The sequence below is a fragment of the Eleutherodactylus coqui genome, chromosome 10 (assembly GCF_035609145.1).
Source record: "Eleutherodactylus coqui strain aEleCoq1 chromosome 10, aEleCoq1.hap1, whole genome shotgun sequence".
Taxonomy (NCBI): Eukaryota; Metazoa; Chordata; class Amphibia; order Anura; family Eleutherodactylidae; genus Eleutherodactylus; species Eleutherodactylus coqui.
Window position 1 is genome coordinate 132,385,711 of NC_089846.1, and position 144,179 is coordinate 132,529,889.

General features: G+C 45.8%; 1 protein-coding gene across 1 annotated transcript; it reads right to left on the reverse strand.

The window, feature by feature from the left end:
• Positions 1 to 12,437: 12,437 nt before the first annotated feature.
• On the reverse strand, positions 12,438 to 97,768 carry WDR44 (WD repeat domain 44). Its single transcript, XM_066581865.1, has 20 exons — positions 97,580 to 97,768; positions 66,152 to 66,185; positions 57,353 to 57,427; positions 51,539 to 52,169; positions 46,769 to 46,899; positions 42,674 to 42,775; positions 41,978 to 42,114; positions 33,043 to 33,126; positions 31,422 to 31,528; positions 30,271 to 30,422; positions 30,045 to 30,183; positions 28,304 to 28,365; positions 27,194 to 27,304; positions 25,602 to 25,724; positions 21,989 to 22,180; positions 21,145 to 21,246; positions 20,934 to 21,049; positions 19,831 to 19,958; positions 18,570 to 18,704; positions 12,438 to 17,855 (listed from the first exon to the last, which is right to left on the reverse strand). Exons 1-20 carry the CDS (start codon positions 97,651 to 97,653, stop codon positions 17,761 to 17,763), a joined length of 2,730 nt encoding a protein of 909 aa, XP_066437962.1. The 5' UTR covers positions 97,654 to 97,768; the 3' UTR covers positions 12,438 to 17,760.
• Between the last annotated feature and the right edge of the window lie 46,411 nt (positions 97,769 to 144,179).

Genomic DNA, 144,179 nt, shown 5'->3' on the forward strand with positions numbered 1-144,179 from the left:
ATCATAGACACAATAGATGGATGAAGCCAATTGACTTCACTGGGAGAGTGTTTTAGGCATGCTCTGTGACATGTGCAGAGAGAAGGTAAGCAGTGACCATCAACTATTATAAATGGTGGAGCCCGGTTCATGTATATATAGCTGTCACCTTCCATTGTGGAGATTGATTAGACTATAATGGGGATTTGTTCTCAAATATACACATACTTGATATAACGAAAGGCAGGAGAATTGGAGGATTATTTCTTGGCAGTTTGCAGTAGCGCTATGAAAGTATAAAGTCCAGGAAGAACTTTTTTTTCTATCTTTTTGCACAGATTTTCAGGCTCACAAAAAAGAAAATCATGCTTGTTAGTTCCATTTTAGTTGATGTGAAATCCCGATCTGACGGCAGAACAAGAACTGAAGGATAAACTCACCTCAGAATGCTTCATACGGAAAATGGAATTTTGCTGTGGATATAGAGGAACAAAGGACTTGGGCATAGAAGGAACATCAGGTCGTACTTTACCATAGAAACCAAAAAAAAATATTTTGAACTCACCCAGGGACAGTGCAGGGGATAGTGTCGGGTGTCGGAGCAGAAGGCGCAGCAGAGGTCCGAAACAGCAGAGCTCCGTGTCACAGGAGGAAGGGAAGAAGCCGATTGGTGGAGGCGGGGAAGCAGCAGCATTTACCGCCGGTGCTCACCACCAATCACCGGCACGTATGGGCGGCAGTGGGGAGGAGAGAGAACTGGTAAGTGATTGCATATTTGTTCGCGAGATCATGAGTTTGTTTGCACAATCGCGCGAACAAATGCCGATACGACGCATTTTGGCACGTTCGCTTTATAAGACGCAGTAACTTTTTTCCACCACTTTGGGAGGAAGTAAAGTGCGTCTTATAAAGCGAAAACTATGGTAAGTAAGTGAATCTTTATCACAAGGCCTCTTTCACACGGGCAGCAGCGATATCGCTGCTATGTACACACAATTTTGTAGCGTCAGTGATGCTTTTTTTTTGTAAAAAATGTTGCATTGCGTCGCTGCTACCTGCGATTTTCTCGTGCGATATTATCACGAGGAAGTTAATAGGCATTTATAATCTATAGACAAAACATCACTAATAGCATCAGACAAAACATCGCTAATGTGAAGGAACCCATTGGAAACCATGGGCGCTTGAGAACCAATCAGAGCTAGCGCTTCCTGGAGGCGGGGTTTTTTGAGCCTCTGACCAGGAAGTGGCTGAAAACTACAAGCAAGTGTGCCGGAGTTGCGGAAGAGAAGTGCAAAAGAGCGAACAGCACCTGTTAGGTGATGTATTTTTTTGTTTTTGTTTTTAAAGGCAGATAGGGCTTATTTTCAGGCTCAGACAGTAGGACTTCCTACTGTAAAAGTTGCATCGCACCGCATGAAAACCGTGCTTTCGTGCGATGCAACACAAAGGAAGGCTCCATAGGAAAACATGGGCTACAAAACATTGCAAATCACAGTAATATTCCGCATCCTGCAACTTTTTTCTCACAATGTAACAGCCTGCAAAACATCGCTAATGTGAAGGAACCCATAGGAAAGCATGGGCTTCACATACATGCGATTTGTAGCGCCGTCGCATCGCGGTGGTTTCTAGAGATGAGCGAGCATGCTTGGATAACGCAGATACTCGAGCAAGCATCACTCTTCTCAAATAACTGCATTCACGTCAAAACAGGCTCGAGGCCGGCGGGGGGTGGGGGGGGGGGGAGAGTGAGAGAGGTCTCTCTCTCTTTCTCCCCCCCCCCCCGCCGACCCCAGAGCCTGTTTTGACGAGAATGCAGTTACTCGAGAAAAGCGATTCTCGCTCGAGTAACTCCCTTATCCGAGCGTGCTCGCTCATCTCTAGTGGTTTCACATCCCGTGTTTGGGATTCCACTCAATTCGATTCCTGCTCAATTCAGGGAGGTTCCAATGCAGATGTGAAACCGGCCTAAGGTTGACACATTTCATTGTATGCAGACGTAATGTTGCGGATCTGACCTTGAACGCCTAATATTATTGTGTAATACTACAACTAATTATTATGACTTCTTGTTATACGTTATGGGGAATTTACAATATTCAGCAAAGAAACGATATTATCAGAAATGTAAACGTGCCCAACCACTGTGTGATTCCTAACACTCGCTTCGCCTAGATCTGCATATGTGTGTCTGATAATAGAACTACACGCCTGCTACGTTTACTATATACACATTGTAAAGGGATAATAAAAAAGCTGCAGTGTAACTGTCATGGTCAAATGTACCTCCCCGATGGCGGTACTTTACATAATATGCTAAGAATTAAGGCCCATTTAGACAACGATTATCGCTCAAAAGCTATCTTTTGAGCGATAATCATTGCATGTAAACGTGCCCATCTTTCACTTTTCTGCCGAACGATGAATTTCAGTTCAGCATGAAATCCATCATTCAGGGGGGCAGCTGATAAGATGGACCGCACGCTGTGTTCTTCCAGGGGAGCACTGATAATATTGTCTCAGCAGTCAGTCTCGCTGCAGATCAAAGGGAATGTATTCAGGGACCAGCGGGTGGTCTGTTCCCTGTATACAGCTCCTGATTGCATTGTCTCAGCTGTTCTCAGCTGTCAGCCCCGAGGCAGAACAAACAGAATTTATTCAGAGAACAGCGGGTGGTCCTCTGAATAAAGTCAGCTCCTGGGGGCTCACAATCTACTAATTGGTACTAATAGGTATTAGTACCAATCAGTAGTTTATGCAAAATGATCGCTCAAAAGCCATCTTTTGAGCGATCATCTTTGTGGTGTAAATGCGCCTTTACTTCCATTATGAGTAAAATGTTTGAAGGGTTTCTAAGATATGTTATCCTGGAGTACCTCAAAGAAAATAACTATATAACTCAGTCCCAGCATGGGTTTATGAGGGATCGCTCCTCTCAAACAAACCTGATCAGCTTCTACGAAGAGTTCTAGACTCGACTGGGGAGAGTCACTGGATCTTGTATATCTTGAGAATTCCAAAATGTTTGATACTGTGCCACATAAAGGGTTGGTATATAATATGAGAATGCTTGGTCTGGGTGAGAATGTGAGTAAGTGGGTAAGTAACTGGCTCAGTGATAGAAAGCAGAGGGGGGTTATAAATGGTACATACTCTGATTTGGTCACAGTTACTAGTGAGGTACCAGATTTGGATTCAGGAAATAATTTCTTTCCGAAAGTGAGTAAAATTGGCTTCTACCTCATTGGGGTCTTCTTTTTGCCTTCCTCTGGATCAACATTGCAGGATAATAGGCTAAACTAGATGGACTTGTGTCTTTTTTCAACCCTACACAATATGTTGCAATGTAATTGTATAAACAGCACTTCTTTGATACCTTCATTAAAGGACTTCCTTGTACATGGAACCCCCTAGAACACTCATGTCAAACACAAGACCTACGGCCCACCAGCCATGCAGCAGCCTAATAGGCACTCCACTCACCCAGCCTGCAGCTCCGGTCCGCTGGCGGCAGTGCAGGCTGTGACTGGTGACCTCTTCCCTCCGGCGTCTGTGTGCCCTATCCTGTACACAGAACGAATGCAGAGGGGGGAGGTCAGCAGTCACAGACTCAGAAGTGATTGCCACTGGACCAGACCTGCAGGCTGGGTGAGCGGAATACCTGTAGGAATGTTGGGCGGCCGGTGGCCAGTATGGGGGGGGGGGGGGGTCGCTATTACTACTGGAACTACAATGGGTGAGTCAGTATTACTACTGGGGCAACTATGATTACTGGGGTTACTGTTACTACTGTGGCCACTATGGGGCACACTATTACTTTACAGTCTTACAATTACAACTGGCCCTTTGGAGGCAACCGTAAGCCTGATGTGGCCCTTCGTAAAAATTAGTTTGACACCCCTGCCCTAGAAAGTTTAGCTTAAAATCCCATTGTCATAGACCCTACTAGGGAATGCTGATGGTTGGCTGTTTAGGATCCTAACCTCTTGGCCAACATTTAGAGCCGTTACAATGCGTCTCCCGCTCTGGTAGATCCATCCTGTTCTGATGTAAATGGACACTTTGTAATGCTTAGTTTCCCTGTGGTGGTGCTCCACGGAACTTGAACAATTAGGTTGGCTTCACATGGATGGACAGACAATTGTGCACGCCTTAGCACAACTTTTTTGCGGTATGAACAAGGCTTTTTTGCACACGTGTCGGCATATTTCACCGTACATGTTCTGCCCGCGGGGCATGTTTGTCTGTGAGCGGGGCACAAACGCCCACCGATTGAAATGGCTAATGAGTCCCAGACGTGTTCTTTTTCCTGCGCAATTACACGATGTTTCACGCATCTCCTTGCGCATTCCGTGTGCATTTGTGCACATTAACTTCTATAGAGACCTTTGTTGCGCAAATACGCAGAACGATGGAACATGTTTTTTTTTTGTTTTTTTTTATATGGCCGAAATGCGTGCGCCAAAACCCATGCATGTGAACGAACTCATCGACATCCCTGGGTTCTATTCTCTTCATATTACGCACACAAACACGTCCGTTTGAAGACAGACTTAGTAGTTTTACACGGGTGAGTGCGATAGAGCCATGAGAAAATCGCGGCGATGTAGCGTTTTTGTACTTGAGGTGTTTGAGCGCCAGCAATGCTTTTTCCTGAATATGATCTCACATCACATCGCCGCCGGTTGCGATTTTGTCGCATGAAAGACAATAGGAGTTGCTAATGTTAAAAACGCATCGCATCGTGCGTTGCAATGCAATATTTTGGAGGCCCCATACAGAAAAATTGGCAAAAACATCCTCATCGCAGCGAGATAGCACATGCTGTTTTTATTTTCATGCCACATTGCATGAGTGAAAACATCACACATGTGAAGGAAGACATTGAAATACACGGGCTTCACATTACAGCGATTTCACCTGCTCTCGCATCAGAAAATCACGCAAATCGATAACCTCAGTGAAACCGGCCTCAGGGTATGTTCACTTGATGGATTTTGCCACGGAACTCGTAGTGTGAACGTAACATTAGTTTTAGGTTTTTCCACAGATAACAGCTATTTCCAGAAGGGGGGCACTTTGGGATCAGCTTATTGGTCCCTCCTAACAAGTAGGGTTTGTCCAAAGTGGACAGCCCTGAAATGCCTCCTGTTATCATTGGGACTGAACATAAGGCTGGGACTTAAGGTACATTTAGACATAAAGATGATCGCTCAAAAGATGGCTTTTGAGCAATCATTTTGCATAATCTACTAATTGATACTGATGCCTATTAGTACCAATTAGTAGCTTGTGAGCCACTGGGAGCTGAATTTATTCAGAGGACCACCCCCTGTTCTCTGAATAAAGTATCTTTGTTCTGCCGCGGGGCTGACAGCTGAGAACAGCAGAGACAATGCAATCAGCTGTTATCAGCGCTCCCCAGGTAGAGCACAGCGTGTGGTCTGTCTTATCAGCTGTTCTGCTAAACAACGGATTTCAAGCCGAACTGAGATCCATTGTTCGGCAGAAAACTGAAAGATGGGCACATTTACATGCAACGAAAGATGGCTTTTGAGCGAATGTTGAGTGACAATCTTTGTGTCTAAATGGGCCTTTACAAATTCCTTGCAGCCACCCTACTACCTCACACTGTTTAAATAGGGAGATGCACATTAGATAAATGCTGCCAAGTCTTCCTACTTATGATGAAGTCTGATCAAATAGCTCTTGGATACAGTGTTTGCCCAACAACTATTATATCTGTATGGCCAACTTAAGACAAATGTAATAACTAACTAAACATTAAGTGTATCAAAATACAATTAATAATTGGGAAAATGCTGCATATCCTGCTCTGCGGCAGGGCGATTTATCACAGGGGTTTGGCAGATGGTCCTGGCATTTCTCTATTTCTGTAATCAGAATTGATACCCCCTGCACTGCACTTCAGCACCATGGTGGTTGCTCCCCAGAATACCATCTGTGCCAGAACTACTAGGTCAACTGAAACAAAAGCATTTGGAAAGCTTGGAAGCGGAGCCACACAAAGAAAAGTATGCGGCCACATTCTTATGAAGTGTCTCTTCCATTGTGAAATAACCTAAAAAGTATCTACATCTTTAAAACGCTTTAACCCTTTCCAATCCACTGTCTGACGTCTGAAGACATTATGATTTAAGGCTGTACAGCTCTGATGTTGGAAGACATCCGTCGGGGTTCTCTTACTGTATATTGCCAGCCTCTCTGCTGTCGGAGCCTATCCAACGTGTCACCTCATGCAGTACTGGCTTTAGCCAGCATATAGCGCCGTTGTATAATGGCAGAAAAAGAGTAAGCCCCCTAGGAAAACCAGGATACAAATTGGATTGGAAAGGGTTAAAAGTGCTTAAAAGTGCAGTAAGTTACACCTTAGAGCTGAGGCTGTACACACATCCTTGGGTTACCGGCACTTCTAGGTGATTATCTGCAATGTATCCATCTTTGGGATTGCCCTGTTATAAAACGACCTGTACATCGTGATCTTCACACGCTCTGAACTTATCTTTATGTTTGACATCTGGGATTTCTGTATCTTGTTATGGTTTTTTATTTTATTTACAGGATATACAAATCTTAGTTTGCTGCCCGCACTCCCCAAATGACTATTCTAAGGATCTAGCACCCCCCGTTTTGCCCTACCTGCGCTCGGTTCCTTACAGCTTCTGAATTGCATGGATCTATGTTACCTTCCATCAGACGTCGTATTACAGAAAGCTCCTGCAACAGGGACTTACTTACTATTCAAAATACTACAGTATTTTGACGGAAATTAGGCCAGAAAACTGTTCTACATGGTTTTGCCACATTATTGTTTTTTGTAAAGATGCCATGTTTTTGGCATTTGGATACAGCATTTTATTTCCTGGCAAAAGTTGCTGCATTCAGATTGCTGAAAGTCAATAGTAAAATATGAAAATCCCTCCAAACATTGCCTTTTCTGTAGTGTCATTCTTTCTCACTTTTGGAGCATTTTTTGCGTTCCTGGAATTTTTGCAAATCCTAGTGTGTTCTGGATACAGAGTTTTTTCTGGCATTTTTACATAGGTGTCTGTACAGGAAAATTTACCAAAAAATAAAATACATGTGTAAATACGAAACACCACAAAAAACACCTGTTAAATAATGCAGGCATCATCCAGAAAATACTTGGGATTTTTTCTGGTGTTTTTTTTTTTCCCATCCACAAAACACCAGAAAAGACTGTGACTACCCTCACAGTCTTCTTCAGGACTGGTTTTACTTGTCATGCAGACTCCCTAGCTGCTGCTTAGTTCCAAAATTAATGGGAGCCCGTAGTCACTCATACGCTCCACCTCTCCCTGTTCACCTCAGTGGGCCATCCGCTATCTCCGCCAGTCCCATCTAAGTGAATAGAGAAGTGGTGCACATGCACGGCCACTCAATGCCATTCACTTCAGGACTGAGCCGTCGTTGAGGTGTCTGCAAGACAGGTAAAACCTGACATAGGACAACCCATTTAAATAGTCATTATCAGATTGGTGAGTCTGTCTCACAGCAGTCCCGCCAATCAGTTCTTTGAACAGGCTGTAGCGCTCATTCTATACCATGTTCAGCATTATATAGTGGCGGTGCCTAGTATTGCAACTTGAGACTAAGTTGCAGAAAGGTCATGTGACTTATGAACGTGATGTCACAGCTGCAGGGACACCTTAAATCAGTTGAACGGTCAGGGTGCCTGGAGTCGGACCCCTAAGGATAGGTCATCAATATTTACATACTGGAGAATAAAAAAAAATTGCAAAGGCTTCCTTCCATAATAGGATTCAGTCCTGTTGTTGGTGCCAAATATAGAGACCTCATATTTGCATCTTAATAAGCCTTTCACACATATGTACCCATTTTCCCTCAAAATAAGACATGCCCTGAAAATAAGCCCTACCCTGATTTTTCAGGGAGGCTTGAAAGTAGTCCTACCCCCAAAAAATAAGCCCTAGCTGCATTCCATTAAAAAAAAAAAGGAATACATTACCTAGCAGGTACGGTTCAGGTCCCTCCCACTGGCATATATCTATATTACTCCTCAAATGCACATCATTCGCAACCTTTTTGGTTGTTTGCATTTACTTATTCCCGGTGATTGGTTATTTGGTTTGGCTGGCTCACGGTGATTGGTTGTTTATGTTGGCTCGTGTAGAAGTGGGGAGTAATAGGCTAATATGCCTCCCGCTGCTCTCAGGAGCTCAGATGTGCTTCTTGCAGTCCTTGGCCACCCACAGAAGATCTCTTCCTGGTTACTGGATTCAGAAATCCCACCTCCAGGAAGCGATGACTCTGATTGGTTCTCGAGCACAGCTTAGCCAATTAACGCAGTGTTCGATGAACCATTGTGATGGCTGTGATTTGTTCTTGAGCACTGCATTGATTGGCTGAGTAGCAGTTGAAGAACCAATCACAGCCATCGCATTGTGGAGGCTGGATTTATGATTTGGCCAATTAATGCTGCAGCTCAGCGCATCGGAGCTCCGGAGAGCAGCGGGAGGGACTTTGACCAAGCCTGCTAGGTAAGTATAATCAGTGGTGATAAAGTTCAGGTTCTGAGTGGCGGGGACCAGGGCTGCAGCGCTGGACGGGGAGCCGCTGAAGTGGGCGGGTATACATTTTTTTTGCCATTTTATATAATTTTAGGCTTGTAAATATTTTTAAAGTCCCGGAAAACTGCTATAAATAATCAAAAATGGGGAAGAAGAACGAAAGTGAGAAAGGAAAGATGGTTAGCAAATTAACATAAAGTACGGCACCGAAGACTTCACCAAACTAAGTTCCTTGACTATTAACTAAACAAGTTTGACTGCGTCACGATTATGATGTACTTTCAATATACAGAAATAGAGGCGGGGATGTTCTAGGACTTCAGTGTCGGCTCTGCCTTGTTGTACGGATGTCCTAGTATGAAGGCATCTGTCATAGCGTTAGGAGGACATCATGTGATGACATGATCTATAAATGAAAGGGATGGACAGCAGCCAAATTGTCTCCACCAACCCCATCCGAATTATAATGCAGGTGGAGTCATGTCTGCTCTTCAACCAATGTTCCATTTACATTGTACATTGATTTTATTACAACCCTAGGCTTATCTGTACTGACAATATAGAATATGCGTGCGCACGGGGCCGTTCTTCTTCATGTGTTCAGTGTTGCCAAAAATGTATATTCCTGGAATTTAAAGTTCCTCATAATGACATCAGTGTGATTGAAATTTGTGAAATCAGACTCAGAATCATTAAAACACAGAAATGACACATGAATGGGACGAGTTTAGTGCGCCATCTGGTGGTCACACAAGTAAATAGCAGGCAAACATTTCCACAACTTCAATTGCTGAAATTCCTGCTAATACACAGCTTTCCAGTTCCACTTCACTTAGGCTGGTGCCACATCACAGTCACAGTGTTAATGCAGTGCTAAGCTCTCGCTCACGACCTGAAGGTTAAGAGTTCAATCCACCCATGGTTCAGCGAGCCGGCTCAAGGTTGACTTTCTTCCGAGGTTGGTGAAATGAGGATCCATCTTGGTAAGGGGTAATAAATAAATTACCTGAAAGCTCTATGAAGTAAGTTAGCGCTAAACAAAGAACAAGATTTATTTATTTTTAGTTTGGGTCAGGATTCACCTCCATATTATGAACGCAAAACATGGCGCGTGTATCACTAGCCTAAGGGGGACCTCACACACAGCAGAATTGTGGAATTCCGGCTGTGGAGCGTGAGCCAAAATTCTGCAGCAATGTGCAAAGCAAGTGTGAAAAAATCAGCAGCAGTACAGAGTTAATAGAGATGAGCGAGCATACTCGTTAAGAACAAATACTCGAGCGAGTATCGTCCTTTTTGAGTATCTGGCTGCTCGTCCGCAAAGATTTGCATGCCGGCGGGGGGGAGCGTGGTGTGGGAGTAAATGGGGGTTTGGAGCAGGGCCCCCCGCCGGCACCCGAATCTTTGCGGACGAGCAGGCAGATACTTGAAAAGGACGATCCTCGCTCGAGTATTTGTCCTTAACGAGTACGCTCGCTAGGCAGAGTATGGATTGCTCCTGTGTAACTGCTGTGACTTCCATTAAGGCAGCATTTCCAAAACGTCAGTCCTTCAAGGGAACTATATTCTGAGTATTAGGAGCGCCAAAACCTCAAGTGCCGCGTAAGGCCGGGCGAGCACAGCTCTGGTAGTGGCGCACTTACTGGAAGGGCCTGAAAATAAAGATGTAGACTTTTTATGCCAGTTTCCTAGTCCTGGAACATTATATTCTGATCACGTATGTTCTGTGCAGCGGAGCCGGCTGTGGACGACTATGAGAGCATCACTTACCTTCAGAGAGGACGGTCAGAACACCAGAACGCTGGAGGCTGAAACCGCCAGCAAAAAGCATGCCAGCGCTTCTGGAATCACAGCAAACGCCTGTGTAAATCAGGCCCGCGCCACACGAGCGCCCGTGTATTTGCCCTGCGTTGGTGCTGAACAGGTGTGTATTTGCGCACGCAAGTGCTGTTCTTACAGAATTCTTTTGCGCGCACAAAAAACGTGCAGCAAATGCAAAGAAAAATAGAGCATACTGTGTATTTTATTATTTTTTGCGTGACCATTGCGTGCATGTGAACAAACAAACTGAAATCAATGGGTTCTATTTTCGGTGTATTGCACATAAATACAGCCGTGTGAGACAGGCCTTATTTAAGGGTTACTGATGTCTTGACTCCATTGAATGTCATACATTGTTACTGTGAAGAGGTCTCAGGTTGCCTCAGATCAATATTCCACGCTTCTTCACTGTTTGAGATGCTTCTTCTACCTCCACCTGAGATGCTGCAGACCTACACTGAACGGCCTCTTTACTAGAGATACCCATCCAGTAGCATGATGGACCTTCTTTGGCCTTTAGAACTGCAGCAGTTCACTGTAGCACCCATCCATGGGTATCAGGGGGTGTGCCAACCAAACATTAAACATTGCCCATGCCACTAGCCTGAACGGTTTGCACCTAACGGGAAGGATTCATGCCGCTTGCACCATATTCTGACCCTCGCCTCAGCATGGTGCAACAGTAATCAGGATTCATCTCACCAAGGTTTCTCCGCTGCTCAGTGATATACGATTTGTGCTCTTTTGCCCGCTGGCATCTTGCCTTTCTGCTTCTTTTAAACAGCAATGGTACTTGCATTGGTCATCTGCTATTATAGAGCATTGGAGATGTACATGCAGACATGCTGGAGCTCCAGTGTTGTATTTAGCCGCAATTACCTTGATTGTGCAGTGCCTGTTCATCAAAATGATTCTTGACATCCTCTTCTGACCCCTTTCATTGGCGATTTGATTACATCCACAGGATTCCCTTTTGCTGGATGTTTTTCCTCAATCACACCATTCTCAGTAGACTCTCCGCATTGTTGCACAAGGTTGCCAGTTTTCCAAATACGGGCTCTGGCTAGCCCAACATTGACGACCATGTCTTATGTAAAGCTGCTTGCTATCCACTATATAGTCTATCGCTGTGGTACGGCATACCTCAACCAATTGTCAGTGTGAGTTTCCCTATATACATTTTTTTAAAGGGTGTCAGATAAATTAATTGTTTCTTTTCAGTTATCTCTAATATCAGTTTTGAGTCTTGGTTAGGGCTTATTCAGATATGCGTATATCCGGACAGTTTTTACGCTTGTCCGATATATGCTGTCCCTTTCTGCAGGGGAAGGAGGCGGGCCAGGAGCAGTGTACTGAGCTTCCGCCCCTCGACACTATTTGGGGGGGGGGGGGCAACTTTGCAATGGGAGGGGCAGGACTAAGCCCCATCCCACCCATTGCAAATAGTGGCGAGGGGCGGGAGCTCAGTGCCCTGCTCCCAGCCCGCCCCCTCTCCCTCCAGATAGGGACAGCGTATATTGGCCAAGCGTGAAAACCTGGCCGATATACGCACGTCTGACTAAGCCCTCAGGCCGGCTTCACACGGACATAAGCATATCTACATGTGCATTTGCGCGCTGGATGTTGTGTTTTTACTTGCTTGCGCATATTTCATTCTTTTTTGGGCAAGCATGCCCTATGTGTTTGCAAGTCCAAAAACAAACAACCCACAAAAACGCACACAAGCTGCTCCTATTGATTTCAATGGGCAGTGAGGTTTAGTTTATGCGCCATTTTCATGCGCAATACGTACGAAAACAAAACATGCTTCGTTTTCTTTACGCAGCCGAAATGCTGCGCAAAAACGGCACATCTGACCGACCCCATTGAAATCAATGGGTTCTCTTCGTAATACGCAGAGCGCATGCGTCCGTGTGAATAAGCCCCTAATCCTTTTGCACAGGCCTCTTCCCACAATGGCGCCGACGTTACTCCACGGTGACAAGCGGCCAAAGTGTCCGTCGCTTTATCCCAAAAACCGTACAAAGCACTGATTTTCATTTCACATGGAAGTGACAGAACTCCAATGAGAAGAGTCTTCATTTTATTTGTGTTACACTTAACCATCAATAACAGTTTCTGGCCGAACGGCCCAGAGTGTTACTTCATAGGTACCGCGCGAAGATATTTACATACATCGTCATTACCCAGAATATCGAAACAGAAAAAGCTTCAACTTTACTACAATAGTTAAAAAATGTAAACAAGTTGTTCATTTTTTTTCTTTTTTCTTGTTTTAAAGCACAGTTGGGATGGAAGGGGGGAGGGGCATAAACACCGAAGCAGAAAGGGGGGGAAAAAAAACAAAAAAATAATCAAAAAAACAAATCTAGAAATAAAATAAAGCCCTCACCTCGTCTCCCCGATCATGAATATAAGGAATGAGTGTTTCTTCTACACTTTACACAGATACGTTGTGCCCGGGTGTGCAAAGCAAGTGTCACCAATCAAGCAAAAATGTCACAACGGAAAAAGGGAACTGAGCGAGAGGAGACGACCAAATCCTGCAGGGTCAAAGTTTTTGTACAATGTGTTCACCCATCAGAAACAAGTCAAAAAGTTTATTCCAAGAAGAGGAACCACCGAGATAATATCGGACTAACGAAAGAAGGTTTGAGGACAGAGGGAGGCGGGGGGTGGGGTGGAGCTCTACGGACCGAACGCTGTGATGTACGGCCGGGCGGACTGCATTCTGTAGACACAACATTAAAGGGAACCTCTCCTCCCCAACAGCACTGTGAAGCTCCAACCTACATAATAACCAAGTCGCTTCCAATATTCTACATAATAACCAAGTCGCTTCCAATATACTCCAACGTACGGATTTTGGGTTACATGAGGTCTTCTTCTCTGTTCACACCGAAAGCCAAGTTCTGCATTCTGCGGAGCGCCGTGGAGCTTCTGGGCCGTTTCCCACAAGCGTGTTACAGAACCTTTTTTGCACCAGCATCAGGTCAGCGTCACACAGGTGTGTGCAGATTGGTGCGGGACTCCGTGAAACTTTTGTGCGCGTATTGGCGTATTTTACTAGACTTTTCCACCCACGAGGCAGGTTCATTGGCGCGCGGCAAACAAAGATGCAGCAATTGAAATGGCTAATTTGTCTAATGAGTTCAAGATGTGTTCTTCTTCCAGCAGAGGTTCCGTTCTCTGCGTATTGTGTGTATACTACTCTACAGACCTAAACTTACAGCATCATAGATCTAGGACTTTGTGAGTTCAGATCAGGGGACAAGAGGGGGGGACGCTCGCCCGTAAACAAGTAGAAGAATTAATGTGGAATGTCCACAGCAGATCGGCAGCATTAAATCCATATGAAAAACACTCCATTTGGTGCGGATTTTGACACAGATTTTTGGGTGCATCTATAAAAAATGCCAGTAGATCGGCAGCAGGTAAAGGAGATTTTAGAAATTCCCTCCACATGCCTCGGTCTGTCACTGCTGCAGGATTTCCGTTATGATTCCAGGAGCAGAATTTCCGCGGTGTGCGAAGACGGATGAGGGGGAAAAAATAAAAACTTTTCTCCAGAAACAGTGCCACTCTTACCAATAGGCTGTATCTGGTATTGCAGCTCAGGCCATCCAAGTAAATGATGCGTGGCTGCAACTCAAAGCAAGGCCTAATGTAGAAGACTGGTCCTTCTCTCTAGCCACTGACAATGCTGCGCCGCTAGGCCATATTTCTCTAGGGTGTCTTGTTGTATTACAGCTCCGTGCAGACGCCATAATATATAATACCAGACCTCGGGCCGAGACCATCTTAACAGAATGCTATCCAAACCTATTTTTGGGTACCGCTCCTACATGGGAGTCATAATATGAAACGTAGAGGCAATATGCAGAACTATGAAAGCAGCTCTGGATGTGAATGGAGTCTAAGTCGATGTAACCAAATCAGTACTGAAGATAGAAAGCAAAGGATTGGTCAAAATTGACTCAACATTTTTGGATAGAAGCTAGGAAATTTTTTGAAAGAAGAGTTGTATTTTGTGTGTCCGGCTGAATTGCTGTACGGAGAGCGGCAGGGATTCCCATAATGTGATTAGGTTAGTGGAGTCTACATTATAATGCTGTTTTCTGCCTGCAGTACCTTGGAGTCCATTACAAAGACCTGTACTTGTGGATCAATGATACATGTGAGATCCAACGTCTGCATTGGGACAGGCCTCTTATGTATAACCCCTGACTTTACACAGACAATGCGCCCTGAAGGAAAAGAATAGGTTACATTCAGCAATTCCTAAAGTCAAATACTCCAGTTAACTTTTTTTGCGGCAGTCCATAGGGATTCGTGGAGAATGCGCCTGCCCAAGTATAATCAAGGGACCTGGAAAGATATTATTGCAGCAGGAGACGTTGGATGGGAAGGAGGGGAGGGGGGGACTCTTTGCAAATCCCATTCTACAGCTTGGTCTATTGTCAGTCTGACCTATTTATTTACCTCTGTGCTTTGCGGACGTCACAGGACCCTACAGATGAAGTCTGGCAGCCTTCTCTTACATGGTGCTTTAGATCTTCAGGGAATATGTATTGTTTTGATCACCTGACCTGCGATATGTATATAGAACTTAATATATGGGGGGATGATTATAATAAATCATTAATAATCTCCCGATGCATTTACTGGCCATTTGCATACACAGAAGGCACAGATTTACTATTGAAACTTCACCAGCTTTCTGACCCAAATTGCACCAGAAACTTGTCTTACGCGCTTTGCATCACCATTAGGATGTGGTTTAAAAAATTGGAAAAAAAATAAATAATATTCACCATGTCCAAGAAGAGGCGTGGCCTAAACACACAGCTGTGCACCAAAAATTGTACTAAAATTTTGCATAAAGGAAGCCAAATAATAGTGCGAGTCACTGTGATAAACTGGCGCATTTTAAGACTAGTTTTCTGGTTTTCAGGGGTTGTCCGGTTGTAAACTATTGCTGCCTTATCTGAAAGCTTTGTTAAATCAAGTCCAGATTGCAGGTAATAATTCTACATCTCTGATGATTATAGAATTCCGCACGTGTCCGTCTGTAGGATTTTTATTAAATATTTACCTTTCCACCATAAATTCAAAATCAAGGAATCTCTTAAAATGATATTCAATCTATAGCAGTTGGAGATTTATATACTGTATATTCCGGTGTATAAGGCGATGGGGCGTATAAGGCGACCCCCCCAACTGTCGTCTTATACGCCTGGAATACAGTGTTAAAAAAAAAAATAAATAAATAAAAATCAGTACTCACCTCCACCAGCGTTCTGCAGCGCTGCTGCAGGCTGTCACTCCCTCCTCGTTCCCGGCAGAGCATTGCTTTCTGGATCCAGGGCTTGAAATCCCCGCCTCCAGAAAGCTAATGCTGTGATTGGCTAACTCACGTGCTGTCAGCCAATCACAGCTATTCAATGTTAAATGGCAGTGATTGGCTGATGCCGCGTGAGTTAGCCAATCAAAGCCATTCAATGATGTCATTGAATGGCTGTGATTGGTTGACGGCGCGTGAGTTAGCCAATCACAGCATTAGCTTTCTGGAGGCGGGGATTTCAAGCCCCACTTCCAGAAAGCAATGGTCTGTCAGGGACGAGGAGGGAGCGACAGCCTGCAGCAGCGCCACAGAATGCAGGGGGGGGGGGGTTAGTACTGTTTTTTTTCTTTTTGCACCAATTTTTTTTGTATAGCCAGCGTATAAGACGACCCCCGACTGCAGAGCAGATTTTTTGGGGTTAAAAAGGTAGTCTTATACGCTGGAATATATGGTAATTAGTTTCTGTGTAACCCTGAGACTTTGGATGCTCACCGAGATCAATGGGGATCCTGGTGCAAGTCACAGGTTGAAAAAAAAAAAAAAAAGAAATACACCAAGGTTGGATTTTTAGTGACTTGCCACCCTCACCGTAACCCCGCTGACCTCGATGTGAGTGCGAGGTTGCAGGACTACACAGTAATTTTTGGTTACATACGCCCTGTTATGGACAAAAGTCGCTCTCGCCTAAATATCCCAACAATTAGCCAACGAACGAGTAAATGCTTGTCCTTTGGCCAATTTCCTTAGTTATACGAGCACAAATATTCTCGTTGGTCAGCTGCAAATCTGCACATGTGAGCGAACAGCTGACCAATGATCGCTACATGGGAACGAACAATTGTAGTAACAGTCATATGTCCCTATAATGAACAAGCATTGTCGGGGCAGATCTGCCCGTGTACTTAAAGTGAAGATCCACCATTTGTCATTTCTTAATAGCAGCCGATGTGCTGTTTTTCCAGACACAGAGCTCCAAGACGCCTTGGTTAGATGTAGCGTCAAATAATGTGAATCCTTCTGTCTGGAGTTACCACTAGGGGGAGCTCTCTACATACGGTTTATATACTGAACTCAACAACAGAAGAGCTTGCATTAGACCATGTTCACACGGCCGAACTCGCACTGGAAAATCTGTGTCAAATCTGCTGCAAAGTACACTGTGTGAACACGGTCTTAAAGGGATCCTGTCGCTACTTTATGCTTTATCGCTGAGAGACAGAGATTCCAGCGGGCTGCCACTTATAGGGTAGTATGCAGTAGTTCTTAAAAATTTACATGCCATTGCAGTACTGCAGCTTCTGGGGGGAGTGGAGTCAGTGTTACTCACGAGGGGCCGCTAACTCGACCCACAGCGATTGCTAGCTTTCTTTACTATTACACTGTATACTGAAAAAATGTCAATCCTAGGATATGACACGGGGTTAGTGCGTCTCATGAATAAGCAGGACTTACTGGGAGCTGCCAAGTTCTTAAAAACCAATGCACGTTGTCCCATAAGTGACAGGCCACTAAAATCAGCGTGTCGGTCACTAATTTATGGTGAGGACAGCATCAAGTCCTAGATAGCTTCCCTTTAAACGACTACCCTGGTGATGATGCAGACATGCAGAAATGTATCATTTAACTTTATATCTATTCAGGGAATTTAGAATCTTGGACAAGAAAAAGTTGTTTTGACAACCAGACGGATACATTGCAAAAAAGCGTCCTACGACAGCGGGCGCAGAAAATGACAGACGGTCTTACAGAGGTGGACGTTCACATTAAGGACTTGGATCAACAGTAGCTGAATGAATGTATATAAGTTATAGCTGGTATAGGGGGCCCAATGGTGACTGTCAGAGGGATTGGCAGCACAGACATTGGCTGCTAGTACTATTACTGTAGGGCTAGGATGCGGTCCGAGGGTCACAACAATAGATTATTCTCTGTCCTCACGTGTCGAGGTATCTGCTGCAGTAATATCTGCCGGTCAGTTGTGGTTTATTATACTAGGAGCGGAGGCTATTATAGTACAGGCTTATTCTGTCACAGATTAAATTAAGATATAATTTTCTTTCGGTTGATGAACACCTTGATAGCGCCGGTGAAATCTGCAGACAGCAGCACTTCTGTGTGATCGGACTTCAAAGCACCTACAAAAAGTAGAACACAATGGATTAAGAACAAGGCAAAATAAACTCGCCCTCCGCAGCGCAATCTAGTAACAATTAAAGGGGCTGTACAGAATCACACGTTATCCCCAATGCATAGGACACGGGATAGCTTGCAGAGACCCCCCCCCCCCCACCGATCTGCGGGCTTGCTGCACCCCCAGCAGTGAGACGGAGACTGAATGGAACGTTGGTCAGACAATCGCGCTGACGCTCCATTTACTTTTAATGGGAGTGTCAAATACTCAGGTATTCCGGTCAGCGCCACTAAAATTAATGGAGCGCCGACCGTGCATGCTCAGCCAGGGCTCTATTCATTCTGACCTCACAGTGACAGGCAGAGGTAGACGCAGCACCCCCCGTTCTAGAGATCAGCGGATGTCTCTACTGAGACCGTAGTATGTTAGGCTGAATGAAGACAAATGTTCATCTAGTTCAGCATGTTCAACATCCCTCCCTTGTTGGTTCAGAGGAAAGCAAAAAAAACACAAAAGTCCATCGTGTTAAACCCCATTAATTATCGAAGCCCTCTCGATGCAATAGTTCTTATATCACCGGTCTAGTTCACTAGTAAAGGTTTCCTGCCGTCACACAAACTGTGAGAAACAGCGATCACATGAAAGCTCGGACTTTAGTGAAGTGACTTTCTTAAAGACGTTTGAAGTACGCCCTTACAGGAACCGGTCATCCTCTCACCTGATGGTATGTTATCTACAGACTCCCCCTGCTCCCCCTTCTGGTCAGTGTCTTGTCTGTCGGCGGCTGCATCGGGTGGGACCATCAGGTTAGGATGTGGAGCGAAGATTGCAGATGTGACCACTGCATTATGTGCTAAAACAGAAAAGAGATAAAGGAAGATGTACTGTGATGACAGGAAAACACACCAACGTGCTCATACATGAAGGTCCTGCTTCAATCAGCAAAGCACGAGTCCACAGAAGCGGTTATTAAACGTTCTATAGAAGCCAACCCCAGTAAACAGGGCCGAACAGATAGAAAACACCACTTCCAACTCCTGCATGTCCCCTGGAGGAAATCAAAACTTGTAACCCCTTCCAATCCAATTTTGGATTCAGGGTTTCCTAAAAGGCTCTTTTTGCTGTTATACAACGGTGCCATCTGGTGGCTAAAGCCAGTATGTGTGCGCCAGAGAGGCTCCGACAGCGGAGTGGCTGGCAATAGGCGGTAAGAATACCCCGTCGGACGTCTTCTGACATTGGAGCTGTACAAGCCTCAATCAGAATGTAGGAAGACGTCAGACAGTGAATTGGAAAGGGTTAATAACATGCTTTGATAACATGCTTTGATAACAGTCATGAGAGGACGACTCCCTGCACAGCACACATCAAGTAATATTATCGGGGTGGAGGAAGGGTGGCCATTTGAATACAAATATGCATTAGCCCAGTACTTACCAATACTTACCTTCCCCGTCACAGCTGCCGCTGAAGACGCCCCCAGTGGATTACTTGTACACCCTCAAAGAATGAGTACAAGTTCCTTAAATCTATGTGCATGCACAAGGAGTCCGGCGGATGTATGGAGCGGCAGCTCTGTGTAATACATCCCCAGACTCGGCGTGTCGGCTCTTATGAGCCATAGGTTTGGATAGGGGGCTCAAATAAGTTGATAAACTCCCTTTGCTGTAGCATTTACTGATCAAAAAAAGTTGAACCTGATGAACCTGTGACTTTCTTTTCAACTTATGTAACTGCAATTTATAAAGAGGAAGGCTCAGCAATGACCAAAAACCACCCGTACCGCATGTGGGCAAATCTAATGCAGCATATGTAGTAGGGTCAACCACCGAACGTGCCAATACGATAGGCAGGAATCTCTATGGGCACCAACTTAGGGACCCTGAGAAGAAGCTTGCTGACCTGTTGTGATTTCTGCAATGTGCTGCAGATGTTGGCAGGGATTACAAATGTTAAAATAGATCACTGTTATAACCTACCTTTAATACCCTCCCAAAAATCATTGCGGTCTCTTCTTACAGAGGTGAATTTGCTCAAGTCGTGGTACGTACTCCAGATATACACATATTTATCTTCAGATCCGCTGACGATGTACGTAAAATCATGGCTGAAAATACAAAACAGATTCGATACAGTTCACGTTCAACAAGGTGCTTACATTTAAAGGGGTACAACAATCTTATAAAGTTAAAGGGGTTGTCCCGCGGCAGCAAGTGGGTCTATACACTTCTGTATGGCCATATTAATGCACTTTGTAATGTACATTGTGCATTAATTATGAGCCATACAGAAGTTATAAAAAGTTTTTCACTTACCTGCTCTGTTGCTGGCGTCCTCGTCTCCATGGTTGCCGTCTAATTTTCGCCGTCTAATGGCCAAATTAGACGCGCTTGCGCAGTCCGGCTCTTCTTATCTTCTCAATGGGGCTCCGTGTAGCTCCGCCCCGTCACGTGCCGATTCCAGCCAATCAGGAGGCTGGAATCGGCAATGGACCGCACAGAAGCCCTGCGGTCCACGGAGGGAGAAGATGCCGGCGGCCATCTTCACCGGGTAAGTAAGAAGCCACCGGAGCGCGGGGATTATGGTAAGCGCTGTCCGGTGATCTTTTTTAACCCCTGCATCGGGGTTGTCTCCCGCCGAACGGGGGGGGGGGGGGGGGGGGGGGGGGTTTGAAAATAAAAACAAACCCGTTTCGGCGCGGGACAACCGCTTTAAGGACGTTTATATACCCTAGCAGGGCACATGTATGTATAGCCTTCATGAGACAACCATTAACGTCCTTGAAATATTCTCAGAAATCGGAGTTATCTGTTCACATCATAAAAAGCCTAAAACTGGACAAAACTGCAATCTACTTCTAACATGATAGCAACTCTGAGTATACATACAGCCAGAAACCAATCCCATGTATACAGCTGTATGTGTAGTCCGAGTTGCCGAGATGTGATTGGATACATTAATATGACAATGTGCCTGAGCCCACTTGATTAATGGTCCTGTTATTTATTTTTTTTATGAACTTTTTATGTTTTGCGTCCGTGTACGCCGTATAGCTCCATTCCTCAACTGGTATTTTCCGTACCTGAAGCTGGCTTTGATTTGACTGCTGCTGTTTACACATCCTTTGTATTTCATGGATAAGGATAAGTCTCTTAAATCGTACAGCCTTATTCTTGAATCATTAGAGGTTACCAAGATCTGAAAGAGTTAAAAATTAAATATTAGAAATCACAAATACTGGGAACAAGTTTTGACATCAATAACGACTAAAATGGGAGAACAGAAAATCCCACCTTATTCTCTCCAGGCAATGGCTCTATTCCAGTGATTTTTCTTCCGACCCTATTTCGCCCCCTTGTGGATCGTACGTGTATTTGAGTGTGGTATTTTAGATGCTAGAAGACAAAAACAAATCCATTAAAGATGCAAAAAGAACAAGTTCAACAGTGGACGATTCACACCTGACAGCCGCCCCAACTCCACCTTCAGCATTATCATTACTACTAATTTATTTCCATACCAGTCCTATTATATATATTTATAGGGATACTTTGCTTCTGATACACACCTCCAAAAAAGTATCTGCTCTCCTTTACGTACCCATAGAGTTAATAATACCTGTGGTGTCCAATGGGGGGAGATCTTACTGCAAATTCATTTGCATATGGATTGGGACCTTGATAAAGCTCTACGCAGAAAGCTCCCCCTAGTGGTAGCTACAAGACGCTAAAGGTATTCTGTTACTCAGCTAGTCTGTAGCCCCGATGGGCGTTGTATTCTGCAACACTGCAGGGTTTCAGAGTAAATAGACGTGGAAGTTTGACTCGGAGATAAGCTCCAAGTCATTGTTCGGGCAGCATGAGCCTGAGGATATAGTCTTTAAAGGGATTCTCTTTCCTAAATCTTATTAAAGTAGTCACAAACTTGAGGTTTATGTAGCAAGATATTACCATCTGGCATTCAACAGTCAAATTTTAAGAAAAAAAATAGACAATTGCAAGAATACAACTATTCTATGTCTATTTACACCCATCAATGTGTTTAAGGTTACCCACATATAAGGAGATATCCCATGCAAACAGTGGACTGCAGGGCACTTGCCATGCTCCCGAAAACGGGAAAAACAAAACTCGTTACCTCCGTGTCGTAGAAGATGCACCTCCCGTCATATGTGCCAATCACAGCGTGTTTGCCGTTCTGACAGAAATTGGCAGCTGTAATGAGCTTCGTCTGCCCATCGATTTCATTCCACAAGGCAACTTTTTTGTCCGGAATGTTCCAGAGCCGGAGTTTCCCATCCAAGGATCCGCTCAAGAAGTATCTGTCATCCTACAGAAACAATAAAGGAATATTACGGCTCTTGTGGGCAGTCGGTAAGAGGATCACAACTAAATCATGTCAAACATAAGAAATGTCATAAATGCACCTCTACATAAGAGAGACTGGAGAGCGACCCGTACAGCAGATACAAGGAGCGGACGGGATAGGACTGATGGCAGACGAGAGTCCATCAACATTGTAATATGTCATGTTGGGAAATCTTACCCGTGGTTGGCTGAGAACAGAAGTGTATGGTATACTCAGCTGACTTGGGCCGACCAATCACCAGATTGTACAAGCCCAGTCTGTCATATTATATATATCTCTATCTATCTATCTATCTATCTATCTATCTATCTATCTATCTATCTATCTATCTATCTATCTATCTATCTATCTATCTATCTATCTATCTATCTATCTATCTATCTATCTATCTATCTATCTATCTATCTATCTATCTATCTATCTATCTATCTATCTATCTATCTATCTATCTATCTATCTATCTATCTATCTATCTATCTATCTATCTCTATATATCACTCTCTCTCATTGGGCAGTTTAGTCTGGCATGTTTCTGTTGGGATTGATTGTCCCCAGTATGTAGGATCAGCGCTTCATGTGTGTGGGCATCTTAGAGGGCAAGTCCAGATGTGGTAGAATATTTCCACCGCAAACCCGCACCAAAGTCCACGTGTTACATGAGGATTTTGCTGTGAGTTCACGCAGTTTTCACACCAGATACACTGAAAGTGGTGAAAGCCACAACATTTCCGCAATGGAATGAACATTCTGCAATTTGAAAACCCTAACTTTTCCAAGCGGACACTTACTCACAATTGCTACGATTGGGAATTGGTGGCAACAGAGGGAGATCACCGGCAGTAAATCACGCTGTCTGAAGCTTTCCATAGCGTTGCTATGGAAAGCACCGGCCCCCTGTCCACGAGTGGAGAAGCATCGCGATTCTCCGCTCACGGCCGGTAGTTTGGAATATGCTGAGAATTGCCGTGATTCTCCGCGGTCAGCCTGTCAGATAGGCTCACCGCGGAGATCCATCTGCCTGCTCCTGCGGCAAATCTCCGCAATGCCCGTGGACAGGCAGCCTTAGATGCCACAGTTTGCATAGTGACATCTAAGTGGTTAAACGGCAGAGTATACAGAGTGCCACTGCAGGCAGGCGTCAGCTGATTCATATCGCAGACACCCACCAGGTATGTAGCAGCCCCCAAACCTGCTCCATATCCCCCTATACTCTGCTGAAACCCGTGAAAGATCAGCTGCGGGTGCCAAAGATTTGTAAAATACAGAAAGTCCGATGTTAGTAACTCCTTCCAGTAAGTGAAACACACGCCAGATGGATGGGCAGCGGCGGCTTCTACATCCCCTTCTATTACAGCAGGTTAGGGACCTCGTGTTTTTGGTACAAGGTGAACTTCTCTACATACAGATTTCCCTTCATGTTCCAGATTTACATCCATCCCCCTCCCCCGATGCTATAAAGTATAAACCATAATCAGATCCCCGAACAATTAGCAAACCCTTTACAGTCGCTAATAAACTGCACAAACTCCAGCGGAGGGCCGACGGCGCCATAACTTATGTAACGCACTGAAGAACAATAACAAAACTATATATTAGGGCAATTAAAGGGATGTCTGCGATAATAAAGCGCTCAGCTTCACACCGCAACGAGGAGAACAGCGGTGATAAAGACAACAGGCCTACACGGCGCAGGGTTTAGGCGGCGTGGGAGGTTTTAATTTGCCGGTAGTTTTTCATGGCGGAGACAATCCCTACATACAATATTAGAAGAGGAATACAATGACCCCTGACCAGGGAAGAAGATGCAAGCACCAAAAAATGCTGATATGTTACTGCAATGGTAAATCGCCAGTAACCTATGTACAATGGAGCACTCCCTCGTTAATGACTCATTAGGGAGCTGAAGTATTTCTTTATCTCCTTAAGAAGTGATAAAACAGCAGACATGCAGTCCTAAACTCTCGCTCACGACCCAAGGAGTGCGGGTTCAATCTCCACATGGTTCAGGTAGCCGACTTAAGGTTGACTCAGCCTTCCATCCTTCCGAGGCCGGTAAAATGAGTACCCAGCTTGCTGGGGGGTAATAAATAAATTAGCGCTGCGGAATAAGTTGGCGCTATACAAATAAGTTCACTTTCCGAATAACGTAAAACCTTTGTGGCATTGGGATAGAAGTTGTAGCTAAAAATGAAAGTGCAATGTGCTAATCTTATAGTACGGGTCATTGCAGATGTAGCAATACCAATTTTACAAATACTTTTTAAATAAAGTGTTTTCTACAAGAAAAAAAGCTTTTTTGTTGCTTATGTTTACTTGTGCTTTTTACTTGTCACTTTGGTTCGGCAACTGCTGCAATGGCAACTCATCATAGGGCCACTGATTGGCTTAGAGAGGGAGCCCTCTCCAGTCGTAGAACCTCTTAGGTGCCGCAGTCACTATTGATGTGTTTAAGGCTGGGTTCAAAGGGGACGGATTTGCCGCAGAAATTCCGTGCGGCAAATCTGCCTGCAGCTCCTAATCCTAAATAGGCCAGTCATGTGGACAAGATTTTGCAAAAATTTCCTCCACAAGGGGCGGCCAAGCCGCACTGAGCCGGCGCTGTGATGTGGAATTAACAGACGCAGCATCTCAATGATATATATATTTTTTTGTTGCAGCCTCTCCTTTATATGGGGAGAGAAAGCCGCAACGGAATGCCGACGGCCTAACCACTCCAAACCCCATGGCAAACTGCCGCGGGTTTTGAAGCAGCGCTTATCCTGCATAAATCTCGCGGTTTACGGTGCGGCCAAACCGCGAGATTTCCAGCCCGTGGGAACCCAGCCTAACAATTGGAGGCTTTTACAGCGGATACCCACTGCTAACGATGTGGCCAGAGCTTCTGAGCCTGAGCAATCCCTGCTCTATACATTTAGAGCGCTGTGCGGGAACTACCACACGCCAACACCACAAATGTACAGCGCAGCGCCAAAAGGGGGTTAACGATGCATCAATGGGTCATAAATGGTCCGTAAAGTTTGGCCAGCACATGGACAGTTTGTGTGTTGTCCAATATGTAAGGAGCCCCACATATTGCATATAAAGACGGATGGGAGTGGGACGTGCAGTGAATTTGGCGCGTGGACTATTGTTCCGTGTGAGAAGTCCCACATCTGAATAACCTTATCCGGATCTTCGGCTCCATCTGCTGTCAGAGTCTACTCCCAATATACGGCCGGGTGAATAAGACTTAGAGATTTTGTCATTTCATCCTTAATTTTTATTGCCAACTCCCAGAGGATGAGAATCAGTCCATGTGATAAACTGGAGGACTGTAAGCATAATGCTCAGCGCACATGCGTGTCCATCACATGACCGGGACATACAGAAAACAAAGACTTACCCTTGGATGGAAAGCTATTGCTGTAACAAAATCTATATGCTGGAAGCAACACAAACACTCCCTCCGGGATATGTGCCACAGACGGACGGTCTTATCCATCGAGGAGGACAGCAAGAAGTAATTCTGTGGGGAGAATGGAGGTATTATTGCTGGGAGCCGGTACAACACGTGTTCTCACCTACAGCGGAGGCCGGCGACTCTCTGATGATCTGCTATAAGGGGATCGCTGCCAGCGGAGGCCGAACCTGTAATTGTATCCATGTGATTTGTGCGCTCTCCTATAATTACGGCGCAGAACTACTTTTACGGACAAAGAAGCGCCGTTAAATACAAAGCGGCTTACAGCGTATTGATTAAAGCCTGCTCTGTTCAATGTACTTTATGGTCAGCAGGGAGAGGAGCTCTGCTCGCCGGATGAAATATCTCCTTTGGCCATGAAGGGCGGTAAGCGTCTGGACAAGGCTAAGGCAGTAATCGAGGGCATGTGAGGTAGACCCCGCAGTGCCCAGGACTCTCTTGGTTTATATTTACACCAGCGGTTCGAAACGATTACTTTTTTATTCGCTTGCTGTAGTTATTAAATAAAGAAAGGTCTGAGTACTTAGGCCGTCACCCATAAAGCTGTGCCCACGCCATGCCCAGGCACAAGGATCACCCTGGTACAGTATATTATGCATTTCCTAAGGGCAGGTTTGTAGCAGAACACGCAGGCGCTATGCACCTCCCCATCATGTATAGATGAAGCGCACTGAAGTGAAGTACTTGCAGGAAGTATAAAAAAAAGTGCCTAACTAAAATTAAACTTTTATTGAACTAAATGAAAATATAAAACACCTGCCTAGCAAACCTGGGAGCACTAAGCTGCCTATAATATACAGGGGTGGACAAAAATATGGACACTGTACGAAATGCATGGGATTTTAATCATTCGCACTGAGCTGTCCTTTTGACCCCTGCTTGGCTGAGAGCTTTCCTGCCAAATTTGTGTTTACTTCACCTCTTGCCCTGCTCTGGGTGGTTTTGGGAGACGCCTGATAACAGAAGCTGAGTGGCTCAAACCCCTGATCAATGGAAAAGTGTTGCTCGGGCAGATGCTCATTTCTGACCAGCAGCATCTGTGTCATATCATGTCCGCTTAAAAGCAGTCTACATGTCTTATTACAATAGGATTAATAATCCCATGTAACTTAAGGCATGTATTTCATACGGTGTTTCCATACTGATAGATTGGTGGCGGTCTGACAGCAGAGACCCCCACCGATCCCCAAAATGAGGCACCCATGGCTCCCTATTTCCCAATATAAGATCCCTTCTCCCCATTTCCTTATGTAATGTAACAGCGAATGGGTCGCTGGTCGCACATGCACGGCTACAGCACCATTCACTTCAGCGGGCAGACAGTCCAGCGCTATGCTCTGCTATTTTCGTCAGCGCCATTGAAAGGAATGAAATGATTCTGAAAGGTACTTCCCACTGAGTGCACGCAGACAAGCAGTTCTATAAAAGTTGTTCAATTTTTCGCCTCTGACCCCCTAACAAGTGGAAAATCAAACAACAATGTGTCATTATCCTTATAGTCTTCACCTACTTACTTTAGACCAGGACAAATCGAGGAGATCCGCTGTGTGTCCTTTATATTTACAAAACGGCACCTGACGAAAAGGCGCATTTTTATCATCCGGATCCGTATCATCGCTGTAAGCCTGCAAGATAAAGGCACATTTGAGCGATAATCGTTGTGTCATTTACATCGCAGGATCATCGCTTAAACCTTGAGAGATCACCTTGCGCTCCGGAGGATGCAGAGAACAAGCGGGGGGGGCCGCTTGTTCTCTGCATCCAGCTATTTCCCGCTGGGAGCGCGCCGGCTGTTATAAAGCTGAGCGCTCCCAGCGGAGGATGCAGAAGACAAGCGGAGTGTCCCCGCTTGTCTTCTGCATCCAGCTGTTTTCTGCACGGAGAGCCCGGCTGTTATACAGCCGAGCGCTCAGTGCGGGGTATGGGGAACAGAGCTGGACCGCTGCGTTCCTTATACCCCAGCCTGTCATCAGGGAGCGGGATACAGCTGAAACAATAGTATCAGCTGTATCCTGCTGTGAATCCCTGATAAGGCTCATTGTCAGCACGCTGGAAGACAACGATGAGCGACGGCTTAATGAAAACTACACGAGGTCAGTGCAGTTACACACAACGATTATCGCTCAAAAGATGGTTTTGAGTGATTTTTGAACGATAATCGTTTGTCTAAATAGGCCTTAAGTTAGAGAACTTCTATTTTTCACCACCAACTACAACAGGTATCCACTGCTTCCCTTTTTGACAGAAATGGCTGCTGGTCTTAATTTGGCTAATAAATGTAAGTAGATATAGCTTTAACGGTAAGGGGCTTATGTAGCAGTCACGGAGCATCCAAGAGGTTGCTGCGATGTGACCAAAAGATCCAAGTCAGTGGGACCAGCAAATTGTAGATTATTAATGGCTGCACGATTTGCCCACAAGATGGTCCGTTAACACTCAGCCTACTTGCAGCTATGCTGACTTCCTTGACTGCAGGACCCTTGGTTGCCAGCCAGCCACATCTTGTCTGCTCAGTGAAGCCCTACCCTAAAGACGGCTCAGGGGCTGCGCCATGAATATGCAATTAGTAACTTGCAGAATGGGCAAAATAATATGAATTACAGATCTGCAGAAAATATACGTACCGCTTCTGTGTCAGATTTGGAAGAATTAAGACTTTCCTGAGATGGCGATGGAGAAACTCGCCCTTAAAAAAAGAGAAGTGAAACAAATTAAAAGGCTGCAATTATTTAATTGCACAAATGTATGAGATGAGAGCTCAGGGCGCTATTAAATAGGCGTTAGCGGTTGCCCCTAGCACTTCCTATTTAGAGCCAATTGCCAAGTTACCTTGCAAGTGGTGGTGCAGCCTGGAAAATAGTCCTAACTTGTGAACTAATGCCCTAAATCAATGCAACTAGTCCAGGAAGAGGAAAGAACACAAAGTCTATACCCAAATCATTTCTCATGCTAGCGGTGTGTATAAGCCATCAGATCGGTGGGGTCCCGCCAGTTGTTTGAAGGGGCTGCAGCGCTTCACTACCAGGCAGAGCTGCTACACAATGCAGTAGTCGCAGCGCTCATCACTCTTCAAACACTTGATTTGCAGAGATGCCAAGATTCCCGATCTGATATTGATGATCTATCCTAAAGTCATCGATATTTAAGCCCTGGATAACCATTTAATCCTGTGCCATAACTAGAGCTCAAAAGTCCGGTCTTTTAATTCACTTGAACATCGATTTCAGCTGAAAACCGCGACAGATGCTTTTTAACCCCTTCATGACCAGAGATTTTCATTGTTTTATTTCTGCTTTTTTTCAGCCCCGCCTTCCAAGAGCCATACGTTTTTCCCCATTTTCCATTGATATAGCCGTAGGTGGGCTTTTCTCTTGCGGAACGAATTGTATTTTTTAATGGTACAATTTAATGTACCATAAAATGTAAGAAAGAACCTTTTCAAAATGTTTCAGTAGGGAAAATGGAAAAAAAAAAATGTATAGCAGCATGTGTTGTTGGGGGTGCGGGGGGGGGGGGGGGTTGTTCCAGTACTGCTACGAAGATACTACATTTATAAACATATTTTTTTAACTTTTAAATAGTAAATATAGTTTTTAACTAAATTTCTTTCCCTTGTCCGAGTCCTGCAACTTTTGTTTTTTGGGCTGTGAGCCCTTTTCCTTCAAATTTTTTGAAAGCTGTCATAACAATAAAAGAAAAATCTAGTATTCTGTACTTTTTTTTTCACCACGTGGTATAAATATTGTGATATTTTAATAGTACAGACTTTTATTTAGTCTCCACGAGGGACTTGAACATGCAATCATTTGTTTGTTTATACTATATACTAACTTTTTTTAGTGTCACCTGTGAAGCCCTGCCACGGGCAAGGCTTGGCAGGTATCTGTGCATGGCAGCCCTGGAAGCCATCAGTAGGCTCCAGGCTGCTATTTTAGTCCATTGGCACACTTACTGATGATGATCACACAGCTCCTGTCACACAGTTATAACAGAGGAGATCACAGCTCATTCCCCCCTGACTGTATACTTATGGTCTGTAGTTTATTTAGGTAAACATACAATACAGGTAGTAATGGAAGTGTTGCAGAGAAGGTGAAGTCGGTAGCGGATCATGTAATGCTGTGCGGATGCATCATGGGATTGATGTGAAAAGGGACATCAAGATGGTGCCTGATAAGTATCAAACAGGCAGCTACGATGCACGGAACTGACAGCGCACTATACATAGGAGATCTCTAGTGTGTGACAGGCAATCAGGTGAGGGGGGGGGGGGGCAGAGATGGGAATCTGTTTTTGCAGGTGTGGTGCTTTAAATGAGAAGCAGTAAAACCTCCACGCTTCCAGAACTCCTGCTACATAATTTACCTTCTGTGTTGTACTTGATCCTCATGTTATTGAAATAATCAAAAGCATTTTTGAGAACCCATATTCGCACAATATTATCTTGTCCGGCAGACGCAAGTAACCGTCCACAGTGTGAAAACTTCATTGTCCAAACAGCGCCCTACAAAGAAGCGAGAACTGAAATAATTAGAGATGCACTTCACCAGTGAGATGGTTACATTTGTTCTCAGTGAAACCTAAGAATTACCATATGCTCTCCACTCAGATCTTGCACAACTTTGATTTGCTCAAAGTCATAAGGACCCTTGAAGCCGTGAGCAGCTTTAAACTTCACAGGCCTGGTGTACGGCATGCCTTCATCATCACTGGATGATGGGTCATCTGGATCGGTGTGAAAGACTGAGGGCACAAGCAGAATATTAATCATTCAGACTGCAAACCAACACATCGTCATGCAGATCTGTGCATCCATAAGGCAATGCCACATTAGTAGGAAATGAGAATTTACCATTGTAATTAATCACTAAGGAGCACTCTGTACTCTCCAATGAAGAAGTTGGTCATGTCATTTGCTGAGAGTCACTGGGAGGGAGGGTGGGGGGCGACACCGCGCATCCGCTTCATTCTCTGCGCTGCGCGTGTGCGGCAACGCGCCAGCCGGAACATCCGCAGCACAGAGAAGCCATCGGACAGGTACGTGGGGCACAGCGTCCGATTCCGCTGCGAAATCTCGCAGTCGAAATCTGACCTGTCTGTGTGCATTCGCCTTAGGCAGCATTGACATCAGTTCTCTTCCGATGTTTTTATAAAAAGCTGGAGGGAGTCTTATATTATCTCTAGACATGTGTGAACAAACCCTGACTAGCAGGACAAGATGGGATACATAAACTGTCTGTTAAAGGGGTTGTGCTAAGAACACAGGCCCCGTTCTGAGAGTTCCAACTTTCTGACAGTGAGAGTGATCAATGAGTGGACCAGGTTACCACAGGAGGTGGTGAGTTCTCCTTCAATGGAAGTCTTCAAACACATCTGTCTGGGATTATTTAGTGATCCTGCATTGAGATGGGAGGGGTTGGACCCGATGACTCTAGAGGTCCCTATCATTCTAGGATTCCATGTTTATATGCATAATAATCATCATAAACCAGGGCCCCTGCTTGGGACCCCTCTACATGAGGAAGAATGTCTTCTGATCTGGCAGACTTTGGCATTCCAATAGTGAAAGGACAACGCCTTCACCTGAAGTGGCCACTGCAGGAGAAATGCCTGGGTAGCCACAGCTTCCCTTGGCAAAATCAGCTATTTGTTGCAGGTGCTCGGAGCAGGACCTGTGACAATCAGCTATTTGCCTCGGGTGCCATCGTCTCTTATGGGAAATAAACGTGAGATTGCACTCACCTTCGTCTCGGACACTTTTCACTTTATTCACGGCTCGCTCACCATACTCTTCAGCCAGATGTTTTGCTCTTTTCACCTTTTTTCCAAGGAATTTTTTTAGCTGTGTGCTTTAAAAATAGAAAGCATTAAAGAGTTTTCCTAATTGGCGGTTCAACCCTGAAATCAATTCACACGGGTTATTTTTCCTTTCAACATCCAAAGAAGAAAACAAAAACACACAATTATAGAGCAAACCACCATTGAGGAAAATCAAAACGAGAGAGGACCGTGCAAGAAATGTGACGGCAGGTATAAATAATCATCATATGCCACCTTTGATCAGATTAAAGTAGTAGCTCGGCCAACTTTTTAAAGGAAAGCTAGATTAGCTTCAGGTTGACTTCAGGATATGGAAGTTTCTGCACAGTCAAGCCAATAGCTGAAATAGGATTGCACCGGCTCAAACAACAACAAACTAATTAGCAAGAAAGCAAGTAACAAAAGTTAAACCTAACAAAGTTTTGCCTGGGAACATACATATAACTGCACGGTTGCAGCCTGTCTCTGCTATGCTCACTGCTGGATATTGGATCAAGGTCCAGCTATATAGTAGATAACTGTCCGATTTGGTAAGGGGGCACTGGGTCAGAGTTAAAGGAGTTGTACCATATTTGAAAGGTGTCCCCCATCTACAGGTAAGTGGCTAACTTTCTGACCGGTGAGATTCCAACTTCTGACAAATACGCGGTTCCTTTAAGGTCCCTACATGAATGAGACTGTGGTTGAGCATGTGCACAGCCACTGTATTTACTTCAAAGAAACAGATGAAGATAGCCGAGGCGAAGCAGTACCATTGAATGGATGGAGCAGTGGTGTGTCTGCTTAACAGCTGCTCCATTTAGAGGGTCCCAGCAGTCAGACTCCCAGCGATCAGACAGTTATTCCCATCCAATGGATAGGGAATACCTTTCAATCATGAAACCAGCCCTTTAAAGATACGCACTAACACCCTTAGGCTGGGTTCCCCTGGGTCGTATTCTCAGCGGAAATCTTGTGGTTTTGCTGCAGCAAAAAAAATGTGAGATTTCCGCCAGGAAAGCGCAGCTTCAAAACCTGCGGCACTGTGCCGTAGGTTTGGAAGCAGCTTCGCCGCATGCTTTTCTTTTGCGGCCGGCTCTCCCATAGTGGATTGCATGGCTGCAGCAAAAAAAAAAAGAAAAAGAATGGACATGCTGCATCCCGGGAATCCATGCCGCAGCGCCGGCTTCTGCAAGCTTCTGTAACAGATTCGCCGCCCCGTGTGGACGAGATTTTTGACAAATCTCGTCCACATAGCCGGCTAATGCCAGGATTTGCGTCCGCAGGCGGATTTGCCGCAGCGAAATTCCGGACGGAATTTCCGCTGCAAATCCGCCCCGTGTGAATCCAGCCTTAGTGTGAAGTAAGAAGGTATCCGCTCTCTGCTGCCCCAGACTTCACAGATGAATCGAGACATTAGTTGCTTACAGAAGGCGCACAGCAGCAGCACAGAGTAATAGGATAGAATTCAAGTACTATTGGTCATAATTCTAGGATAAATGTACATGGATAAACATAAAACACAACAAAGTTATGTAGCATTACGGCTTAAAAAGAGAATTACGTTTTCTGCTTCAGTTTCCCTCCATCGGTGTCCGATTGCTGAGCTTGAAGCTTTTCTTCATCGTCAGATTGTGCAGCATCATTACTAAGAGAGAGAAAAACCAGCATGCTTTACTGAGTATGTGGGCATCATCATCACAGTACTTCAGATTCAATACTCCTATTACCATAAGAACATGTTAGATAACCTTAGCTGGATTGGACCGCTACATTGTATATATCCAACGAAATGGCACTGGGAAACAAAATCGCATGTTTGTTATCAGTAAGTCCCCAAAAATACAATGGCCGGTATAGGCAGATTCTGAATTTGCCTTCTCAAAAAAAAAAAAAAATGTTTTTATTATATATATATATATATATATATATATATATATATATATATATATATATATATATATATATACACATATATATATATATATATACACATATATATATATATATATACACATATATATATATATATATATATATATATATATATATATACATACACACATATACATACACACATATATACATATTATATATACACATATATACACGGTAGCTATTTATTTCCAAGCAAAACAAACAAAGCGTGTTATATTGAAAGAATATCACGCGGGCAAAAGGATTTCAATGTTGTATTAAGGGCGCCAATAATCCCTTGCTATTCAGAAGGTCAGGATGCTACAGCCGAGGATCATACCAGCACGGCAAAACCATCTTGAACACCAAACCATCGCTGCTAGCGTCACTTTGTGCAAATCATTTTGCAGTGTGGCGGTCCTACGAACGGTCCAGTAGTATGGTTGGCAGTAGAGATGAGCGAGCGTACTCCCTAAGGCAAACTGCTCGAGCGAGTAGTGCCTTATTCGAGTACCTGCCCGCTTGTCTTAAAAGATTCGGGTGCCGACGGGGGAGAGCGGGGAGTTGCGGGAGTGAGCAGGGGGTAGCGTTCCTCCCCGCTCTCCCGCGCCGCTTCCTGCCCCCTGCTGGCACCCGAATCTTTTGAGAGGAGTGGGTAGGTACTCGAATAAAGCACTACTCGCTTGAGCAGTTTGCCTTAGCGAGTACCTCGCTCATCTCTAGTTGGCAGCTATATGTAAACTTTTTGCTTTGGTTTTCTAAAAGGATGTCATGGCCCATGAGAAGGGATTTCATTGAAGTCCACCGCTCCTGACCATGCTTATGGAAGGTAACTTGTCCTGACTATTGCAACCGCCTAAAGAGGAATGAAGCCTACAAGAAGCTGGTGGAAGCCGTTCAGTACTATTTCCCGGGACATCCAGTTGACCTGAAAATGGTGAAGTCTAAAATACAGAATCTCCGCACCGCTTATAAGAAAGAGGTTAACAAGGTGGAGCAAATGTCCTGGGGCGAGTACAGACGAAATATACTGGCCGCAGTTATGGTACTTCGACCTCCTATCTTTCACCAGGTGTCACGAGCCTCGCAAAGCTTAATGAACCCATTAGAAAAAGCAGCACCCGATCCCACCTGCATCGCAACAGAGACGTAGCCAACCAGCATCGGACAACGCAAGTAGATGACTAGCTGACCCCTAAACTTATGTTCATGTTCCAAATGGATTTAAGTGTTAAAGTACGGAATTTCTTATTTTTTGCAACAGATCTTGACGACGCAAGAGCAGGTAGCCACGGCAACGCAGTTGTCAACAACTACGCTAGACTTTTTAACCCAAGAGAATACCAGAACACCAATCCGCTCCGGCAAGAGAGCAAAGAAAGCGGAGAAGAAGGAGCTAGTGGCCACAAACCAGTACGAGGGGTGGTTGTTAACTCACTCTGAAAGACTATTAAAATCCATCTGAACAGCCTACTGACAGATTAGATAACATGCTGCCCATAGAAGCCTATGGTGAGACAAGGAAGAGGAGCAGCAGAGTAAGACAAAGGCATAACTAGAGATGCTGCAGCAGCCAATAGTGTTTTGCGGTCTCACATATACTGGATTCGCATCTGTCTTGCATGCTGCTGCAGCATCGCTACACGTGAGTAGAGAAGATCCTACTGCTCTATGTACAGTGTATGGGACACATCTTAGCAGCTAGTCTACACCGAGAAGCTCAGGGACAACTGGAAATCAGAGTTGGAGACTGCCCACGGTGGGCCTGTTTTTTGTTTTGTGCCTACCAAAAAGGGATATTTAGGCATAATATATCATTATTACATGGACACTATATCGCTATACATTACCACTATTTAACCCCTTGAGTGGCGGGTTTCCTACCACCCTGTCGTGCCCACCAGGGCAGGTTTTTTAAAATGGTCTAATCATTGAATTTCAACTAATTTTGCAGTTGCGTCTCAAGAGCCATAACTTTTTCATTTTTCCATTGACATGGCCATATAAGGGCTTGTTTTTTGTGGGACAAGTTGTGATTTTTTAAACAGGAGGGAGGAAAAAAAGAAATGGGGAAAAAAGAAAAAAAGGGGCCGTGTCATTAAGGGGTTAAATAATGTTATTAACTTCCTTCTCTGGGTCATTACGATGCATGGATACCACATGTGTGATTGTATTTTTGATTTTTTACCAAGTAAAGGGAGACAAGTGTTTTTATAATTTTTTTCTTAGAATTTTTTAACTTTTTTTTTTTAATATTTATTTTTGTCCCTTTAGGGGACTTCCACAGGGACCCATCAGGACCCCTGATCAGATTCCGGGGGTCCGATGGTGACAGCCCTTTACATGCTGCAGTGACAGCCCTTTACATGCTGCAGTCACATAGACTGCAGCATGTAAAGGGTTAACACAGCAGAGATCGGAGGTTTTCTCTGATCTCTGCTGTTAGAGCTAGTACCTAGCTGTCCTTTCACAGCCAAGCACCAAGCTCTCCCTGCCACAGAGACCATCGGCTTGCTTCTGACAAGCCGATGGTCTCTATGGCAACCTGTAAACAAAGCAGGAGATTATCGGCACATCGGCAATATCTTCTGCTGGTTTTTCAAAGCCCTTGCTTTGTTCTCTGTGGGTCTGTGCAGGCAGAGCACACTGCCACAGCTTGTGGCATTGTGCTCTGCAGCTCCCATAGTGATACATAGCCCGGAAATCTTCCGGGCTATGTCACTATGAGCAGTGGAGCTCGTCACGGAAAATTTCCGGGCGTGCCACTCAAGGGGTTAAGGTAGAATATGGCACAGGAAAAAAAAAAAACCACACACTCCCCACTCAATGCTCAAAGGTGTGAGCTGTATTTAGTTTTTCTCCTACACATAAATAACTTTTTTTTATTTTAATAGTAGAACTTTATAAGGGAGTTGCACTTTATGCATTTCTGATATAAAAGAAGGAGCCGTTCGCTTGTGATTTACCGAAGGTGCACTTATAATTAACAGTGACTTTCTCTAAATAGGTTCATTAGAGCAGCACTCACTACATCACATCCTCATACATTGTTTTCTGTGACACTGCAAGGAAGCTAATGATCTGCTAATTAAATCCCAAACTTGAGTGGTGGAAGTTCCTAATGACATTAGAGGTTAACCTCATGTTACACGCAAACATTATACTGAAATATAGCTTATTTGCAAATCAATCCATATTTTTATAGCCCGCACCTTGCTGAGCGAAGCTGGGATAAACTTACAGAGGTAAGATAACTTAGATTTATGTGATAATGATGGGTTATGGGGAAATTTAATATGACTGGGTAATTACCAATTTGTGCAAAAGATAGCTTTTTCCCTATTGTGCCGATCTGCAAATACAGCAAAAGCAATAAAAGATTTTGCAAATACAGTGATTACATCTCGAAAACGTCACAAAAACACTCCTCGCGGCAACGAAGCAGACGTTACGGCAACACAAGATGAAAAGGAATCTGTAAACGGAACGTACAAACATGTATTCAGCAGACCGAGCTTCTGGCGCACGTCTATACATTGGTTGGTCAGAGTGTCAGGGCTTAAAGGAGATGTCCCGAGGCAGCAAGTGGGTCTATACACTTCTGCATGGCCATAATAATGCACTTTGTAATGTACATTGTGCATTAATTATGAGCCATACAGAAGTTATAAAAAGTTTTATACTTACCTGCTCCGTTGCTAGCGTCCTCGTCTCCATGGTGCCGACTAATTTTCGCCCTCCGATGGCCAAATTAGCCGCGCTTGCGCAGTCCGGGTCTTCTCCTCTTCTCTATGGGGCTCCGTGTAGCTCCGCCCCGTCACGTGCCGATTCCAGCCAATCAGGAGGCTGGAATCGGCAATGGACCGCACAGAAGCCCTGCGGTCCATGAAGACAGAGGATCCCGGCGGCCATCTTCAGCAGGTGAGTATGAAGACGCCGGACCGCCGGGATTCAGGTAAGCGCTGTGCTGTTTGTTTTTTTAACCCCTGCATCGGGGTTGTCTCGCGCCGAACGGGGGGGGGGGTTTAAAAAAAAAAAAACCCGTTTCGGCGCGGGACATCTCCTTTAAGTGGACTATGAAAACATCTAAAGCAGCGCTTCTCATGTGGTTTTATATAGGGCCCATTTAGAGATGAGCCCTAAAGATTCGGGGGCCGGCGGGGAAGAGCGGGGAGAAATGGTTGGGGGTGGGGAGTTCTCTCTCCCTCTTTTCCCCCCGCAACTCACCTGTCACCCGTGCCGGCCCCCGAATCTTTAGAGACAAGCGGGGAGATACTCGGCTAAGGCACTACTCGCTCGTCTCTAGTCCCATTCCTTATATAGCCCCAACATATTCCACACACAGACTGGTACCATTTACATCAGTCCCTGTTCTCAATGGGGAGGGGTTACAATCTCAACCACTTGGACCAATTCCATAGGAAGTCAATTAACCTATTAGCATGTTTTGGGGACGTGACAGGAAATCCATTCAAACACGGGTTGTACATGCAAACTCAATGCAGATGCGGACGTTGCTCAGGTTTCAGCTAACCAATGAGCTACTCTGTCCTGGATCTTAAAGGGCTTCTCCACTTTGGACAAATCCCTACTCAGGAAACTGCAGCGTTTCAGAATAAGCGTACTTTGAGCACCTTTTGGACAGCATCTTCAGAGTTATGTGGGAGGCGTCACACTGGCCCCATCCCAACCACATCATGTAGAGGGCCCGATATCTCCCCATTTGTGTGTAAGAAAAGAGCCGTCACCGTAGGTAATCTGGGTGGGGAGAGGATGGCGCGGCGTCTGCCCATGATTCACGACTCAATTTGGTCACCATCTTCAAAGTATGCTTATTCTTAAAACCCTGAAGCATTTCAGACTAAGTCAGTCATACAAGGGCGCACTGTACATACCTGTCCCGGGTTTATGCAGCCTGTGGTTCGGGCATCATGAAACTGGTTACGGATTCCTTTAACCCATTTAGTACCAAGCACTGTACATTTACAGTGCTTGGTCCTGGGCTTTAAACCCAGCCGATTGTAAAAATACTGCGTGGGTTTAGAGCTCCTGCTAACAAGCAGGACCTTGTCCGATTGTCAGCTGTTAGTCACAGCTGATAATCAGGAGAAGGCAGCAGGAGGGGTTTTTAACCCTGCCTAATCTTTTCTTTAGTACAGAGCACTCAATGAGCACAATGTACTAAAAAGTGACAGTGGAAGTATAACCTTCCACTACACAAGCCAGCAGTCACGTGACCGCTGGGATTTCCTGCTACAGCAGAGCTACAGGGTCATAGCGGACCCTGATCAGCTCTGCTATTGTCACTACAGGGGTTGTTTTTCCCTGTAGCTGGGGCTCCTATGGATGCCACAGCTACAGCAGGAAAGTGTCAAATAAAAAAAAACCAAAAACATGTGAATGTTCCCCAAAGGTCTTGTATTAAGTCATGGGGGACAGAGATAGTAAAAAAAAATAAATTACATACATCAGTATATTAAAAATAATTACAGAATAAAATCTGTTTATGTATATTAAAAATATATACATAAAAAAGAGAAAATAACCCAAAGCTGATGCCAATCAAAACAGTCGCTGTATGTGCCCTGTAATCCAAAACTATACATATTATATATCAAAACGTCCAAAACAGAATGAGGAACTCGTTCCCATACTTCATTTTAGCTTAAATATACTAATTTAAAAAAGATTAATAAATAAAAAAACAAAAATTTTTTTTTTACTTTTTACTCCCAACAAAACAAAACAAAAAAAAAAAATATGGAAAAAAAAGTCATTAAAAGATATATTTAAAAAAATAGCCCTATGTTACACGGAAAAAAAAAGCAGCAAAAATAATTTTGGTAGCTGAAGGAAAAGAAAAGGCAGTTAAACCACCACATGGGTAAAATCCCTAAAAAGTGTCTGGTCCTTAAGGGGTTAAAAGGGTCCCTTGAGAATAAGCTGATCAACGTGTCCCCTTGCTGGGACCCCCAGCAATCGGCTGTTATTTGTGGTAAGGCCCTGGCAGTAAGTGTTCAATTTCCCCCACAGCGCTACTACAGGGAAAATGAAGCATTACACAGTAGCCAACTCAATCAGTGTGTGGTCTGTATAATGCGGGACCGCTCCTTTACAGTAAAAAAAATCTGTGTAATCACTTTCTTCTTTGGCCACTAGAGGAGGATCCTGGACAAACTCCTCTATTAAAGGGGTTGTACCAAGATTGAGCGTTACTAGCTGTCCATAATGGTGAGAACCCCCACCGACCCCCAGAAAGTGTATGCTGTGCCCCTCTCTCCTCCTTTCTGCCAGCTCAGTGCCACCCCTACAGTGCGCAGGCACCTGAATGGAGCAGCGGTTGCACCTGCGCAGTACTGCTTCATTCATCCTCAATAGGACTGCTGTAGATATCAGAGCGCTTGTACTCAGCCGTTACCATCAGCCCCATTGAAATGGAGCAAATGTGTAACTGCCACTCCATTCAATCTCCAAGGCACTGCAGATGGGTGCAGCAAGTTGGTATTGGGAAGAAGAGGGAGACATGGGACCTCTGTTCTTGGGATCAGTGGGGGCGTCAGAGTCAAGACCCCCTACTGATCAGACTGATCACCTATCCTATAGACAAGTGATAAAAATCAACCTTGGTACAACCCCTTTTACTCCAAATTCCCTAACAGGGTTCTGAATATGGACTCTCTACACTAGACAACCCCTTTAAGATTGGGGACTATACTTGTCCATCGGATGTTCAATGAAGTCTTCTAAAATCTCCCTTTAAAGGTCAGTGAGGTTTTATACAATGCGGTTCGGATTTCCCAAGCTGACTGGTGATTTCATCAAACCTATCTATTAAGGAGAAATCAGGAAGCACATGCTATATGGCACTGAAAGAAGAGCATTATGCTGTATACGGAGCAGCAGTAACACAGCTTGTGGCTTTGTTCAATACCCATATTCAGTATAATTGCTCCGAGTGTATAATCAGATGAGAGGTAATTGAAGTGGAGAGCATGCTTATCCCCACTAGGTAATGTGTTTCTAGAGATAAGTCTTTAGTCATACTAGATCATAAGCCACACAATAGGTAATGTTGCACTTTGAAGTGCAGGCTACAGTATATAGATCTGTATCTCACAAATGGAGAAAAAAAAACCAAAAACAGAGAAGAGCACATCCCGCCACAATAGAATAGATAGCTTGATGCAATTATCATCCTATACACCAATAAAGCTATGCACTAGTCAGCCTATTATTACCTAGATCCCCCTCGGGTCTGACTCACCTGCACATGTACTCCATGAGACCCCTGAAGGAGTCTTGTTGTATCTGGCAGCAAGACGTTACCAGCAGAGCCTTATGGGTAGGTTTACACGGGGCGGAAGTGCTGCAGCCTGTACTGAACGCAGCGCCGATGGTCACTTCCCCATCACCTGAGCAGCGGCGCCGCGCTCTGCACAGGCTGTAGGGTGAAGGAAGCGCTGACAGTCTAAGACTTTGGAGGTGAGCGCTGTATCTTCTGAAATCAGCTGCGGATACACATCTGATTTCGAGACAATCTTCATCAATGGTGCGGATTTTGACCCAGTTTTCGATGAGAAAACGTTGCAGAATTTGCAGCGGAATCTCTACTGTGAACATTATGCAGCATTTCTGCCCCGTGTAAACATACCCTTAAGGCGGTTTTCCAGGAAATACTAAATTGATGACCTATCCTCAGGTTAGGTCGTCATCAATAGTTGATCAGCCGGAGCCCACTGCTCGGGACCCCAGCCGATCATCTGATCGGGTGCCCACTGTCAGTGCCACAATACACAGCGGTCAAAGCAGAAGCTGCTGCTCCGACCCCAATGTATTGACAAACGCTGGTAACTGCAGACATGACTCCTATTGATTTTATTAAGTGCAGCACCTGCAATTACCAGTGCCAATCAACCACAACACATGGGTCACCAGTAACTGCTTCCATTTTGTACCCCTGAGTTCCGACGCTGACAGCGGATGCCCATCAGCCGAGGTCCCAAGTGGCAGATCCCAGCTGATCAACTATTAATGATCTATCCTGACAATAGGTATCTGCCTGGAAAGTCCCTTCAGGTCCTGTAAGTTGTAAGGTAGGGTCTCCATGGATTGGACTTGTTTTGCCAGCACCAGTCTCGTAGACCTCAAAATATGGTAAATGGACAGTGTTCGTCCTCATAAGACAACCGGGGGCCACATGTACCCCATAATGCCATTCTGTGCACTCCCTTAGTGATCAAGGGGTGGGAAGTGGAACAGTGTGGCTTGCCCTGTGACAAGAGGAACTGTGGAGTCCTATTTAAATAACTTAAAGGTGTAATTCAGGTGTCATGCCAAGTGTAGACTGTTCTGGGTATTTTCTGCTCTGGATCCCTTGGTCATGCCTTGGGCTCTGGACACAGTGCATCCCATTTACCCAAATTCTGTAACTACCCCCATCAGGCATATACTGCTGATATTGCATAAGTGTCTCCCATGGGAATACATCCATGTTTGATTGTGGTCCTTGGAAGTAGTACAATGTGGTGCTCAGACCAGAAGAAGTTGTACAACCCGGCTCTGAACACTCTGAAGACCCTTACCTGACATACTCCTTAGTCCTTCTCATGATATGCAGGGTCAGTGGATTAATACCGGTTGGCAGTTTCTCTTCTGCCAAGCTCAGAGGGATTTCCTCTCCAGTGTCTAGATTTTTTATCATTACGCTGGCCAAAATTTCCTGCAATGCAAAAAAAAAAAAAAAAAAAAGCCATAAATCCCCCATATTAGGGACAATTATAATGCAAAGTAGTAATCAAAACTTAAGAGTGCTTGGATGAGTCAGGTGGACTGCGGTTCTCTAGTGACACTTTCCTCATTACTTGTATGGCGTTACAAGTTCTATCCTAATATTCTCGGCACAAAAATTTGGGCAAGTCAGTGTCACATTGTGAGCGCCCCCAGGACAAAAAATGACGCTTAATACACCGCCATTTGCAAAAAGCACAGCATATGAATGACAGAACTAACTTTAAAATAAATGGATCCCAGCAATATAAAAGCAGATGGCACTCGCCAATGGATGACCATATTCTGACCCTGGTTCTGTGTGATAGCCGATGGTGTTCAGCCATATTGATTCTATAAAGCCTCGTTATTACATGTGTAAACGGTAAACTCACACATAAGGAACATCTGCCCGAAACAGTAAGAGACAAGAGAAGCCAAACAAACACTACAGGGCCCGATACAAAGTATCTACTGCAATGTGACGACATCAGATGGAAGGATCGCATTACCTCATCCGTCAGCTCTCTTCCTGAGTTAGACCGGGGCCTCTGGGGACCGGAGCTTTCGGCCGCTGTGCTGGACACTTGGCCGTCCGCCGCTTTTCCATTTTCCTAAAAAAAAAGTTCACAGAAGTACAGTGAGATGACAAGAGTTCATAAGCAATTAGTCTTCTGGTTTGCAGCCTACATAGGAGAGCTATGTAGAGAATAGAAGCCGCTACAATGCTGCTACCTCTATTGAATCTGGCGATCGTGTGATTGTCGTGTGCCCAAGGCATGGCGAAGCTGCTGGGTTTTAGTAGAGCCAAGAACTAATGTCACTACAGAGCCGATTTTCCAGAAAATACATATAAAGAGTCAACACATTAAAAAGAAGCTTTCATGGACTTTAGGGCCTCATGTCCACGGGGAAAATCAGCCCCGCCACAGATTCTTCATGCAGAATCCCGCAGCCGGTCCCTCCTTTCCCGCGGACAAGAGGCCTAAAATGAAGAATTACTTACCTGTCTGGGCGCTGCGGATCTGCCCTCCGTCGCGGCCAGATCTTCTTTCTTCGGCCTGGCGGATGTGCTCGGCACGCCGGCAGCGTGCCGCGCGCATGCGCCATGCACTCGTTTTTTTTTTTTAACTCCTGCTCTCCCGCGCCGGAGAGCAGGAATTCAGCTGCGGGTGTGCCGCGGATCCGGACGGCTTCCATAGGCTTCAATACAAGCCTGCGGGAGACCCGCACTAAAATGGAGCATGCTGCGGGTGTTTTCCCGCACACGCAATCCGCGCCTCAAGTTAAAATGACATCCGCAGGTATTTAATTACCTGCGGGTGTCCAATGCATCCCTATGGGGCACGGATCACACATGTGGGTGACCCGCTGCAGATCTGTCCTCGTGGACATCAGGCCTAAAACATTTTTGCTGTCTTAAAATGGTATCCTGCAGCCACATATGTTCCTCTTATGGTAGGAATTCCAAGGGGAATTCTCCATCAGCATAACACTCAGCCACATATTCAATGCCCGCCTGTATCACATCTTGTATCCAAGCTAGCGGCGGTACAACAGGGTACTAGAGCCTCCATGCCCGCACGTATCACATCTTGTATCCAAGCTAGAGGCGGTACAACAGGGGACTAGAGCCTCCATGCCCGCCCGTATCACAGCTTGTATCCAAGCTAGAGGCGGTACAACAGGGGACTAGAGCCTCCATTTCCACCCGTATCACATCTTGCATCCAAGCTAGAGGCGGTACAACAGGGTACTAGAGCCTCCATGCCCACCTGTATCACAGCTTGTATCCAAGCTAGAGGCGGTACAACAGGGGACTAGAGCCTCCATTTCCACCTGTATCACATCTTGCATCCAAGCTAGAGGCGGTACAACAGGGTACTAGAGCCTCCATGCCCGCCCGTATCACAGCTTGTATCCAAGCTAGAGGCGGTACAACAGGGGACTAGAGCCTCCATGCCCGCCCGTATCACAGCTTGTATCCAAGCTAGAGGCGGTACAACAGGGGACTAGAGCCTCCATTTCCACCTGTATCACATCTTGCATCCAAGCTAGAGGCGGTACAACAGGGTACTAGAGCCTCTATGCAAGGGATTAGTTTTCCACAATAGGGGCTCTCATACTCGTGTTTTTTTTAACCCTTTCCAATCCAATTGGTATCCTGGTTTTCCTAGGGGGCTTACTCTTTTTCTGCCATTATAAAACAGCGCTATCTGCTGGTTAAAGCCAGTACTGCATGAGGTGACACGTTGGATAGGCTCCAACAGCAGAGAGGCTGGCAGTATACAGTAAGAGAACCCGACGGACGTCTTCCAACATCAGAGCTGTACAGCTTGAAATCATAATGTCTTTAGACGTCAGACAGTGGATGGGAAAGGGTTAACGCTGCATTTTTTTAAACACAATTGTCAATGGGACTTTCTACTGTTAAAAACGCAACGCAACTTGCGTTTTTGGTGCGTTGCGTTTTTAACATTAGAAAGTCCCATTGACAATAGCGTTAAAAAAAACCTAAGTCTGTGGGAGCCTTAAATGATGCTTTTGCTCCGATATTGTAATCACTTCCTTATAATAATGCTACAATCACACAGAGGAGTTGTCTGAATCGAATGAAGCTGACAATGAGTGGATTCTGAAGCGGTCACATGCGGTAGGCGGCGTTCCTGTAGTGTTTTTCACCCCACTGTAGGTTCTCTCACAGGGGCAGGGACGCCTTTTGACAAGGTTTGTTTCTGTTATATATACTATTCTATATACCAAATATAACGGAAACAAGAATTGACTATCGTTCCCTTAGATTCCATTCAGGGATTTCATTCCAATTCCGTTTTCTGCATCCGTAACAAAACAAATAGATGGAATCACACAGCGCAGTGAAAGCCATGGCAGGAACTTGTCAGCACCTTCGGTGCCACTAGACCCCCAGCCTGCCATCATACAAAAGAGTATAACTTTCTAAAAACGCCTCTGTGACAAGCACCCGTCTTGGCATTATCTAGACAAGGGAGTTCTAGTTTACCGGAGAGAAGTCCCGGACGCCCGCACAGTGAAGCAAGATACGCGCCCTCCGCTTCATACGCACATGCGCCCAGATGCCGGTCAAAGAGAGCCCTGAACTTATCTCTGGTAAGTTATAACTCCCCTTTTCTGGATATTGCCAAGGTGGCCGCCTGTCACAGGGGCATCTTTAGATCGTTACGCCCAGATGTGTGACGGCATGCTGCTGGTTTAGCGGCCTCACAGGTGCCGACAGGCTTCCGTTAAAATGTACCGATAATCAGATTTGTTCCATACTATTCAGCTAATCCGTAGATTAAGAACTGTTGTGTGTGCAATTCTCTTATGGAAAATACTTTTGGATATTCTTTTAGTTCAAAAAATATAAAAATGGAGAACATTTTTGAAAAGCCAAAATTTTAAGCCAAGTAGCCCAGCTCTACTTATAAAGACAAAAAACAGAACCTACAACACAAGGTGATAACAAGCATCCTTAGGCCATAAAAATAAACTGGAAGCCCAAGAAATAAAGTTAAGACTCTTAGGACGAATGCACACGAACGGGTTGGTTTCTGGCTGTGTGAATCCCACCTTATGCCCTGGCGGTAACCCCTGTGTACCTGTCCGCTGTCCCTGGGCAGGCAGCCTCTGTACTGCGCATGTGTGACGCGCCGTCGCTAGACGAGGACACTTATCCCGCGGCCCGTGTGCAGTGCTCTCCGCGGACGGGCGGCTTCCATTGACATCAATGGAAGCTGTCCGTGCGAGGTTCGCACCAAAATAGATCACGCTGCGATTTTACCTCCGCGAGCAGAAAAACGCAGTTGATTTCCGCTCGTGGGCAGGAAAAAAAAAAAATTCACATAGCATGTCTATGGGCCGTATCTGGAGCTCCCAATCAGGTAGCAAAGATACATTCGTGTGCATGCGACCTTAAACCACCACATGTGCAAAGTCACTAGCTTGGTCACTTAGAACCAAAAGACTCTTGTTGAGAAGGCAGTAAACTTCATCTCAGCATGAGGCTCTGTCACTTTAAAAGTTAAAGCGGATCGGGGACTGAGGTAACTTGGCTTTTACAGACAACCTGTAAGGAACAACACATGGGAAATAAAGAGTCTCCTACGCTGTATTCTTTGGCCATTGAAGAAGTTCATACATCATTTATGGTAGTCATAGTCAAGTACCCATATTGCTGATCTGTATACCATGTATATCTCCGATCTAAGGTGGCATTAGATTTACTCCACTACCCAGCTGTCACTAACCCCCTACCACAGCATCAGCATATGAAAACCAATTGAAACGTGTATGTTGCACATTGGTAGACTGATCCGACTCCTGGGCCAGACACGGAATTTATTAGACAATGGCACGTCTGTACAACCCCCATACTGATGAAGGCTATCCATAAACAAGGTACAGACAATTCTCTAGAAGGGTACTCTACCATACGGTGCGGAAGAATAGTCACAGTCGTCAATGCCATACAACTAATTAGGTGCGGTGGCCGTAGCACATTCCGCTGCAGCTTCTGGAGTTGGTCATATGTGGTAGAGAATCAGGCAACACTCTATACCAATGTACCAAGCCCATTGCCTACTAACCTGAGCGGTCACCACTTTGTCTCCACTGGTTGCACTGGCTAGATCCAAGGAAGGCTGGGAATCTCTGCTTAAACCCTCTGCAATGGCATTCGGAGACAGAAGTCCTCCAGCAAGAAAGGCATCCTTTGTAACTGGAAATAAACATCAAGAGATTAAGATCGAAAGACCTGAAGAATCACCATATTAAAAGGGTCATCATATTAGATTGGTGGGGGTCTGACACTTAGCTCTCCGCTGATCAGCTGTCTGAAAGGGCCAAGGCACTCGGGCGAACGCTGCAGTCGGTTCATTACATTGCTCCATGCCGCACAACGTGGTACTTTGGGTATTGCCTGTCCTTTGTCATATTGAAGTGAGTGGGACTAAACCGCACCACCAAGCACTGCTCTACCAAATGTATAGCATACCGAGGCCACAGGGCATCGCAACGCTGGGAACAGTGAGGCTGCCAACAGTCGAATCACCACTGATCTTATATTGATTGCCTATATTAACGATGAATTTTAAAAACCTGGAAATCCCTTTCGAACTATGGTACTTAAATTACAAAAAATATATTTTTATGTATTTACATAGTGCAACCCTGCACAGAAATCGTCATTGCTTACATTAGGCCCTGTGCCCTTTTGGGCTCATAATCTAAATTCACCAATTAGGGTAGGTAAAGCCTTCTGGTGCAAGCTCCGAATCATGACGGACTCCTATTGTGACGTTTTCTTGGCAGACTGTTTTTGTAGGGTGGTTTGCCATTGCATTCCCCAGTCACCCACCAAGCTGGGTGCTCATTTTACCGACCTCAGAAGGATGGAAGGCTGAGTCAGCCTTGAGCAGGCTACCTAAACCAAGCGGAGATTAAAGCTGCAACCTTCAGGTCGTGAGCAAGAGTTTAGGACTGCATTTCTGCTGCCCTAAGACTCTGCGCCACACGGGGGTACATTCACACGTAGTACATTTGGGGAATATTTTCAGACTATTCAATTGAAAGGGGTAAAGTCTGCTGCAGATCCGCATCACAATCCCAAACCCAATGGTGCAGGTTGTGATGCGGATGCACAACCAAAATCCACAGTGAGAAATTGCTGCAGATTTTGCTGCTGATACCCGGAACCCGTGACATGCAAATGCACCCTGCAGTGCTTTTAAATGGGACGACTGTTGCTCCTGTGTTTTCACTAAAGAATGATAGTCATTTGGATAATTGGGGCGGATTGTGCCAGAGATCTCCACTGGCCACCTGCTTCCATTCACTTGAACAGGCAGTTGTTGATAGGTGAACGGCTGCCTGTTTACACCAAGCATGAAGTCGCTCAATAGTCGCTTTGTCTCAGTGAGCTGTAAAGCAGCGACTAACATGTGGTTTCTTGCTCCGTATCCTGTCAGGTCCCGCTTTTACATAGGATGACCAATCGGTCAAAATCGCTTGTTTTACATAGGCTGACGTATCAGCCGAAAAATTGCTCCAAGTACCCTTAGTATGTTGGAGGAAGCTGAAGAAACTGGAAGAACAACCCCCCCCCCCCCCCCCCTCGCCCCTGAAACAGAGGGAGAACTTAAAGAATCCATGCAGAAAACAATTGTATTCCTCAAGAAATTCGAACCCTGAACATGTTTTCTCTACATTGTATCATTCCTAAAGGATTCCTCCTGGAGATGTTTGAGCGCACCGACAACTGGGTGTAACCGTTCTTCTTCAGGGTGTGTTGTGTCCCTACGGAGTCTGAGAGGTCAGCGAGGCTCGAAGAAAAGATGTTCCAGGATTGTTATATTATGAGGAACACAAGTATTTACTCAAACAGAAACCTCAGGAGAGCTGAAAGATCTTCTTTAAATATTTAAGGGAAATGAAAGGACGTCGGGAGGCTGAAGCCGAGAAAGTGGGTCAGACGACAAATAAATTGTGGAAAAATAGTCAAATATTTACAAAGGTAAAAGTATAAATTATTAAAAGGCAACATCACGACGAGGAATGATGAAAGGTAGAGATGAGCGAGCGTTGTCCTTAGCGAGTACCTGCCCGCTCGGAAGAAAAGGTTCGGCTGCTGGTGCGGGTGACAGGCGAGTTGCGGCAGTGAGCAGGGGGGAGGGAGAGAGAGATCTCCCCTCCGTTCCTCCCTGCTCTCCCCCGCCGCCGACAGCCGAATCTTTGCTCCCGAGTGGGCAGGTACTCGCTAAAGACAATGCTTGATCGAGTAATTGCCCTTAGTAAGTATGCTCGCTCATCTCTAATGAAAGGCTGACTGCGAGAATAAAATCCCATCACTTCTCACATCTGCAGCTAGGTGCGTGCTTTCTATCTGGACTTACCTGTACCATATTACCACAATGAAGGAAACTGGACAGTTCCTTTAAGATGGCGATGCACCGTGCTTTTAAGATTTTTTTTTTTAAGACTAGTGACTAAGAGCCCTTTTACCCGGGCCGATAAATCATTCAGAGTCCCGAATCCAGCAGGAACTTGAACTACCATCATCCAGTGTAAAGGCACACCCCGACTGAACCAGGATTTGTCTGCTCATCATTCAGTTTCTGCACGCAGCTCGCCTATGAACGACTGCCTGCTTAGTGTAAATGGAGGCAGGCGGGCCAGAATGATCTCCGCTCCGCCTACTAGCAATGTTTGCTCCTGTGTAAAAGCATAAGAACAATTATCCCTGCGCCCGACGAGTTGTCCTGTGTTAAAGGGCCCCGACTAGGATATAATTTGCTTCTCCGCAAGGCTGAAGTGAACAATTATAATAAACATTTTGTAGGGTTCAGTAAAAGTTAACTGCGCAAAATAAAGTCGCCGTAAAACACGTTTACAGCAGCAAGATATAAAATGTTTTAAAAGGGTCATTAAACGTAACATGGAAATGAATTTATTTAAATTATCTAGTAACTAAAATTATAATTACCCAAGATAAAGAATTCGGAAGCTTAATTGTCATTTTCAATAACTGAGGTTCTCTATCTATTTAGACTTGGACGCCGATAATATCCATACTTGAATCATACCTGTACCCCATAAAGAGAGCTGGACTGTATCCCCGAACCCCTATGAAGGAGATTACTTGGCAGTCTACCTTGTACATAGAGCTATTTAGGAGTCCCCTCTTGCAAAGGAAACCCGTCACCAGCTTGGTGCTGGTGAAACCCCGTGTCATGTATGTAAAATAGTGGCAATGGTTACTTTATTACAGCCTGTAGCACCCAGAGACCTCGAAAAAAAACTGACTTTTAATCCAATGCACGTTAATGAACTCCAAACGGTCCGGTAGGCAGGCCCAGACAGACAGACAGTCTTGAGTACCCTCCAACCCCTAGCCCATTCTCCCAGTGATGGTCAGGTGACGCGGATGATGGCTTCTACGTCACCCGCAGTCCCGACCAAATCTCACCAATATGCTGGTCAACCACAGACTGGTGCATGCGCAGAAGTGTCAGTCAAGTCTGCCCACAATACGGCAAGAGGATCCGTGCCGGTCCAGATTTAGGAATGGTCTGTAGATGTAGCAAGTGATGTCATTCATGTCACCCGTCAATCAAAAGAAGAATGGTCAGGGATTGGAAAGCACTGCAGGCAGCAGAAATGGTCTGGGTCGTCTATCAGGTATATGGGCATTACAGGCTTTAATAAAACAACCACTGCCACATTCTCTAACTTATTGCCCCTACTGACACTGGTTTCACCAGCTCCAAGGTGTTGACCGGTTTTCCATCCAGCCTTTTCGTGCCTTTAGTTTCTGGGCTCATCCAGACGCGCTTTAATGAATCTAAAGTCTCCTATACACATTGGGGGAAAAATAGTCTGAACCTGCTAGTCGTGGCTGGTCCGAACATCTACTACATGTGTATGGGGGCTTCCGACTCTCCCTGACATTGTTAAAAAAAGATTGGGCATGTTGAATTTCAATGTCCGATCCTTTTATTATTCATGGAGATAGAGAAGTGTGTCTGGCAACGGCTCAATGCGCTCAGCCAATGGAGAGCGCATGAATGCTTGAATTTTCCTGTCACTCAGTAACCAACTTTTTCTCTGCTAACTTTGGCAGTCTATCCTAGTGCTAAAGTAGTCTGAGCCACACCCCTTTTCTACCTGAAGCAATGATGAGACAGGGGGTGTGTCTTCAGATTAGACATTGTAGCTAAACTATAGTTACAGTTCGCGGGTCTGTCCCAATTGAGCAAAGCTAAAAAGTAGCTGAGGAACAAGATCTGACCAACCATAAACAGCAGGCTATCCACCCCCTAGGGACTAACTTACATATCAAGTTTAAGCTTCTGATTGGAGGATCGCTTTAAAAAGCATAATAGTGGAGCAGCCCTGTACTAGTAGCTCAGATTCTGGTGGACTCAAGCAGTTCTTGCATTACATGGAAAGACCATTTCCTCTGCCATGCTTGAAGAGGGCGACTAGTAAATGTTGCCGAAACGCGCTGCATTGTGAATAAAGTGAATGTGATACGGACTACCGAGTCCCAGTTTAATCCTTGGAGTCCAGGAGCACGGGGATTTTTGCTTTTTTCTGCTTGCTATATTGGACTACAGCCCAGGTGAGGGCTGCATCCCTCAGACAGCTCTCCGATGATCCGGATCAGGAACCCAGGGTGGTTAGACAAGCATACGTGGATACTAGGTGCTAGTGAGCTCTCAGGATCGAGAGTTCCACGGGGCACCAGGTGAGTTAACCCTATATTCACCCTTTATTTTAACCATTTAATGATATGAGGCGCTGATACCAATTTTATACTAAACAGAATGAAACAATTTATGATGGAAATACACACTTACATTCCAGTCCTGAAGATCTTGGGCTCTCGTAATCATAGTCCCCTTTCTTCTTGCGTGGCGGTGGGGCCGGCCGTGCAGGTGGTGGCGGTCTTGGTGGTGGGGCATTTATAGGAGGTGGGGGACGTGTTGGGCCAGACTTCTTAGTACTTGCTACAATATCGGGCTCAACAGTAATCTGTCGGGGAGGTTTAGCAGGCGGTAACTGCTCTACATTTTCAGAGGTGGACGTTTCATTGGACAGAGGTTCTTTAGACTTGTTCTCCGTTTCCTCCTCAAGTATCGGTTTGTCCGTAAATTTGTCCTTTTCAGTTATCTGAAGATCGTCTGCCAATTCTATAATATCTGCAATTTTAGAGGTTTCCACCAACTGTTCAATGATGGGGATGGAGACATCAGGCATTTGACTGGATTTTGTCCCTGTGAAGTCCTCAACTACCTGATGATGTAGGTCTCCTGCATCATCATGAAAGGTCGTCTCTGTGACCACCAGTTCAGGGATGACATTCGACTGTTCCTGATCAGCTTTTCCGGACGTGCTTGCAAGGTTTATCGTTACCACATTTTCAGAAGGACTGGGGCTCTCCTCTATGGCACTGGATTTCTGACTTTCTTCAATTATGCTATCAATAATCTGAAAAAGTAAAGCAATAATGTATACATGAACACAACACATAGTATACGGTCAGTGGTACATGTCCCATGTATCACACTTCTCCATGCTGTGCTCGCTGGGAGATTTTCATTGGATCACCTCAATACATAAGCAACAGAATCCAAGGAACCAGGAGTATTAAAAAAACACATCCCGTGATCCTTTTCTAATGAATCAATGTTTTATTTCAATCCTCCAGTGCCTTGGGTTACAACTAATACAGTGAAACTGCAACATTTATCACAGCCTGGGATAATAATGGAAATTTCTAAAAAATGTTTTAAAAATCAAAATGTAAAAAAATCCTATCAACAACTTTGGTTTAAATGTGGGCATCACCGTGAGACAGATCCATGGCTTGCATAGACTCATTGACGTCTTTTGCACAGTTCATAATGAAATGATGCTGCAAGGTTCATCACACTCAAAGTGACCATACACGGTGGAAGAATTTTGGCTGAAACTGCAGCTTTCAGTGGAATGGGTCAACCATTTAATGTGTATGAGGGTGCGCCAACTTTCCCACCCTAAGGGAGTATGTTGGTGGAATGAAGGATTGGACATACTGGATTTCTTCATGCCCGATCCTTCAGCTCTTAAGGAAGATAAAGTGCCTCCAGAGGTATCTGGCAGCGGCTTAGTCCCCTCCCCTAATGAGAACACATGCGCTCTTGGCCAAGCCAACCATGCATGCATATGGGGAAGTCCTAGGGAATAGTTGTCAGCCGTCTAATATGTATATGACCAATCTTGGACTCACGTACAAGCGTATTCTTTATTTCCTATTACATGCTTTATAGACATAAATGCTCATTTAAAGCTTATGGACATGGTAGAGTTGTGTGCATGCTAGTTGTTGCCTTGTTCCTCCCCCCATTTCTGTTTCTTTAGCCCTCTCTGCCGCTCAGTACCTCCTTTCTGTAAACAGCGAAGAGCCAAAGACCTCAATAGAACAGCTTCCGAGTTACTGAGCATGCCCAGAAGCCGTCCTATAGAGATGACCTGCAGAGTAATGGCTGGGTGGTGGTTGGTCTCCTTGATAAAGAGCTGCACACTGAAGTTAGAAAGGGACGCTAGCTATGCAGTACTGCGATTTGGACACAAGAAGCAAATTGGTGAGCTGCTCTATGCCACTCAGAGCATTTATTAAGGAAATGGGAACACCTCTTTGAATACATGGCCTGTCTCGCTCTTAAGAACAGGTGCGGAATAAGTTGGCGCTATGCAAATAAAGATTACTATTAGACATGAGCGAGTATACTCGCCAAGGCACATTACTCGAGCGAGTAGTGCCTTAGCCGAGTATCTCCCCGCTCGTCTCTGAAGATTCAGGGGCCGCGGGGGGGGGGGGGGGGGGGGGGGGGGGGGGGGAGGGGGAGACTCTCTCTCCCTCTCCCCCCCCCCCCACCTCAACTCACCTGTCACCCGTGCCAGCCCCCGAATCTTTAGAGACGAGCGGGGAGACACTCGGCTAAGGCACTACTCGCTCGAGTAATGTGCCTTAGCGAGTATACTCGCTCATCTATTATTATTATTATTATTATTTTATTATTATTATTATTATTATTATTATTATTATGAGGGATGGTTTGGTTTTTTGGTTTTTTTTAGGAGACCAGCTGTTTTTTTTTTTATTATTGGTACCATTTTGGGGTACCAATAAAGGCTTTTTGATGACTTTTTACTTCATTATTTCCGAGGTGAGGTGATACTGCCAGAATTATTATTTTTTGCTTTTTGTGTTTTCTTTTCCTTTATTGCATTCACCGTGCGGGATAAATTATGCATGAGTTTTGTAGTATGAGTCAATAATGCAGCAATACCAAAAGTAGTCCCATAAGGGTTCTTTTTAATATATTTGTTATACAATACAGCATTTTTAATGTGGAAGGCGGCACTTTTGTTTTTATTCTTTTTCAGTATTGCTAAAATATTTAAAATGATAAACAATGTAAAAAAAAACAAAAAAACAATTAAATCGCACTGTGGGACTTGACCACTAAGGGTGTTCGTTCACTGGTATAAATACTTTTGTACTGCGGTGTATTATGCTTGAAATTAATCCTATTAGACCCAGTCTCTAGCCAAATCTTACAGGTATACAGGAATGGGAGATGTAGGGACCTTCATTAGCCCCCCCCCCCCACCCCTCCAATGCTACAACAACCCATTGGCACCTCACAACTGTGTTGCCTGCGGCCAACGCCTTAGATGCTGCAGCCGCTCAGTCACTATCTCCAATCCGGGTCACTGTAGTAGGATATAAGCTGTATGCCATCTTTGACCCCTACTGCTGAAGAGTGGAGCCTGCATCATCATGATGACATAGCAGTATGGCATATAGTAGTAAACGGCAGGAAGGACATTAGTGAGGAGCCAGGCAGTCTTTGTGTACTGCTGTACAAGTCCATCATGTGCCATATGTAGGGAGATGTTCTCCCCTAGAAACACCCCTGCAGTGGAGTCTAACTGGCCACGATTTGCACTAAACCTCAAAAATTGGAGGCATAGGCATAACAGTATGGCTCAGCGCATGATACAGGTTGTATTGACTGGGGAAATGAGAAGTTGAGACCAGTATCAAAAGGCAATAATGGTTAAAGTAAGATATTTGAAATATTCCATACTGCACTCGGAGCAAGAATAGGCCCAATACCCAAGCCGTAGCCTACAGTACTGTGCATGTGGCCGTGTGCCATGAAAGAGGAGCAGCCGCCGGCACTGAGAGGGAAATAAGACACCGCTACTGCGATAGAGTTCAACAGGGCTCAGTGATAGCTTGAGAACAATTAAAACATTAATATTGTATGCTCTAATTACAGTTGCACTGCACTTTACCTTCTCTACCACTTTGTTCTGCTAAGGGGGCTCTATAGTTTCAGAATACAGGATTTCTATATATCTTTTTTTAATGAGCCAAAATACAAGATGACTTCTAGACACCTACACCCCTGCAGAGGGCATGAAGTAGTGTGCCTAGACCCGTGATGGCGAACCTATGACACGCGTGTCAGCACTGACACGCGGCCACTCACCCAGTTAGTGAATACTGGCAGGGGCTGTGGCTCCCCTGCTGGTATTCAATAACCAGGACTACTAGCAGCGCTGATCCCGGCGCACACTGTGATGTCAGTGTGCAGCCGGGATCCTCCTCCCCCCGTCCCCCTACGTCTCCTACCTGTTGATTCCGCAAGAGCGTCTGGGGGAGGAGGCGTCCGGCAGCACACTGAGATCTGTGCGCCGTAGATCATCTCTGCTAGCGGCGCGCCGGGCACAGGAGGAGTGGAGCTTCCAGGAGGTAAGTACGTGGGTCTCAGGGGGCACTGTCACTGCTGGGGGGCCACTGTCACTGCTGGAGGCCGCTGTGGGGGCACTGTCACCTCTGGGGGTCTCATCATTACTGAGATAAGTGAGGGGGAGGCTGGGAAAGGCGAGTGCCTGTGCCATGGGTGTTTTGGGTTTATTAAATACAGTTATACATTACAATGATACATTTTTGTTATTTAGACTTTAAATATCACGAATTTATGTTTTTTTTTTCCTCAAAGTGACACACCACCCGAGTTATGCTCGGTTTTTTTGGCGAATTTTGACACGCCGAGCTCAAAAGGTTGCCCATCACTGGCCTAGACCTATGAAGGGGGATGAGGTCATGTACGATGTACATTCATTCATGGACTATAGAGTGTACAGAATACTGTATATACAGAGATGTCAGAACATATTCCATGTATGCAGCCCATGGAGGCAACCTTTAGAGATGTGCAGCATGCAATGTAAAACAGTCTACAATTATTGACTGACCCATTATTTCAGATTCTCAGATGAGCTTTAGACCTCTACTAGGAACTGATTCTTTAACCCCTTAGTGACCAAGCTTTTTTTTTTTTTCTATTTTAGTTTTTTCTTCCCCCTTTTAAAAAAAAAAATTGTAACAGCTTTATTTACCAATCGATCTAACTGTAGGAGGTCTTGTTTCTTGCGGGACGAGTTGTATTTTTCAACGGTACTATTTAATGTACCATATAATGTACGATTACTATGATACAAAACTTATATAGGTTTTTTTTGTTGCTGTACTACTTGCATTTTTTTAAAGATACTTAATTTTTTTAAAATTCTTTTCGGTCTCTATATTTATGCGCACAATAACTTTATTTTTCCGTCGAGATAGCTGTGTGAGCGCTCATGTTGTGCGGGACGTCCTGTAGTTTCCAGTGGTTCCATTTTTGAACACATACGACTTTTTGATCGCTTATTATCACATTTTTTCTTGGAGACAGGGTGACCAAAAAAAAAAAGCACATTTTGTGGGGTTTTGTTTTTTGTACTTCGTTCATCATGTGGGGTAAATAATGCGTTATTTTGATAGATCAGGCTTTTACGGACGCAACGATACCAAATATGTATTTTGGTTTTATTATTTAGATTCTTTTATTGAAAATATGGCAAAAGGGTGCTTTTTTAAAAACATTTTTATTACTTTTATTACAACTAGTGATGCTTTGATCGCTCCTGCAGCATGATGTAATGCCATAGCATTACATCATACTACACTCTGACGGGCAGTCTATCAGGCCACCCCGCGTGGCTTGTCGGGGCTGTTGCCTGCGGGTGTCAGCTGTAAGAAACAGCTGACAGTGGTGATGTATGGAGGGAGGTCGCAGAGCGATCTCCCTCCATACACGTCCTGCAGCTGCAGGGCGTAAAAACACTATGGGGCGGTCACTAAGGGGTTAAAATAGATGTAAAATTATAAACAGCTAATTACGCAATTAATAGAAAAGGAAGCAGAGGCTTGAAGGGGTTGTTCCACCAGAAACATGGTCCCCTGCATGTGACATCTGCACTATCGGTGGACTGAGAATAAAGTGGTGGTCACACATGTGCACAACCACTCCATTTATCTCTATGAGACTACTTACAGAAGTCAAGTACAAGCGCTCCGCTATCTACAGCAATCACACCAAAATGAATGGAGTGGTAGTGTGCACAAATGACCTCTGCGCCATTAATTTGGGGCCGCTCAGGACTCCTGTTATCAATGGGGGTCCCAACAGTCAGACACTTACCCCTCCATCCTATGGGATGGGGGATAAGCTTATTTCTTGAGACAACTCCTTTATGGCCTGCCTAAGGTGAGGAGACATAAGATAACAAACCTCTTTCGAGTCATCTTGCTTCGGTTCTGCGGTTCTGGTTTCTGGCTCATTGTTTTCGGAATGTGCGACTTCTTCCTGTAAAAATCACAAGCAATTTATAAGAGCGACAGAAAAAAATAGAGGTCACACCGTATAGCGAATAGCTAATTTTACAAGACATCTACGTTTTTGGTAAAAATAATTGGCATTAGAGGAGCAGTAATCCCTCTGCGATGCATCCGGTATGTGGAGATCCAGGAGCGGTTAAGCCATTTCTGTTGAACCCCAACAATGCCAAGAATGCCAATGCCAATTCCTGCTTAACAACATTAGTAATGGCTTCCACCAGCAATGCCGGCGACACTTCACCGGTGCTACAATGGACAGCAGAGATAACAATGCCCATGGATGTATTCAGTAAGCTGTAAAACATGATTGCCATTTCATTGTGGAGAGATTAAAAGAGGTTTCCTGAAACTTTTCATGTTGTGTACTAAGAATATGCCCTGAATGTGTGATTGTTGGGGATCCTAGAAGAGGGACCAACGGAAGGTCAGTGCTCCTGTACTGCAGTAATTGCCACAGCAATGCCAATATGTGTGCCCGTTTCTGATACTGCAGTGAAGGTGCTGCCAACACTTCTACTCCTTTTCGTTCTGCCGACTGGTTGAGTTACCAAGGCTAGGACCCCACCAATCACAAATCAGTGGCCTATCCTAAAAAAATAAAACCCTTTAAGTTTCATTTACCTCAAAACAGGAAGCGACTTTCAGGTCCCAGGACAAAATTTGATGCTAGACTAGGAATAATCTTACTCAGAGATGGCAACAGAGCTTAACTACCAAATGCCCTCTGTGCGTTGGTAGTCTGAAGCCTGGTTTAGACAACGATTATCGCTCAAAAGAGGTTTTATGAGCAACTTTTGAGCGATAATAGTTCTGCGCCTGTACAGCGCAAGGTGAACGCTCAAACGGTGAGCGATCACTTTGCACTCCGAGCAGGGGATGGAGAAGACAAGCGGGGACGCTTGTCTTCAACATCCAGCTGTTCTCTGCTTGGAGCGCCCGGCTCTTATACAGCCGAGCCCCCAGAGCAGGGTATGCAGAACACAGCTGGGCCGCTGTGTTTTTCATACCCTTCCTGTGTTCAAGAAGCTAAGTGCCGCGGGTTTTAAAACTGCGTTTTCCCAGCGGAAATCTCACGGTTTTTCGCTGCAGCAAAACCGCACGATTTCCGGTGGGACTGCGCCCTGTGTGAACCCAACCATAAAGTGCTGTTATTACAGTTTATTACAAGGGTGTAAAGATAGGTGGATGCAACTGTAGCACAGACTTCGTATTCCCAAAGGCAGCAAACCTCGATCTGGGTCATCTCACGCAGCTGAAAAATGAAGTTGAGCTCAAAAGTGTAGAAGTGGGATGGCTGCGGAAGAAGGGTCAAGAAGTTATGCTACTATCTAGTCTATAAAACTTTTCAAAATGTGTGCCTTCTAATTGGCCGAGCTGTAAATGTTTAAGGCTTCCAAACATAAAATGTTTTGGACGGTTAATTGGTCATCTAAAGACCGTTCTGGCTCTAAGCAGATGTGTCTATAGATTTGGTATATCTGCCAACCTGGGTAACAACACTTTGTGACTGCCAGAAAGTACAGACAGTTAATGAGTGCAAACTGCCTGCAAGTTCCCTTATCAGTTGCACTAATTGGGTCCCTCAAGAACGACTCTACGGGCCAAAATATATTTAGACGAGGTTGTTCTGTGCTGTAACCAACTATCTGATTCCCTCTACATACAAGTAGCGTTCTCTTCCATTGAGCACTAAATCATCTGCTATAGTTTTCAGTCCATTAACATGAACCTGTATTAACAGGGACTACGAATTCCACCTAATTCCGTAAAGACATTTCCGCTGCAATAACCAAGCTGAATACCTCACTAGAATATAGGGTACTAGTGAAAAGCGGACAATACTTAATATAAAGACAAAAATATAAATTAAATATGGTACATAAGCCAATTGTAAACAAGAAGTAAAGTGCTAGCATTGTTAGGATATGCCACCCCTTCTGATTGGTGGCAGTCTGGCCTCTGGAACCTTGTATTGCACCCCCCCCCCCCCTTACAGCTGCGCCAGGCCACAGCTATGCAAAGGATAGCAGAAACCCCATCAAAGCTGCAGGCACGTCATCGGTGGGGGTCCCATAGGTCGGACCCTCACAGAGAGCACATCCTAAAGATGTGGAGTCTGGGTAGTGCTGAGCGATTTTACCGAAAAAGGAAATCTCGATTCTCTTAAACTTATGGACAATTTTTAAGTTTAATCTCAATTTTCTTCTTTTTTTTTTTGTTAAATGTAGAGCTGCACCTTTCAATGGCCCTACATTGGGATACATATTATAGAATGCCTTGTTCAACTTTTATTACATTTTTTGAGAGGAAATAAAAAAAAAAAATTTCTGCCAATGTAATGCTGTTCACTGTAAAGTATAAATCGGCATGTTCCCTTTATCCTGTGGGTCACTGATTATAGCGATACCGCATTTATATACTTTTCTTCATGTGTTACTTTTCCACAAATACACTTAAAAAGAAAAAAATTGTATTTTCATCGCCCCATTCTAGGACTCCTAAAGATCAGTGTCTTTGGCCCAGCGGGGCCACATATAGCCTATAGCATATGGGCCAGGCAGCTGTCGCACTAGTTGTTTTCTTGTAAGGAATTAACAGGCACCCTGCACATGTACCCGGCCCTAGATGAACCTTTCACAGCACAGCATATAATGTGACGGTCTTGGTGTAACACAGAGCTAGTGAGAGCTTCACCATTACTATATTGCATCAAGGCTTCCTGCCATCTCCGTCTCATTACATGCTGTTAAAGGCTCGTTTAGGGATGGGTATCTGCAGGGCACCGGTAGCATCGGCTCATTTTTTTACCCTGACAGAAGCAATCAGTTAATGTAAAAAAAATTAACTAATAGGACATCTGCTACACATTTACTCACCCCTACGTGAGGGACAGCGCTCTGAAGCACAAAGCTTCCTGCCTTGGAGGGTGGCTAGGGTGCCCGACTGTCAGAGCTGTGCCACCACTTGCATTGCTGAACAAAGCGGTATGGAGGTGCCCGCCTGACCTAAAAATCCAAGATGGCCCCTACCCTCTGTGCCAAACGCTGGCTGCATCCTCCAGGGTAAGTGGAGAACTGGTCCTTCTGCATCTGGACCTCGAGGACCACAAAGGGATCTGGCCAGATTCAGCCTGTAGGTCTTGGAGTTTGACACGTGTTCTTGAGGAACAAACGATGAGGCAAGTCAAATGTATCTTGTCCAACTCAACATTCGCTAACCTGCCCCTCCTGACATTACACTGACTGTTGAGCAGGCAACCACAGACATAAGATGGTCAACAGATCCTACGAAAATCTGTGAAAGCTACAAAAAAATGGCCAAGTCTATGACAAGCTTTACTTTCAGGTCTAGTAAAGCTAACATACAACATGTAGAGTCCAATATTAAAGGCAGTCATAAAAGGTGAAGCAACACAGATTCAACTGATGTGCCAACTCCATCATCCGACTACCAATCTGTAGAGCCATGTTCGGCCATCATTGTATGATGGATGGGGTTTTGACCCTGGGTTCCACGCTGATCAGCCATATGAAGGGGCACAGATCTCCAATGACCGGTGTGGCTCTTGTTTATCCTGGCACCGCTACATTTACAGCACTGCAGAAAGCGTTTGCCGATTGGTGGGGTTCTGATAGGTCATTAATGCCATCTGAAGCTTTTTAATGACGTACCCAACAGATTTAATGTTAAAGGACTATTGTGGAAGAATAACCTGAATGTGATCTGTATCTTATGTGTATGGCATCGCTGCCCAGGAGAGCTGCAGGAAGGTGAACTAAAAATTGTTTGCTGATCAAACATTTTTAGCCAAGGTTGTCTGTAGGAATATTTACTCACCGTTATCCGGCACAGCAAACAGCGCACACAATTAATTGCACTCATAGCGAGCAAAAAAGAGTTTGTATTACACCGTTTTTACTTTCTGGAGGTCAGACCCTTAAAGGGGCTACTGGTTACCGGACAACCCCTCTTCAATAGGGCCTTCTGAATCAAAACTGGAGAACCCCTTTAAAAAAAAAATGCCTCCCAGCAAAGAGACTGCTTTACAGGGGAGTCAACTGACTAATTAACATGAGATGGGCAGCGACATCACCAGTCCTGCCCATAAAATGTTGGTCTGGCAAACCATAAAGAGCGTTGCTTTACATTCCAGGGGTCTTACTGCCGATAGCGCATGTTGAGGAGGGTTCCCTCTGCAGCCATCTGCCTCACCGCCCGACAGGAGGAAAGAAATACTTGATCTCCTTGGGCAGATAGTTCTTTGAGTTTGTGATATCGAAATTGTGAAAAACATTTAACGGATAGGAAAGATTTTGTATATTTTGTACATTTAATGTTTTAATTCTCAATCTACACATGCCAACGAGAGGAGAATATCCTTTACCAGTATGTAGCCTTATGTGCCGATATTTAGAGACCAACAAGAAACTGGCAATATTTCATCATTTTCCGATTAAGAACAACAAAAGGCAAACGCTGGCCAAATAAGAAAAGAAACATTTTGAGAATTATGTTACTTTAGCAAAATTAAAAATAAAACTTCAGCATTAGGCCTTTACCCCACTTATTGAGGAATACATTTACGATATCAACAGTTCATTACTGAATAGAATATTGTAATGGGCACAAAGTAAAGTCCTCGTCTGTGTGCTCTGGAGGGTGGAATGTGATTTGCCTCCCGTGATTTGGCATTAAATTGATCTTTGTCACTAACAATCCCTTGGGGACAAACTTTGGAGTCGTTCTCCTCCCGGCACGGTCACCTTCCTGTGAGAACAGAACTCCTGGTACAAAGATAAGACGTCTGTGCTTCAGAAAGGAGGAATGGACATTAAAACAGCAGGTAGAACATTAGACTGACGTCCAAATATCATCTTCTGTGAAATTACAAATCGACAGTTTGCTTGTTACCCTAGAGCAGTGTTCCCCAACTCCAGTCCTCAGGGATCGCCAACAGGTCATGTTTTCAGGATGTCCTCTGTGTTGCACAGGTGGCGTAATTATTGTCGGGTCCTCAGACATTGCCACAGGTGTTCTTACTATAGGATATCCGGAAAACATGACCTATTGGTGGTCCCTGAGGACTGGAGTTGGGGACCCCTGCCCTGGAGGAACGCCTCAGACCTCTTATTATTACATCTAAACCAATATACAATGGGAAAGTTTAGAATGTAACTTGTACTTGTGTGAGGCATCTTTGTGGGCAATGACTTACTGTGGTGGCCAGATGTTCTAGTGGCCCCGTCACACCTACATCAGAGGCTCCGCTCGGATCCTCCAGCGCAGACCGGACAGAAAGTCCTGGACAAAATAGTGCTACATGCCGTGTTATTTCACATGGTGAGATGCTGGAAGAACCCCATGACAGTCAACGGAGTCCTTTCGCAACTGTTCAGCCCCGAAACGTTTCAGATCTGACGGTTCCAGCATTTTTTTGTTGTTTGGCCCCAAGGAAAGAGCCGAACAATGGAAACATCTCAGAGGCGTGAATGGACACCCACTATAATCATTTCTTAACAGATCTATTTTTTGTCTGAAACATAGCTCTATTTTACAACTACTCGTATGCAGTTGTATTACACGGATCTGCTCAAAAGATGCACAAACTGTGATAAACACAGAATAGTTTCTGTCCACCCCCCATGAGAAAGATTAAAAAAAAAAAAGGGGAAGCTACGTTCAACTTGGCTTCAGTTATTTTGCGCAGATGAAAAAAGTCCCGAAGTTCAGTCCTATTTTTCTGTCAAAGAGACAAAACTGGGCAGAACTGTAACAAACTGAAAAGATGAAAAGAGAAATAGAAGGGGGGGGGGGGGGGGGAGGGGGTAGAGACCCATCAAAATTAATGGGGATTTTACAGGTTGCGTTTTCCTCGTGTTTTCTGCCCTTAGGAAGGAACAGAAAACCAGAAAACTGAACATTGATCTGAACACAGCCCAGGTAATTCTGCCCCGGTGGCCCTCAATACAGGCTGATTTTTCTTCTCTTTTTGAATACAGATTCTAAATTTGTGTGTACACATCTCCGCTAGTTCTATTTTCTGGTCCCAAACCTGGCCAGGCCGGTACCTATCTGGGGTCCGGTGGCTTTCGGTCTTGCACTATTATGTCCTATAAATTGCTGGGTGGCATCATGCTGTGCCTGCCATTTCGCCCAAGACTTTGTGCCAGAGCGGCACCAGAGTCTCCAATCCGAGCCCCAGTCAGATTTGAACAGATCCCAAAGTACTTCCTAAACAAGATCAACTTGCATGCAAGCCGCATAGTTCAGCCTTTGGACTGCTCCCCCTACTGGCAGCTTTGTCTTCTAGAAAGCCATAACAAACCTCTGCATACAAAGAAATGATGTCGGCACCAATGGAATTGAGCGAAGAAGTGACATTTATTCCAAAGTGTAGCATCCACTTCTGTAATGACACAATGTAACGATAGGGACTTCTTATGAAAACCCCATGTCTCCTATTCCATAGGCTACATACACTGGTGTGTATATGACAGGACGCTGCCGTTTCTACTATACCCAAATATATGGGTGTCAGTTCAACAAATGCAAAAATACGGCATAAATTATATTCCTCCTGCAGGCATAGATGATAATCTGTAATTATCGGTTACTCCATCGCTTTCCTAAATCATCAATCAGAAAGTCATGAGACTGGCTTGGCGGCTTACACCGAACATAGCTGGCATCAGCATTATATACAGTCACACTACCGTCATATGTGTAATTGGTGGTTGATGTGTACTAGTCCCATGCAGGACGCTATGGTTATTTTACCTGATCTGGATAATGTCATGTAATAACCAGTGGCTGACATACCACGTCTTCCCAATTCTCTGCCAGGAGGCTGGAGGTACCCATGCTGGCAGAGGACAGGAATTATACCCCAACCCAAGGATCTATGCCACTACTCAATGTGAAGAGACACAGGACCATACCATGCTTCAGAGAACGTCATAAGTACAACAGGTGAGAGCCGAGTCACATAGAAAGTGATGAAATACACGGCTAGACAAAGTGTGAATAGAAAAACAGGCATGATCATAAATAGATTTGCCTATAAATATATATTTTCTATTGGGGGGTACGATTATGGAAGAGACCAAAAATGGGTTTTTTTTTTCGTTTTTCCACTTTTGCACAATAACCCCCCCCCCTTTTAAATATATATATATTTTGCATCACTGCATTGAAAGTCCTATACCTTTATTTTTCCATGGACACGGCTCTCTGAGGGGCCGTTTCTTGCTGTAGTCTTTCTTGGTAACCATTTTTAGTGTTTGCCATGGGAAGTAGCTGGCAATGTCCCGTGTTCTCTTAGTGTGTAAACCTACACGCTTCTTCAGTCCGAGCATACACGATCATATGGAGAGTGGCACATATATTGTAGCCGTCAGGTCGCTCTCATATGATTCAATGAGAATGCTGCCAGGCATATCACCCAGCAGAATTCAACATGCCTGAAGCTAGTTTCCAGGGCTGTGACAAGTCAGCTGGGATGTCACCATGCACACAAGACTGTGAGAGGGCACTATCATGTATCCATCAGTGTATGGGCAGCTGTACGCTGGGGTCACACACACAGATTCTTCAGCAATCAGATCAATTTCAATATCTGCAAGATCAGTCTGAGCTTCACTTCTACCTACTAAAAAGGCATTGAGTGACATCAATCTGGCAGCACTGCAATCAGCGGGAACACCAGAGCGGGGGTCCTGGAGCGGCAAGGAATGTAATCGCCAAGTACTGCTTCTTTCATTACTTTATACAATTTCCCACCATTACCCGTTTTTTCCCTTGACCCCAGATAACACCAAAGGCGTCTCCCAGAGTCCAGTGCCGAATGCCCTTTAAACAGAATAATACAGATATATTCACCAATATCTAAACAGATATACCGTGTTTCCCCGAAAATAGGACAGTGTCTTATATTAATTTTTGTTCAAAAAGGTTTAACTTTTTTACATGTATAGCTGCCTGGACACTATTTAAATTGACTTTTTTAATTAAAGGGGTTGTCCCGCGCCGAAACGGGTTTTTTATTTTATTTTAACCCCCCCCCCCGTTCGGCGCGAGACAACCCCGATGCAGGGGTTAAAAAAAACAAACCGGGTAGTACTTACCCGAATCCCGGCGTCTTCATACTCACCTGCTGAAGATGGCCGCCGGGATCCTCTCTCTGTGGACCGCAGGGCTTCTGTGCGGTCCATTGCCGATTCCAGCCTCCTGATTGGCTGGAATCGGCACGTGACGGGGCGGAGCTACACGGAGCCGGCATTCTGCACGAGCGGCCCCATTGAAGACAGCAGAAGACCCGGACTGCGCAAGCGCGGCTAATTTGGCCATTAGACGGCGAAAATTAGACGGCAACCATGGAGACGAGGACGCCAGCAACGGAGCAGGTAAGTATAAAACTTTTGATAACTTCTGTATGGCTCATAATTAATGCACAATGTATATTACAAAGTGCATTAAATATGGCCATACAGAAGTGTATAGACCCACTTGCTGCCGCGGGACAACCCCTTTAACTGTTAGCAGGGCTTATATTTCAAGCATCCTCAAAAAGCCTGAAAAATCATTTAGCATCCTCAAAAATTCTGGAAAATCATGCTAGGTCTTATTTTCAGGGAAACAGGGTAGATGAATTCTGATCATGACAAATATTGATGATAAAACAGATGTAACTTACCTGCAGACTGAACGTTCCTGGTTTAGTTGGGGATCTGCAGAAGAAAAGATATAAAGTAAGACCACAGACCTTAATATAACGGTGAGTTCCTCAAATACGAAAGTAATTATTATTATATTCAGTTTTCTGGTCTTTAAGATGATAACAGTATGAAAGCCTGTATGCGAGTCCAGGACAAGATCGCAGCTCGGAAGAAAGTGGTTACAAGAAGAGTCCTCAGAGAAGGAAGGGAGGACAAGAATGATGTGCAGCAATGCCCAGCAGATACAATACAATTGTAGACTCTACAGGAACCAGGGGGGAAGTACAAAAATATACTGTACCTTCTCTAAAATGTATGTGCATGGTTACGTTGAGTACGAATATAAAGATTCCTCTTTGAAAAGCCTAAAGGCCCATTTACATGCAACTATTAATCACTCAAAATTCGAATTTGAACGATAATCGTTACATGTAAATGCGAGAAGTAGTACACTATTCACTTGCCGCTTATCGCTGGTTTTTAGCCGGCATAAAAACAAACAGTCATCAGCAGTTCAAAATTCGTTCAGTTTGAAAGGGAATTGTTCAGTCTTTTGAGTGGCATGACATGAGAGGAGTAAACAGTGTACTCATTGTGTTTGCTTTGCCTTGCATACATAATGAGTACATTGTTTACTCATGCCAGGATAAAAGAATGGAATCCTGCTGGCCAGATAATCCCTGGCATAAACACATGCCCACCTGAGCAAACAGCTGAGTTTACTTTCGCTAATGAGGAAAACAGAGATGATTTCAAGGCATAATCTGTACTGGGATTTTCTGGAAAAGAATTGTCAACTCGTTCAGTCGTCGGCTGTTTTAGCAATAATTGTTGCCTATAAAAGGGCCTTACTCCAAAACCCTGCAGTCAGTCAGATAAGATCTGAGGCTACAGACGATTTACAACTATTCATCATTAAGGTCTTTACTCCATTGCCCAAATTATCACTGGAAACAGCAAATTCTGTATACACACAACAGCCGACATGGCACCGAGCGAGAAAATGCTCACCTGACCATCGCTTTGTTTTAGCAGGACCAAAAACCAAGTGACCGTCTTCCTGTGAAAAAAGGTGCCGTTCAATCCTTGAGAGACTCCCGCTTCCTGTGAATGGAGGCAGCTGGCCAGAACGATCCCCGACCCACTTCGCCAAGACCCACTTGAACAACCATTGATCCTGTTCAAGTACGGAGGCAAAACTCGGGCGGTAGTCCTTGGGTCGGCTGTTGGGCACTTAGGCACCCAACAGTCATTCCGTGTAAAGGGAACTTTACTCAATTTTACTAGCTGACTGCAGACTTCCACATCGAAGGTAAGCCACAGGATACATCTACACCATCCTGCTGTAATACTGCCACTGCTTAAGGAGGGCCTGTCACTGGATAAAGTCAGCAGGGTGGTTGCACAGCTTTGTAGCCACGGCCCCACTGACTATTTGTGTATTTTATCCCTACACTCACCTCCCTTCGCCTGTATGGGCTCTGCACTCCGTGTACCAACTGGGCAGTGCCCACCACTCATTTGATCAGGTTCAAAAGGCCCCCACTGAGAGTTAGTGATGGGGACCACCCACTTCATGCCTTAAGAGCCGGACCCAAGAAAAGACATGCGGGTGAAGAGAGGGTAGAATGGGGAAAACCGCGATTAGTCAGCAGTGCAGTGGTTAAAGATCCATGTGGCCACCCTGTTAACTTTATCCAGCAACAGGTCCTCTTTAGAGAAATGCAAACAGCACCGCTCCGCCTTTGAACCGTATTATAGTTTTGTAAGATAATGTATATTTAGCATGCCGTTTACAATTCTTATTAAAACCTAGTTTTAACCATTCACAGTTTTGTTAGGTACTGAGCTCACATCCTGCAGCAACTCCTGCTGGTTCAGTGTCACAATATACCGAGCAGGACTGGTTTTCTAGGAGATGGAGGTTTACTGATTTATAGTGAAAAGGTTTTGTTCCAAGATTGGTGATAAGCGTTTGATCTGTGGGAGTCCGAAAGCTGGTACCCCCACCATTACCATAACAAGGGTCCTGTATCCTCTCATATGAATGGAACTGAAGCTCCATTGATCTCTATGGGACTGCAACGGAGAAGCAGAGTACACCACATGGCAGCCCCAAGGATATAAGAGGAGCATCAGCAGCCAATGCTTGATGGCTGTTCCACTCTTCCCAAGGACACAGGTCCTCCCTTCTCATGATCAGGGGGGATCGCAGCGATTGGACCCACATCTCTATCCTGTGAATAGGGAGTAAGATATAGATCTTGGAACAAAGACTTCTGTCTCTAATCCTTTTCAGATTGAAGTCGCTGTGGGTACGTTTCAGAAACCCCTGTGATTAGGAGAAAAGTAGTATAATACCCGGCCATACAAAACAGTGGCCACCTACATAAGACATGGATGGGCTGGGTCCAGCAGAGCAAGAATAGAATAGTACTTGGCTAATGATTTCTGCCTAAGGCGAAAGGTACAAAGCAGTATGGGAGTTATGCCCATCTGTGCGCTGCCAGTCTACATGGACAATGCCCGTCAATAACCGTGTGCCTTTGGCCTAGTACCGCAGATCCCGAGAGGGGAACTAATAGGGCATATAGTAAAGCTGGGCTCATACGGGGTCCCACTGCATTTTTACAGATGTACGCAGGCCATCACCCTGCGTACTGCCGCATATGGCGGTATAATTGTACTGTGCATGGCTGCGTACTCACGCTGTTATGCGCAGTATTCTGATTTTTTCTTTAGGTTCATATTTCCTGTACCGTTCTAGTACCCACAGTGATGAAGCATATACCCGCCACCCATATGCAATGTATTGGCTTATATACATGGCTATCGATCTTGTGTATATACATGGCAAAATAGAACATGCTGCGTTCTTTTTTTTTGCGCAATTGCGACACGCTAATATGAGTGTAAGGCAATATACATACACTGCCTGCGAGTTACCATGTATCACACAGGCGTACAGAGCCCGCGGTAAACATACGGTCATTTAAACTAGCCCTAAGGGGCTGTCCTTCCTGCTCAGCCCAGTAGTGTAATAGCTTACTTCGCTCCCATTGATAGGAGTGAAGCCCCCTCAAGAGACTTCCTGCTCCAACCCAAATGATGATATCTGGCCAGGTTGCCCTAACAGTTGGCTGGGCAATCATCTGATCCCCAACGATCAACTACTAATGACCTGAGGATCAGTCATCAGCATTATGTGCCTGAAAACCCACTTTGCGTGCACAGGTCATCGATTTGCTGCAAGCCTGCAACAGGTTTAACTCTTCGATTTCAATTCAATTGAAAGAGTGAAATTCGCTGCAGATCTGCACCAAAATCTGTGTCAATTATGTAGCGACAATTCTGTGGTTTTTGTCACCTCTCTACCCCCCATCGCCATCATTACTGCGCAATTTCAAATGCTCTCCAGCTATTTGGATGGGACTTCCAACACTGTTCCTTCTGACGCTCCGATTAGAACGTCAGTACAAAAAAGATGACAGACAGCCTGTCACAGCAGTAGAGCGCGGGTGGGGGCATACCGCAATGTAAATGTAGATGCTATAATCACTTCTAGGACTTGTAACAGCCGCCGTACATAGATGTCCTCAGAAACGGTAAGAATAGACATCCTGAAACATTGTATCTGCTCTTAAAGCGCAGTAAAAAGTTAAAAGCGCGCCCCATTTATTTCCTTCAGCCTCTGTCTGCAGGAGACATCTTTTTGGAAGAAGTACAGCGAGTGATACGACCTTATATTACACAAACTGCTGGGACAAGAATCACCTTCATTCTGATATCCGGCCATTAGTGGTGAATTCACAGCCAAATTTGGAAGACAGTCTGCTGGAGCCGTGCCCCGGGCTCACCGAGAGCGAAAAAACAGCACTAATATATGACTGCCATTATAATGAGGACTTACAGACCCTTAACCGTTTCACTGCTGGGAATTTCCTGTGCAAGGTCATTTTGGAGGAAACAAAAAATATAGCCTTTTCTAACAGGTCCCGCTAATTTACATAGCTCAGAAAGGTCTATGCTGTTTCCACTTCGCTTTTCTTCGTGTTTATATTGCAGGTTTGCAGCGTTTTTTTTATGTGCTGTCAAAATTGCTATCTTAAAAATCGTGTGTTTTACTGCAGTCTTGAGGAATTAACCCAAAATTGATTTTTTTTTTTATCACCGATCTATATGATGGTTGCATGTCCGCCTCCTCTCGATGCTGCGGGCTCGCTGCTCGCACTGAAGCGGAGACTGAATGAAGAGGCATTCGCACATGCGCGGTGCTGCTCCAGTCAGTCAATGGGGCCCACAGCAGCAGCCAAGTACAGTCTCATCATATCCATATGCAGTGATGCTGCGCTGGTGTAACCGCTGCTCCATTCGATCTTCTCCTTACTGCGGGGGTTGCAGAGAGGAGGAGAAAGTAATATAGGGGTCTATGGATGGTGATAAAAGTCCATTTTTGAAAAAAAAAAACAAAAACCCTTTAAGGGCTCATTCACATCAGCGGTTCCACTCAAATCCTCCATTGCTGAATTCCAATAAATAACAGGACAAAAATTGTAAAGCAAGTCCTGTAAAAAGACCAGAAACCAAAAGATATCCCATTATAGCCGATGGGGTCCGGTCAGCGCCGCGTGGTTCAGTTCAGCCGATGGGGTTCCGTTCAGCACCACGTGGTTCAGTTCAGCCGATGGGGTCCGTTCAGCACCACGTGGTTCAGTTCAGCCGATGGGGTCCGTTCAGCACCACGTGGTTCAGTTCAGCCGATGGGGTCCGTTCAGCACCACGTGGTTCAGTTTAGCCGATGGGGTCCGTTCAGCACCACGTGGTTCAGTTCAGCCGATGGGGTCCGTTCAGCACCACGTGGTTCAGTTTAGCCGATGGGGTCCGTTCAGCACCACGTGGTTCAGTTTAGCCGATGGGGTCCGTTCAGCACCACGTGGTTCAGTTCAGCCGATGGGGTCCGTTCAGCACCACGTGGTTCAGTTCAGCCACTGGGTGCCGTTTTCCTGATCCCATAACGGAGTAGAAAAATAGAACCCAAGAGCGCTTATGTAAATGAGCACCAAGAAAAGTTTGGTACCGCGTTAGCCAATAGAACTTGTTATCACTCTCATAAGATCGGATACATTTAATGGCCAACAAGAAGAAAATGTTACAACAATCTTACACAATTACTTGAGTTTCTTCTGATACGGCTACATCAGACAGATGAAGGGATGTAGTGTGCCGAAACATTCACCGATCATCCGTAACACTGAAGCCTTGTGCCTATTGTTATGCAGGTGCCCATCATGCCGCCAAAACAGATCTGACCAAAGCAGCAAGTGAAGTAGGAAGCATTCCACATCAGTGTCTTTCATTATGTGCTCATACCTTGTGCCAACGCCAACCTAACAGCCCGGCGGGCAGGCCAAGACCGTCCCTGCTGCCCGTTATCTGCTCCATGATTGAGTCCCTCTGTGGATGGCATCTCCTACAGTCCCATACAAATAGGCAGCACTGGCGACTGAAGAAGCCGTTCTCCCAGAAACCGGATGGGGAGCGGCTGACTAATGCACAGAAGAGCCGTCCGCTTCTGTTCACAATAGGGATAAACTATGTGCAGGATCTGGATAGGACTGTGGATGACGAGAGGTAAGTCAACCGTAGAGGGGCATGTTTATGGAGCACGCTGCCCACCAGAACGTAAGGGTTACAAACACAGATGTGGAATTCTTTCTACTTCCTTTCTATCTCGCTACCTTTGGTATACGCCGCTGATAACTGGTGATGGGTTCCCTTTAAATTCATTCCATTTCCTACACAGAATGACTGCTTTTGTAAAACGGTAAGTTTTACTTAACAATTACAACCAACCCCATCCGACAAAGCAGCAAAAAATCATGCCGAGTCAACGGTTTAGCCTACACCGCTCCCTGCCTGACCTTGATGAGGAAGACAGTCTGTTTCAGTAATTGACAGGTAGGATTTTTCTCTGCAGCAACAATCAAGTCCATCGTACCATTTAGTAGTTTGCAAGTTCTATACAGAATAGAGCAGACAAATCATTTACTTTTTGTAAAAAAAAAAAAAAAAAAAAAAAAAAGAAAAGTTAAAGGGGCTGTCGAGTTGTAAAGTATACATGGCCTATCCTTGGGACTGCTCCTCCATAGTAGATCTGTGGGGGTCTGCCGCCAGGGAGCCTTGCTGATCAGCTGTTTGCTGGGCGGTTGTGCTTGGGTACTGAGCCAATTTCTGCAGGAAGCAAACAGCTCCATTCTGTCTGCAGTGGCCAGGCTTGGTATTACAAACAAAATTCCCATTCACTTCAATACCAAGCATGACCACTGCAGCGGGACTGGAGTTACCAATTTCCTGCAGAAATCAACTCTCTGTGCACGAGTACACAAGCCTGGCAAACAGCTGATCGACGGGAAGCCAGGCAGCAACCCCCCCCCCCCCCCAAAAAAAAATCTACTACTAATGATCTATGCTACAGATAGGTAATAGTTTATAATTGGGCAACCCCTTTAACAAAAGGAGACCAACTAGAAGAAAATAATAAAAAAAAAAAGTAGTCCAAGACTTTTACTATTGAAAACCTCTCCTCAAGTTAGGTAATTAATAGAGATGAGCAAGCGTACTCGGCCACGCCCCTTTTTCGCCCGAGTACCGCGATTTTCGAGTACTTCCGTACTCGGGCGAAAAGGTTCAGGGGGTGCCGTGGGTGAGTGGGGGGAAGAGGGAGAGAGAGAGGGCTCCCCCGTTTCCCACTGCTACCCCCCGCGCCGCCACGCCTCCCCCTGCCCCCCGGCGCCTCCCGAATCTTTTCACCCGAGTACTGAAGTACTCGAAAATTGCCGTGCTCGATCGAGTAATTACTCGAAACGAGTACGTTCGCTCATCTCTAGTCATTAATAGTTGATTGGGGTAGGTCCACCGGTCAGAATCCCCGCTGATCAGCAGATTGCCAGGCTCACTGTCAGCTATTCAATAGTAAAAGTCCCAGACATCCCCTTTAATTATAAAATGTGGACGCTTTCCCTCTCTGCTGGAATATGAATGACATTACAGACCGAACTCTGAGGCTGCGCCGCTGAGAGCTGCTGATAACATCCCTTGTGATTCCAGTTGTTGTGTTGGCATGGTGCACATAAGAGGGATAAAGGTGGAGCCCAAAACACCGGTATATACAGCATGGCTATTACGTATCTGGAGAACATTCTAGTTCATGTTGTCAATGTCTATTACAAGGGTATTGCCATAGACGAGATGCAGGTTTACAGCTTACATCACATCAGTCAGCATCGTGTCGAGAGGCATTGGGTTTTCTTCCACGGTTGTTAGGGCATTTCTGTTTTTGACAAACTACATATTGGAACCGCATGCATATAAAGAGTCCATCATTTGTGACATACAATGAACAGCTACAATGTTACAACTACCTGCCTGATATTGTGTGGATTCCTCTTCTGCTACTAAAAGAGGTCTGATCTATTGAGGAATGGGCTCCACAAGACCTCTGAAGGTGTCAGCAGCAGATCCGGAGTCCTCCCCAGCAATTCTTATACTCACCCAGTTTCCCGATAGTCCGTGCGGACCGTGCAGCCGGACCGCTGTCTGCATGCGCATAGCAAACAAATCTATTCACTGGCATTAGTGAATACTGTTGCCATGAGAGGGATGCTTGGTCTGTATGATGTTTAACTAGGTGGTACGTGTCAAAGTTCCATGCACAGAAATATCAGGGCACCAGGCGTCACACTGCTCCCAGCGGCTCGCCTCCTTCCATTAGTGCATCCCCTGGTGGCATCTCCTCCCCAGGTAAGTAACACGCACACACCCAGCCTTACACAAAGTAAAGGAAATTGTGATTCCTCGGACTAGACCAACTTCTTCCATTGCTCCATAGGTCAGTTCTGATATGGTAGCAGTTTTCCGCGGTGGACAGGGGTCAGCATGGGCACTCTGAAGGGCCACGCAGATCCATCCCACTTATCTTTTGTATCCTTTTTGTATAACAGCCGGGCGCTCCAAGCAGAGAACAGCTGGATGCGGAAGACAAGCAGGGACATCCCACTTGTCTACTGCATCCCTGCCAGCGGTTGTTCGGTTATGGCTGATGGCGTACGCACAACACAATTCATGGAGATGGATAAGGTACTATTCTGCAGCTGCAAAATAGGAATTTGCCTTCCCTGGGGGCTGAACAGTTAATAAAGCTGGGCATGATTTTTGCTTCAATATAAGAAAAAAAAAAAAAAAGGCTTAAAGGGGTTGTCCCGCGCCGAAATGGGTTTTTGTTTTTTCAAACCCCCCCCCCCCCCCCGTTCGGCGCGAGACAACCCCGATGCAGGGACTTAAAAAAAAAACAGCACAGCGCTTACCTGAATCCCCACGCTCCGGTGACTTCTATACTTACCGGTTGAAGATGGCCGCCGGGATCTTCTTCCTCCGTGGACCGCAGCTCTTCTGTGCGGTCCATTGCCGATTCCAGCCTCCTGATTGGCTGGAATCGGCACGTGACGGGGCGGAGCTACACAGAGCCCCATTGAGAAGAGAAGAAGACCCGGACTGCGCAAGCGCGTCTAATTTGGCCATTACACGGCGAAAATTAGACGGCTCCATGGAAACGAGAACGCCAGCAACGGAGCAGGTAAGTGAAAAACTTTTTATAACTTCTGTATGGCTCATAATTAATGCACAATGTACATTACAAAGTGCATTATTATGGCCATACAGAAGTGCATAACCCCACTTGCTGCCGCGGGACAACCCCTTTAATTTTTAGACTATGGTTTATTAAATCTTAGGACTCTCTCCCACAAGCGGTTTTATCCTCCGCGCTGCATGCGTATCCTCATGCGAGAGTACACAACACATCGAGTACTTGCTGGTGCTGACAATCCTCATAGAGTATCTTGGCATATATACGCGCCACGATGTGCATGCTGAGAACATTCTTGCATGCTGTGTGTGCGAGAGACACATTTGAAAGTAATGTAAAGTTTGTTACTGCATATTGAGTGTGCCAATAGCAAAACATGTAAGAAAGCCCTTAGACCTCTCTCACACAGGCATTTGCAAAAGCGCGTTTTTCAATGCTGCGTTTACTGTGGTTTCAGCAGCGCTGTCATGCATTTTTGACAACCTCTTGGCTGCAGCAAAAGATGCTTTTAAAAAAAAAAAAAAAAAAAAAGGAATAAAAATAAAGGCCAACAAGGCGGAGGGGTTGGTAACAATGTTGCAGCTCGAGCGTTTTTTTCAACAAGTACATTCATGGCTAAAAATAAGCAGTTAATCTATTATCCTATTATGTTCCTTCAGATTCATTCGGCAATGAAAATAAAAGTGTTCATTAGTTATGAGTGCACATCTGGTAAATTATTCATAAATGCCGCCCTCTTCTATCAAACAGAAAGGCTGCTGCATTAACCCCCTCTGCTCCGCGGCTCTCGGCAGAACCTGATCAAACATGCAGCAAAATCTGAAAAATGTCTTGGCACTGAGTCAGCGCCGAGGAGCCCTTCCCATGTTACACGAATACATTATAGCGCCATTTACTGCTCTGAGCAGATCCCAGCCCCGAAGACGCACCAACATCACCAGGGAACGGGTTTTGTAAGTACTTGCGTTGTCCACAAGATCATTCTGGGGCGTCCCACCTACAGCAAACATACAGGATGGCTGGCCAGGTGACAATACCAATTTGCCAATTTTAATCTACCATGTAAAGAAAAAAAAAATAAAAATATTTTATATAATGCTTTTTTTTACTCAATTCTTGCAAATTCTTTCGGGGTGACAGCTGTTGCAGGTTTTCCTTTAGATGCTAGAGGCTGGGTATGGGTCTGGCAGAGACAGCTAAGTGCTCCTACTGAAGTGAATGGAGCGGTAGGGATTGGTAAGCCCCCCAGCGATCAGAATTTTATCATTTAACCTGTGGATAGGTGATAAAACTTTTTTGAGGCAATATCCCCTTTAAAGGGCACCAGACAACATGCATACCAGATCCCGAGATGTTAACCTGCAACTGGCCAAGATATATACGGCATACAACCACTGAGATATACTGCACACATGAAGTAGGAGTAGTCGCAAATGTAAAAGGGTTATCCAATTGTAAACTACTTATGGCCTATCCTCAACAGGTCATTAACAGTAGATTAATGGGTGTTCATTCACCAGCTGTTTGTCAGGCCGCTGAACTTGGGCGCAGAGCTTGTTTCTGCAGGAAGCAGACCGTTCTTACCGCAGTGGCCAGCTTGATATTGCAGGCATTGAAGTGAATGGGAACTTGTTCTGCAATACCAAGCCTGGCCACTGTAGTAAGAACAGTGTGCTTCGTGCAGAAAGCAGCACAAGTGCAGCGGCCCAGTGGACAGCAGATTGGTGGGGGTCCTGAGTGATGGACACCTGTTAATCAATTACTAATGACCTGTCCTGAGGATAGGACATAAATAACTTACAGTTGGACAACTCTTAATTAAGGTCGGGTTTATACGACTATCTCATGGGGTGAAGGCTGCAAGAAACACGTGTGCGGCACACAGCCAGTACACATTGACATTGCGTGCCACCCATTGCCATGTACCACCTTGGTGTGTATGCGCATGTAATACACACCAAGATAAACACGCTGCGATTTCTCTTGCGCGCGTATTTTGCGCAAGTCATGTGAGCGGAAATATGGCCACCTGTAGCGTGAGGCACACAGACATGGTCGCGTGAGCCCGGCCTAATGAATATAATAATAATAATCTTTATTTGTATCTCGCCAACTTATTCCGCAGCGCTTACACGCATGGGATAAATGCAAAACAATACAATTACAACGTGACATCGTGCAGTTTTCGTTAAACCATCGCTCATCGTTGTCTTTCAATGAGCCGTGGACTGGATTCACACAAATGTATATCGGCTCGGTTTTCATACCGAGCCGATATACGTTGTCCTCATCTGCAGTGAGGGGGGAGGTGGGGGGTGGATGGAAAAGCCAGGAGCAGGAACTGAGCTCCTGCCCCCTCTCTGCCCCTCTGCACTATTTGCAATGAAAGGAGGCGGGACAGGGGCAGAGCCAAGTTCTGTGAATTAGCCCCGCCTCTCCCCATTGCAAATAGTGCAGAGGGGCGGAGAGGAGGCGGGAGCTCAATTCCTGCTCCTGGCTCTTCCATCCTCCCCCCCTGCAGATGAGGACGAGGTATATCGGCTCGGCGTGAAAACCGAGCCGATATACGATCGTGGGATTGCAGCCTTATCAGGGATTCACAGCGGGATACAGCTGATACTATTGTTTCAGCTGTATCCCGCTCCCTGATGACAGGTTGGGTATGAAGAACAGAGCGGTCCAGCTCTGTTCTCCATACCCAGCTCAGAGAGCTCGGCTGTATAACAGCCAGGCGCTCTGTGCAGAAAACAGCTGGATGCAGAAGACACGCAGGGACACCCCACTTGTCTTAGGCATCCTCCGCTCGGAGCGCTCAGCTGTATAACAGCCGGGCGCTGCGAGCGGGGAACAGCTAGATGCAGAAGGCAAGCGGGGACACCCCGCTTGTCTTCTGCATCCTCCACTGGCAGCGCAAGGTGATCGTTCATCTTGCACTATAAATGACACAATGATTATCGCTCAAAAGTGGCTTGATGGACATCTTTTGAGCGATAATCGTTGTGTCTACATGGGCCTTTACACCCATTAGAGAATTTTTGTAAACTACAGTATGAACAATGAGAACCGCGCCGCGGTTTCTGATCGCAGAGGGTTAAGCAAACACCTCGTGACTCACATGTTGTCAGCCATTCGGATGCAAAAAATAGCATTGGAAAGGTATAAAGAAAATGACAATGCCAGGAGGAGAGTTGGAAGCCGGGTGACAATCTGCAGCCTTCTGCTGTCTAATGAAGCGTAGAGTCTGCCCACACACACCGGGGTCTGCTGGCTCCGCTTTCACAAGGTGCTATCCATTTCAGAACCTGTTCAGGAATATGTGGATAGTCTTTGCCCGCTGTATCAGCATGTAAATCGTCTTCTGCCCTTGGATGGTATCTAGAAGATGAGATGCTGATACATTGTAATCCCGCAGATAAACATGAGCATCTGTTAGCAACCGCTTCATAGTGTACAGTGAAAGCAAAGGCTGCGGGTTCTTTTATCGGGTGCCAGATTTTTCCAAAAAGAACAGAAACTAAAATGTAAAAGGAGGAGTTCAGATAATAGTCGTTTACCACAGTTTTTATAATATTTCACAAATTATTTAAAAAAAAGGCTACCCCTATTTTAGACCCACCCTGTATGGAGTCCGTTTTGGCAGGTTCTTCACCAAATGTTCGGCAGGCTGAACCTCTTATTAAAAAAAAAAAATATATATATATATATATATAAATATATAATCGCCCTCCAGCACTAAATCCTACAGTATTGCTCCATTCCTAAGACCAAATACTATTAGCAAGAAGGCCTGAACTACAGAAGCTGTCCCAGAACACGTATTGTGGGGACAGCAGTTATGTAGGCGGATGATTGAGATGTACAACTATGTTATTTGACATTAAAGGGGTTGTCCCGCGTCTCCTGATTGGCTGGAATCGGCACGTGACGGGGCGGAGCTACACGGAGCCGCTCTCCGGCACGAGCGGCCCCATTGAGAAAAGAAGAAGACCCGGACTGCGCAAGCGCGTCTAATCTAGCGATTAGATGCTGAAAATTAGACGGCTCCATGGAAACGAGGACGCCAGCAACGGAACAGGTAAGTGAATAATTTCTGATAACTTCTGTATGGCTCATAATTAATGCACAATGTACATTACAAAGTGCATTAATATGGCCATACAGAAGTGTATAGACCCACTTGCTTTCGCGGGACAACCCCTTTAAGGGTGCCTGTCCACGGGCAGATTTCAATTGCGTTCCCCGCAGCGATAATCCGGCCGCGGGGAACGCAGTGAAAGCTCAGATAGGCTGACAGCGGAGATCCGCCTGCCGGCTCCTGCTCCCGGGCACGTGGCATCCTGTGGCGGATCTCCACCGCAGGATACCGCAACGCTCGTGGACAGGCAGCCTAAGGCCTATTGTCCACTTGCACGCACAAACTCCACTGCTGCATCCCGCAGTGGTATCCCTGCGTGCCCGAGGACATGGAGAGGAAAAGACATTTTCTTACCTCTCTGGTTCCAGCGCGGGTCTCCTCTGAGCCGGCCGGATCTTCTTCCTTCAACACAGCGGATGTGCCCGGGCGCGCCGGCTGATGTGCCCGGCACATGCAGTGCTTTTTCCCCCAAATCTTCTGCTTTTCCGTGGACCCGCGGCACATCCACAGTGACAGCTGTGGGCGTTCCACAGTTCAGACTACCTCCATTGACTTCAATGGAAGCCGTCTACGTGGGATCCGCAGGAAAGTAGAGCATGCTGCGATTTCTTGTGTGTGCGGTCCGCACGCTGGGAGGGGGGAAAGAAAAACAAAAACACATTTGTACACCTTTTACTGCCCTGTGGGCGCTAATGCATGCCTATGGGCGGGCTTGCTTTGCGGATCTCCCACGCGGGTACTGCAAATCCAATCCACCCGTGGACATTGGGCCTAAATGCTGTGTGTCCTTATAACACATCAGACATGAAAACTGTTGGCACCAAACCTAACGGGCCACATCAGTAAAAGCACATTTTCAATTCCTGCCCTCCTCATCAGATTGCCTGTTACACTCTGGAGGTCTCCTATGTATGCTGCAGTCACATCCATGCAGTGCAGCCTCCTGTCCGATACTTGTTGGGAACCATCTTGATACTGAAATTTCTCCCTGCTTTCACTATTCTGTATCAATCAGATGATGCCTCAGCATAACCTCACCTGTACCATCTCTGCCTGCTGAGGGAACACTGTCTTCTGTAAATACCTAAATAAGCTACAGACCATTAGTATACAGTCAGAAGGATAAGCTCTGACCTCCTCTATAATAACTGTGTGACATGAGCTGTGTGATCATCCTCGGTAACTGTGATATGAGTGCGTGTTCCCCTGTAAAGAGATTGTGTGGTAGGGTCCATAATATCACGTAGAAGTTAGGCTGACTGTAAAACCGACTAGTTTAAGAACACATAAACCTAAGTAATTCTGAGGGATTCAAAATTGAGATCACATGACCACCTGAGGAGGACTCCGGGAGTTTCGGATAAAATGGAATAACTAACTAAAGTAACATTAGCTGATTTATATACACTGGGAGACAGGCTGCATAATGAATACAAATTAACCATAGTGGCCCTTTAACCTACATATTTTCAAAGTTTTGTCCTCAACTAAGCAAAATGATGAATGGAACATTAAAGTGTCTCTATACAGAAGAGTGCAGAGTTTTAGGAATGTTTGCCCATCGTGTACACAAACAAAGCCTCTCACAATCAGCTGCCAGCGGTGTCCTTAATTCACCTGCGCAGGTACACAGGTAGTCGGAGATAATTACATTGAAAACCTGATCAGCAGGGGGAAAAAAACAATCCAAGCCAGCATCTACAGGGTTAACTGCTCAGTGATAGCATACAGAACAGAGCAATAACTAGTGACTATAGAATTAAATGAGCATTTCATAGGCTACAATGGCTTAATAATTATTGATTAGTAATACCCCCTAGCTACTGGATTACTTTCACCCCTCCATCTTAATTGGTCCTATTAGGATATTAATCAATGTGACTTTCCTTAATTCTGACCACACTGCACATTTCAGCAGGCCGTCATTGTTTTTCCTTGTTTGTTGGTTGTTTGACAGTTTTAGGCTGGATTCAGACGAACGTATATCGGCCGGGTTTTCACGCCCAGCGGATATATGTCGTCTCAGAGGGGGGGGGGGGGGGGGGCTGGAAGAGCCAGGAGCAGTGCTCTGAGTTCCCGTCCCCTCTCCGCCCCTCTGCACTATTTGCAATCGGGAGAGGCGGGAAGGGGCGGGGCTAATTCTCAGCTTAGCCCCACCCCTGTCCTGCCTTTTTTCATTGCAAATAGTGCAGAGGGGGGCGGGAGCTCAGTTCCTGCTCCTGGCTCTTCCATCCTCCCCCCGAGGATGAGGACGACGTATATCGGCTCGGCGTGAAAACAGAGCCGATATACGGTCGTCTGAATCCACCCTTACATTGTGTTTATCTCCCCACCATGATCCCATTTTTCTTTTGTCTCCCCCCTCCCCTTAATGAATAAATAAAGACTATGTACAAAAAAAAATACACAGGTATTAAAGGGTTTTCCAGGGAAATCCTATTGATGACCTATCCTCAGGACAGCTCATCAATAATTGTCAGCAGGGGTCCGCCGATCAGGGGAACCCAGCTAATGGCGATCAGTGCTGCAGCACAGGAGTCTGGAGTGAAAGCTGCTGCTCCAAACCATGTTGTGGCTGGCACTGGTAACTGCAAGTACAGCTGCCATTGATTAATGTGCTGTGCCTGCAGTTACAAGCACCGGCCACTACACAGGGGTCAGAGCCGACTGTTTCCGCTCCATATCTGTGTGCTGTTGAGCTGACAGCCGGTACATGATCAGCTAATCGGCTGGGGTTGAGGGGCAGACCCCAGTCAATCAAGTTTTGGTGGCCTATCCCCAGTAGTAATACGCACTAAAATAGGACATACTGCGATTTTTTTATTTTTACTGGGGTGGAAAACACAGGTCCAATAGGCCTACTGTAAATCAATGGGGTTTTAGCACTGCTTATTACACAGTGCAAATACGCTTGTGAGTATCACATCCTCAGGGCTTATTTAGACGACCGTAGATCGGCTGGGTTTTCAGTGAACCCTTTGGAATTACCTGAATTTCTGCATTGACTATTTATTAATGATTACCTTAATAAAATGTGCTGGTTTTTATCCAAGTCACAATTATAGAGAAACACAAACCGTTCACATTTTATTAGTAATCGGTGCAAAAATTCAGGTGAATCCAAAGGGGTTCACTTACTTTTTATTGCACCTGTATGCTCAAATGTAGAAAACCGCTTTCAGCCATTCACATCATGCATTGCAGGAAACGACCAGCAGACCCAACCCATTGCAGCACGAGTCCTTCATAGACTTACAGCAGTAGCAGCGGTGGGACTGCTCCAGGGACTATCTGCTACCACCAACTGCCTTAGAAAGTGTGTGAGATGCGAGAAGAGAAAGACAAGGACAGGTTGTACACTGCAAGATCCTAGTTGTACACTGCAAGATCCTAGTTGTACACTGCAAGATCCTACGCAGGGGTCAGACTAGCCCGTATGTAGCAGCAAAGTGACAAAGCAACTGCTTGCTAGAGCAAGTGACATGCTGGACTAGGCTTGTGTTGGCAGTCCTATGTATTACACACTACACCCTGGCAGGGACTGGCGCTGGGACTACACCTACACAAGCAGGATGCAAGGCACGGCTCAAACTGCATTTTAACTCCTTTGCATCTAATGGCAGCCTATGGGGAAACAGCAATAACTGCTAGAGCGGAGGATTATGTTACCGTACCTGGTTCACTGCGGCGTGCGCACAAAATCAAAGTATTTCTACATTAGTCGCAGATTTGACAGGAAGCACGAAAAAACAAAACAACATATGGAGAAAAGAACAATCTGTAAGATGCCGGAGGACAGATTGGCGTCACATATGAACACAATTAAAAATGTCTGCTGAGGTCCCTTTAAGAGGGTTTAGATTGACAGAGACCCCGTATATTACGTACTGCTGAGGGCAAATACACATCAACGTATACAATCGTATAGACGGTCACCGGCACGGCCATAAACGAATCATGGCCGGAGCATAAGGCATCGTTTATACGGGCGATGCAGGGTTTCCCCGTGTGTAAGCGCATCTTTGATGGGTTTTTTACATCCACGGTCATTGCATTTTGACCCACGCATAAAATAAAATACGCACGGCCCACTTGATGTCACTTTTTTCCCCTGTCTCATGGCAAAGGGTGCAAAAAAAAAAAAAACCCGCAGTGAATACCCGTGTAACATTGATATTGACTGCGTTTTTTTTTTTTTTTCATGTTTTCTTAGATTTTCATGGGTGATTTTGGTCCATCAATACAGTGTAAAGTCGGCCATGCTGATATTTTTTTAAATGCTCGCGTAAAAAAGAAAAATGCCCCTGTGAATACAACAACTGTATGCAGAGGGTCAGGGGCCCTTTGGTATTCAGTCAGTCAAGCATACAGACTGAGGAGACTTGAACTTCATGTTTTTCTGTCCAATTTTCAGACTGAAAAATTGGTCCGAAAATCGGACAGACAAAAGGACCCATGAGTGAAGGGACCCATGAGTGAAGGGACCCATGAGTGAAGGGACCCATGAGTGAAGGGACCCATGAGTGAAGGGACCCATGAGTGAAGGGACCCATGAGTGAAGGGACCCATGAGTGAAGGGACCCATAAACGAAGGGACCCATAAACGAAGGGACCCATAAACGAAGGGACCCATAAACGAAGGGACCCATAAACGAAGGGACCCATAAATGAACGGACCCATAAATGAATCTCTTCCAAGATGGTGGCATCTGCACGCTCGCTACCCATCAGTAAATGGCGCACTTCCTTCTGTTCTTGGATTGGCCAGCGCTACTCATGTAACCAACTAGAGAGCAGGTATAGAACTTTGGTAGTCCAAGACTCTACCGATGCACGGTCTGCCTCAGACTAGTCAGGGAAGTGTAGAAGCCATATTGCAAGGTCCTGGGAATTGGCAGATCAAGGGGACGCCAGTTATACGGGACAAGAGCAGATAACACTCCGCTACGCCCCCCTCTGGTCCAGACTGGAGGATCGCTTACAGGCCTATAGCGATGGACCTTGTGTAACGTGGCAAGCAAAAAAGAACTTTCAGATCGTGGGTTTTGTAAAGTCTATGCAGATATATAATTGGTAATCAGACATCGCCATGGACCGACAGCCCAGACGGAACCCATAATTACACTGCGGCACGGCTCATTACAGCAGGCCTGACATCTGCACAATAACCACAGCATTGTCTGCAGAACCAACTAAACTCAATTATGGGCAAGAAAGCAGGAAGTTGAGCAAAATGTAAAATGTCTTTCATATGTTGTGGGCCATTTCCTTGCACACAAGAATACAATGAGGTTAAGGAAACCCTACAAGTAATGAAAGGGTAACCGGCACTTCAGAAAACTCCTTGACATACAGTGTGACATGTCAGATGTGTTGATCGGTGGGGGGTCCGGGTGCCGAGACCCTCTTAGATCCCTGAAACAAAGAAACAGAAGAGCTAAAACAAGTGCTGGAGCCCTTCAGCTGAGATTGGGAGCTGAAGTAGAGCTTACTGACTTCTATGAGCCAGACTTAAGCAAGCAATCACAGCCGAAAGGGTAATGCACTTGGCTAAGCGCTTCTGCTCCCCATATAGGCCATTAAAGGGGTTGCCTGAGACTTTAGAAAGGGACAAAATTAGAAAAAGTCAGCAAATGGCCTAGAATGAAAACCAAGCTGTCTGATCCAGCGCACATCACAGATGCTCCGGTAGGCCGAAGCTCTTTGTTTACAGGCAGCTAGTGAAGACGCGCCGTACTTGCAGGCATCACTGCTCAGTACTGATTTTTTTTTTTTAACCTCACCGACAACCCCTGTGACATTTGCTAACTTCGCCACTACTGGAGATGGGTGTATATGACCTCACATGTATGTTTTTTTTAAAATAATTAAAAAAAAAAAATCATTGATAGCTTACGTTCACACCCCTCTTACGTGATTTTGTAAAGTGCTAAGGCCTCATTCAGACAGATGACTCATATCCTTGTTTTAAGGCGGTTGTACAGTTACACAATAAATTTTAACATTTAGAAGCACATCACTTAAAAACAATAAGACCAATGGGTACGGGCCCAGCTTCAGAGCGGAAATCAGATGACTGCGGCCCGCAGAGTCATTGTTAGGAACTCTTAGCATCATGCCGCCTAGGAAGTGAGCGCTGATCTCAATAGAACTAGCAATGATGCGGTGGTCTCCGATTGGCAGGCAGTGGTCACCTGACTTCCACTGTCAACAGAGACAGGGTGAACCGCAGTGCTGCAGTGCTGGATTGCAGGGGGTGAGGAGGGCAAGTACCCATTTGTTTTAGTATTTTAAGTGATGGGGCTCTAAATTGTAAAGTTATTTTCTCTGGACACCCCCTTGAACTGGTCTTAGTCTCAGACCAATACCCCACATTCTACTGAGCCAACCGTATAGCTTCATAGACTCAGCAGAAGTGTGGATGCAGGGGTTACATCAGGAGTACAAATAGTTAAACACCGGTACAATACATCAGTCTGAAAGAGGCTTACCATAAAGCCAAGTTAGGAAGCAGGCCGTGAAATCTGGAGCCTTCATGCTTCACATGGAGCCTGGGAGCGCACCCTGAAAATGCCTCCGCAGCAGAAATTATTTTTAGATGGGTTTGTACCTTGATCTGCAAACTTAGAAACACAGTAAGTCGGGTTTGGTTCACCTTTAGGCCTCCTGCACACGGGCGGATTTGCATTGCGAAATCCGGAGTGGGATTCCGCCTTGGGGTTCTGCAGCCAATCCAGCCTATAGCATGTTATGAGAATACGCAATTTCCTGCCCATGAACGGAAATAGATTGCGATTTTCCGCTCGCGAAGGAGAAATTACATTGACATCAATGGAAGACGTCCGACCTGTGGCCATTCTAAAATCATCATTGCACAATGGTTGTAGAAGCAGCGCCATAGCCATGGGACTGCGTCCTCTGTACTGCGCATGTGCGCCGGCGCTCCAGTCGGCACAGTCACAGCAGTGGAGAAGACCAGCGGAGAGGGACGCTGGGGTCACCGGGTTGAACTCTGCTGCAGGAATCCCACATGCGGGGTCCGACACATTGTGTGTAAGCAGGCTTAGAGTAGAAGAAAGTGATCAGAAATTGGGCAATGCATACTGCTGAGTGTTACAAGAGTCGCACAGATACAATATTCTCACAGCCTCCTACCCTTGATTAAATTACTGAGATTAGGAAAAGCCAATCTGATTGCTACATACACTAACTAGTCCAAATGACGCAGGGATTCCCCCCTCGATCATCATATAGTCCAAATGACGCAGGGATTCCCCCCTCGATCATCATAGGACCTCATAGCTAAAGCAATGTTTGTGCCCTACTGCAGAGAGAGGGGAGAGGCTCCTGCTGCAGCCAGCTGTATGATAGTGGTGATGAGGAAGGGACGGCCTGGCTGAGGTCTAGTGAAACAGAAGCTTTCTTTATAACTTTTTCAGCTTTAATTGCACTATGAAGCAAAATCGGATCAAAGAGAAGGAGATTAACAGAGGAATTTACTGTGTGCATTTTCTAGGTTTAGTGTTTCTTTAAAGAGTTTCCACATTACTCAAGTTTGGAGTACATAGCAAGATTATGCTATATACTGCAAGGTTCTACAAAGTATCTACAAAGGAGCAGGCACTGATGCTATAGCCTCTCCTCTGCTAGTGTCGGTGAGGATGAGCCTGATTACACAGAACGCAATGTAAACCGGTCCATACTTACAAGTGTAAGCATAGATGTTTTCTATCTCCTCATACGCTCTACTGCTCTCAGTGAGAAGAGGTAAACAGGTCTTAACTTCATTACTACCACCTTGGGGAGGGGGAAGGTCTAGTACCCCTAAGGAACATTTTCTCCTGTAAGCGTTGGCCTCTTCTTACAGTTATATTGTAAAGCACAATTCTTTGAAAATGACACTGTATAACACAGTGTGTTGATTTTAATAAGCATTACAGTACCAGGACCGAGCAGCCATGCATTGCAAGTCTAAAAACATCAATAAATACAATGAATGCCACTTTATTAGGGATATTCATATTAGATGGAGGTCAATCTAGCAACGTGTTGAATTATTTTGGGATCTTCAGAAATGCAACAATTTATCGTGACATCCGTCCACAGGTATCAGAGAACTCCGGTTGTGACAAAAATAAAAAACACTCCCTTCCCCAATAACCCCCTCCGCACTATATTAGTTAGAGCACCAGTGTATCTGCGCATCATCTGTTCATTAGAACAATTCTTATCATCCTCCTCTGACCCCTTCTAGCGATGATACGTCCACAGGATTCCCTTTCGCTGGATGTTTTTCCTTGATCCCCTCATTCTCGGTATCCCCAAACCCTACAAGTGAGATCCTGATCTCCGGCTAGTCCAGCACTGATGACCGGGCCTCATTCCACTGAGAACTCGAGTTTTCCACTATATTGTTGATTCACAGAAAACGTGTCCCTTGATTTTATGCTAGTTTCCATGCAGGGTAGCTGCAATCGTGAAAGGAGTCTCTAAAAGTGACCATTCAGTGTAAATCGTACCAAAAACATGAGAAATTACAGCTAAATGGTTGTTAATAACGATGTGGAACAGGAACTGAGATAACAGGTGTCCTGGCAATAGATGCGACCGCACTGCCAAGTAACATCACAGCAAAACTCTCAAGTCTGTTAGCAAGGAGAGATCTTAATAAAAGACAATTGTTCACATCGACAGGCAAAGAACATGTAGAGGAAGCGATGGAGATGTGTGGGAGAGGCAGTGCATGGGGACTGATCACATATGTTACAATGTAACGGAAAACTGCAACATTCATAGTCAAAGATGTCAAAGAAAGAAGGTGCGATGATACAGAAGAGAACGCAGCATACTGGGATGGAGGAAGGGGCTGCAAGTAGTAATTAGGGAGCAGGGAAACAACAATGGAGCGTGCTCACAGGTCCGTCATCCTAAATGATGCCAAGTGCACAGCCCTTTATCGGACCCCCGGTGAATGGGGCAGTGCTGCAGCTCCCTGCACAACCAGAGCTGCGGAGGGGGCAACACTGCAAATAGGATGCAACACTTCATTCTCAAGACTGTCGGGGGGCCTGGCAGTCAGACCAAATAGAAATCATGGCATCTTCTATCGATAGGTCATCACTTAGACGGAAAAATCCCATTAGGCGGTGTTCACTGGCAGCAGATTTTTGTGGGAGTTTTGACCTGGATCTGCAGCTGATTTTACCATTTTAAGTCTGCTGAAGATCCGCATCAACATCTTTAACCCTTTCCAATCCACTGTCTGATGTCTAAAGACATTCTGATTGAAGGCTGTACAGCTCCGATGTCGCAAGACATCCTGCAGGGTATTCTTACTGTAGATTACTGGCCGCTCTGTTTTTTAGGGGGCCTCTCCAGCATGTCACATACCGCAGTACTGGCTCTAACCAGCAGATGGCGCCATTGTATAAGGGCAGAAAGAGAAAGCTCCCTAGGAAACCTTGAATCCAATATTGAACTGCAAAGGGTTAATCTGTGTACCGTTAGTGCAGATTTTGGACAGATCCACCATACTTTACCCCTTCAATTAAAAGGACGAAACCATCAAGAAAGTGTTAAAATCTGCACAGGTGAGAAATTTGATGGCAGATTTTGGGGTGGATTTTCGGCAATGGGAAATCCTCACCAAGTCCGCTATGTGTGACCATACCCATAGGGCTCATTCACACGGGGCGTATTTTGGGCTTTCTGGCATGCGTGTAGACGCTATGTATTTACGTGTGCAAAAAAAACCCAAAACAAGCAGGGCCCATTGATTTTCTGCACAAGTGCAAAGTGAATCCGCATGATATACATTTCGTATTTAATGGACTATTTCTGTGCGTAATACAAGCCAAAACCAGGAACGCTGCGTTTCTTTTCACACAAGTCGCCTGAAACCTCCGCTCGTCTGAATACCTCAAAGCAAGTCAATGGGGATTCAGCATTGCGTATTACACATATAATAATCAGTTCAAATACGCCCATGTGAATGAGCCCTTAAGGAGAGTTTGCCCCCTTAATTAAAAGCCTCTTATACATGGAGTTTACTTGTCCGAACCCAAAGATAACAGCAAGTCCGGGCGACTCAAGTTTATGTGGGTGGCTCACCTCACCCCTCCCCCACGCCAACATGATGTTGATGGAAAGAGGGATCAGAGCATTGAAATGTAACACCCGATTCCTTTGTTCCCCAGGAGATGTTGAGTCGAAGCCGGTCTACTAAACATACAAATGTTTAGCCGGCCGAACGTTCATGTGTACGGAGAGCCAGGGGAAGCAGCTGGCAGATGAACGATTGCTCATCCGACCGTTGTTGAGGGCGTACGGAGGTATCTATGCCCACTTTTTTTCAGCTGAAAGAATCAACAAAAAGTTACACATTCAAGGAAAGCTGTTCATAGATGCATGCTGGCCCGACCACAGGCAGCGTACAACAGCACCAGGCTAGCTTGCTACTAAGAACTAGATTTTATAGGCCTTTTACACAGGTAGATGATCGTGATGATGAACACTTGTTTACCTACTCAGCCGCCCGTGCAGAAGGGCCGCCGCTCAGCCGCCCGTGCAGAAGGGCCGCCGCTCAGCCGCCCGTGCAGAAGGGCCGCCGCTCAGCCGCCCGTGCAGAAGGGCCGCCGCTCAGCCGCCCGTGCAGAAGGGCCGCCGCTCAGCCGCCCGTGCAGAAGGGCCGCCGCTCAGCCGCCCGTGCAGAAGGGCCGCCGCTCAGCCGCCCGTGCAGAAGGGCCGCCGCTCAGCCGCCCGTGCAGAAGGGCCGCCGCTAAGCCGCCCGTGCAGAAGGGCCGCCGCTCAGCCGCCCGTGCAGAAGGGCCGCTGCTCAGCCGACAAACTAGCAAAAATAATCGGTTTTCAGCAGCACATCGCTGTGTAAACAGTAATGTGCCACTAACAACAATGCTGGTGTTAAAGGACTCTTATGGCCCTTCTAGACACAACAAAAATCTCACGGTTCTCATTTGCCCAAGGGAACGAGGTGGTGACGTCATCACTAGATCATTCGCGTGTGGGCAGTGTGTATAGACTGTACAGTTCTCTTTTGCTTATCGTTGAACGTTTCACATTTGTCCTTGGTCTCAGCTTCATTGGTCCTTCTCTGCTCTCAATTCATCTACCGCTCTGCTGTCAGCTGGAGACTAGAGCAATCTGACAGACTGGTTGCTAGGGATGTGCTGCATAACAACCAGAGTGACAGGACAATGGTTTATAGCTGTATACACCGAGCTGGGCGACTGTCAGACATGATTCAGCAAATCAGCTCAAAACTGGCACTGCAGATAAGGGAAGGGCACCGTGCCAGCTGCTGTGACCTCTCCCACATCAGGTTTCAGTATTTAGATGGCTGATTTTCTCATGTGAGTTGCGACACATGAAGATAGACCCAATTAAAATAATGGCTTCTATTTAGATAGGGGATCTTTCTCTAGATAGATGTTCTATTTATCTGCAATTCTGCTGAAAACTCACCCATAATTTCCTATCAAGTCAAAAAAAATAAATCCCATCGCACGTATCTGCAGGCTTCATGCGAATTTTAAATTTTCCTATTGAACCAAGATGTGATTTTCACGCTCGGCGATGCGTTTTGCCCTTGCAGGCAAAATTCCGTTTTTTTTTTTTCTTAAACCCATATCTCACACTCACCTGTGTAAATGTGGCCTAAGGCTACCTACACACAGGTGAGCGCGATCTCGGGCCGAGAAGCTTGTCCGATATCATGCCTCCCCCCCCCCACGAATTTTCACAGCAAAAACGCCACCCATGACTTCACTAAAGTAGCGAGCCTCCGGCGCGGCTTTCAGGGGATCGGCAAGTGTTTTCTATTGCTTTCAATGGAAAGCTTTGGTTTGCGCTCGCGTCCACATTACACGCCGTGCGATGCGTTTCACTGTCCCATTACAAACAATGGGCGATGCTTCCGAGGAACACAAATAAATAGGACTGGCAGCATTTCCCCCCCCCCCCCCCACACACCGCGATGCGGGGGCCGCAACCGCTGCACAGTGTATACACGCAGGGGGCCGCAACCGAGGTGCTCAGTATAGACCCCACGGCAGATCTACAGTATATAGTGCATGCCAGGGCTACAGTATACATATACTATACAGGAGGTAACGCTTTATAGTATATGGAGTAGAAGGGCTGCGTCCCAGGAATACATGATATATCTGTGGGTAATATATAGGGGGTCAGTGAATATATACTGCAGAGGGGTTCTATATACATACACTTCTTATATCTCATACAGACTGCAGTGTACAGGGCCTCAGTATGTAAACAGATGACATGTCGTATACAGGAGACTACTTAGTGGCTTAGTCTAGGAGCGGTATACATGAGATGGGTCAGATACAGTATATACATATGTCATGCACAGTATATGTGGGCTACAGGAGATGTATTAGGGGTACAGTATATACAGGACATGTACAGTATACAGGAGAGGTGCCGGGTGCAGTATATACACGACAGGTCACGTACATTATATGTGGTAGGTCCACAGTATATGCATTACATGTCAAAAAATGTGTGCGGCAGACAAGAGATGTAATATGTATATACTGTATTTCTTACACGTATACAGTATGTGTGTCAGGAGCACAGTATATATTATACCTATATAACAGGTCATGTACAGTATGCATGTAGTATACTGGAGACAGAGGGGTACCGTATATTAATGTCAACTCACATACAGCATGTATGGAGTATACAGTATGTACATATGTGTCATGTCAGGGACGTAGTCTATATACATATACAGGCGGGCTGTCAGGTACACCGTATATACAGGCGGGCTGTCAGGTACAGTATATACAGGTGGGCTGTCAGGTACAGAGTATACAGCACAGTGTATACAGGCAGGCTGTCAGGTACACAGTATATACAGGCGGGCTGTCAGGTACAGAATATACAGCAAAGTGTATACAGGCAGGCTGTCAGGTACAGAATATACAGCAAAGTGTATACAGGCAGGCTGTCAGGTACACAGCATACAGCACAGTATATACAGGCAAGCTGTCAGGCACAGTATATACAGCACAGTATACACAGGCGGGCTATCAGGAACACAGTATACAGCACAGTATATTCAGGTAGGCTGTCAGGTACAGTATATAGTAGACAGCAGTAGGTACTATATATAAGGGCTGTCAGGTACAGAGTATACAGCACAGTATATACAGGCAGGCTGTCAGGTACACAGTATACAGCACAGTATATTCAGGTAGGCTGTTGGGTACAGTATATAGTAGACAGCAGTAGGTACAGTATATACAGGCGGTCTGTCAGGTACAGTATACACACAGCAGGGTATATACAGGCGGGCTGTCGGGTACAGTATACACACAGCACGGTATATACAGGCGGGCTGTCGGGTACAGTATACACACAGCACACTATATACAGGCGGGCTGTCGGGTACAGTATACACACAGCACACTATATACAGGCGGGCTGTCGGGTACAGTATACACACAGCACACTATATACAGGCGGGCTGTCGGGTACAGTATACACACAGCACACTATATACAGGCGGGCTGTCGGGTACAGTATACACACAGCACACTATATACAGGCGGGCTGTCGGGTACAGTATATACACAGCACACTATATACAGGCGGGCTGTCGGGTACAGTATATACACAGCACACTATATACAGGCGGGCTGTCGGGTACAGTATATACACAGCACACTATATACAGGCGGGCTGTCGGGTACAGTATATACACAGCACACTATATACAGGCGGGCTGTCGGGTACAGTATATACACAGCACACTATATACAGGCGGGCTGTCGGGTACAGTATATACACAGCACACTATATACAGGCGGGCTGTCGGGTACAGTATATACACAGCACACTATATACAGGCGGGCTGTCGGGTACAGTATATACACAGCACACTATATACAGGCGGGCTGTCGGGTACAGTATATACACAGCACACTATATACAGGCGGGCTGTCAGGTACAGTATATACACAGCACACTATATACAGGCGGGCTGTCAGGTACAGTATATACACAGCACACTATATACAGGCGGGCTGTCAGGTACAGTATATACACAGCACACTATATACAGGCGGGCTGTCAGGTACAGTATATACACAGCACACTATATACAGGCGGGCTGTCAGGCACACAGTATATACAGGCGGGCTGTCAGGCACACAGTATATACAGGCGGGCTGTCAGGCACACAGTATATACAGGCGGGCTGTCAGGCACACAGTATATACAGGCGGGCTGTCAGGCACACAGTATATACAGGCGGGCTGTCAGGCACACAGTATACAGCACAGTATATACAAGCGAGCTGTCAGGTACACAGTATATACAGCACACTATATACAGGCGGGCTGTCAGGCACACTATATACAGGCGGGCTGTCAGGCACACTATATACAGGCGGGCTGTCAGGCACACTATATACAGGCGGGCTGTCAGGCACACTATATACAGGCGGGCTGTCAGGCACACTATATACAGGCGGGCTGTCAGGCACACTATATACAGGCGGGCTGTCAGGCACACTATATACAGGCGGGCTGTCAGGCACACTATATACAGGCGGGCTGTCAGGCACACTATATACAGGCGGGCTGTCAGGCACAGTATATACACAGCACACTATATACAGGCGGGCTGTCAGGCACACAGTATATACAGGCGGGCTGTCAGGCACACAGTATATACAGGCCGGCTGTCAGGCACACAGTATATACAGGCCGGCTGTCAGGCACACAGTATATACAGGCCGGCTGTCAGGCACACAGTATATACAGGCCGGCTGTCAGGCACACAGTATATACAGGCCGGCTGTCAGGCACACAGTATATACAGGCCGGCTGTCAGGCACACAGTATATACAGGCCGGCTGTCAGGCACACAGTATATACAGGCCGGCTGTCAGGCACACAGTATATACAGGCCGGCTGTCAGGCACACAGTATATACAGGCCGGCTGTCAGGCACACAGTATATACAGGCCGGCTGTCAGGCACACAGTATATACAGGCCGGCTGTCAGGCACACAGTATATACAGGCCGGCTGTCAGGCACACAGTATATACAGGCGGGCTGTCAGGCACACAGTATATACAGGCGGGCTGTCAGGCACACAGTATATACAGGCGGGCTGTCAGGCACACAGTATATACAGGCGGGCTGTCAGGCACACAGTATATACAGGCGGGCTGTCAGGCACACAGTATATACAGGCGGGCTGTCAGGCACACAGTATATACAGGCGGGCTGTCAGGCACACAGTATACAGCACAGTATATACAAGCGAGCTGTCAGGTACACAGTATATACAGCACACTATATACAGGCGGGCTGTCAGGCACACTATATACAGGCGGGCTGTCAGGCACACTATATACAGGCGGGCTGTCAGGCACACTATATACAGGCGGGCTGTCAGGCACACTATATACAGGCGGGCTGTCAGGCACACTATATACAGGCGGGCTGTCAGGCACACTATATACAGGCGGGCTGTCAGGCACACTATATACAGGCGGGCTGTCAGGTACAGTATATACAGGCGGGCTGTCAGGCACAGTATATACAGGCGGGCTGTCAGGCACACTATATACAGCACACTATATACAGGCGGGCTGTCAGGTACAGTATATACAGCACAGTATATACAGGCGGGCTGTCAGGCACAGTATATACAGGCGGGCTGTCAGGCACAGTATATACAGCACAGTATATACAGGCGGGCTGTCAGGTACAGTATATACACAGCACACTATATACAGGCGGGCTGTCAGGTACAGTATATACACAGCACACTATATACAGGCGGGCTGTCAGGCACACAGTATATACAGGCGGGCTGTCAGGCACACAGTATATACAGGCGGGCTGTCAGGCACACAGTATATACAGGCGGGCTGTCAGGCACACAGTATATACAGGCGGGCTGTCAGGCACACAGTATATACAGGCGGGCTGTCAGGCACACAGTATACAGCACAGTATATACAAGCGAGCTGTCAGGTACACAGTATATACAGCACACTATATACAGGCGGGCTGTCAGGCACACTATATACAGGCGGGCTGTCAGGCACACTATATACAGGCGGGCTGTCAGGCACACTATATACAGGCGGGCTGTCAGGCACACTATATACAGGCGGGCTGTCAGGCACACTATATACAGGCGGGCTGTCAGGCACACTATATACAGGCGGGCTGTCAGGCACACTATATACAGGCGGGCTGTCAGGCACACTATATACAGGCGGGCTGTCAGGCACAGTATATACACGGCACACAGTATATACAGGCGGGCTGTCAGGCACACAGTATATACAGGCCGGCTGTCAGGCACACAGTATATACAGGCCGGCTGTCAGGCACACAGTATATACAGGCCGGCTGTCAGGCACACAGTATATACAGGCCGGCTGTCAGGCACACAGTATATACAGGCCGGCTGTCAGGCACACAGTATATACAGGCCGGCTGTCAGGCACACAGTATATACAGGCCGGCTGTCAGGCACACAGTATATACAGGCCGGCTGTCAGGCACACAGTATATACAGGCCGGCTGTCAGGCACACAGTATATACAGGCCGGCTGTCAGGCACACAGTATATACAGGCCGGCTGTCAGGCACACAGTATATACAGGCCGGCTGTCAGGCACACAGTATATACAGGCCGGCTGTCAGGCACACAGTATATACAGGCGGGCTGTCAGGCACACAGTATATACAGGCGGGCTGTCAGGCACACAGTATATACAGGCGGGCTGTCAGGCACACAGTATATACAGGCGGGCTGTCAGGCACACAGTATATACAGGCGGGCTGTCAGGCACACAGTATATACAGGCGGGCTGTCAGGCACACAGTATATACAGGCGGGCTGTCAGGCACACAGTATACAGCACAGTATATACAAGCGAGCTGTCAGGTACACAGTATATACAGCACACTATATACAGGCGGGCTGTCAGGCACACTATATACAGGCGGGCTGTCAGGCACACTATATACAGGCGGGCTGTCAGGCACACTATATACAGGCGGGCTGTCAGGCACACTATATACAGGCGGGCTGTCAGGCACACTATATACAGGCGGGCTGTCAGGCACACTATATACAGGCGGGCTGTCAGGCACACTATATACAGGCGGGCTGTCAGGTACAGTATATACAGGCGGGCTGTCAGGCACAGTATATACAGGCGGGCTGTCAGGCACACTATATACAGCACACTATATACAGGCGGGCTGTCAGGTACAGTATATACAGCACAGTATATACAGGCGGGCTGTCAGGCACAGTATATACAGGCGGGCTGTCAGGCACAGTATATACAGCACAGTATATACAGGCGGGCTGTCAGGCACAGTATATACAGGCGGGCTGTCAGGTACAGTATATACAGGCGGGCTGTCAGGCACACTATATACAGGCGGGCTGTCAGGCACACTATATACAGCACACTATATACAGGCGGGCTGTCAGGCACACTATATACAGGCGGGCTGTCAGGCACACTATATACAGGCGGGCTGTCAGGCACAGTATATACAGGCGGGCTGTCAGGCACAGTATATACAGGCGGGCTGTCAGGCACAGTATATACAGGCGGGCTGTCAGGCACACAGTATATACAGGCGGGCTGTCAGGCACACAGTATATACAGGCGGGCTGTCAGGCACACAGTATATACAGGCGGGCTGTCAGGCACACAGTATATACAGGCGGGCTGTCAGGCACACAGTATATACAGGCGGGCTGTCAGGCACACAGTATATACAGGCGGGCTGTCAGGCACACAGTATATACAGGCGGGCTGTCAGGCACACAGTATATACAGGCGGGCTGTCAGGCACACAGTATATACAGGCGGGCTGTCAGGCACACAGTATATACAGGCGGGCTGTCAGGCACACAGTATATACAGCACAGTATATACAGGCGGGCTGTCAGGCACAGTATATACAGGCGGGCTGTCAGGCACAGTATATACAGGCGGGCTGTCAGGCACAGTATATACAGGCGGGCTGTCAGGCACAGTATATACAGGCGGGCTGTCAGGCACAGTATATACAGGCGGGCTGTCAGGCACAGTATATACAGGCGGGCTGTCAGGCACAGTATATACAGGCGGGCTGTCAGGCACACTATATACAGGCGGGCTGTCAGGCACACTATATACAGGCGGGCTGTCAGGCACACTATATACAGGCGGGCTGTCAGGCACAGTATATACAGGCGGGCTGTCAGGCACAGTATATACAGGCGGGCTGTCAGGCACACAGTATACAGCACAGTATATACAGGCGGGCTGTCAGGCACAGTATATACAGGCGGGCTGTCAGGTACAGTATATACAGGCGGGCTGTCAGGTACAGTATATACAGCACAGTATATACAGGCGGGCTGTCAGGCACACAGTATACAGCACAGTATATACAGGCGGGCTGTCAGGCACACTATATACAGGCGGGCTGTCAGGCACACAGTATATACAGCACAGTATATACAGGCAGGCTGTCAGGCACACAGTATACAGCAGACGTGTACAGCAGTTGCGCCCGGCACACACAGGCGGCTCAGGGACTCACACAGCCGGGGAGCAGGAGAGGTTCACATCCTCGGTGGCATCGAAGAACTCCTCCGTGTCGCTGTCGGACGCCATGCTGGCGCTGGGCCGGTCAGTGGGCGCCGCTCCCCGGGGGTTGTGGCCGGCCCCACATACAGGCTGTAGGCAGAGCGGGGCCCGGCTCAGAACACAAACACGGCGGGTATCGCGAGATTACAGCGGGGCAGGGTCTGAGCCGTACTGCCGATCACATGGGCGGAGGTCACATGACCGCGCTGGAAGGGGAGGGGCTGTACCACTGCGATGTATGTCTATGATGGAGCAGGGCTTGGATGTAGTAAAGTGTAGAGAAGGAAAGAGCGCTGTGTAAGGAGAGAGGGGAGCAGTCTGTGGGAGAAAGAGGGCACTCATAGCAGCCTGCGCAAGAGGGAGCATGGGGAGCAGCCTGCGCGGGAGAGGGCGGGGTATGGGGAGCAGTCTGCGTGGGAGGGGCATGGGGAGCAGTCTGCGCAGGAGAGGGAGGGGCATGGGGAGCAGTCTGTGCGGGAGATGGAGGAGCATGGGGAGCAGCTTGCGCGGGAGAGGGAGGGGCATGGGGAGCAGCCTGCACGGAAGAGGGAGGGGCATGGGGAGCAGTCTGTGCGGGAGATGGAGGAGCATGGGGAGCAGCTTGCAAGGGAGGGGCATGGGGAGCAGCCTGCACGGGAGATGGAGGGGCATGGAGAGCAGCCTGTGCGGGAGGGGCATAGGCAGCAGTCTCGCGGGAGATGGGCATGGAAAGCAGCCTGTGCAGGAGATGAAGGGGCATGGGGAACAGCCTGCGCAGGAGATGGAGAGGCACGGAGAGCAGCCTGGGAGGGAGAGGCATGGGGATCAGCCTGCGTGGAAAAGGGAGGGGCATGGGAAGCAGCCTGCGCTGGAGATGGAGGGGCATGGGGAGCAGCCTGCGCCGGAGATTGAGGGGCATGGGGAGCAGCCTTTGTGGAAGATGGAGGGGCATGGGGAGCAGCAGCCTGTGCAGGAGACGGAGGGGCATGGGGATCAGCAGCCTGTTCGGGAAATGGTGGGTATGGGGAGCAGCCTGTGCGTGAGATAGAGGGGCATGGGGAGGAGTTAGACGGGCATGGGGAGCAGCCTGTATGGGAGATGGAGGGGCATGGGGAGCAGCCTGTGCGGGAGAGGGCGGGGTATTGGGAGCAGTCTGCAAGGGAGGGGCATGGGGAGCAGCCTGCGTGGGAGAGGGAGGGGCATGGGGAGCAGTCTGCACGGGAGATGGTGGGGCATGGGGAGCAGCCTGTGCAGGAGATTGAGGGGCATGGGGAGCAGCCTTTGTGGAAGATGGAGGGGCATGGGGAGCAGCCTGTGCGGGAGAGGGAGGGGCATGGGGAGCAGCAGCCTGTGCAGGAGACGGAGGGGCATGGGGATCAGCAGCCTGTTCGGGAAATGGTGGGTATGGGGAGCAGCCTGTGCGTGAGATAGAGGGGCATGGGGAGGAGTTAGACGGGCATGGGGAGCAGCCTGTACGGGAGATGGAGGGGCATGGGGAGCAGCCTGCGCGGGAGAGGGCGGGGTATTGGGAGCAGTCTGCAAGGGAGGGGCATGGGGAGCAGCCTGCGTGGGAGAGGGAGGGGCATGGGGAGCAGTCTGCACGAGAGATGGAGGGGCATGGGGAGCAGCCTGCGCAGGAGATTGAGGGGCATGGGGAGCAGCCTTTGTGGAAGATGGAGGGGCATGGGGAGCAGCCTGTGCAGGAGAGGGAGGGGCATGGGGAGCAGCCTGTGTGGGAGATAGAGGGGCATGGGGAGGAGTTAGAGGGGCATGGGGAGCAGCCTGTACGGGACATGAAGGGGCATTCGGAGCAGCCTGTGCGGGACATAGAAGGGCTTGTCAGGATAGGTCATCAATACTTGATCGGCCGGGGGCCACTGCTCGAGATCCCTACCAATCAGCTGTGTGGGCGCATGCTGTCAGTGCCACAATAACAGAGGTCGGAGTGGAAGCCTCTGTGCTGACCTCCTATGTAGTGGCCGGCGCTGGTAACTGCAGGCACGCCTCTTATTGAAATCAATGGGAGCCGTGCCTGCAGTTCCAAGTTCTGGCCACTGCATGGGAGGTTGGCGCAGAGACTTCCGCTCCACCTCTGTTATTATGGAGCTGACAGCTTGCGCCCGCACAGCTAACCAGTCGCGGTCCCAGGTGGTGGACTCCGGGCGACCAACTATTGATGATTTGTCCTTATGATAGGTCATCAATAGTATTTTTGACCGGAAAATCCCTTTCAGACATAAGATGTAACACAGGGCTGTAGTTGTACGTAATACAGTAGTCTCAGAAGGCTCCAAGTGTTTACGCAGCAGTGTGGGTATAAGAGGGGAGTTGCACCACCGGCCTCACACACTATCACATTTTCTGGGTTATTTGCGTCTCTATAGACTATGTCGTTGAATGACACAACTGAATAAATCAGTTTACACCATGTAGCCCATGTTTCGGCTTTTTGCGAACCATCCACCGCAATGCTATCACCTTCTGGCCAAGACTAAAGCTTATCTCCGGAATACTCTGATATGGGGCTGCCAGCTTCCCTCACCCAGTGTCCCGAATAGACAGATTTCAGGACATGTAGGAACTGATACTCCCAAGATCTCAGAGAGGAGACCCGTGAGCTCCCCCAGAAGTCTCTAATAACTGGGTATTCCCAGATCATGTGCCAGAACTCAGAGTAAGCAGAGGAACATCTAATGTGGTTTGACGGCGGTACCCTGCCCATTGTCTGTCACCTTGCTGGAGTGAGATAGCGTTGATATAAAATGTATAGTTGTATCATTTATCATGTTATTTGCTGCTGGAGAGACAAACAAGGGACACACTAATTAACTCGTGAAAGGTGTCATCTGTTAACGAGGTCCTCCGTTTTAACAAGGCTGAAGGTGGGGTCTGAGAGATTTCCGATGATCTCAAGTGGGAGTATAATGTGGATATGAGGCCTTGAGACTGCAGGATGCCAATTAAGGGGTCTGTTACATGGAGTTCGCCACCAAATGTCCCACCAGCCCACTTCTTGAGCAAACAAGGCCAGTCAAGTCGGGTGTGATACAGTAGAAGATGGCTGTGTGTCACTGAATTTATCTTGGGTTATATCCAGAAGTAAATTACCACCACCAGTACATATAACCGTGGCATTGAGAAACTGGGTGGCAAACTGGACAGCTTGGCGGAGAACCAACATATTTGCTGGCGGTGGCATGTTAGTGCCGATAATAACGTATGGAACTGACTCTACCCAAGCCTGTACAAGGGGTTCTCGGGGCTTTTGAGAATGCGACCACATTCTGACCCAAGTTGTCTATGGACTAAAATAGAAACCCTCTGCAATATAAAGAATACGTAAAGTGAATAGACCAATGGACTTATGAGTTTTGTTTCCGAGGTCAGGTGAGTCTCTTGGAGACGTACTATGTGGGTGTTGTGGCGCCTGAGATGTGAGAAGATCACATTGCGTTATTTTTGGCTCCACATTTCCCAAACATTCCAGGATATTAAAGTGACACTAGCCACATGTAATGTGATACATATTGTTACGATCGTGTGGCCAACTAAGCACAGGGCTCACACGATTGTGACCAAGAGAAGGATACACACGGGTTTCAAACAACTGGCCCTGATGCTACAGGGAGGAAGACATGGCCCTACCTGAGTGGGGACATCACCCTGATAAAGGGCAGCCCAGCGCTCTTTGGAACTGGGCCCTAGCTGCACCTAGGAACCACACTACCAGAACAGGACATATAAACATGCCACATGACAGAGACAGAAAACATAGCATACAGCAGCCAAAATGCAACCACTAGTAGCAGGTAGTAAAGTTGAATATAAATGCCAGGTATTAGTTGATATTTTGATCAAAACGTGGAAGCTAGCGGGCCACTTCACGGCCCCTGGCTATACTGCTAGTCCCTACACTAACCAGAAGCTGCAACAGCACAGACAACAGAACACAAGTTGCACAGGACAGACAACCAGGCACTGACTCTACAGGCACTGGCTTACAGCAGACTTCAACATATAGTGCAAACCACACGGACTCCACCCAGAGCTCACATGCACACAGATGAAACTCACAGCAAGTCCAAGCATCCTCATACAGGGGGGGATAGACAGGCAGCCACTGTGCTGACATAGGGAAATGTGTCAGGGATCCACCAACTGACACAGAGAGAGAGTGAGACATAAGACGTTTGGAGGCCGCACCTGTCAGGGAAAGGGAAAAGGGGAGCTGCATGTGCTGCAGACTAGGACTACAGGTGTCCAAACCGTCTTTGCGAAGCAGAGAGACACAACAGACCTACAAGCAAACACAGATCTGAGTTGGAACAAAACAGATACATCCAAACAATACAAGACCAGCCAACTACTGACAGGAGCTGGATTTATATGTGCTTCAGGCTAAGGGGGATTGGCTGCTGGAGAATACCACACCCAGCCAGCTCAATTACTCACCACCTGAGGAGCTGTGCTGCTAGGAACCTTAGTACTACAGATCCCAACAGCACACCCTGACACACACACACACACATATATATATATATATATATATATATATATAGTTAGGATGTGAACCCTGCCTAAAGAGACAAGACCCTTGGAATAGACAACTGACTCCTCAATATGAATCTTGGTATGTGTACACCCCTGTCATGTGCCCAAATTTGTATGAACCAATTACGGCGTGTGAAATAGGCCTGGAACACCCTATTTTTACTAACATCATAATAGAAGGAACCTGATATTAACATTTATAACATAAACTGAAAAAGTATAGGGGTAGAGCGTGCACCCAATAGATGTTCTATAAAGGGGCACAGTCTATCAAGTTGGCACTCCTAGAGCTCAAGAACACCAATAATGCACAGAAATTGTCTCCCTGAAAGCGTAGTAAACAATGTATATAATATCCTTGTTATATAATGTACACCAGCTCATATATGCATCACCAGAAGGAGAAGGAAGGGGAGGTTGAGAGGAAAGAAAAGAAGGGGGAGAGGAAGGAAAAAGTGTTGAGAGGGGGAAGAGCAGCAACTAGCTGTCCGACATATGAGTGGACAACATTTGACAGGGTTGTATAAACTGGTACTCCTTCTAAGGAAAGAGGATGATGTCAGGATGCTTTGGATCTCAGAGGAGCTGCACTTATGTTCGCCTGGACACCATGGCCTCAAGCCACACCCCCTCCCAATTAGAATTTTTAAACCGTTTTTTAAAACATTATATCAACAATCATAGAAAATAGTCATATACTTACTGACTCAGGAGGGCAGATAGCTGCATCCCCTCAACATGCAGGTAGTAAACTACCAAATGAGGGAACTAATTACACCTGTGAGGGACACCGATGAGACAGCCACTCACATAGCCTCTTAATATAGAGGGGGATGGCTGCTTGGTGTATACACCCACACAGAGTAGATACAGAGTGGCAGACCTTCTGGTACATGTAGTGCACCATGCAGACCTGCAACCTGTTAATAATGACGCCATAATAGTTTGGCGGGTTGCCCTGCACCTCAAAAAGTGAACCACATTGAAACTGCCACCCTGGGCTCCCCCAGCATTCTAAAGCCGCACTGCATGTGAATAATAGATAATAAATGCAAGACATTAGTTGGACTTTGGCCAAGATACATCAACTCACTAACCGCGTCAAGGTTCTTTGCTTGTAGTGAGTCCCTAGACTACTATAAATACGTCACAGAAGGGGAAATATAAAAACAATTCCAGAAAATGGCCATATACTTACTGACTTAGGGTGCATTCCCACGAACGTATATCGGCTCGGTTTTCACGCCGAGCCGATGTACGTTGTCCTCGTGTGCAGGGGGGGGGAGGATGGAAGAGCCAGGAGCAGGAACTGAGCTCCCACCCTCTCTCTGCCTCCTCTCCGCCCCTCTGCACTATTTGCAAAGGGGAGAGGTGGGGTGGGGGCGGGGCTAATTCTAGAAACTTAGCCCCGCCTCCCCCATTGCAAATAGTGCAGAGGGGCGGAGAGGCGGCAGAGAGGGGGCGGAAGCTCAGTTCCTGCTCCTGGCTCTTCCATCCTCCCCCCCCCCCTGCACATTAGGACAACGTATATCGGCTTGGTGTGAAAACCGAGCCGATATACGTTCGTGGGAATCCAGCCTAAGGAGGGCATATAGCTGCATCCTTTCAACATGCAGGTAGAAGACTACCAAATGAGGGAGCTAATTACACCTGTGAGCCGATTTATGTAAATAAAAGTTATAATTTTTTTGAAAATAGGGAGTAAAGATGAAAATAAAGGGGGGGGGGGGAGGGCTAATGTTAAAAAAATAAAGACACAGAAAATTGGAATCACCATGTCTGTATCATCCCGTTCTGTAAAATGTTACATTACTTATCTAGCATCGTAAATGCCATTATAATAAAAATCCAAAACATAAATGCCAAAATAATAATTTTCTAGTCATCTTGATTTTCCAAAACAGGATTAAAAGTAATCAAAAATCATGTAAACCTCAAAATGGTAGCAATAAAAGCTGCAAGTCATCCTGCAAAACACAAGCCCTCATACAGCTCTGTCAATGGGAAATTGCAAATTCTCTGGTCCTGGAATGTAATGACAGTCTATTAAAAAAAAGTGGTAAGTAGTAAGACAATAAAAAAAAAACTATATAAATTTGAGAATGTTGTCAGAATCATACTTAGAACAAAGTCAACATAATATGCATACCATATAGTGGACACCTTAAAAATAAATCCCCCAAAACAATGCTGAAATAGCTTTTTTTTTTTCATTGCCTTGAACAAAAAAAAAAAATAGTAAAAGTTATCGAATACATTAATGTATCCAAAATTCATTACTATAAAAACTTGAAGTCGTCTTGCAAAATACAAGGTGTCTTTAGGAATTTACTAGTTCCTAAAATTAGTTGTCACTAAGGGGTTAAAAAAATGATGTTTTTGGGAGGGTTTTTTCAATTTCAATGTGACTGTTAGGGGCTTAAAAAGTGTATTTGGCTACACTGTATAATACAGAGGCTTCTTACAAAAAAAACCCAAGAACACGTATGCTACCCACACACTATGGGCATTATATGTAGTTGTACAAGAACACGTATGCTACCCACACACTGTGGGCATTATATGTAGTTGTACAAGAACACGTGTGCTACCCACACACTATGGGCATTATATGTGGTTGTACAAGAACACGTATGCTACCCACACACTATGGGCATTATATGTGGTTGTACAAGAACACGTATGCTACCCACACACTATGGGCATTATATGTAGTTGTACAAGAACACGTATGCTACCCACACACTATGGGCATTATATGTGGTTGTACAAGAACACGTATGCTACCCACACACTATGGGCATTATATGTGGTTGTACAAGAACACGTATGCTACCCACACACTATGGGCATTATATGTGGTTGTACAAGAACACGTATGCTACCCATACACTATGGGCATTATATGTGGTTGTACAAGAACACGTATGCTACCCACACAATATGGGCATTATATGTAGTTGTACAAGAACACGTATGCTACCCACACACTATGGGCATTATATGTAGTTGTACAAGAACACGTATGCTACCCACACACTATGGGCATTATATGTGGTTGTACAAGAACACGTATGCTACCCATACACTATGGGCATTATATGTGGTTGTACAAGAACACGTATGCTACCCATACACTATGGGCATTATATGTAGTTGTACAAGAAGACGTATGCTACCCACACACTATGGGCATTATATGTAGTTGTACAAGAACACGTATGCTACCCACACACTATGGGCATTATATGTGGTTGTACAAGAACACGTATGCTACCCATACACTATGGGCATTATATGTGGTTGTACAAGAACACGTATGCTACCCATACACTATGGGCATTATATGTAGTTGTACAAGAACACGTATGCTACCCACACACTATGGGCATTATATGTAGTTGTACAAGAACACGTATGCTACCCACACACTGTGGGCATTATATGTAGTTGTACAAGAACACGTATGCTACCCACACACTGTGGGCATTATATGTAGTTGTACAAGAACACGTATGCTACCCACACACTATGGGCATTATATGTAGTTGTACAAGAAGACGTATGCTACCCACACACTATGGGCATTATATGTAGTTGTACAAGAACACGTATGCTACCCATACACTATGGGCATTATATGTAGTTGTACAAGAACACGTATGCTACGCATACACTATGGGCATTATATGTAGTTGTACAAAAACATGTATGCTACCCATACACTGTGCGCATTATATGTAGTTGTACAAGAACACGTGTGCTACCCACACACTATGGGCATTATATGTAGTTGTACAAGAACACGTGTGCTACCCACACACTATGGGCATTATATGTAGTTGTACAAGAACACGTATGCTACCCACACACTGTGGGCATTATATGTAGTTGTACAAGAACACGTATGCTACCCACACACTGTGGGCATTATATGTAGTTGTACAAGAACACGTATGCTACCCACACACTATGGGCATTATATGTAGTTGTACAAGAACACGTATGCTACCCATACACTATGGGCATTATATGTAGTTGTACAAGAACACGTATGCTACGCATACACTATGGGCATTATATGTAGTTGTACAAAAACATGTATGCTACCCATACACTGTGCGCATTATATGTAGTTGTACAAGAACACGTGTGCTACCCACACACTATGGGCATTATATGTAGTTGTACAAGAACACGTGTGCTACCCACACACTATGGGCATTATATGTAGTTGTACAAGAACACGTATGCTACCCACACACTGTGGGCATTATATGTAGTTGTACAAGAACACGTATGCTACCCACACACTGTGGGCATTATATGTAGTTGTACAAGAACACGTATGCTACCCACACACTATGGGCATTATATGTAGTTGTACAAGAAGACGTATGCTACCCACACACTATGGGCATTATATGTAGTTGTACAAGAACACGTATGCTACCCATACACTATGGGCATTATATGTGGTTGTACAAGAACACGTATGCTACGCATACACTATGGGCATTATATGTAGTTGTACAAGAACACGTATGCTACCCACACACTATGGGCATTATATGTAGTTGTACAAGAACACGTATGCTACCCACACACTATGGGCATTATATGTAGTTGAACAAGAACACGTATGCTACCCACACACTGTGGGCATTATATGTAGTTGTACAAGAACACGTATGCTACCCACACACTGTGGGCATTATATGTAGTTGTACAAGAAGACGTATGCTACCCACACACTGTGGGCATTATATGTAGTTGTACAAGAACAGGTGTGCTACCCACACACTATGGGCATTATATGTAGTTGTACAAGAACACGTATGCTACCCACACACTATGGGCATTATATGTAGTTGTACAAAAACATGTATGCTACCCACACACTATGGGCATTATATGTAGTTGTACAAGAACACGTATGCTACCCATACACTATGGGCATTAAATGTGGTTGTATAGCAGCTGCATAAATCTGGGCCCCACTTTGAGCATATGCAGTATGTACCCTGTAGAGTGAATAGAACCGTTGTCCATTCTATAAATGCTTTCTTTTGGACCAATACACCTCGCCCGCCCCGGGGATGAGGGGTAGTCAAGGTTTAAAAAATTAGGAATTCTTTATTGCTTTATAATACAAAAATAGCCTGGTTGTTGGTTGTTTCAGGAGGCGCTGCGACTAGATGAGGAAATTAGATTTCTTCCTGCTAAAATAAGGATGCTTGCAATGTATCAGTGATAGTTACTGTAATGAAAGGCGATGCCTACAGCAATGGGGGAGTGTTGTGTCTCCTCCCTATTCTGGGCATCTGATCCCGAGCAGTATGTCACTGACACATTGTATCACTGTAAAATGACCATACTGGTTAAAGATTAGATCGGATGTGTCACACACTGGGTTTGTATCGCAGAGGCACGGAAGAAAAGGACAAAGAGGAATGTGTCACATAATAGGATTTAACTGCAATTACATAATGGGCTGATGAGAAAGATTGACAAAGTACATGAAGGGGAAAGCAATACTGTAATATGATTAGGAAATGTTGTCTAGGCTGTGCGTGGCAGCTCTGTCATCGTCTGCGTCATATACACTTTACTAGTCAGTCGGCTTCCCTGAATCTATGCTAGTGAATGTCAAATGAGTTAATCGCTGCAAGTATCAAAGCAGCGGAAGAGTAGTATTGGGGGGAAATAGGCTGAACTGGATGGACATATGTCTTTTTTCGGTCAAACATACTGTGTTATTATGTATCATTCATCAAAAAGATCTGTTAACGGAGCTCTCTTATGATCAAACATATTTCACTTTAAGGGTGCATTCAGACGACCGTATATCGGCTGGGTATTCACCCCCGGCCGATATACGGCGTCTTTCTCTGCAGGGGGAGGAGGCTGGAAGAGCAGGGAGCAGTGCTCTGAGCTCCCGCCCCCTCTGCCTCCTCTCCACCCCCCCTGCACTATTTTCAATGAGAGGCGGGATGGGGGTGGAGCTAATTCCCGGATCTTAGCCCTGCCCCCGTCCCGCCTCCTTCATTGCAAATAGTGCAGAGGAGCGGAGAGGGGACGGGAGCTCAGAGCACTGCTCCCGATTCTTCCAGCCTCCTCCCCCTACACATTCAGACGACCGTATATCGGCCGGCGTGAGACAGGAGCGCAGGAATACACAGTTGTTGTATTGCTAGGCTGCCTATCAGAATGCAGTATAAGGTAATGCTATAGCATTACCTCATACTGCAGGAGCGATCAAAGCATCACATGTTGTAGTCCCCCAGGGGGACTTAAAAGAAAAGTAAAAACAAGATCCATAAAGCTTAATTAATTGTAATAAAAGTTTAATCCCACCCACTCTTTTGCCATATCTATAATAAAATCATAAAAGAAAAATACATATTTGGTATCACCGCATCTGTAAAAGTCTGATCTATCAAAGTAGTGCCTTATTTATCCAGCATGGTAAATGTCATCTGAAAAAAAAAAAATTAAGAACGCCAAAATGCACTTTTTAAGTTACCCTGTCTCCCAGAAAAAATGCAATAAAAAGCGAACAAAAAGTCGTATGTATTCTGGATTTGTACTTACAGAAACTACAGGACATCTCGCAAAAAATGAGCCCTTACTCAACTACGTCGTTGGAAAAATTAAAAAGTTATGTCTTTGAAAAAAGAGTAGTACAGTAAAAAAAACTATACAAGTTTGGTATCGTAGCAATCGCACTAACCCATAGAATAAAGTTATGTAACTTTTGTTGCAGTTTGTGCGCCGTAGAGAGAAGAAGCACTGAAAGATGGCGGAATGTGTTTTTTTTTTTCATTTTACTCCACTTAGAATTTTTTAAAAGTTTTTCAGTACATTATATTGTACAATAACTGCCACCATTGAAAATACAACTCGTCACGCAAAAAACAAGCCCTCATACAGTGACGTTGATGGATAAATGCAGGGGTTATGATTTTTTAAAGGGGGAGGAAAAAACTAAAATGGAAAAAAAAAGGGGCCGTGTCATTAAGGGGTTAAGATCACTTCAATCGGACAACAGGCAATCGTGAAAGTTGTGAAAAAGAACCTAAGGGTAACAGCAAAAGACCTATAGAAAACTCTATAAATTCCTGGTTTGTTCATATGTCCTCTACGAAAGGGTGTTGATAAGTCTTTTGCCTTGTGTTCTTTTTTGTTTCTATGGTAACGAATGTTACATCACATGAAAGCCTTATGTGTCTAATATATGTGTTTGTAGCTTATGGCAACAGTGATCTCGGCACGCGGGAAAACAAAATGGCGGAGTCTAAGGCGATATTCAGAGCAAATGAGAGCAGAGGAGTGATAAAATTCTTGTTTCTGCAAGGAAAGTCCACGAAGGATATTCATGGTGATATGTCGCAGACATCGGGGGATCAATGCCCTTCATATTCTATAGTTAAGAACTGGGTTGCCAAATTTAAAATGGGCCACTTCAGCCCAACGATGAGGAACGTCCTGGACGACCAAGAGAGGTTGTTGTTCCGAAGATCGTCGATGCTGCGCACAACCTCATACTGGAGAATCAGCCAATTTCAGTTGCAGGAATAGCAGACATCATGGGGATTTCTGGTGAACGTGTTTGTGCCATTATCCATGAACATTTGAACATGAAGAAGCGATCTGCAAAGTGGGTCCCCAAATGTTTGACAACAGATGAGAAAAGCATGCGAGTGAAAACTTCCTGGTCCATTTGTCAGCGTTTCCGGACTGATAAGAACTTCCTGGACCGACCGGTCACTATGGATGAGACTGGATTTATTTGTATGACCCTGAAACCAAGGAGCAGTCAGAAGAGTGGAGGCATAGTGGTTCTCCTCGCCCAAAGAAGTTCAGCCACTAAGGTGATGGCGTCTGGGTTCTGGGATAAGGAGGGCGTGCTGCTAGTGGAGTACCTTCACAATGGTTCCACCATCAATGCAAGGTATTACATGGAACTTTTGGACCAATTGAAGGCAACTCTGAAGGCCAAAATGCACGGCAAGCTGTCCAAAGGAATCTGGTTCCTGCAAGACAACGCCTCAGCTCACACTGCACAAGTGACCGCAGCAAAACTGGTGGAGCTAGGCTTCCAGCTGGTTGACCACCCACCTTATTCACCAGATCTAGCTCCCTCCGACTATCATCTGTTTCCAAACCTGAAGAAACACCTCAGGGGACCAAATTTCCCACCATTTCTGATGCCATGGCTGCTATGGATGACTGATTTGAGGCACAACCGAAATCCTTCTCTTTGCAAGGCTAACAGAACTTGGAATACCGATGTAAGAAGTGTGTTGGCATCAGTGGAGAGTATGTGGAAGAAATGTAAAGTTTCATCTTCATATGTCGATTCTTTCTGGGTAAAGCCAAAGACTTAGCAGCAGCCCCTCGTATTAGAAAGGTATGCAAATAATCTCTCCTTCCAGGAAGAAGGAAAACTGTCTCCAATGCCATCTATTGTTTATGGAAGGACACCAGAAAGAAAGCTACTGCTGTCCAAAAATAAAAAAAAACCATTGCAGCTCATTTCAGGTGCGTTTTAGACAACTTGCATGTCCCACAGTGCTTCAGGGAAAATGTTCTATGGACGAATGAGACAAATGTGGAACTTTTTAGCAGAAATGCACAATGTTACGAGTATGTGTGGAGAAAAAAAGAACACTGTACACCAACAAGAACACCTCAACCCAACTGTGAAGTGTGGTGGAGGGAGCATCATGGTTTGGAGCTACTTTGCTTTCTCAGAGCTTGGATGTCCTGTGGGAACAATAAATTCTAAAGTGGATCAGAACATTTTAAAGTAGAATGTAAGGGCAGCTGTTACCATACAGTGCGGCATGGGGTCCCGCGGTCGGCGCGCGTCGCTCCAGCGTCGGCTCCAGCAGCCTGGAGCCCTGTGTCGAGGTCATCCCAGCAGCTTGGGTTGGCCAGTGGGCGGCAGCGTGGGCGTGCCCGCCCGTAGGGTGCCGCCCGCACTCCTCTGCTTCTTATACAGCAGTGGGTGGAGTTGCCTCCTCCCACTCTCCGCCCCTGGGCGGAACCTTGTGGTTAAAAGACTGGCAGTGAACTGAGCTCATTGCCAGTTATTGGTTCTGCATGCACCTAGCCAGGCTGTCTGTGGATCCCCTCAGTCAGTCCCTAGTTGTCGGTCAGCTCCCTCTGGTTCCCTATCACTTTGTCTGTTTTTGTTGGTTCTGTTTGCCTCTAATCTAGTCTGGCCCAGTCAGCACTAGTTGCTATCCAGCACTCTGCCAGTTTGCCTGTGAGTTCCATCTCCAGCCTTGTCAGTTTTGTTTGGTCTGTTACACCTGCCTCCTCTGTCGGCACTCTGTTCCCCCCATTAGGTAGTTTCCTGCTTGTCAGCCGCCAGGTCCCTAGCCAGTGCAGGGACCGCTGTCCAGTTGTCCGCCTGGGGTTAGCCAGGGCCGAGGCAAGTAGGCAGGGACAGTGGGGTGCGGGAAGATCAGGGCATCCCACTTGGCGCTCGGGGGGCAGAGTGCCGTAACATAATAACTGGCCCTTAAACTATTGTTTTTTTTTTTTCATGGCGGCGATCAGCGCCCTTGCAAACCAGCTGCAAGACCTGGTGCCGGTGATCCGGGATTTGTCAGCTCGCATGGTGGCCCAGGAGCAGTGGGCGGTGTCGCAGGAGCAGAACGCCTCTACCTGTCCCGAACCCAAGTGCCCTCTTCCCGAGGTGTTCTCTGGGGAGAGGAACAAGTTTTTCGTTTTCCAACAGGCGTGTCGCCTGTTTTTTCGGATGCGTCCCCGTTCTTCCGGCTCGGAGGTCCAGAGGGTCGGGCTTATAATGTCCCTGCTGCGGGGCTCTGCTCAGACTTGGGCCTTTTCCATTCCCGAGGGTTCCCACTCCCTGCAGTCGGTGGACTCCTTTTTTCAGGAACTCGGGGGTATCTTCGATGAACCGGACCGAGTGGGGTTGGCGGTTGCGCGGTTGCTGGCGCTGCATCAGGGGTCGCTTTGTGTGGAGGATTATTGCTCCAATTTCAGACGCTATGCGGGCGATACTGCATGGAACGATAGTGCCCTGAAAGACGTTTTTATGCAAGGTCTCTCAGACGCGGTCAAAGAACTGTTGATCTCCCATCCCGTTCCCGGGTCCTTAAAGGAGGCTATGGAGTTAGCAGTGAAAGCAGATAGGAGGCTCAGGGCTGGGAAGCAAGATAGACCGACCCATAGAGTCAGGGAGGTCATTTGTCCTGTTCCCTCCCCGTCCGTACCAGTTTCTGTCCCCGAACCTATGGAACCGGACCCGCTGGACCCCAAGGAGCGACGTCGGATTCGGTTATTACATAATCTCTGTCTCTACTGCGGGAAAGCTGGACATCGGGTGATAACTTGCCCCTGGAGGCCTCAGCGTCCACAGTCTGAATCGGCAGAAAGATTTCCAGTCCTAGGCGACTGCAGGGAGGGTCGCCTAGGACCTCAGGTACGTCCTAGATTTCTGATACCCTGCCAGGTTAGATTCCGGAACTTCTCCCGCCTAGGGCAGGCGTTTATTGATTCCGGAGCAGCTGCTAACCTGATAAGCATGCGTCTCGTTGAGCCCCTGAGGGCTGAATTTGTGGCGCTGAAGACGCCAATTCGTTTTGCTAGCATTGATGCTACTCCTCTTGCTTCGGGCTTGGTACGATGGAGGACCCCAGTGTTACAACTCACGGTGGGGGGTCGCCATTCGGAAGGTCTATCATTCCTGGTGATGGAGAAAATGTCGGTAGACATGGTACTAGGGATGCCGTGGCTGGCGTTGCACAACCCCCAATTCGATTGGGCCACTGGGGAGCTAACCCAGTGGGGGCCGTCCTGCCATAGCCATCGTGCTCCCCCTCCCCCTGCTCAGTTGAACAGAAGGGGTACCGGTCCTCTGGAAATCGCAAAAGGAGGGGTCGCACGGGGTGCCATAAGTCTTTGTCGAAGCCTGTTGTCTCTTCGGTGATGCAACAAGACAGTTATGTAAAGCACACAAGTAATTCAACTCTGGTGATAAAAGTCACTCACATGGTAAACTGGTGGCCAAAGTGTCTGGTAGTCTTAAAATTACAGGTGGCAGGAAGGTGTGTCCCTCAAGGCATCTGAGGTAGCAATCCAGTAACTGACAAATTTCAGATGACCCCATGGGTATTTATATGGAGCCTGGCCTCGGAATCTTGCCAGCATGCTTCTCACAAGCTTTACAAAGTAGCCCAGTTGCAGTAAAGCACGGGCTTCATCCAAGTACAATAGCAGGTGGAACCCGGGCAAAGTGCAGAGAGAGAAAGAGACGAGTGGAGTAGATAGGACTTGTGGATTTTGCCATTAATCTGCAGCAAAATTTACAACAGTTGGGTTTTGATGTGGATTCTGACTTCCCTATCAAATCCAATGGCGAAATCCACAATCAGTGTGCAGCATAATTTTATTTCTGTGTGGAAAGTTTTTGCATCATAGCGTGTGGATGAAATTTGGAAAGGGGCCCTGAGTGACAATGATGGTTAAAATACTTAATTAACGGTCAGTCGATAGAGATGAAATTTGCGTAGGGACCCAATTTGTTAGGCAATCCGAAAGGATGAGAACACGAGAAACTAAAACCACCCAGTATTATTTGGTAATGTATAGTGGTATTATTTGAAAGCTGAATTGCAGTTTTCTGGTAACTATATGGTAGTATTACACTGAACGATTCCTATATTCCGAACACCTACTCAATAAGCAGTTGATCCACCTTTTTGGTAATCATGGCTTTCAGACATCAGGGAACATCTTTCAAATTCAAGTTGATCTATGCTCGCTGCGGGAGCTCCGCCAGTTGGTGTAAATTCTGTAAATAAGCGTCAGCAGATCGTTCCAATATATCCCAAACACATTCAATGGGGTTACATTCCAGTGAGTATGAGAGGCAAGGCAGTATGGAGAATTCATTATCGTGCTTATCCAACCATGCCCTAGTGATCTGAGTTTGATATGGAGCATTATATTGTTAAAAGATAGCACTGTGATTGGGGAAGCCTTCCTGAAGATATGGGAGAAGATGGTCAGCTAACAGGTCCCTGTAGTGCTTACCATTTAAGGGCTGTGGTATAATACACAATGGTCCTAGACATTTCCCACACTATGACACTGCCACCACTGGCCTGTTGAACCCTAATGGTGCACTCTTGGGATAAGGCTTCATGCTGTTTATGCCAGATGCAGACCAAGCCATCTATATGGTTCAGCAAGAATCAGGACTTGTTACTCCAGAAAATCTTCTGCCATGTGTCCAAGGTTCATTGACATCTTTCCTGGGCCCATGAGAGGTGTAATTAGTGATAATGTGGGGTCATCAGGGGCACCTTTGTCGGTCTTTGGCTACTAAACCCCAGTCGATGCAAGGTATGCCATATGATCATTGTGGAAATTTGTCTAACTTCCCTGGGTCAGTTAGTCCATCGTAACATGTTGTTGCTGAGATAGCAGATGTGCCAACCAACGCTCATTTCTGGGATCAAACACATACGCCCTGCCACTGTGTGATCTTCAGTCAAATTGCTGTCCATGGTTGAATGAGTCTTGGTACACTCTTGATACCATGGTTTGGGAACAGCCAACAACTGCTACTACTTCAGAAATACTGGCACCACACTTCTGGACACCAAAATCTGCCTGCAGTCAAAGTCCCTCAAGTCACCACGTTTACCCATAATTGCCAAATGTTGCCTTCTGCTGAGCAGAGGAGAGGTTAGGACAATATATGAGGGATGATTGTGATGTGCCGATCACGTGGTGCCACATTACTGATCACAAGATGTCATGCACTAGCTGTTCCTATTGCAATGATCTTCAGTCTATGTGTGCTCCTATCATAAGGAAATATTATTTGGATGCGGCTTATTATTTGGGCTGTATTTGCAGTATCAGCTGAGTACCATGTAAAAATATAGAAAAATGAAAAAGACCCCCTGGTTCATATAGTCAAAGAAAGCAATGAGATTAGTTTGGCATGATCTTCCCTCAGTAAAGCCGTACTATTTAGGGTCAAACACATTGTTGTTTTTTAAGTGGTCAAATATTCTAATTTTCAGGAGAGTTTCTATTAGTTTAACTACTATATATGTCAGACTAACAGGCCTGTACTTCCTATATGGTGTATATGGTGGTATAGTGGTATTATACAGGCTGAAACTGTAATAAAAGCTGTCAAACTGGAAAAAGGAGGGAGGGTACTTTGCTTGGTGAATAGCACATAGAAGGAAATATATAGAAGGGCAGGACTAGGGCTTATTCAGACGGGTGTATATCGGTCGAGTTTTCACGCCTGGCCGATATACGCTGCCCCTCTCTGCAAGGGGAGGAGGCGGGACAGGAGCTAGTGCACTGAGCTCCCGCCCCCTCTCTGCCACTTGACACTGTATGCAATGGGAGGGGTGAGACGGAGCTAAGTTCTGTCCCCGTCCCGCCCCTCCCATTTCAAACAGTGTCGAGGGGCGGAGAGAGGGCGGGAGCTCAGTGGACTAACTCCCGTCCCCCTTCTCCCCTTGCAGAGAGGGGCAGCGTATATTGTCCAGGCGTGAAAACCCAACTGATTACGCCTGTCTGAATAAGCCCTTAGGTAGAGGTTCTAGCTTGGTCCTTTACCACAATATATGCGATATATTATGTCATCGAGGGCGCTTTCACACAACAGTTTTTATGTTCAGTTTTTGGTGAACCAAAACCAGAAGTGGAGAGAAAGTAATGGAAAGGTCTGCAGTTCTTCCGTATTTTGGACCCACTGCTGGTTTTGGCTCGCAAAAAACTGAACATAAAACCTGTCGTGTGAATGCGCCCCAAGGCCGCTCCTACACCTGCAGTATGGCGCAGTTCAGAGTTTCTGTCTCTCTGCTCCGATAAAACACAAATAAACTGATCCGTTTTTTCCCCTAAAAACAACAGAAAGCAAACGGAAAGGTTTCCATTTCATCAGGTTTCAGGGGTGGGGGTGGGGGGGTTACGTAAAAATAACACTTCAGACTGCGCTATTCTTCCATAAAAAAAAACGAAACGTAACATAACTGAAGCCTTTCTGTTTGTTTCCCATTTTTTTGAAACGCCATTGAAATCAACGGGGAAAAAAATGCATCATTTTTTCCCCATTTTATTTCAGTTTCTCAGAGCAGAGAGACGGAAAACCGTGAAGTGAGCCCCAATGCGGGTGCGACAGCGGCATTACCCCTACTTACTGGTTATATGTTAAGGCTCTTTGACACAGGCAGTCTTTTAAACGACCTTAGCGGTGACGTCAGCGCTCGTGCAGAGCATTTCAACTAAAAGACTTGCACCGCCTATGGAAACTGCTGAGCGGGAGCATTTACACAGAAGCCAACCAGCCAAAGAGTTTTTTTAAGCTGACTGAAAAGTCGTCTTAGGAACCTGTGAAGGATAAGTGAGCGTTTTTTTCCCCCGCATTCACACTGAACGATTATCACTCAGATCCGTTCGTGTGAATGAATTTTGAGCGATAATCGTTATGTGTAAACGGGCCTTTAGGCCTCATGTCCACGGCCAAAATAACATTTAAAATCCACAGCGGGTCACCCACATGTGTGATCAGCGCCCCATCGGGATGCATTGGACACCCGCAGGTAATTAAATACCCGAGGCGCGGATTGTGTGTGCGGGAAAACACCCGCAGCATGCTCCATTTTAGTGTGGGTCTCCCGCAGGCTTCTATTGAAGCCTATGGAAGCCGTCTGGATCCGCGGCACACCCGCAGCTGAATTTCTACTCTCCGGCGCGGGAGAGCAGGAGTTCAAGAAAAGAAATAAAGTGCACGGCGCATGCGCGCTGCTGGCGTGCCGAGCACATCCACCGGGCCGAAGAAAGAAGATCCAGCCGCTACGGAGGGAAGATCCACAGCGTCCGGACAGGTAAGTATTTCTTCTTTTTAGGCCTCTTGTCTGTGGGAAAGGAGGGACCGGCTGCGGGATTCTGCATGAAGAATCTGCGGCGGGCCTGTTTTTCCCCGTGGACATGAGGCCTTAGGCTTCCATCACATCTGCGCTGAGGTTTAGTTCAGGGTTTCCGTTTTTCTCTTCCGCTTTTGGAGTAGAGAAAATAAAATAAAACGGATCTCTTTCAAAAAAACAGAAAGGCTTCAGTTTGCTTCTTCCATTAGGCTTCTGTATTTCGTTTTACGGAAAAACTGCGTTTGCTGCTTTATTTTTCCATCCAAGAAAACAGAAACCTGATGAAACGGAAGCGAACCGAAGCCTTTCCATTTGCTTTCTGTTTTTTAGAAACCTCATTAAAATTAATGGAGGAAAAAAAAATGGATATTTTTGCCCCCCGCTTTATTTTAGCTCATCTCTTCTAAAAATGGAGAAGGGAGGCAGAAATCCTGAACTGAGCCCTTACGCAGGTGTGAAAGCAGACTTAGGTTACCTACGCACGAGCAAGCTTGGGTTAAGTTTCTAGGCTCGATATCGCGCTTGCAAACGTGTGATTTGCCTGCAGATGCGAGACATTTTTCAGATAAACCGCATCGTATCTGTAAAAATTTTGATCCTCTTGCGCGGGTTTCACATGTGAAGTGGGAGTGTTTCCAATTGATTTCCATGCGGGGCATTAAAGCTCCCATTGAAATCAATAGGCGAGGAACGTGAAAAGTTAGAACATGCCAGGATTTTTCCCGCACCATCACTCGTGTATATGACTCCATTCAGTAGACGCACAAATCTCGTGTGAGTTTCTCGTCCATGTGAAAGCGGTAGAGATGAGCGAACGTACTCGGACGAAAAGATTCAGGGGGTGGGGGGCGGCGTGGTGGAACGGGGGGTAGCAGTGGGGAACAGGGGGGAGCTCTCTCTCTCTCCCCCCCACTCCCCTCTGCAACCCTCTGCTCACCCCCGGCGCCCCCTGAATCTTTTCGTCTGAGTAGTCAGTTACTCGGAAAAAGTGGTGCTCGAGTGCAAAAACACCCGAACCGAGTACGCTCGCTCATCCATAGAAAGAGGCCTTCAAAAATAAGCTATAAACATAGCATGGACCTACAAAGCTCTTGTCTTTTCATGAAATACTTGTGAAAATCACGGCACAATTCCAGACTGAAATGCGGCTTCTGAACAGCTTGAGCGTGACGTGGGAGAAGAGTGTGCCTCTGTGCAAAACCTAGCAGATGCCTAAAGAACAAGAACAGAGAAGTGTTAGAAGAGCCGAGGGAAGTGCTGCCCATTATGCATTCAGTGCTAAGAGACGACTACCCCCAACTCATGGCTACAGTTGGCAGGTAAATGGTGACTTCGGGCTCCGGGGCCAACAGTTAGAAGAAGAGCGGCTCACCTGCTATTACAACTTACTTATATCACAAATGACAGTCAGGTTTAAGGACTGTATATCTACTCCGTAAGAAGCGTCTGAGAACTAAGACCTCCTACATGTCACTATTCAGTATTTTGTATCAGAGGTTGTAAGTTAAAACTTGAAGTGAACCCAACAAAGAGAAAACTATAATGGAAAGATTTTTTAATCTTCTGCTTTGGACCGACTTCTGGTTTTGGCTTACAAATACTTGTGCAAAATACTTATAAAAAAGGTCACTATTCTTATTTGGGACCACAGAGAGGGTCTTAATACTAAGTGGGGTCATATAGGTGGTCTTTAGAGACCTTGCAGACCCTCCCTGTCCAGCTGCTGCAACCCCTAATAAATTTTTCAGTGCACCCCCCATAGCAATACTGTGTCGGCTGTGGTCCTACTTGGCAATAAGACCACTAGAGATGAGCGAGCATGCTCAGTCAAGGCAGATACTCGAGCAAGCATCGCTCTTCTCGAGTAACTGCATACTCGTCCGAGCAAAGGCGGGGGGGGGGGGGGGGCGGAGGGGAGGGAAAGTGAGAGATCTCTCTCTCTCCCCCCTGCTCCCACCCTCTCCCCCCGATCGCTCCTGCTGACCCCCCGCATTAGCTCAAACGAGTATGCAGTTACTTGAGAAGAGCGATGCTCACTTGAGTATCTGCCTTGACTGAGCATGCTCGCTCATCTCTAGTGGTCTTATTGCCAAGTAGGACCACAGCCGGCACAGTATTGCTATGGGGGGTGCACTGAAAAATTTATCAGGGGTTGCAGCAGCGGGACAGGGAGGGTCTGCAAGAAGCGGGTCAAGGCTGAAAGTACTCTCAGTGGCGGTCTGGATCCAGAAATAAAAAAAGGACACCTTTATATGGTGACTGTATTAGTTAGGGCTCCTGCACACTGGTGATGAAATCACGTGAATTCCAGTCCTGCGAGCCTGCGAGAAATCGCATAATTTTGAAGCCAATGGCTCGATTCACATGTGCGATGTTTTAACGCTTGCAATGCAGCATAAAAACAAAATCGCAGCATGTCCATTATTTTTGCGATCTTGCCTATTGTCCTACAATGCGGGCGGCAGCAGAAGAGTCGGCCCCATTAAAAGCAATGGGAGAATATCGCGATCTCCTGTCTCTGCTGGGATAGCAGCGTCAGGGGATTCCTTCATCCCCACAGGTAGTTCCCTCATCACTGAGTACCCTGCCACTGCTGTCCGTATTCAGTGATGAGGGGATGAAGGATTCCCCTGCCACAGCTGTCACAGCAGCGGGAGGAGATTGCGATGTTCTCACTATGTTTTCAATGGGGCCGGCGCTGCTGCCGCCGGCCCCATTGAGAACAAAGCTAAACCCCTGGATGTGACAGCATCCAGGGGTTTCACATCCAAGGAATCCCCTGCTGCGTCTCTCACAACAGCAGCAAGAGATAGCGATCCTCTTCCATTGCTTTCAATGTGGACGGCACTGCTGCTGCCTCATTGAAAGCAATGGGATGAAGGGAACCACTGCAGTGATGCACGGCTGTTCTCCTATGAAAATACCTCACATCCAGGTACGTTTACGCCTATGTGACACCGGCTTAAGGCTAATTTCATACGAACGACTACAATATCGTCCCGATATTGTGCACGTGCATTTTTCCCGCGGGTGTTTGGCGTTTTTGTATCAAAAAGCCTTACGTCACTTCAGGGAAATAGGGATTCTCCGCCGCAGCTCAAAGCCACCGTGGAGGATTGCGGAGGGTTTCCCATTATTTTCAATGGGATACCTTGCATCATACTTGCATGCACCGCGCACACCATGCAATGTTTTGCCCAATGGGTGAAAAAATGAAAACGATGGGCGATGCGATGCAAAGAAACACCCAAAGTTAGGACGTGCTGCGACGAGGGTAAAAAAATCATTCACGTCTGACCCTATTCAGAAGAATGGGATTCATATTCATGCGAGTTTTTTACATCTCACAAAATGCAAATCTCACTTGATTTTCTCGGCCATGTGAAAGGGACCTAAAGGTGGAATTACACATTTGGGCTGGCTACACACATTTAAACCATGCCCACCCACATTAAACAATGGCCGCACAATTTTGCCAGTAATTTGTGTGGTCACAGTTTTGGCATTGCGTGCTTCATTTTGGTGGTCTGAGGGTGTACCGATTATTATGTAACAATTTGTGCAGGAAGTGTTTTGTAGCCCATGTTCCCCTATGAGCCTTCCTCTCTGTTGCATCGCATCACACAAAAAATCATTTCTGTGCGGTGTAATGCAACTTTGACAGTAGGAAATCCTACTGTCAAAGCCCTAATCTAAGTCCTGGCTGCAGGAACGAAAAAAAAAAAAAGTATGCATCACCTTAGAAGCGCTGTTAGCCCAGCCGCATCTTCTCCCTGGGTCCCCAGCACTATTCTTCTTCATCTCTTCTAGCCGGGGATTGAAAAATCCCCACTTCCTGGAAGCGCTGCCTCTGATTGGCTGACGCTTAGCCAATCACAGCCAGCACTTGATGAACCAATCACAGCTCTGATTGGCTAAGCATCAATCCCCGGACAGAAGAGATGAAAAAGAACAGCTCCGGGGACTGGAAGGAAGCTGCAGCAGAACTGGACAATGCTTCTAAGGTGATGCATACTTTTCTTTGTAGTGCTACAAAATTGCGGTATCAGCGCGAGAAACCGCAGCGATATCGCATGGAGCAGCGATGCAATATCGCGGCGATGCTGTGTTACCCGTGTAATCGAGGCCATACAGTTGCAATTTGCTATGTTTTGTAGCCCATGTGTCACTATGAGCCTCTTTGTTTATCGCTTCGCACGAACTTGTGATTTTCATGCTATACGATGCAATTTCAACATTAGAAAGTCCTATTAACCTTCTCGCTGCAAAACCGCGCAATTTTATTGCGTGAGAAAATCATGGGTGGCAGCGACGCAATGCAACATTTGTCCCAAGAAAAAAACATCACTGACACTACAAAATCGTGTGTACATAGCAGCAATATCGCTCTCGCCTGTGTGGATGTGGCCTAAGGCCTCATTCACAGGGGCTACAAAATCATTGCTACAAAACGCATGTATGTGAAGCCCATGGTTTCCAATGGGTTCTCTCAGGCTAAAAAACATAGCTGTTACGTCCGTGCGGCACACTAAAGCGCCACTCCTCAGAACGAACGCAAGTGTGTCCATTTAAAACCCGCAAACAAACTTATATAGTATTTGTACTCACAAACTTCACCTCTCCAGGCAAGATTAAAGGACCCGTCCCTTACTAAAAGCAGGGTAATCGTTCCGATAAGGTCGGCCCCACTGTCTTCATCTGGGACCTAGCTATGCCTGATCAGGAACCTGGAGAAGTGCACAAAACAGACAGGACAAAACAATGTTCACACACACTACACAGAACAGGACTGCACATAAAGCACATGTCTGGCCACCTGCACAGACATACAAAACAAGTCGCTGTTCACACCAGCACACAATGTTATGCAAACCACACAGAACAGGACTGCACATAGAGCACATGTCTGGCCACTTACACAGACATACCATACACACGTCACTGTTCACACCAACATATCAGGTTGTGCATACAACATTTAACAGGAAGCAGAGCTCACATGCATACAGATGGTAAACCATAGCTAGTCCAAGTGTCCTCACACCAGGGGAATAGATAGTCAGCCACCGTGTTGCCATAGGGAACAGTGTCAGGCATCACACATCTGACACACACATGGGACATCAGACGTCTGGAGGCCGCACCTGCCCAGGGGTAGGGAGAAACCTTGTGGGCCACCTGCACCTGTGTGATTACCATACCACACACTACACAATGCATGTACCCCAGAATGCAAGGAAGGTAGGGACAGCAGGTGCCAGGACCTCACCAGCTCTGAGTGGACTCAACACAGGGTACAACGGTAAAGCACTAAAATAACCAGCAATCTCTCACAAGAGTTTGCTGGTATTTATCTGCAGCAGACGAGGGGGATTGGCTGGTGGAGAATACCACACCCAGCCAGCTCAGTTACCCCTACCAGTGAAGGTGTGCGCAAGGAAACTTGCAGAACCACAGGTCCCAGAAGCACAACGTTAACAATAGCAATAATTTTGTAGCCCATGTGAACGAGGCCTTACAGTGAGATAATCACTGAATCACTGAAAAATGGACAACACAGGATTGCTCCGAGAAAATTGAAGCAATATCGCATCGCCGGTCCGTGCGATATCGCTGTGGTTTCTCGCATGATACCGCAATTTTGAGGCGCTACAAAGTAGCACGACTTTGTAGCACCAAATGCAAGGATTTTTGGCTGTGATTGGTTCATCGAGCGCTGGCTGTGATTGGCTAAGTGTCAGCCAATCAGAGGCAGCGCTTCCAGGAGGCGGGGATTTTTCAATCCCTGGCCAAACGAGATGAAAGAGAATAGTATTGCGGACTCAGGGGGAAGATCAGCTGGCTGACAGTGCTTCTAATGTGATGTATTGTCTTTTTTTTGCCTGCAGACAGGGCTTAGATTAGGGCTCTAACAGTAGGATTTCCTACTGTCTAAGTTGCATCGCACCACACGAAAATTGCATTGCATGCTCCATAGGGAAACAAGGGCTCCAAAACCTCACGGGGCTGTGTGTATATCGCGGGACCCGCCAAAGTTTTGTGTCGGGATGTCGCTACAAAAACTAGCATATGTGAATTAACCCATAGAAAAGCATGGGCTTCACATGCATGCAATTTGTAGCAGCGCGACAAAATCGCAGAACTTGGTCGCCCGTGTGAACGAGGACTAAAATTCCCTTGAGATGCAGAGGACCACTACCCAAGGAGGTTGTGTGGTTGCATGCCAATGTATATCCCCACACCGCTGCTCATACTGGTACAGAAGAACAGAGGACCCTGACCGGGAAGGCTTACAATAAGAGAATGCTTCTGTCTATCCTCCCTTATGATTGAGACTGACAATACAGACTTCCCCTCTTGTGTTATCTCATTGGTATCTCATTGTTAAGGATTCCTAATTGTACTTTGTGAGATCAGTTCTTTCTTATGTACCCAGTATTATCAGTTCATTCTGTAGGAAGCTTCTCTCTACCATTTATTTCATTCGATTATTTTTATAATTTCACTAAGGTCAAAAAATGTGAAAGATCTGATAATCCATATTGTAACGCAGGAAGCTAGAGAATACCTAATCCAGCGGTCCAGTCTTTGTACGTCTCCACATATATACTTACAGCTCCCCAGAGTACTATTCTCATTTGTCTGATGGTACAGGCACAGCCGGAAGAGTCTCAGTAGGGTTTTCAATCTGTTTTTCTTATCTGCTAGGAGCGAACATACAAAGGGCTGTTATTATGACCTGTTTGGATGTAAACCAATGATTCTATAAAAGGAAGTATATAATCCAGCTGAAGTCAATTGAAGGAAACATAGCATCAACAACAACAAATGTCAGCATGCTATGCAAAGATTACTAGGAGACCAAATTGGCTGGGCGTTCAGGCACAGAGATACATTGTGAATCTTCGACAGTTCTGCAGGGTACGTCACCCATAGCGAGTACGGTTGTGTAACCAACTTGACACGTGCGTGCCCCATTAGAATATGTTCAACAGCCTCGGATTTATTAGCTATAAGTCAGCAAGTGGACCCTGAAATCTGGAGGCAGCACCTGGGGTACCCCAGTTTTCACCCATTACCATTCCAATTGGGATCTAGTCTTCACTGCAGAGTTCCCAGGCTGTTACTCACAGTCTCAGTTATGTGGCTGCTGGTGCCACACAAGACCAAAGCGCGCTACCTGGGGGATGTAGGCGAGGTCAAAGCCGGCAGCATAAACTTCAGTAGGGCAGTCAGGCAAGAGGTCAGGGCTGGTAGAACAGATGCAATATGATAAGAAGTCCAAGTCAGGGCAGGCAGCTGGAAGATAGAGTAGTCCAACAAGCATAGCCAAGGCCAGGGATGGAGAAGTCAGAGTAGTCAGGAGTCAGACAACCAGGCGAGCGTAAACTACTGATCAGGTTTGCACAATAGGTGTAACCAAATTGCCAAGGCATCAACCTTAAGGGGAGGATGACTCCTAAAGCCAGGGCTGGTGGGGGATAGGTTGGGGACAATAAATTGGGATCTGGTGGACCATGGCAGCAGGTAATAAGAAAGTCACGGCAGCACTAGACAGGCACAGGAACACTGGCAGCATGGAGTGAAGACACATATAGGCTAAAACAAAGTGCATCCCAGCGATGTGTAACGAACTTTATTGGCAATGTGTTTCAGTGCTGGAAAGCCATGCAATATTAATTTTGTGCCATTTGGTCTTATGGCAGAGCAAAGCTTTCCCTGGAATATAGGGAAATGTATTCAGTCATAGATACAGTTTAAGCAAATTAAAGTGACTCTCCGGTTTCAGCACACAATTCTGTATTGGGACCAGAGGATGGAGAAAGTATATTACCTTGACCCGGGGAGGCCATAATAACCTCCGCCGTAGCCAAGACCCTCCTTTTTCAATAAATACACAAATCCTTCTTTTTGGATGTAATGGCCACAGCAGCCAATTTATTTTGAAAACAACAATACCTAAAATAAAGCACAACATACGAGAGGGAGTCCTTGGAGCCACAAAAATGTGGTGCAACCATAACATGAACTGAATGCTGCCCCCCACCGGACAAACAGGCTCCGGGGCAACACAAGCCGCCCAAAGGGTGGCTACTACTATTAAGACTTACGACCGGAGGGAGTCAACTGCCGCCCCCTTACCAGCCAAGTCACCTGCACCAGATCACTTAAAATTTTACCACAGAGGGATTCCCCCCCCCCCCAATTTCCACCGACTCCAAGGACCCCCCGCCCGCTAAGCTGCCATGACAAAACATTATTTACCCTAATTCCTACCACCAAAAGACTCGGGCGGGCGGGACTCACTAATGTCCCTCAGCTAAAGATGGCGCTGACACACTTCCCTCTCTTAAATAACCCCCCGCCTTCTCCCAAAGCAACCAATCCCCATTGTCCCCCCCTTTAATCTGGAATTTCCCCCCCAACTAACTAACTGAATTAACCCTTCTCCTACCAAAATCCGTCCCTACAGTTATCTCCCCCCTGTGTCATGACGGGCTTCCATTCTAAGGGGGCCTTGTCCCCTTCATTACAGCCCTATCCTGTATTGATTTAGTTGTCCGTCGTTCAGTTCCACCGCCATTGTGTAGGCCGCCATTGTGTAGGCCGCCTAATTTTGTCCCGAATCCAGAGGGTCACTTTAACTTGTGAATATGTTTTTCAAGTGTGGGAAGATATCAGAAAAACCTACAGAATCGCTTGCAGCCGGATTAAACGCTAGAACCCCAACCCCGTGGGGACCGCCGAGCCTCCGCCCCGTCCCTCTGTAGATTCACTTCCATGTATAATAGCCTTTATTTTGCCTTTGTCCTAATCTCAGACCATATCATTCCTCTGCCACCCCTTGTAATAGATTGTTACTATGATTAGTGTATCAAGCCAAAGATCAAGCTTATTTTGGACATAACCTTTTAATGAAATGTTAACAGCTTGAATTTAGTTTTCATTTGACATTTAAATAGAAAAAAAAGTGCCTCCATCAATCATTCCCCACCTGTAGTTTACCGAAACACAGCCAACCCTATTAGTGTGGAGAACCTGAAACGCGCTATAGGAAATGTATTTCAAAGCACTGAACAATCTCCTTAAGGTTACCCGAGGGCAGGATGTGGATACCCTCACCCATACTAAGTAGCACTGACATTTACCGAAAAGACAATCCAAAGTGGATTTGTTTTCATTAGGTTTTAATTGAATATGTTAACGCTGATGTGACCCCGCCTCCTCCTGCTATAGAGGTTATTATGTAACATTAGTTTATACCCCAACTACTCTTTTTGAAGAATAAGTGTAGCTTCCTGTCCAACATTGATTGATTGACATAAAACACCTTCATCCTTTAATAAAAAATAGCCTGCAAACAGATACAGCAGACCTTATGATACACTGCAGCTGCTGAAGAACCGCTTTTTAAAAAACCGAGCAAACAAACAGCTTCTGCAGGAAGAGATGATCCGCGCTTACTGTATGTAGTGCCACTAATCCTTGTATCGTCGTCAAATTTCCATCAACATGTATTCTAGGTATATATTGATTATTCTGCATGTATGAGGGGTGAACATTATATAGCTCTCTTTAACGCTTTCCAATCCACTGTCTGGCGTCTAAAGACATTCTGATTGAAGGCTGTACAGCTCCAATGTCGGAAGACGTCCGGCAGGGTATTCTTACTGTAGATTACTGGCCGCGCTGTTATCGGGGGCCTCTCCAGCATACCGCAGTACTGGCTTTAGCCAGCAGGTAGCGCTTTTGTATAATGGCAGAAAGAAAAAGCCCCCTAGGAAACCCTGGATCCAAAACTGGATTGCAAAGGATTAAGGTTTAAAATGTGTGTTTACTACTTTAAAAGACTGTGTTGTATTGTTTTGTTGCCACTTTGTCTGTGAGTAGCCTGTATACAACGTACAGTACCACCAGGAAATACAAATTGCAGGATGTCAGACTCAGTCCAGACATCTCACCATTTGTAAAAGTCGCATGTCTGGCTGCATACGCGGTGCTAGGGCATGCCCGATGTACTGATCATTGGCCCACCTACTCAATCCCAATTGCCTTAATTCACTTATCATTCAGTTTAAGGCTGGATTCAGACGACCGTATATCGGCTGGGTTTTCACGCCGAGCCAATATACGGTGTCCTCATCTGAAGGGGGGGGGGGGGGGGGGAGGATGGAAGAGCCAGGAGCAGGAAATGAGCTCCCACCCCCTCTCTTCCTCCTCTCCGCCCCTCTGCACTATTTGCAATGGGGAGAGGCGGGACGGAGACGGGGCTAATTCTCGGAACTTAGCCCCACCTCTGTCCCACCTCCTTTCATTGCAAATAGTGCAGAGGGGGGGAGAGGGGGTGGAGAGGAGGCAGAGAGGGGTGGGAGCTCAGTTCCTGCTCCTGGCTCTTCCATCCTCCCCCCCCCCCCGCAGATGAGGACACCGTATATAAGCTTGGCGTGAAAACCCAGCCGGTATACGGTCGTCTGAATCCACCCTAAATAGCGCTGGTTCAGTCATTTTCAGTCACTTATACAAGCAATGTAAATGATGGAACAATTTCTGGTTTGAACGAGCCAACGATGCATCTGCCTGTATAAACTGTCTGCCGGAGCGAATGCTGATGTCATTCGCTCATTTGGATCTGTTATTTCCCCATTGATTTCAATGGGGTTTCAAAAATAGGGAAACCAAACGGAAAGGTTTCCATTCTGTCAGGATTCCGTTTTTTTTTTATTTGAACCGGAAAATAGCGCAGTCTACAATGTTATTTTCCGGTAACTAAAACAGAAACCGAACGGAACGAAAGCGAAGATAAACCTTTCCATTTAATTGCTGTTATTTGAATGGGGAAAAAGCGGATCCGTTTTTGTTGCCATTTTATTTCAGTTTCTCTCCTCCAAAAACGCAACAGAAATGGAAACGCTGCCCTGCGCCCTAACGCAGGCTAAAATATATTTATTTTATGCGTTCTTCATATCTGTGATCAAGGACTCCGTTTTCCTATTCCGTTACAAGAACAAAAATATAGATTGCCGGCTGGTAAGGGTGTGATGTGAGACGGCGTGTGCCTCCTGGAGAACCTGTTCTTGACCTACAGATGTAGCCAAGTTTAACTTTACTCAATGTGTTAAGATAACTTTCTGTGCCACAGTTTATTTACCCTTTCAATAACTTTTCAATAGTCTTTGTCGTGGTAAGACGGCACTAGCCTTTCAATAGTTTAACATAACTTGTTGCAGAAAGTTATTACAAAATAGACTTGGCTACATCTGTACCTAATGGTTAGGCCTGGGCTTGTTAATTGTGACAGTGTCAGTGGGCTGAAGGCCATAGTGAGCAATGAGGTGTGTAAGCATATACTACATAGGGGGTATTTAGGCCACCTCTCCACGGGCGTTATGTTTTAAAGCAGCGGATTTCCGCCGCAGTAGAACACTAAAGTCACAGTGATTTTTATCATTATGATAGGTTCATCGCGGAAAATTGCAGCATGCTGTGATTTTTATACGCGAGCGGAAAATGGTGGTGGATTTCCGCTGATATTTATAGTTATTCTATGGAAAGCGTTTCATGCGTTACCCGCGTGCGGATTATCGCTGCGGATAACGCAATGAAATATCGCCCCTAGATAGGAGGCCTTAGAGTTGCCATCGCAGTACTCTGTAGCAAGGCCTGGAAATCATCATGGAGGAGCAGAAGATCAGCTGAGACTATTAGGCCGGTTTCAGACAAGCGTATGGAAACACATTTGTAATACGGAGCTGTATTACGGACGTGTTCTAGATGACATTACTTATATTAGTATTTGCCTCCTTATATATTTTTTCCAATGGTCAAATACTGATCGGTATTTGCCCAATAGAAAAGAATAGTAATATTGAAACAAAAAAAAAAAGCGCAAAAAATAGATAATGCTGAGTTTTCAAAAAATGGCCTTTAAAAATACGGCTATGTGAATACATACATAGATTTACATCAGCGCCCCAAAACATGGACCAAATATGGGGCTAAGATACTCTTTTAATACCAGCCTTATAGCTGGAACTATTGCTGCCATAGAGTAGAGGGCTGAGAGCACCTTCAGCCCAGGGGAGCGCAGCTTGGGGAAGTCTGCGTGAGCTGTGAGAGATGTCACCCTGTGGGAAGCCAAAACTTGGTTGGGTTGGGTGAGACTATAGTCTTTGAATAGCCTATAGCTCAGTCAGGGTGGGGTTGCATGACATGTGGAAAGGATAAGCGGCCAGTGCAAAGTAAATCTATCTATGCAGTCACATGGCCATATGTTTTACGGCCCTTTTTTGGAAATGCAGCATAACATATTTTTTGCGCTTTTACCAATCATATTGCTGTTTTTTTTCTATTGGGCAAATACTGATCAGTATTTGACCATTAGAAAAAAAAATATTCACATCAAACACTGACATATGGAACACGTACGTAATACGGATCCTTATTACGGATGTGTGTCCATACACTTACTATTACCTAGTAATACATAGTAAACGACCGTGGCCTGTATTGGACCTATTTTAGTTTGCAGAAGTTAAGTTGCATTCTAATTAACTGCTTATTAGTATCATAAATGAAAAGTCTGCTCTTTCTGCATGCTCATATATGAATGACCACAAGATGGCACAAGAGCACAGAAGCAAACATGGCCGGCACAAACTATATATATTTAATGGCAAATTAATATCTTCAGTGGTCAGAAGATTTAAATATAGATTTTCCAGTACAAGCGGTTTCCATTTCTTAATTAAGACAGGAGACACGTACTTCTTGTAAATGCTGACTACAAAGACCCTTCTGGTCACAGGAAAAAACACTTCAAAAAATTAATTTATTATATATTTAGGCCTTAATCACACATTCAGAATTCTGTCAGGTGCGAAGTTTGTGCCCAAATATTAACGGAATCTACTGACACTTTACACCCTACGTACCTGCTGCAGAAATAATCAATGGTGAATGCACTACCAGGGTTCACACCATGTTAATTACTGGTGCAGATTCGGTACGGGAAAGTTGCAAATTGAATAACGATGGGGCTAATCGGGGTGCAGATCTGCTGCCCAATCCAGGGTATAAGGGCTCTTTCACACAAGCGCATAAACGGTGACGGTGTTTTTACGGCAGCTCCATACAAGTGCCTGAATGGTTGTTTTTCCGCGATCACGGCCAGCGTTTTCTCATCCATTCACACGACCGTGAGTGTCGTTTTTAGCGTAAATCCCTCGCTCTGCCAAAATCCTCAGGATGCCTTCCAGCGTCTATATAGAATCACCTGTAAGCTTTTCGAAGCGTTTTATGCTGCATAAATGCCTCCCCCTCACTTTCTTTCCCTGCTCCCATAGAAGTCTATAGGACCCGCCGGCGTATATTGACCAAAGGATAGTTCCAGAACTATCTTTTGGCTCAGTGTATATGCACTGGCCACGTATATGTTCTAATTATCACGCTGCCGGCATATTTACGCACCGTATATTCGCCTGTGTGAATGGCTGCAGTGAAAAGCGACGCGTCTCATGGGTGCGTATATACGCCCGGGCTTAAAAACGCGCCGTATATGCACTCATGTAAAAGAGCCCTAAGTCTGAGGTTCTACTCTGATACCAGCTAATGGCAAATCGATTTCATTCACAGGACCGTATTTAAGCTCCATATTAAGCGCATAATTCGAACACCTTAAATACCATTGATTTGCATTGAGATATTCAGAGGTGCGTTTTTTCACGCACATGAAAAAAATCGCAGCACGTCCTATTTTGGTCCATATTACGGCCAAAAATTGGCCATTAGGGCTCATGCAGACGAGCGCAGGCGTCTATATGCTCGTGATAGCGTGACGTGAATGCTGCAAAGTGCTACATAAATAAAAGCTAAGAAACGAAACCAAATATACTGAACCAAATACATCTACTGAACTAGGATACCTACTATTATCTTTACATGGTCTTAAAGGGGTTGTCCCGCGCCGAAACGTTTTTTTTTTTTTTCAATAACCCCCCCCGTTCGGCGCGAGACAAACCCGATGCAGGGATAAAAACAAACAAACCGGGTAGTACTTACCGAATCCCCGCGCTCCGGTGACTTCTTACTTACCTTGCGAAGATGGCCGCCGGGATCTTCACCCTCGGTGGACCGCAGGTCTTCTGTGCGTTCCATTGCCGATTCCAGCCTCCTGATTGGCTGGAATCGGCACACGTGACGGGGTGGAGCTACGAGGAGCCGCTCTCCAGCACGAGCGCCCCATTCAACACAGAGAAGACCGGACTGCGCAAGCGCGTCTAATCGGGCGATTAGACACTGAAGATTAGACGGCACCATGGAGACGGGGACGCCAGCAACGGAACAGGTAAGTGAATAACTTCTGTATGGCTCATAATTAATGCACAATGTACATTACAAAGTGCATTAATATGGCCATACAGAAGTGCTGAACCCCACTTTGTTTCGCGGGACAACCCCTTTAATGGGAATTATTTGAACTGAATACATTTAACCAAATGCATCTACCGAACGAAGATACCTACTATTGTTTCCACACGGTCTTGGTAGGAATCAATTCTCCATGATGATACAGACTGGTTATCTCATTCATATAAGTGAGAATGATTCCTACTATTAGATTGTAGCCAATTGCGGGCGCTATCTCATACAGGAACAATCCATTACTGCTTTCCCTGACATTCTTCCATCAGTTGGATCTACTCCAGATCCCTTCTACTAGAAATCTTTCAGGGAGTCAATACGATTCTAGCAGGTCTACTATCTATAACAATGGACCACTATTGACTACCTTCATCAACTGGTTATAAGATAGATGTCCTTCTTTTTCCGGGCCGTATCATAAGTGAGGGCTTATCTATACATCACGGTTTACCCCTTACTTTTTGGTGGGCCGGCCAATTGATGTGTATGTCCTATGTATTTGGTCGTATGTCTTGTTGAGGCGCATTATTTTTAAATAATTATCAATAAAAGTTATTTTTTAAATAGGGTCAATACAGTGACAATAAATAAAAGCTATTATTACTGCTACCTTGAGGACTATCCATAATGAACAGCTGATCATTTACACCTCTTGAGTCTGGATTTAATCCTCTAGCAGCCTCATTAAAATTGGGAAAACCCTCCCAGAAAATGTCATATTTTTATTGTAGATGTCAAATTTATGTCTCCTGTAAATATATTTGGCGCAGAACTCAAGTCACCTTAAATCCATTTAGAATCCCTTAATGACATAACTAATTTTAGCTTTAAGGACAAATAAATAATTAGCCTTTTTTTTATTTCAGCGGTCATTACTTTTAATTAACGCTATAACATTAGTGTGGGAAGGATAAACGACCAATGCATAGTGAAGGTGCTATCTGGAATGTATGGTAACTAGCAAGCACATTGCGTCCTCCTATATGAACTGTAACCATCATGCATGTGAAGCAGGGGACCAGCAACATAACTCATTTTAGTTTTAAGAACAAGTACTGTATATACTCGAGTATTAGCCGACCCAAGTATAAGCCGAGACAATAAGTTTCACCACAAAAAACTGGTAAAACTTATTGACTCGAGTATAAGCCGAGCTATACTAGAGTATATACTAGGTAAAAAAAACCCCTCCATACTCACCTCCCAGCCAGCGTCTGTGACTGTGTGACAAGCTGCTTGAATTCTCCCTGCTGTCATCCCCTGCCGTCCTCTCTGCTTGGCTTTGTCAGTGCTGTGCAAGTAAGCGCTGTGATTGGATTGAGCGCCAGGCAATCACAGCTGGCGCTTGATCCAATCACAGCACTTACATACACAGCACTGACGGCAAGGGATTTTAAAACCAAGCAGGGAGATGACAGCGGGGAGAATTCTAAAGCAGCTTGATTGGCTGTAAATGATCGAGTGCTGACTGTGATTGACTGACCCTAGATCCAATCACAGCTCTTACTTACACAGCACTGACGGCGGGGGATGACAGAGATGAGCAAAGAGGATGGTGGGGGATGACAGCAGAGAGAATTCAAGCAGCCTGCTGCATAGCCGCCGGAAACACAGTCGCCAGCTGGGAGATGAGTATGGAGGTTTTTTTTTAAAGCCTTCCCTGACTCGAATATAGGCCGAGGGGGGCTTTTTCAAAAAAATGTGCTGAAAAACTAGGCTTATACTCGAGTATATACAGTATATAATTTCCCATTTGTGTTCCAACGGTCATTACTTCTTACATTTTTTCATCAGTACGGCTGTATGTCCTTGTATTTTGCTGGCCGAGTTCTAATTTTTATAGGAACTTATTCTGGGTGCATATAATGTGTTAAATAAGTTTTATTACTTTTATTGTAGGGGGCGGGGGGGGATGAAAAAAAGTACTTTCACCATTGTTTTGGGGATTTATTTTCACAAGGTTCACCATGTTATGCTAACTTTATTCTACAAGTCATCGCGATTAGTACAACACCAAATTTATACAGGTGTTATTATATTACTTTTACTATTACATTACCATTACTTTTGCACAATATATACACTTTTTTACAAAATTGTGATGCCACATTCCTAACCCATAGAATTTGTATTTTTCCATCCGCAGAACTGTATGAGGGCTTGTTTTTTTCAAGATGACTTGTAGTTGTTACTGGTACCATTTTGAAGTGCATACAACTTGTTGATTACTTTTTATTCCTGTTTTGTGGAAGTGAGATAATAAACAGAAAATGTTTTTTGTATTGTTTCTTTTTATGGAATGTACTGTGCTGGATAAATAGTAGTGATAAGCGAGCACGCTCGGATAAGTCAGTTACTCGCTCTTCTTGAGTAACTGCATTCTTGTCCGAGCGTGCTCGGGGGGGCGGCGGGGGAGAGAGTGAGAGAGATCCCCACCGCCCCCCCCGCTTGAGTAACTGACTTATCCGAGTGTGCTCGCTCATCTCTAATAAATAGTAACTTTTTTTTTATAGTATAGATTGGTGCCGATGTGGTGATACCAATTATGTTTGTAGTTTTTTCACTATTTAAATAAATATTTAAAAGGCAAAAAACTTGAAAAATATATATTTTTCTGTAAAACCACTTAGATACTACGGTTAGAAATGACTGCAGCATCTGCTGGGTTAAACGGATAGAAGTGATTGGATGGGCAAGTGCTCTGCTTCTCATGCTTTTTCCGTAAAATAAAAAAAAACATATGTGACAATCAGAGCGAGTACAGCATGTTCTGTGATTGATAAGGGTTTATAACATGAACAAAACCCCATATCACCCTTTCCCTGTGACAGGCAGTTGAATCACAGATCATTCTTTGCTGTCAACTTGTGCCACGCTGCTCACCCCGCTCTTCACACAGACTGACTTGACAGCTATAAATTAAGAAATTGCGACACCACTCCAAATGTCTGTGGCTCCGGTTCTATTGTTTCTACAATAATGATTTAATTTTAAAGTCAGGAATCTTGGCTTTAAAACAAGTTCAGGGGCGTGGCTGTAGTGGTGATAGAACTGGATCTGCAACCGTTTGCAGTAGAACAAGCTCTGTTCATCAAAGGGCTTAGTCACACGGGCGTTTATTGCCGCGATTTGCGCATGCGCATGCGTCCGGCGACTTTTTAAAACCATTGCTTTGCAATGGTATCGGACACATGAGCGCTTTTTATGCGCTCGTCCGATAAATTAGAGAACAGAAATCGCAGATCGCACCTATCTGCGATCTGCGATTCCTGTTCTCTTCTCTATATGCGCTCAACGGGGCCGGCGGCAGCAGCGCCGACCCCATTGAGAACATATAGAAGACAAATCATTCTTCTCTGCACAGCTGGAACAGCTGTGGCAGAGAAGAACGATGTTTGCCCATTGAATTCAATGGAGCGGCAATACAGCCGCTCCATTGAAAGCAATGGGCTGCCGGCGTGCGCGGGGTTAATTGTCGGGAAGGGGTTAAATATATAACCCCTTACCTGCAATGCATCCTTAAATGTGAAAAAATAAAAAAAAAGGATGTTCTCACCTGCTCCCGGCAGCTGGAGATCCCGGCGGTCGGCCTGCAGTGGGTGTGAAGGAGGTGTGACTCAGGCTTGCCCCTGATTGGCTCAGCCTGAGCCAATCAGAGGCTGAGCTCAGTCACACCCATTCATGAATTCATGAATGGGTGTGACTGAGACTTGCTTCTGATTGGCTCAGCGCTGAGCCAATCAGGGGCAAGCCTGAGTCACACCTCCTTCACACCCACTGCAGGCCGACCGCCGGGATCTCCAGCTGCCGGGAGCAGGTGAGAACATCCTTTTTTTTTTATTTTTTCACATTTAAGGATGCATTGCAGGTAAGGGGTTATATATTTAACCCCTTCCCGACAATTAACCCCGCGCACGCCCGCAGCGCTTGCATTCAATGGAGCCGCTGTATTGCCGGCTCCATTGAATGCAATGCGCTGGACAGCTCCGGCCCGTTTCTAATGAAACGCGGCTAGGAGCAGATTTTCGGGCGATTTTTGGGCCGATTTTTCGGCGCCGGTCACGCGATTTGCGCATGCGCATCCGTCATGCGATGCGCAAATCGCGTGAAAAAACGCCCGTGTGACTAAGGCCAAAAACTGTATTGTCTTTTTCCTGCTGAATGAACAAAGCTTAAAGAAAACATGAAACAGCGCCAATTTTGTCCATAGGCTATATTTGGCATTGCAGCTCAGTTCTATTCATTACTACACTTGTCACTCATATTTTCTTAAGATTTGTTTCCTTTCCAGCATTAATATCTCTGGCTTTGTTTGTTACAATCTAATATATACATCTTAAGGCCCTTTTAAATGGGTCGATAAATCGTTCAGATCCAGCAAGGATCTGCATGATTATCGTTCTGTGTAAATTCACGCACCGAATGAACGGCAATGATAATTTATTCACTTATGGTTCGTTGTTCAGTTTATACAAGCATGGAAACTGAACAACGATCAGCGCGTGTAAACAGGCAGTCATTCATCTATGAACGTCTGCCTGTTTACTGTGAATGGAGGTGGGTAGGCCGAACAAATCCGGGAACAAAGATAGATTTTCTTTTAGATAGCTTTCATAAGAGTGGTGTTGGGCTACTTTTACATGGCCCATCCTCTGGATGCTAGTTGCTACGTGTGCTGCTGGGACATGTAGTTTATGCTCCCAACAGCACAGCCCTCACAGGGTTAATGATTGTGCTAGCTGAGTGTGGCGACTTCCTGCTAGCCAATTCTCTCGGTGTGTGCTCACATATAAACCCTGCTCCTGTCAGTTTCTGTCTGGTGTCCAGAGTGAGCAGTCATGTATCCATGTCTGTTGCAGCTTGCGGTGTGATCTGTGTCTTGCTAGTTCATGTCTGTTTGTACGTTTATTTTCTGTCAGTTTTGTGTCAGTGTGTTCTTTTGGACTCCTGGTTAGTGTAGGGTCTAGCGGTATAACTAGGAGCCGTGAAGTGGCCTGCTAGCTTCCATGTTTTGTACAAAATGTCAACTAATACCTGGTATTTATATTCCGCTTATCATCTGCTATTAGGGTTGCATTTTGCCTGCCTTATGCATTGTATTCTGGCTCTGTGTGCCCTGTTGTTCAGTCCCTGTCATGTGGCATGTTTATGCATTCTGTTCTGTTGCATGGGTCCATGGTCCAGCTAGGGCCAAGATCCGAAGACCACTGGGCCGCTCTCTATTGGGGCGATGTCCCCGCTTAGGCAGGGCCATATCACCCTCCACGGTAGCACAGGGTCAGTTGTCTGAAAACCGTGTGCATGCATTCTTCTTCTTGATCACGATCGTGTGGGCCCCATGCTTAGTTTGCCCACACGATCGTAACACTAGTGTCATGATGAGTGAGTGTGAGGGAGGCGTAACGTATAGTTACATAAGACATACATATAAGGGCAGAGTTGTTTTGAATACTAAGAGGTGTATACCATGCATTGTCAAAAAAATTGAGCACTTAGAAGGAGTTGTTAGAATCAAAAGAAACTTTTTTATGTGTGATTGTTACATTGATATAAGTGATTAAAGCAAAAGGATAATTTAATGGGGAAAACTGCAAAGTTGAAGGGCGGCTCTAGTAGATCTGAATACAAGTCCTTGGCTGTCTCTGGCAGTCCCTCATAGTTGAATGGAGTGGTAGCATGCATGCTGGGCCAGCGCTCTATTCAATCTCCTCCTCATTGACTGCGAGTGTAGTGAGGAGGAGAGGCAGACACAGGACCCCTATTCTAAGGATCACAGGGAGACTCATTTGTGAGACCCCCACCAATCAGACATTTATCCCCTATCCTATGGATAGGGGCTAATAGTCAATTCTGGTACAAAAAGGTTCTATTAACATTTAATAACTATTGTACTTATTCCCCTTTGTAGTAAAAACGAACCATTTGTCCTGTTACATTGGAGGGATATTTATCGTTTTCCCACATGGAAAAAGATTGAAACTAAGAATTTCCGCCATGAAAAGCAACTGTGACCTATAAAATATTTTATCATAAAATGGGTGTCTGGACATAAACATATAACCGAGCTCCCTGACAATGACTACTACAGTCTGCAGTGGCAAATCTATTATATGAACTCACTGTAAGGCTGGGCTCACACAGTGCGCTGGCGCGCCGCGCGAACACACAGCAAGAATGAAATGATATGCGTACTTACTGCATGCTGCCAATCCCCATACACTGTCTTGGCGTGGGTGTGCGGGTAATACGTGCCAAGATCGTGCAGGCCAAGATTCTTTTGCACGACTTGAAAAAAATCGCAGGTGTGAGTGGCCCAATACAAATCAATGGGCTGTTGGCAATTGTGAGACTGGACTAAGTAGTTACAACTATTCTTTACACAAGATATCACAGAACTCATATGTAATATATAATACTACTAATATAATATATAATACTGCTGCAGTAAATAAAGGTTATTCACTGTGTACAGGTGTAACAACCTGCGGCAGGGGTTACACTTTCCTGCTCTGTTTAGGAAACAGGAAAGGGGAATCCCATGGCCTTAGGACGGAAACGAGTAGCGCTAAACAGTTCCCATTCTATAATGGGATCCGTTCGGTTTCCGCTCAGCTGCACAGCTTTTTTCTTCCACAGGTTCTTCTGGAGGTTCCAACATAGATGTGAAACCACCCTTAGGGCTTAGTCACACGGGCACCGATGCGCCCGTGTGACTGAGCCCTTACTGCAGGAAGAAGACGGCGCACTTCAGGGCAGACGACTCCCCGCAGCGCCGGAGAAAGAACGCATGACAGGCAATGAAGCGGGTCACATGTTCTTTCTTCCGGCGCTGCAGAGAGACGTCCGTCCTGAAGTGCGGCCGTCTTCTTCCTACAGTGACTAACCCCCTAGTTATATAATTTTCCAATATGGTTTTAGTACCAATTTCACAGTCTTCAAGATCTCTGCTTCAAGTTCATCATTAGGGTGAGGCACCAAGGTTTTGGAATAGCAACTTTTTTTTTTACCGATGTGATTTGGAATCATTTTAAGGTCACACCAGTTTTTCAACGGGTCATGTACTACATATATATAATATATATACATACTTGCAGTGCTTGGATGTTGTGCCAGTTTTAGTATATTTTCCTCATTGTACCAAACATACCAAAACCAGCTCACAGAAAGTACGAATTAATTATACCCAATATTTCAGTCTTTACTATATTGTCTGGATGCCATTTGTACTCGACATATAGCTTTATGTTCTATAGGGATAGATTTGCAAGGAAATGGAAATTACTACAGTTCTGCAGCACAGTCAAAGGGATAGTAAATACTGTATATGTTACATCCTAAGTATGTCTTTAGTTATGTATAACAGTAATGTATACAATCTTCCATTAGGTGGTGCTATGCTCTTAAACTTCTTTAGGTTGACCCCTACCCCCCCAAAGCACCATGTATGCAATCATCAGTACAACCCTTGTAAATAGCGCACGCAATACACATTGTATCAAGCTCTTTCTGCAAGTTTAGACTTGAAAATATGAGATCTCCCTAATATTAGCAAACATGAGAATGTCTGGGCAACATTGATGCATTTGAGAACCATTTTGAACCTAGAAAAACTAAAGCAAAAGGGTGGAAAAGAAATCTGAAGTCTATAAAATTGATGCAAAACTGCAATGGAAAAATACTGAAATATCTGAACAGGAATTTCATGAATTACCATTCAGTGACATTGCTCATCAGACCTCTGCAGTAATAAAAACACCAGAAAAGAGACAAAAAGGCCCATGTAAACATAGTAGGTAAAACATCACTTATGTATTAAGCAATTGAATACGTTGAATGACGTCCTTTTAAAGAAGAAGTGAATAGCTAAGACCCCAAAGCGAAGCTGTCCCCTCACTGGCACACGTGCGAAAACTATTTTTTTAAAGTATGTCGGTCATGTGCTGTCAGTATGTGACCCGTGAGGATTCGGCTTCTAGAATCCCATCATTCACCTGGATGAAGGGGCACAGTGATCAGGCAGCACGCTCACCCATTCAGGTGTGCCTGGTCATAAAGGTCAGCCTCAGCTCCGTCTCATTCTGAATGAGTTACAGTACCGTGCACAGTTGAGTAGACATGGACAGCACTGTCAGTTACTGCAATGGAGTGTTAGGGTCCTTTTACACTTGATGACCTGTCAGGCACAGAGCGCCCCCCAGTAGATCCAGCGATGGTTGTTCGCCCCACAGTAGATCCAGCGATGGTTGTTCGCCCCACAGTAGATCCAGCGATGGTTGTTCGCCCCACAGTAGATCCAGCGATGGTTGTTCGTACCCCAGTAGATCCAGCGATGGTTGTTCGCCCCACAGTAGATCCAGCGATGGTTGTTCGCCCCACAGTAGATCCAGCGATGGTTGTTCGCTCCACAGTAGATCCAGCGATGGTTGTTCGCCCCACAGTAGATCCAGCGATGGTTGTTCGCTCCACAGTAGATCCAGCGATGGTTGTTCGCCCCACAGTAGATCCAGCGATGGTTGTTCGCCCCACAGTAGATCCAGCGATGGTTGTTCGCCCCACAGTAGATCCAGCGATGGTTGTTCGCCCCACAGTAGATCCAGCGATGGTTGTTCGCTCCACAGTAGATCCAGCGATGGTTGTCTCTGTGCTCTTAGGCCTCCCTCATATCTTCTAGTTTTCTTGACGTTATATGATGACTGAAGAAAAACAGTATGTATTCGTATGTTGTAGTTTAAGTGACATTGTCAATCCTCTCTTTCCACCTAATCTCTTGGTTTTAGTTTCAGGCTTGGACTGTTCTACAACCAGGGGCTTAACTATAGAGGATGCAGGGGATGCGGTTGCACCCGGGCCCAGGAGCCTTAGGAGGCCCATATAGTAACATAGTTACATAGTAACATAGTTCGTAAGGCTGAATGAAGACAATGTCCATCTAGTCCAGCCTGTCTAGCCTCCTGTTTTGTTGATCCAGAGGAAGGCAAAAAACCCCAAGAGCAGAAGCCAATAGCCCTTTTGGGGAAAAAATTCCTTCCCGACTCCCTAATGGCAATCAGACTGTTCCCTGGATCAGCCTCTAATAGTTCCTACCTGCCTGTATACCCAGATTAACAAATAATCTTAGATTTATAGCTTATAATATCCTTCCTCTCCAGAAAGACATCAAGTCCCCTTTTAAACTCCTCTAAGGATTTTGCCATCACCACATCCTCAGGCAGAGAGTTCCACAGTCTAACTGCTCTTACAGTAAAGAACCCCCTTCTATGTTGGTGATGAAACCTACTTTCCTCTAATCGTAGCGGATGTCCTCTTGTTACCGTCGCGGTCCTGGGTGTAAACAGGGGAGAGATCCTTGTATTGTCCCCTCATGTATTTATACATGGTTATTTGGTCGCCTCTTAACCTTCTTTTTTCTAGAGTAAATAGTCCCAAGTTTGATGCCTCTCTGGGTATTCCAGTCCCGTCATTCCATGTATTAGTTTAGTTGCCCTTCTTTGAACCCCCTCCAGCACTGTGACATCTTTCCTGAGCACCGGTGACCAGAATTGTACGCAGTATTCCATGTGAGGCCTGACAAGTGCCTTATATAGTGGGAGTATAATGTTCTCGTCCTTCGCCCCTATATCTCTTTTAATGCATCCCAAAACTTTATTTGCCTTTGCAGCAGCTGACTGGCATTGGTTACTCCAGTTTAGTCTACTATCCACTAGTACCCCCAGGTCTTTTTCCATATCACTTTTCCCTAGCAGTACTCCATTAAGTGAATATTTCTGACATCCGTTTCTCCTGCCCATGTGCATAACCTTACATTTAACCAACATTGAACTTCATTTGCCATTTTTCTGCCCAAGCCCCCATCTTATCCAGGTCCGTTTGTAGCCGCACATTGTCCTCCATTGCATTAATTATTTTGTATAATTTTGTGTCATCTGCAAATATTGATATTTTGCTGTGCAGCCCCTCTATCAGGTCGTTATTAAATATATTGAACAGAATGGGGCCCAATACTGAACCCTGTGGCCCCCCACTAGTGACTGTGGCCCAATCGCAGTATGAGCCATTTATTACCACCCTCTGCTTTCAATCTCTGAGCCATTTCCTTACCCACTTACACACGTTTTCGCCCAATCCGAGCTGCCTCATTTTGTATATCAGCCTATTATGTGGCACGGTGTCAAACGCTTTAGAGAAGTCCAGATATACGAGATCCATAGACTCCACAGGTCCATGGACCCTCTTCTCCATATAGGGAGCCCAGCAGTATGAATAAAGCATTATAGTTGGAGGCCCTGTTACAGGTTTTGCATCGGGACCCAGGAACTTCAAGTTACGCCTCTGTCTACAACACAGCATCATCTGCAACTTGCAGTAATGACCGTGACACAATGTCAATGCTTCTGTATCAGAAAAAAACTTGCAAAAGACCTTGTGACCCCTGCATATAATTCAGCTATGTTAACTTTTATTGCTATGTAGCTTGTGACTTTTTAATATTTATTTTAGCATGACTCATGGGTTATTTGGGGACTTAAAGGGGTTGTCCCGCGCCGAAACGGGTTTTTTTTTTTTCAATAGCCCCCCCGTTCGGCGCGAGACAAACCCGATGCATGTGTTGAAAAAAAAACCCGGATAGTACTTACCCGAATCCCCGCGCTCCGGTGACTTCTTACTTACCTTGTGAAGATGGCCGCCAGGATCTTCACCCACGGTGGACCGCAGGTCTTCTGTGCGGTCCATTGCCGATTCCAGCCTCCTGATTGGCTGGAATCGGCACACGTGACGGGGCGGAGCTACGAGGAGCAGCTCTCCAGCACGAGCAGCCCCATTCAGAAGGGAGAAGACAGGACTGCGCAAGCGCGTCTAATCGGGCGATTAGACGCTGAAATTAGACGGCACCATGGAGACGAGGACGCTAGCAACGGAACAGGTAAGTGAATAACTTCTGTATGGCTCATAATTAATGCACAATGTACATTACAAAGTGCATTAATATGGCCATACAGAAGTGTATACCCCAACTTTGTTTCGCGGGACAACCCCTTTAATGTTGCCATCAAGGACATCCCTCAATAATATATCTAAATATTTCAGCTAAATCTTAATGGGATTATGTGAACGTTTTTCACAAGGTTCTATCTTTGAAAATACAGAAGGGTTCCTTTAGAAAGTCCTCTTTCTTCTGTGCTACCACTGTGGCTTTCATACTGCCATTCTTAGCTATGGGTATCTTTGGAGCATTATTTTACTTAAGTGAATGCATTTTTAGCTGAAAAGCATTTTTGCAATTTGGTTTTATTATCATTACATTTCCCCCCATGTAGTTTCTGCAGTTTCTATGTATCACAGTATATAGCAAGCTGTAGAATGCTGTTCACAGTGAAATTTGTTAGTGAGCTCATCTGACAGCTTAGTCTCCAGCCCCTCTATCTCCTAACTTGGATTAGGCATAAATCAGCTGAGGAGAGGGGCTGGAAACTGAGCCATCAGACAAGCTCACTGTGAATGGCATTCTGCTGCTTGCTACCGTATGTCATGTGATACATAGAAGCTGCAGAAACCGAATGGCGCGGCATTTTTAATAAAATCCTATTGCAAGCAGGTTGTTTACCCAAAAATACAAGCATTTAACCCTTTCCAATCCACTGTCTGATGTCTAAAGACATTCTGTTTGAAGGCTGTACAGCTCCGATGTCGGAAGACGTCCGGCAGGGTATTCTTACTGTATATTACTGGCCGCTCTGTTGTCGGGGGCCTCTCCAGCATGTCCCATACCACAGTACTGGCTCTAGCCAGCAGATGGTGCCATTGTAAAATGGCAGAAAGAGAAAGCCCCCTAGGAAAACACTGAATCCAAAATTGGATCGCAAAGGGTTAAATGGGTATTCCAGGACTTTAATTACTGGTGACCTGTCCTGTGTGTTGCCTTCTATTACACTACTCGCTCCTCATTACGGTCAGGACCAGACATCCAACCCTAACCGAAATGGAAGTGTAATAGGAGGCAACACTCTCATTGATTTGAATGGGAGTGAAGCCAGCTTTCACTCTTCCGATATGACCAGTGATGACGATGTTTGACGGTGGGCCAAGCAATCAGCTGATTGGCGGGCATCCTTAGCAGCGGGCCCTCCGGATAGGTCATCAATAGTTAAAGTCCTGGGCTACCCTTCTAATTAGAAAAGGTCTCAAAGGTGTCCATAGCCTTTAACCCTTTCCAATCCACTGTCTGACCTGTGAAGACATTATGATTTAAGGCTGTACAGCTCCGATCTTACAAACATCCGTTGGGGTTCTCTTACTATATATTGCCAACCTCTCTGCTGTTGGAGCCTATCCAACGTGTCACCTCATGCAGTACTGGCTCTAGCCAGCATATAGTGCCATTGTATAATGGCAGAAAAAGAGTAAGCCCCCTAGGAAAACCAGGATACAAATTGGATTGCAAAGGGTTAAGTACAGTGTTCCCATTGTTTATCCAGTTCCTAATGCCCATTTTTCAGTATATGGACAAAATGGACTTGGACTAAGGGATATCACACTTCATGAATTAATGTCTACAATCAGTTATAACAACTTGATTGTGAAAAAACTTGGACTGTAACATCCTGTATTCATCGTAAGGTTCCAGGAATACGGTAATTTTAGAACAATTGGTATTCAGGTTTTAAAGAA

Coding starts and splice junctions, on each gene's coding strand:
- WDR44 (XM_066581865.1), bottom strand. CDS start 97,653: ATGGCGTCCGACAGCGACACGGAGGAGTTCTTCGATGCCACCGAGGAT. Junction 22,181..25,601: donor CAATAGCTTTCCATCCAAGG/GTAAGTCTTTGT, acceptor TTGTTTCTGTAG/GATGACAGATACTTCTTGAG. Junction 19,959..20,933: donor CAAATCAAAGCCAGCTTCAG/GTACGGAAAATA, acceptor TTGTATTTTCAG/CCATGATTTTACGTACATCG.